Below are 144179 nucleotides of genomic sequence, written 5' to 3'. Positions count from 1 at the left end.
ACTCTAGTGCAGCTGGTTGTAATTGTTCTTTGATGCAATACAATGAGCTTATTTACCCAAAAAAAAAAACCTTCACTATTAATTTTTAGATAAATGAAAATCATAATTTAAATAATAAAATTAATTAAGAACATATTTTACAATTGTCAGTGACAAATTGACAATAGCATATATGTAATTTAAGATATTAAAACCCTTTGTAGCTAATAGTGATGGCTCATAAGCATTTTAAGCATCCTATTAACAAATGAATCTTCGGACACTTTCAGAGAAGAAAACCCAAATCATATTGAAAGTGACAGCTTTTCTTGCTTGGCCCAAAGATATGCCAAAAAAACCATTTCATCGGGTAAATCGGGAGCCCCATTTCAATTGGGACACATAGCATTGTTCAAGATATATGCATCCTATCTAACTAATTTCAAAAACATGTAATGCTAAAATTCTAACTGGTTCTATAAGGACATAATAGTGCACAATATTTTTTACCTTAGCCAAGGCATAATGGAGGTCCTCCAGTTACTCAATCAGTCAATCCAATTTCTTGAGCATTAGATTTAGGACGGACCAAGTGATGCGAGCTTTGCTATGAAACTAACCGATAACTTTCAGCATTCAATATCTAATTACAAGTTCTCATGGCCATCAAACAAGCTGGAGAATAGGGTGAAAGCTAAATCCAAGAGTCAAGTCATATATAGCCTCCAAACCAAAACATGAAAGGTTGTTTCTTGGAAGGTTCTCCAAGAGCTTATAAGTTCAAATTCAATTGATTCTTAATCAAGAATTTTGTTTGAGCACGAGCAAGCTGGAAAGAGATATCAACTTCCATAATAATACAGAAACAATAACTCCAAGATTTCAAAATTTGAGAAACAAATGAAGTTTTTGTCTTCTAAAAAGAGTATGGATTCTAAGGAAGAGTAAGCACTCACTTAACAGAAACTCTAAATTTATTGTCTATGAACTATAAGCTGAATATAGCAAGACCTCTATTAAGAGAAACTCAGAAAGTAAACATGATAAGAGAACCCTTCTTCCAAATTATAACAGCTGACCTACAAAAGGGTTAACTACTGTTGAAATCAGCTGACTCCTTGAAGGGAATTTTATGATATTTCCTCATTGAAATCATATCCTCCAAAGCTATTCTCACACTCTAATTCCAAAGCCATTGGTACAAACTCAACCACCACTACATGTTTTTGAGCCAAAGATAAGGCAAGCACAAAGATCACCAGTCCTGATTTGATCAATAACAGCTCACTTTCCACTCCTATTTTAATTGCCAAAAGCTTAAAAGGCCATCTAGGACAGTGAAATGAGGTTTTAGATTAAGCTTGGCAAAGGAAAAGCTTAGTGAAATCTAGGTTTTCCTATTAAATTTATGTACTACGTAGTTTATGTTAACTCAAAAATCCCAACAAAATGTTAAAGGTCATGATAATGATAATCACAGATATTCATAAACAGAAAAAAATTCCATAAAGAAGTATATCAATTATTTCATTTTTCCCTTAACTACTTCCCAAAAGCATCCAAACCCAGATATCAGATACTTCTTTCTACCCCCAAAAGAAAGAAAGAAAGAAACAACCTAAACAGCGAGGAGAGCCATGTGTTCTTCAATAGAGCAATCTACGTGACAGGATGAACGAGAAGAAAAAGGTATAAGAATTAAACCGAGACAACGCTGTTCCATGGGCGAGGGAGACGAACGTCGGGTGCTCCTGTACTCGACGGAGTCTTGGAGGATGATGTTGCCTTGTTTGTCCATACAGTGAAAATTTCCCAATAAAAATCTCCCATCTTTGATCCCCACCAACATTCGTCGATGAACCAACTTCTTTGCTCTATTTACGGATTCAGATTTTGGAGTTTCGTTCAACGCTTTCTCTGCTTGGCCTTCCATTGAACGCTTAATCTGCACAAATGTGTAATGAGGGCAAGGATGCCAAATCTTTGGTGGATTTGGGTGGTCTGTCACCGGAGCAGGGCCACCTGGCCTGAGCAGAAGCTCCACGGGAAGGAAAAAGAAAGATGGGGAAGAGAAGTGTGGTGCGGCGCTGAGAGGATGAGAGATTGGGGCTTCGAGGACTGAGGAGGGAGAGAGAATGAGGGTGTTACTGGTCGCCGGAGAAGAGGAGCAGTAGCTCCGATTGAGAGAAAGAAAGAGAGAAGCGTGCTGCTCTTCTCAAGCTTCGATTGATCGAAAGACGGAGAAAGAGAGAGAACTGCCAATGACATTAGGCTTTTTTTTTTTAACATTAATTAGCAATTTTTTCATTCCAATTTCACATGTAATAAATCATGCCCCTGATTCCTCTGAAGTAAAAAAATTTCTAACATGGATAAAAGTTTAAGGAGCATGATTTAATATATATCAAAGTTTGAGGGGCATAATTTGATAGATATCAAAGTCTGGAGAGCATGTTTTAGTATATAAATAATCACTGAAACAGTAAAATTGAATGAAATTAGACAAAAGTCCTTAAATTTAACAATTTCAATAGTTCAGGGAGAATTTTTTACGGCTAAAAAAATTCAAGGAGTATGATTTGGTATATGTCAAAGTTCGGAAGAAAAAATTGCTAATTAGCCTTTTTTTTTTTTTTAATTTATTCAAGTGAAAGAGAGAAGCTGCCTCTTTTCTTCCACTATTTCCTTTTTATTATTTAATATTTATTTTTTTAAGGTAACTTATTGCTAAATTCCTTATATTTTATGTTTATTATGATTTAACTCTCTTACTCGAAAAATTACGGCTATATTCTTTGGACTCGACAATCTTTTGCTCTATAGTCCTTCCATCTATTTTGGTCAGTTAAGTGCCAAAGTAGATTGTCATAGTGAACACAAGTGTACATGTAGCAAAATTTCATTAGTCCACCTAATTTTAATAATTTATATGTTAAAAAATAGTTTAAAATATTTAAAAAATAATTAATATTTTTTTTCTTCTTCATCTTTCTATTTCTTCTTCGTTTGTTCTTCTCATAAATTAACCCCCGACCCCCACGAACCCCAACCAGAAATCGAATCCCAACCCAAATAATCCAAATATAAATTACCCCAACCCAAAAAACTCTTACCCTAACCCAAAAAACTCAAAACCCCACCCACGAACCCAAACCCAGTAAACCCCAACCTCATCGTCCTCTCTCTCTCTTGGTTTCTTGTCATCTCGTCACCGTCCGACCGTCCTCACCTTAACCTCGCCATCCTCATAGCCCACCCCCAGCTTGGGGAAGGAAGATGGTTAGGAGAAGGGCACGAAGGGTTCGAGTTTGAAAGGGCGCGACGACGTTTGGTTTTTAGGGGTCGACATGTTTGGGTTCGCAGGGGGTCAACCCCTAGAAATGACTAAAATACCCCTCAAAATAGATATTTTCTTTCTATATTCGTGAGTTGTTAAGGCCCAATTTGTGGTCTAGATTGATGTCCACGTCTGAAAGCTGCGCACCGAAATCTTGTCAGGCCAAAGGCTGGCCGGCCATGCACCTTCAGGATGGATGCTGGCTGGCCATGGGATGACTAGAATTTGGCTGGCCTATGCTGGCCATAGGGCCGACCAGCCCCCTTGAGGTGGTTGGTTCGTCACTTTGTCGTCTCGCTTGAGTACTCGGACTCCTCGTTGGTTGAAGTGCTGATTAGATGACTTGGTCTTCTTGTTAGTGAGCTGTATTGCCACGTGGCACTGATGTTGGCCATATAGATATGCCACGTCAGGTGGACAAAAATCGGGATAACAAACTTAATCTTTTTTTAAATAATTTATTTTTTTTTTTAGTTTTTTTTAATAATTTTCTTAAAACTAATAAAATATTATAATTTTTTTTGATTAAAGGGAGTAAAATTTTGTATTCATCAAAGTTTAGGAGGTAAAAATACTAATGCTTAATGGTAAAATAATCAGAACCTAACAGAAGGGGTATAATTATGTAACAATTACATTTTAGAGAGAATTTTTAGCAAGTCGTATATTTTAAGGGGTAAGATCAAGTAGCGTCAAAAGTTTACAAGACAAAAATGTTAATTATTCCAAAAAAATATGTATATCATATATAATATATTTTTTCATGCTTTTGTAAATATCTAATTTTTTCGGGAGGGTTTTATAAAAAATAATATTAGATAAAAGTTTATAATTTTAGTGTCGCGCGAATTTTTTTACAAAAATAATATTTTTTTTATAAAATAACTGTAAAATAATAAAATAGAATAATTAAAACAACAACACTAAAATAATAATAAAAGTTTAACACAATATACACTATAAAAACTATATAATATTTATTAGGGGTGTTCATAAAAACCGAAAAACCGAAACTGACCATCAAACCGACCAGACCGTAACCGAATTTTCGGTTCCACGTCATCACCGAATTTGACGGTCGGTTTCGGTTTCGGTTTTTTTGACATGGGATCGGTTTCGGTTTTTGAAATAAAAAAATAGTTTAACCAAAAAACCGTCAAAATCGCCGAAAACCGCTTAAAACTACCAAAAACCGCCTAAAACCACCAAACCGAAAACCGCCAAAAACCGTACGGTCGGTTTTATACGGTTATAATTTCTAAACGGTCGGTTACGGTTTTTGTAAAATAAAAATCGTAACTGACCGGTCGGTTATAAAATTTTAAAAACCGACCATAACCGATCGATTTTCACTCTTAATATTTATGAAAAAAAAAATATAGTGCCCCAAAATAAATAGAATAAAAAATTTTAATGTGTAGTGTAAAGACCTCAAAATTCTTTTACTCAGCCATGCCCAATAACCAACTGGGGAAGAATGTGATAAACACGTAGAGATTACAGAATCCAACCAATTAAAAAACGCCACGTCATTGTTTGCACCGACGTGTACTTCGTCCCGGAGTTTTTACAGCAAGAGAATTAAAATGATCACGACCGGGTAGATGAGATTAAGTTCATATTGACCAAAATGCCACTGAACGATCTACATCGACTGAGCCATTTTCTACAAAGAAACTCAAACTACCGAAAAGGCTATTTTGGTAATCTACTTATCCAATATACAAACAGAAACGGTGTCAAATATTAAGAGGAAAGAAAAAAAGATGCTGAGGAAAGAATGCTCTGACTATATAGAAATGAAATTTCGATCTGATCAGTGATCAACAAAAATGGCATGACGAAAATTGTTTCTACTTCAATTTTCAAGGGTTTCGTTCTCTCCGATCTTCTGTAATCTCTACCTACTTTTCTCTGCGTTTTCGCCATGGCCGCTCCCTTTTTCTCAACGCCTTTCCAGCCTTACGTCTACCAGGTACACCTTTTGTTTTTCTTTGATTTTTATGCTATTCGTCTGGCTTTCGGGCTTCGACACCAAAATCATGTTGATTTGTACATGTATGCTTTTTTCTTTACTCATTTTTATTTTGCCTCGAAAGAATATTGGAGCAGTAGATTTTCCTATAGGGTGTAATTCTCATGTCAATTTAGGGTTTTGGCGCATGTTGGTTCGTGTTTGGGCTTTAGATTTTGCGATAAGGGACAACTTTTTTAATTAATTAAGCTTTAGTTGTTGTTCTGTGTCGAGTGTCACTGTGATGCATAGTTGTAGCTTTCACCATTCCGTTATTTTCCCATAGAGTTTGAATCGATCTGGCCGTCTTGATTTATTGTATTTGGTTTTGGTAATTTCTACTTGTTACTGGCACATTGTGGAGTCCGGTTTTGTTTGTGAAGCGCCTTTTGTTCTAAGTTGAATTTGTAATTGGTTGTACAGTCTATTATGAGTTTGTTATATGCATTAATAATGGGCTAATTTTTTATAGAGTCCACAAGATGCTGTGATACCTTTCCAAATTTTAGGTGGTGAAGCTCAGGTGGTTCAGGTATATGCTTAATCATCCTGAATTTTGTTGAATCATACCTTCATTTCTTTGGAAATTTACCTTTTCCCCCTTCTATATTATTTTCTCACGGTTGTTGGCTTGCCTTTCCTCAGATAATGCTGAAGCCTGAAGAAAAGGTTGTTGCAAAGCCTGGTAAGCAAGTTTTGCTACACTTTATATGTGCTCATCTTTTTATGTATTGGCTTATATTTCTTTTTTTGGACAATGCTAGCTTCTCTTTTAATGTTATTCATTCGAAACCTTGAAAATATTACTTAGATGCCATGCCTGTGGTTTCCATGGTTGTATGCCTACAATACCTCTCACAAAATTGTCAATAAATGTAGTGAGACACTAACTTAATTTATGACAATGTTTATGTACAGAGATTAGACAAAGAAAATTTTTACTTTTAATTTAAGACCCTAAAGTACTTGCCACCAGCTGTCTTTGGAGTGTTTTGTCACTCTTCTAGAGTCCCATCACCGTAAATGTATATTTTACTTCCCAGGTTTTTATTGTAATCTTATAATATGTTTGTCTTTCAACTATTACATGTTTATTATCTGATTACACACACAACTAATCGATGAATTGTTTGTAGGTTCAATGTGTTACATGTCTGGATCAATTGAAATGGAAAATGTCTTACTCCCCGAAAATGAAGTGGGCATGTGGCATTGGCTTTTTGGCAAGAGCGTCACTAGTGTAGTTTTCCGTAATAATGGTCAAAGTGATGGTTTTGTTGGAATTGCTGCTCCCTCTCTTGCCCGAATTCTACCGGTTTGTGTTCTTAGAAAAATTATAAATTCTAAACATTAAACAAGTCAATTGACTCAACTCTCTCTGGTATTTTTATCTTTCTTAATTGTCCTCTCTTTTTTTCTTGTCAGATTGATTTGGCAGTATTTGGTGGAGAGATTTTGTGCCAGGTAGTGCCAAATTGTTCATTTAGATTGTTAATTTTGTTCTACTTTTAGTTTTCCATGGTACTTTAGTGCTTAAATACACCGTTTTAACATACATTTTTTATCACTCATTCTCTGATTCATCATAACCTAAAATTTTATAATAGTTTTGTTTGAAAATTTGTAGGCAGATGTATTTCTATGCTCTGTCAATGATGTGAAAGTAAGCAATACACTTGATCAAAGAGCACGTAACATTGCTAGTGCAGAGGTGAGTCCTGTATAGGAGTGTTGATTTTTTATTTTATTTTTTGGTTAAAAAGTATTAACAATAATTTTTTTTCCCTTCACTTAATTATTATTATTATATTTTGTTCCCTGGGTTGCCGTAGTGTTAGTTTATCTAACTCGCATGTATGTTGATATTATTTAGGTATTTTTAAGACAAAAGATATCTGGTCAAGGGCTTGCGTTTATACTTGCGGGTGGATCTGGTATGCACTTTTTATCCTACATGTTGAGTGAATTGTAGTTAAGGTCTTTTATGAATTTGTGCACTATATATTGTTTGTAGTTTTTTTCCTCTGTTCTTTTGGGTCTCAAATAACAGGCCTAAACTATCAATTTACTTTGTAAAGTTTTACTGGCTCCAATATATTGATTAACCAGCTTTAATTAATTTATGGAGAAGACTTCTTAACTCCTCTTTTTATTCCCCTTCTATTCCTTTCCAGAGGCTGTACATTGTTGAAGATATAGCTATAGGTTACAATTATGTTTGTGATTATAATTATTTCTCAAACTACTTAAAAACTTAGATCATAAGGAAAGTGGTTTTGTTTTTGTTAGTTGTACAGAAAAATCTTGAGGTTGGTGAGGTACTTGCTGTTGACGTGTCTTGCATTGTCGCCTTGAATACTACGGTCAATGTCCAAATTAAATACAATGGTCCAATGAGAAAAGCAATGTTTGGGGTAAGTATTTTCCCCCTTAACTCATAATAGCTTCCATCTTATTTTGATTTCTGCCTTAACTAGTGGTGGTTCTTGTTTCACGAGTGATTCCCAAAATAAGTAGTACGCTATTCGTTGTATGTTTATTGATTATATATTTATCCTTTTCTTTTTTGTATTAGTAATAATTTTTTCGAGCTAGAAGTCCAACTGTTAAGTCTGACACAGACATAACAATTTAGACTCACCAAGGTGTAAGAGCCCTTTTGTATTTGTGTATTGGGAGTATGATTGACCTATTGCATGATTAGATTTTAGTTAAGAAATGCATTTTCATTCCATGCTGGGTGCATTTGTCCTTTTTACATCTTCATAGGCCAATGTCGTAAACAAAGGCAACTGAAATTCGCTCCTGGTTTTTTTTATGTGTCTGTCCTTGGGTAAGATCACATTAGGGCCATCTAAGCATTTACACAAAGAACAAAGAACGAACAATAAACTGACAAGAAATAGAAAACAAACTTTAGTGTGTTTAGCACATATGTACTATACCTCAAGCCTTAATCTAAATAACTTCTCTTTTTGCTCTTGTAAATTTTAATGAGCAAGGTTGCCCCATGGGATGCTAAGGTTAATAATACAAGAGCAAGTGTCAACCTCATTAGAGAGAAGTGATTAGAAGATCTTTACACAACTTACATGTTATATCTGGATCCTCTGTATAGTTTTTTTCCCCACCTTTATGGTGTGCTGATTTCCAGAAGCTCTAGGTTCAAATTAATTCTAAGCTGCTGCAGTTTAAATTCTGTGTTCCCTAACCCATTGTGGTAAAAAATGCAGGGCGAAAATCTAGTTACAGCTGTTCTAACGGGTCCTGGTATTGTCTTCATCCAGAGTTTGCCATTCCACCGATTTTCTCAACGCATCGCCAGGTAATTGATCATTCTAGATTAACCCTTTAACCAAACTAGGTTAGATTCGATGCTCATATTCTGTTTGTTTAATGGTTTGGATCCTCTGAAAAAGAAAATATTAGTTTGGACCTTTGACAAGTGAATTATTATGTGGTGTGCAGGGCAGTTACATCCCCAAACATGAGAGAAAATCCAAAGTTTTTCGTTCAGATAGCTATTTTCTTTTTTCTGGCATATGTTGTGATTGTATCTTCGTTAATTTTAACCGATGTATAAATCTCATTCACTTTTTGGTCACATCATCCTTTTATTTTGTGTTGCTTGTTAAAACATTGTAGTCCCATTAAATTTTAACATAGTTATATATAACAACAGATACGAAGGTTTTAGTTCATTTTCTATTTACTGTTTCTTCATAGTTTTTTTTTACTGATTTACTAGTGTCGACAAGTAATTATTCAAAGAGCCCACAATAATCACGACACTTCTACGCTTCTATCGAAAAAAAGAGTAAATATTATTTTGGACCCTGTATTTTGCAAAAGTTTCCAATTGGATCATCTATATTGTTAAATGACAAGATAGATCTTGTATTTTTTAAAATGGTACAAATAGAATTTTGAATTGATTTTTTGTCAAAATGAAATTTAATAATAATCTGATCTAAAGGTGTTATGACAAAACTATTTACATTTTCTGTATGTTAGGAATTGTCTTCAAGTTGATTATATTAAAAAAAAAATTATCAAAAATTAAGTTCAGGTTCTATTTTTACCATTTTGGAAAATACAGGGTTCATTTTATCATTTAACAAAACAAATGGTCCAATTAGTAACTTTTACAAAATACAAGGTCCAAAATAGTATTTACCTAAACAAAAATCACTAGCATCGACAACTCAAAAGAATTTTCTTACAATTGCTAATATTAGTTGTTAAAATACTTTAGATATAAAAAAAAATGAGAAATAGGGCATGATGATCCCCTTCACAAAAATATAGTTGTGAAGGATAATATAATTGTAGGAAACGTGTAAGCTGTGTTTAGTTGTGTAGGGTAATATGTAATTATATTTGCGTTAATTAAAGTATTATATTTGTTTAATGTTAATTATACATAAAAATAAAATAATTATTTATTAAAAAATATATTTATTAATTAGTAAATACTAAATTTTATTGTATTTTTTATTAATTAAAATAAATATTCTAATATGTTTATGTTATTTATTTTGTTCACTATGTCATTTATATACACTATTTGCGTAAAATTTATGTATATTGCATATATATATTATTGCTAATAACGTATATATAACTCAATTAAAAATAAAAAATGGATCATACAGACTACATATATATCGTAATATTTTTTATAATAAATTAAATATTAATGGTATTTAAATTTATTTATTAATTTAAAAATATTATTCAAATTAATAAAAATTATAGGCAGGAGGTAAAATAATACTAACTTTATTATATGGGGGTAAAATAATACCATATCAAAAGTGAGAGGATAAACTAATATTAGTGACAAAAATAAAGAGATAAATCCTCTAATTATTCTAAAATTATTGTTTTTACTTTTTAGCTTAAAACTTAATTTTCAAAAACACTCAACCAATCAAATATTCTTATACATTTTAAGTTTTCAAAAAGATAAAATTGTTTTCGAATTTCAAAGTAATCAACCCAATGAGGTAAAACTTTTGAGAGTTTTTACGTTTGCCGCAATTAACAAAAATAAAATAGTAATTTGGAGCATAAATACTTAAGTTTAATTTTCAGCTACAAATAAATACGTAAGTTTTTTTTTTTGGCGGTAATAACTTAAGTTATAATTTTGGAACTTCTATAGGTACCTATCTGTTAAACGTGACAATTCTTTTTTTTTAGATCAAGAAGGAAAACTTCATTAATCGAACAAGCCAATTACACCCTCAATCCTTTCCAAAGGAAAAGACCCAACCTCACAACAATAATTAATTACAAATCAATCTCTCAAGGAAATCAAGCTCCAATTTGGACCCTTTTCTATTCTTGAGCACACTCAATCTATATTTGATATCTTTTTTAATACTCTAAACTATACAAGTCACTGTTTTTGAGTAATTCGAAAATATACAATTATTTCTATTCCTCCATATGTGATATATTGTTCCTGCCAACATTACCACCAGCAACCTTCCAACGAAGCTAGACTGAGCAGTGCACAACCAACTATACCAACTGCTAAAATTGCTAGATCAGCCCTTGAACCCTAGCCACTCAAACAATTTAGCTAACACCAAATTCGACAATCTGTAACCAAAAAATAAATGCTGATGGCATTCCATTTCTGTACCACGCACAGAGCAACAAGCTGATTCCACATCGATATGAAAACTTCTCAGCATGTCTCTTGTGAGAAGATTTGTATGGACCGCCTGCCACATTATAAAACCATGTTTAGGCACATTGAGGCCACACCAGATGGGTTTGGCAGCATGGTCTATGGTCTGGTTCAAGGACGAGTTATAGAGTTTAAACACTCTAATTTTTCCCCAACACCAACAGCCTTATATCATCTTGAGAGAAATCATTCCTTAAACGACACAACTTCTTCCAAATACTAGCTTGTGTCCACTTTCAAATTGTAAGTCCAAAAATTATTCCCTTTAAGATAGACTGCATTTACCCATTTCACCTACAACAGATCTTTTTTATTCATTAGATCCCAAATAAACCTGGTAAGCGAAGCCTTGTTCCATCTGGTGCCATCTTTAAACCCAAGTCCGCCAAGAGCTTTGGGAAGACAGACCTTCTCCCAACTAGTTGATGGATTTTGGGCCGATTCTCTTTCATCCCCCACAGACAGCTTCTCAATTTCTTTAATCACGCTTTGAGGCAGAAGAGACACATTTATCCAATAGTTCCTTAGAACAATCAAAGTAAATTGGATCAGGTGAACTCTCCCGACAAATGAGAGATGTTTATTAGCCCAAGATAAGAGTCTTTGTTTCATCTTTCTCAGGATAATACCACAATCTTCAAGCCTCTATTTGATTGGTCTAAGAGGAATCCCTAAGTATTTTAGAGGAAAACTCCCATTAGATAAATTGATTCTTTGTGTCAAAGACTCAGGGTGAGTCAACCCACCTAAATAGATTTGAAATTTCTCAAAATTAATAGTCAAGCCAGAAGTTTTGCTAAAATCCTCCAAGGCCTCTTTGATAACTTGACCTGACTCCTCATCCCCTTTACAGAGACAACTAAATCATTTGCGAAACAAATTGGTGAGCATGAGTTTTTTACATAGAGGGTGATATCTGAACTTTTTCTCTTTGGGCGCGAGATGGAATCTCCAAGACAAGTATTCCATAATAAGAACAAATAAAAGAAGAGATATTGGATCTGTTGTTACTAGAATTTCACAACACCAAGAAGTGTAATTTAGCTGGTAAAAGATAGAATTATTTGAAAGAATATAAATGCGAGTAGTCAACCTAAAACGGCGAGCACTCAAATGGGAATGCGAGAACAGACAACAAAGCCAGAAAAAATACAGAAGACGATGAAATATAGTGGTTCAGTCAGATTTTGTTCTGCTTAGTCCACTGTAGCAAGGGATTCGTAGGTCCATTTTCACGGCGGATCACCCCTTTATATACAAAGCAGGTGCCCAATCGGTTACATGAGGATCACATTTATTGTTAATCCATTATTTACACATTAAATTGTCATAATTAAACTCAGACAACGTTAACATTAATAAATATATGACAGTTACTGAACTCATCAACGTATGCGTCCTTCGCATCTGCGAGTTGACCGTTCGTGTTCCGTCTGTTGAGTTCGTAGGGTCGCACGTACGTTTGGAACGTCTGCGTCCTTAGGTGATCGCTCGTTACAGACGTCGCATGCTGAAGTTGGTAGCATCTGGACATGCGAACTTACATTGGTCCGTTAGGGCTATTGGGTCATTGGGACCAAAACTGCATCATAGGGCATTGGCCTCTATACTAACCGCGGAGGTATAGAGGGAGGCACTCGCACATGTTCTGACATATGCGAGTTGGGTCTACCCTGTATGATGAGGATTACGGTTATGCGGTGTGAATTAAGTCGCATCCGCGATACCTCGCTGGTTTTATCCTGGGCGAGGTCTAAACTTCGAGAAGCCTCTCCTGGACATTTCAGCCTTCACTGGAAGTCTGGATACACGTGTCCTTCAAGGAGGGGTCTGGTCTCGAGTTTCTAGGTGAGAGAAATCTCACTATAACACATGCCCCTAGTTTCGCGATGTGACTTGAGCGGTCACTGAGGGAAACTACTGCTCGAGAGACAGGTGAAAGGTTGTCACGAGGAGGTGACCTTTTGGTTGTCCCATCGAGGGTTTCGAAAAATGACGGCTGTAATGATTAATTTTCATTACCTCTAGGATGCCACGTCACGAAACTCTTCGGTTTTCGTGTAGGCGTGGCCATAGCTGGCCGTTAGATTGGGCGACTTTAGGCATTCTGGTTGCCACGTGTCACAATCCCAATAAATAAGGGATATGGGTATTTAAACGCTTTGATACGAATCAAATATCCCATTTTTCCCTCCTTTCTCTTAACTTCTCCCCAGTATATACACCCCAGAAAAAAGAAATCCATTCCAACTTTTCTGTCATTTTCCACAGCATTTTCATTCTCAGAAGTGATCGAGAACAACCGCAGGAATCGAAACTAAAGGTTAGCTTCTAAATCCCTGCATTTTCGTTTTCTGTTTTTTGGGGAAAATGTGCTTTCTTTCTGGTTTTGGGTGCTTATGGAAAACTCTTTTTAGGAGGGTATGCTAGTGGGTATTTATGTGTTTTGGTCAATGATACTGGGTAATACTCATAGTGTAGGGCCTGTAAATTGACATAACCGCAAAAACTGATCACTATCTTGATTCACGTCTTCGAATGCTCGCGGACATTCGGATGAACAATTTGAATACTCGCGAGGGTTCGGTTGAACAACTTGAATAATCGCATGTTTCCAAACTTATTTCTGTTTAACTGTTGATTAGACCTTTTAGGATCTTTTCGTGTCGCGGGCTGAGTGGTAAGAGTATTAATTGCCATTTCAAATGGTGGGTGTGTCACAGTATTCTAATGGCCATATACGCGATTATATGTCCCTTGAGATACTGTGATACGCCCAGCCATTTGTTGACGTGCGTTAATGCTCGAATGATCGTACTTTTTGGTTGGTAGGTTGTCTCGAAACGGTGGGTGTCTCCCAGTAACTTCAGGGTTATGCTCGAAAATGCATACTTCTTGAGTCACTGGGAAACGCCCAGCCGTTTCTGGAGGTATACCGCACAACCGAGGATGCGTGAGTTACTCGCCCAAAGATAGTTACATTTCTTCTCGCATATCGATAGAAGGGTCAGTTTTCGCACAGAGTCTGACTTTCTTGCTGAATGCGACTTTTGTAGTTTACTACGGGTGAGATCACTTATCTTTATTTTTTCACACATTCATCACGCTGAAAAGATCTTGTATCTTTCAGATGAGCGATCTATCGGATAGCCAGCAGCTCGGATCAGGAGGTCGCGCCTTTGACGGGGAATCGGACCAGGAGAGGGACAGTTTTCTCCCTACGGACATCTCCGAAATGGAGGCTGCGGAGATAGAGTTAGGTGCGATGTCTTCTGTGGAGATCGAGAAGATGGTACAGGAGAGCGATCGAACACCGTGGGGCAATCGATATCCGAGATAGCGAATCCACAGTGTCAGCACGCGACTACCTCATCCATACGAGGCAGGCTCCTGACATCGAGGTCGAGGAGGTGGAGGAGGGATGGACTACTCCAGCCCGCGAGTCAGGTGGGGAAGAAGAGGAAGCGGAAGGGAGCGGGACGGACTCGGTTGACGACTCCCAACTGAACGAACCTTTCTCATGCGAAGACCTAGTCTCGAGAGTCGTCAAATCTGACTTCACCACTTTCGTGAGGTTAAATTTGTTGCGGCTTGCGTTTCAAAGTCCCAAACCCTCCCAGAGAGCGCATCTTCCGTTCACCAACCCTGCGATCATCCCCACAGAGGACGTGGTCATCTCAATACCCATTCTTCGATGTGGTGTATCAGTCCCATTTCATCCTTTCGTCGCAGCCATTCTTAGACGCTATGACGTATCGCCTTTTCAGCTAACACCCAACAGTTATCGCACTGTTCTAGCCTTCTATGCGATGTACATGGAGTACGCCCATAGAGCTCCGTCAGTAGAGGAATTTAGTTATTTTTATGACATAAAGAGCGTGGGCCTTCATAACGGCTTCTTTTGCTTTAGTAAATGGGCGACTTCTGAAATCAACGGGGTTGAGGGGATGGTTTCGAACATGGGTGACTGGAAGTCAAAATGGTTTTATGTTTTTAAGGTTCCTGGGATCAGAACCGACTTTAATCGCAGACCCAGTATGTCGCATATTTGTTGACTTAGATAAAGTTTGTTACTCTGTTTTTCGAGATCTTTTGCTAACTCGTTCTTTTGTTGTCATCGCAGATAGACCAGCTCGACCAACGCTTAGCGCGAATAAGAAGGGGGTAGCTGAAATTCTTGGGAGTCTTCCGGTACAAGATCGCGACTGGCGATTGCTGTGTACGACTGCCAAATTGCGAGAACACAAACTGATCCCCGAGAACGCGAGTCTTCAACGGGAGCCAGTATATAAAGAACCATCTGAGAGACAGCAGGAGCGGATAGATAAACGGCTTTCCAAGCAAACTCCTCGAGAAACTTCAGGTAACTCGTCCTTTTGCTATAACGTGATGGGTAGAGTCGTGATTTTTACTTATCTGTCTTTTATGCTTGTAGACATGACTTTCCTGAAGTCTGCCCCTGTCCTGAAGATCAAGCAAAAGGGTGGGACACCGGCATCTTCACCAGTCGTCGCCCAGAAGAGGAAGAGCGATGTGATGACTTCGCTCGCTGCAGATTCCTCCAAGAAGTTGGCCAAGACCACTCAGGATAAGGGGAAGAAGGTTGTCATTGATTCTCCGGTTCGCCCTCGCGACTTCCTGGCCATGCAGGAAAAATTACTGGCCGAGATTCCTTATGAGGAACTTGTTTCTCGATCTACTGAACTGGCCGTACAATCTGTGGCCTTGTTTATGAAAGCCGCGGCCACGCCTTCGAAGGAAATTGACTCGCTGAAGAGGCAGAACGCCCATTTTCAAGAAAACATAAAGAGGCTGAAGCAGGAGGTGGCCAAGATGGAGGAACTTCACAAGGAGCTCGAGGAAGTCAACAGGGCCAAAGAACAGTTGGAGCTCGAGCTCAAGAAGTCGCAGGACACGATCGCTGAGATGGCTCGCGACTTGGAGGCTGAGAAAGAGAGTGGGAAAAAACAGTATGATCAGGCTGTGTCTGATTACATTTATACTACTCTCTCCAAGGTCCCTGACTTCGACTTCTCGCTGCTTGGAGATGAAGCTGCTGAAATGGCTGAAGCCTTTCGCTCGATGTCTCCTACCCGGACTCAAGGCAACCTTCCAGATGAAATCGAGGGAGTGCAGGCTGAGGAGGTCGAGAATGAAGTTGTGAGCAAGATCGTGGATGAGGCTGCTCCTGATGAGACTACTCCCGCTGCTTGATTATTTTCTATCTTAGTTTCACTCTTTTTTTTTTTTATATATGCGGTACACGGGTACTCGCACTTTTGTACTTAAAGAATTTTATCTTACTTTTTGGACAAATTTCTATCCTCGCGGGGATAGTATGCATTTTAATATTTACGCAGTACATGGGTACTTGCGATTTTATTTTCAACTTTGATCACAACTTGGTGTGACCGCGATTATATATATATATGCGACTTTAATTACAGATTGGTGTAACAAAGTAGAAAAAACTTAACAGGCACTTTTATTCAAACAATCAGTAATACATGCGGGTATACATGCCCCTATACTTAGGAATTATGTTGAACAATAAATGTCTAAGTATAAGTACTCGAATCAAAGGACGCGAATATTACTGATAATAGAATTTCAAGCTCTCGCTATTCCATGCTCGTGGGATCGCGGTCCCATCGAGTGTTGCGAGTCGATAAGTGGCATCACCAATTTGATCTGCGATCATGTACGGTCCTTCCCAATTGTCTCCGAAGACTCCGTGAGATTGGACTTTGGTGTTTGGCATTACTTTTCTTAGGACCAGGTCCCCTACTCGCAGAGGTTTTATCTTAACTTTCGAGTTAAAGTACCTTGCAGTTCGTTGTTGATAAGCCGCGTTTTGTAGTTGTGCTTTATCACGCTTTTCTTCTAAAAAATCAAGGTAAAGCAACTGATTCTCGTTGTTCTGCGAGACATCCAAAGCGTCTCTGCGCAAGGATCCAGCCCCAACCTCTACTGGCAACATGGCCTCGCACCCATAAGAAAGTGAGAAGGGTGTTTCGCCAGTTGTAGATCGAGGGGTTGTGTTGTAAGACCATAAGACTTGCGGTAATTCATCCGGCCATGCCCCTTTGCGATCTTCTAATTTTCCCTTTAGGGTGTGCTTAATTATTTTGTTGACTGCTTCAGTCTGTCCATTACTCTGCGGGTAAGCGACTGCGGAAAAGGCTTTTTTAATCCCCAAATCATCGCATAGCTGCCGCATTTCTTTACAGTCGAACTGTTTTCCATTATCTGAAATGAGCGTGTGCGGGATGCCGAAACGGCAGATGATGGAAGTGTAGACGAACTCGCGCAACTTCATTGCGGTGATAGTCGCGAGTGCTTTTGCTTCAGCCCACTTTGTGAAATAGTCAACTGCGACTACAGCGTATTTGACCCCGCCTTTTCCCTTGGGTAACTCGCCAATTAAGTCAATTCCCCATATCGCAAAGGGCCAAGGACTCGTGATAGAATGGAGGTTACTCGGAGGCTGGTGTGTGTAGGTGGCTATTCGCTGACATCTATCACACCTTTTTGCAAATGTGAGGGCATCTTGTCGCAATGTTGGCCAGTAATACCCTTGCCGCATGATCTTTAAGGCAAGGGAATTGCCTCCAGTGTGATTGCCACAAATTCCCCCATGTACTTCTCGCAGTATATAACCGCAGTCTTCTCCACTGATACACTTGAGAAGTGGTTGACTAAAACTTCTGCGATACAAGCTCTGGTCATATATCACATAGCGGGCTGCTCGTTGTCGCAATTTCCTTGCTTCTATTTTATCATTAGGTAAGACCCCCTTGTCGAGGTATGCGATAATAGGACTCATCCAAGTAATTTCCTGAGCGTCATCGATCTCCATGATTATTTCTCGATCTATGGTTGGATGTGACAATACGTCTACCGGAATTACGTCGAGTAACTCGGCTTCTCTAGTGGAGGCCAGTCGGGCCAGGGCGTCTGCATGGGCATTTTGAGTACGCGGTACTCGAGATATAACTACATGTTTGAATTTCTGCATGATTTCACGGACGATGGCTAAGTATTTAACCAATCTTCCGCCTCTCGCTAAGTATTCTCCACTTACTTGACATACCACGATTTGAGAGTCGCTAAATGCTTGTAGGTATTCGACTTTCATCTCGAGGGCCAATTTCAGACCTGCGATTAAAGCCTCATACTCGGCCTCATTGTTAGATGCAGAGAATTCGAAACGTAGAGCAGCGTGTACCTTGAAATTGTTGGGACTGATTAACAATATCCCACTACCAGAACCTTCATTATTTGAGGCTCCATCGACATACAATGTCCATATGTCTTTGCCTGTCATGACGACGTCATTTCCACCGTCTACAACCGCTATCTCTGTTCTCGGTAGCTCAAGTACAAAATTTGCGAGGGCTTGCCCCTTGATCGCAGTTCTTAGTTTATACCTGATATCGAACTGACTCAATTCCATGGCCCACTTTAATATTCTCCCCGATGCCTCTGGCTTCGCTAAAACTTGCCTTAAGGGGAAGTTTGTCAGAACTTCAATGCTGTGAGCCTGGAAATAAGGTCGCAATTTTCTTGACGATATTATTAAGGCAAAGGCTAGTTTCTCCATCTGAGGGTAACGCGTCTCGGCGTCTAGTAATCGCTTACTGACGTAGTACACAGGGTGTTGACGTCCTTGGTCCTCGCGGACAAGTACCGAACTGACCGCATACTCGGAGACGGCTAAATAAATTGACAAGACCTCGCCGGGCAACGGTTTTGATAGAATTGGAGGTTGCCCCAGATGCGTCTTTAACGCCTGAAAAGCCTGCTCGCACTTCTCATCCCATTGGAACCTCTTGTTACCCTTCAAGATCTGAAAAAACTCTTTACACTTGTCAGAGGATCTGGATATGTAGCGGTTTAGAGCCGCGACTTTGCCTGTGAGGCTCTGAACCTCCTTTGGCTTAGTCGGTGATGGCATTTCTACCAACGCTTTAATCTTCGCAGGATTGGCTTCTATTCCTCGTTGATTTACCATAAAACCGAGGAACTTTCCGGAACCCACTCCAAAGACGCATTTTAAAGGGTTTAGACGCATCTTATATCTTCGCAATATGCCGAACATGGCTTGTAGGTGCGTGACATGATCCTTCGCATGTTGCGATTTTACGAGCATATCGTCAACATATACCTCCATTGTCTTTCCAATGAGGTCTGCGAACATCATATTTACTAGCCTTTGATAAGTCGCACCTGCGTTTATTAAACCAAAGGGCATTACCTTATAACAGTATAGTCCTCGATCAGTAATGAACGAGGTATGTTCTTGGTCTGGTTCGTACATCGGGATTTGATTATATCCCGAGTATGCATCCATGAAGCTTAAAAGTGCGTGGCCTGCAGTGGCATCGACAAGCTGGTCAATGCTAGGAAGAGGAAAACTGTCTTTGGGACAGGCTTTGTTCAAATACGTAAAGTCAACGCAGAGTTCGCCATGAGCCATTGGGCTTTGGCACAAGTACGGATTGGCTAACCAGTCGGGGTAAAATGACTCCCGTATAAAGCCGCAGGCAAGGAGGCGGTCAACTTCTTCTTTCAGCGCTAGGTACCTCGCGGGGTCCATTTTGCGGCGCTTTTGTCGGACACCTCGCACTTCGGGGTCAATGTTCAAGCGATGACACATGACCTGTGGAGATATCCCGACCATATCTGAATGTTTCCAGGCAAAAATATCAAGATTTTGTTTTAGAAAAGTCGTTAATTGTTCTCGCAATTGTTTGTTCAATCTAGAACCAATTTTCAAAACCTTGTTATTGTCTATAGGATCTATAGGTACCTCGATTGTATCTTCCGCGGCTTGGTCTGCGGCCGTGTGATCAAGGATTCTCGGATCCAAGTCTGGTTTGTCTATATGCGGTACCTCTTCGATCCGAAGGATTTCCTGGCGAGGTGGTGGTGCGTCCAAAAGGTGGATAACGTTCACCGTCCTTTTTTCTGCGAGCTTTACAGCTGTGTTGTAACATTCTCGCGAGTCAGATTGGACTCCCCTCACTGATCCTACTCCAGAGGGAGTGGGGAACTTCAGTGTTAGATGATAGATCGAAGTTACGATCTTCATCTCCTTTAGAATCGGCGAGTCCGATCACGGCGTTGTATGCCGAATATTGATCAATTACTGCGAAGTCGGCCATCGACTTGGCGAGTTATCGAAGCGGTTCCCAAAGTGATTGGGAGTTTGATCATCCCTTTTATAGCTATGACATCTCCCGTGAAGCCATAGATGCTCGATGTCATGGGCCGCAAATCTTTTTCTTGTAGCCCCATTTGCTTGATAGCTTGGAAGTTCAGTAGAATTTACCGGAGAGCTTCCATTGTCGACCAATATGCGATGAACGTTATCTCCACCTATATTGGCAATTATCACAAGTGCGTCAGAATGCGGGTGGTGGACCCATCTCGCATCGCTCTCCATGAAGACAATGTCCTCGCAGTCTCTCTTGAAGAGCTTCTCTGGCCGCTCACCAAGATTGTTCACATTGGTAAGCGGCTTTTCCTTGGCTTCTCTGGCATACCGTTCTTGTGATTTGCGAGAGTCGCCCGCGATGTGTGGTCCTCCGATTATAGTCAAGATATTGCGAGGTGCTCTAGAGCACTCGCATTCTGATTTTCTCCTTTGTCATCCGCTCGGGGATGGCTTTCCTCGTTTCTTCTATACTTATCGAATTTGCCCCTTCTGATCAATTCTTCAATCTCGTCCTGCAAGACCCAACATTCAAGGGTAGTGTGACCGATATCCTTGTGGTACTTACAGAACTTCTTGGGGTCTCTTCGGTCGCGATTTCCCCTGATGGGGGGCGGCTTCTTGAAGACGCCGTTCCTTTCCTCAACCGCATAGATGTGGTCTCGAGGGACGGCGAGTTCAGTATAGTTGACAAAGCGGGGTCCTCCTTTTCTTTTGGGCGAGGACTCCTTTTTAGGAGGCGACTTGGCCAACTTCGGGCTTCGCGGTTTGCGTGGACTGCGTCTTCTGGGGCTTCGGCCCCTGGAATTCTTTCCTCGTGGACTGCGGGATCGCGACCGCGGTATGGGTGATCGCCTCTTGTTCTTGCCCTTTTCCAATTCCGCCAGGGAGTTCTCGATTCTCTTATGAGGTTCGGCCATGGCGAAGAATTCTACCAAGGATTCTGGCCTTCGGGCCTGTAGCTCTTTCCAGAAATCGGTTCTCGGCAGGACACCTGTTATTAACATGCAAACAAGCGAAGACTCGGGAGCCTTCTCAACTTTTGTTACCTCAGCGTTAAAACGCTTGAAATAATTCTGCAAAGACTCACCAGATTCTTGCTTGATGTTCGCCAAAGTCGTATAGGGTGGCCTATACGTCATCGTGGCCTGGAAGTGTGTGAGAAATAGATCGACGAAGTTCTCCCATGTCGATATCGATGCCTCTGGTAATTGGGTGAACCAATCATGGGCATTCTCTTCAAGCGTAGCCGCGAGAATGCGACACTTCGCGAGTTGCGGCACCTGGTCCACTTCCATTATGGTGTTAAATTTCTCTAGGTAGTCTAACGGGTTAGATGTACCTTTATATTTGAGGGATTCAGATAAACGGAATCCCTTTGGAAGTTGGGCCTGTCGCACTTCTGCGGTAAACGGCGAGGTGCCGTGCAGCTTGTATACGGGCTTACGGCCGCTTGTTCGAGCATTTTCAAAGCTTGCAGAAGCATACTTTGATCGATTCCTCCTGTCGCAGGAGGTGGAGTCGCTACAACAGTGGGGCTCGCAGCCACTGCGGCAAGGTTTGAAGGGATATTAATCCCTGTGGTCGCGATTGGCGCGATAGGCGGGTTGGCAACTGCGTTGACACCCTGATCGCCCATATGGGGATCATGGAGTGTCTCCGTGTTGCGCGGGCCGCGGGAGCGCGCCCTAAAGACTGCATTGAGATGATCACGCAGATCACCTCGGTGTACACGGTAGCGTCCTCCCTGCTGTGTTTGCACAGAGCCAGACCTCGTATATCTGCTTGGGGTGCGGTTATGCGAGGATGAAGAGGCTGATTCTGCGTCGTTATCTCGGGGATGACGACTGCGAGGGTTGCGGCGCTCGGGATCCTCGTCGGTTCGCGTGCTCTGGTTAGGCAACCTTGCATATTGGTCTCTGGACGTCGGGTGATTCAAATCCAAGATTTCAGGATCAGTTCTTCGCTCCCTGCGTACACGGTTAGTTTGACGTCGAGAAACTGTTACCTGAGGGTTTTCATTATGAACGGCAGGGACCCGAGGAGGGTGTCGAGCGCGACTCTGTCCATCTACCTCGGCTTGTAGTGCTCGCAGCTGATCCTGGATTGCAGCGTATTGATCAGTCGTGAGCTGGACCATTCCTTCGGACACGACCGCCGGGGTGACAGGGGGAAAGTGCATGGTTGCTGGCGGTGTGGATGTGCCTCGGCTTGAGGACCGGCTTGTTTCTGGAAACAGGTTGAGTGGTCTGATGTTGCTCCTCCCTACCCCGCCGTTGATGACGTCTACAGGCGGCACTCCGGTTCCAGGCAATGGTACGTTCATCGTTCCAATGTTGATGGACTCATTGTTAGCTCTGTTAGCGTGATTTCCAGCCATGTTGAGTGATGTTCTTTGAGGTAAATAAAATCTTACAATCAGATTCCCACAGACGGCGCCAAATGTTGTTACTAGAATTTCACAACACCAAGAAGTGTAATTTAGCTGGTAAAAGATAGAATTATTTGAAAGAATATAAATGCGAGTAGTCAACCTAAAACGGCGAGCACTCAAATGGGAATGCGAGAACAGACAACAAAGCCGGAAAAAATACAGAAGACGATGAAATATAGTGGTTCAGTCAGATTTTGTTCTGCTTAGTCCACTGTAGCAAGGGATTCGTAGGTCCATTTTCACGGCGGATCACCCCTTTATATACAAAGCAGGTGCCCAATCGGTTACATGAGGATCACATTTATTGTTAATCCATTATTTACACATTAAATTGTCATAATTAAACTCAGACAACGTTAACATTAATAAATATATGACAGTTACTGAACTCATCAACGTATGCGTCCTTCGCATCTGCGAGTTGACCGTTCGTGTTCCGTCTGTTGAGTTCGTAGGGTCGCACGTACGTTTGGAACGTCTGCGTCCTTAGGTGATCGCTCGTTACAGACGTCGCATGCTGAAGTTGGTAGCATCTGGACATGCGAACTTACATTGGTCCGTTAGGGCTATTGGGTCATTGGGACCAAAACTGCATCATAGGGCATTGGCCTCTATACTAACCGCGGAGGTATAGAGGGAGGCACTCGCACATGTTCTGACATATGCGAGTTGGGTCTACCCTGTATGATGAGGATTACGGTTATGCGGTGTGAATTAAGTCGCATCCGCGATACCTCGCTGGTTTTATCCTGGGCGAGGTCTAAACTTCGAGAAGCCTCTCCTGGACATTTCAGCCTTCACTGGAAGTCTGGATACACGTGTCCTTCAAGGAGGGGTCTGGTCTCGAGTTTCTAGGTGAGAGAAATCTCACTATAACAGGATCCTCTTGTCTCAACTCCTGCTCTCTTTTAAAAGAATACTGATATCTCACATTCATAAGCAAGGTCTATGAAGTATTTCTCACACAAATTATTACCCAACTTATGAACTTTACATGGAAGCAATAAGACTTCAAATTATTAATTGGTTTAAGTTATTAAATTTTTTATCATCAAAAATTAAATATAAATATTTATTTAAAATTTAAGGTGGCGTTTGGTAACACTTTTTTAATCAGTTTTTTTGTTTTTAAAAGTAGAAAAGTGAAAATATTTTTCAAAAACATGTTCTATAAAACTGTTTTTACTTTTCAATTTTATAATTAGAAATCAAAATTTTAAAAACAAAAAGAATCACTTTCAATATTTTTTTAAACAGTTTTTTTTCTTAATCAATCTTTTAGATTAGGACCAGACCCGGACCCAAATTCCCTCCCTACGGCCTTGGCGCTAAATCTGACTTTTGACTTGAACCCGAATCAGGCCAGGACTGGGCAGACTTAAATAAAATCAAAAAATAAAAATAAAAATAAACTTTACAGAACACACTTTTGTTTTCTATTTTTAAAATTGAAAAACAAAAGTGGTTACAGAACGCATTTTTGTTTTTCAAAAACAAATTTTTTAAAAACAAAAATTTTACTTTTATTTTGTGATTAAAAAATTAAAAAAACAAAAGTGTTACCAAACGGCACCTAAACTTATGTAAAATAATCCTTTGTAATAAAAATACAGCGGGTGAAAAGGAAAAGCGAGTAATGTTTTAGAGCACCTCCAAGGAGGCAGCAAAACTTGAAAAATGGAGTAGTTAATGCTCCAAGGAGGCAGCAATTATCACTGCAAAATGAGGGTTTATCTACAGTGCACGGCTTATATGCCGTGCACTGTAGCGACGGCATTTTTTTTTTTTTTTAGTTTTTTTAATACTTTAATTAATATTTATATATATTTATATTATTATATTTGTAAAATTAAGAATTATTTTTGGGGAAATTTTTTAATACACATTTTTAAAAGTGATGTACCTATTTATTTCGGCACCCGACAAACTTTTTTAGTCTATTTTTTTTATATAGTAGTGTATATTATAATTATTTAAGACATCCTGTAAAATTTAAAAAAATTTAGAAAAATTTAATAAGCCGAAAATAAAGCACTTCTTTAAAAGTGGTGCACTGATTTACTCCTACCTGTTTCGGCATTCGGGAGACTTGTTTAGTCTTTTTTTTTTTATGGTCGTGTACATTATAGTTATTTAAAACATCTTGCAAAATTTTAAAAAATTTAAAAAAATTTAACATGCCGAAAATAAAATTCAAACTTTCTTTTGCGTGACTCTTTTATTTAAAAGAATACATTGTAAAAGCACCTTATAATATTTATTTTTGTGTAAATTTAAATGTGAATATCATAAATTATTTTTTTCTTTTAATTATAATTTAAGTAAAAATTTATTATATAACAATTGTCTTTAATCACATTAGTAAGTTTATTTAAATATAACAATTGTAGTAATTTTGGTTAATTAATATGATATTATTTTTTTAGTTTATTAAAAAATTAATATAATAATAAGAAATATTTTTTTTAGTGTAATTTTTGGTGTTATGGTTGGAGTAGAAATAATTTTTGACACCAAATTTGGTGATAGTGTAACACCAAATTTAGTGTCTATTTGGAGATGCTCTTAACGGACGATTCATTCAGGTCACGCGATATATAAATAATAATAATAATAATAATTATAGGCGCTAGCCTTTCATTCATAATCCGTCAGAAAAAGAAATCTATTTGCTTCGCAATTCTCTCTCCTCCAATGTCTTCAAACCCTAACCCTAGCTACATTTCTTGATCTCATTCTACTTCTACAATCCTCTAACAGGGCTTGAGATTCGTCGAAGGATTCTATTCTCTTCGAGCTTTCTCTGCCAAATTTCTCGACTTCTTCGATTGAACTTGAGGTGCGTCGAGTTCGAAGGTGTTATTTGCGATTTTCGAAGAGGAATCGAAGTACTCCGCGCGAAGTTCAGATATCTGCTACCTGCGTTGTTTTCTACTTGGATCGATTTTCGGAACTGTGGATTTCTGATCGTGGTCGATTGTGTTTCCTGAAGTTTTGGGAGTTTGAGCTTCTCCGTTACTCTTAAAGAGGGCTTTTTTGTTCTCCATAAAATCGGTGGTTTTCTGCTCGGATTGGTGATGATCGGCGGTGGATGATCACATTGACGAACTGATTCTCTTGTATTGAATGTTCGTTACTTTATCCAGATTCATGTGTAATTGCATCGGAGAAAAGCCTTTGTAGGATTCGTCTTCGAAGACCTTGTGAAGAGCTCTGCGCGTTGGCGGTTCGATATGTTTGATCCTTTATTGAGTAATTGAAAAAAAAATTAGAAGAGGAAAAAAGAGTTTGAATTTTTGTACCTTTAATTTTTTTTTTTTCAATACAAGGCCTTTATATTTTTTTTTTCAGAGGCCTTTTGATTGATATATGCTTCAGGGCTTTTGATTGTTCCTGTTTTGGTATAATATTTTTCTCTTAGAAAATTAAAAGAATTTATTTTTATCATGGCGGTCTATTATAAATTTAAGAGTGCAAAAGATTATGATTCAATTGCTATGGACGGTCCCTTCATCTCAGTTGGTACTTTGAAAGAAAAAATATTTGAAAACAAGCATTTGGGAAGGGGTACTGATTTCGATCTTGTGGTCACCAACGCCCAGACCAATGAAGGTTGGTTTAGATTTTGATATCACTTTATTATCATATAAAATATGTTAACTTTAGACAAAAATACTAGTCGTAGGTGGTTAGGTTATGTCCTAAGCATAATGTCAATGAAATGGGGTTTTTTTAGTTGCTTTATTATTATTATTATATGAGCTGCTGTAGTTGTATAGGAGTTATAGAAGAGATGACTGCCGATACCTCCTCAATTTTATTCCAATTGCCATATTCTTCCATGACTAACTTCCACAATGAATGATGTATACATATATATATATATAATATACTATAATATAATGGGGCAAAATAATATTAATTTATGATAAGAAATCTTGCTCAACCAAAATTTGTTGAATTGCCGCAATTTAAGAGGGGGTTACATGGTGATCACGATTTTGAAATGCTGTTGGATGATGGTTTGTCTGTGTTCTACTTCCAAGGAAGACAAGGGCATAGTTCTGTATTGGTTTTGGAGGGAATGGGGAGGGGTTACTAACTTTTTGTTCTCTTCTTTTCTTTTAAACTATGTATTTGTGTTATTATCGACTGTGTTCTCTGTTTGGAATTTCAGAGTATATTGATGAAGGGATGTTGATACCAAAAAATACTTCAGTTTTAATTCGTCGAGTTCCAGGCCGGCCTCGTATGCCCATTGTTACTGATCCAAAGTATAATCTCAAAACCTCTAAGCTGTTGGTTACTTATTGATTTCTTAGAGCGTGTTTGTCACTGTACAGTCAATCAATTAGCATAGTATCAGCAGCATTGATGCCATGTATCTCAATATATCAATTATGTTAGTTTTTTAGAATGTAGTTGTAGGTTGTGGTTTGTTGGCATAAAAGCCAGCCATTACTGTTTTGTGATTTTTGTTGCGGTACGCATATTATCCTTGTGATGTGGAAATGTTTTTTGCTGCAGTCCAATGGTGGAAGATAAGATGGAAGAACTTGAACCTGAAAAGACTAGCTTCTCAGTAGCTGATTCATCTGCCATGAAATATGTAATCTTTAGTCTCATTCGTATTAAATATGTGAATTGATATTAGATCCTTGCACTATGATTTTCAATTGGTAATTTTCCATCTATTAATGTTCTAAATTGATTTTATAGCATGATGATTCGGAATGGGATGATCTGGGGGGCGATTTATATGAGATACCAGAAGTTGTGCCAGTTCAATCCAGTCATGTACTTCCAGAAGCTACCCCTACCAACAAAGCTGACGAGGAGAGCAAGCTACAGGCTTTGATTGATACCCCAGCCTTGGATTGGCAAAGGTGAATTTCTGTTTATTAGTTTTCTTGATTGCACTACTAATTTTACAAAATCTTGATCTTATGTATTATCACCCTTTTTTATTCAGAATTATTTCCTCGGTTTTTGTTAATTTGTAACTCTATTCTGAGATGCAGACAAGGTCCTGAAGGATTTGGTGGTGCTGGTAGAGGTTTTGGCAGGGGTATGGGGGGAAGAATGATGGGTGGACGTGGTTTTGGTGATTCTCTGCTCCTAATGTTTATCATATTTTTATTAACAGTCTAGTGCTCAGTTATTGTTCTTCTGTCCCTTGCATTATGAGGCTGATATTTTTTTGCCATTGGTTTGTGGTTGTGCAGGAATGGAGAGGAAAACACCTCCACAGGGCTATATATGTCACAGGTGCAAGGTGCCAGGGCATTTTATTCAACACTGCCCTACTAACGGTGATCCAAACTTTGACATCAAAAGGGTGAAGCCGCCCACTGGCATTCCTAAGTCCATGCTGATGGCAACCCCAGATGGCTCATATGCATTACCAAGTGGTGCAGTAGCTGTGTTGAGACCAAACGAGTATGTTACTTAGTAAATCATTAGAATCTTTATTGATTTTCAGTCTTTAGTCCTTGAGATTAACTGCTAAGAGTTGTTAAAGCTGTATATATTTATTTATTAATTTTCTTAGAGCTGCTTTTGAGAAAGAGATTGAAGGGTTTCCATCTACACGATCTGTTGGAGATCTACCCCCCGAACTACATTGTCCATTGTGCAAGGAAGTAATGAAAGATGCAGTTTTGACAAGCAAGTGCTGCTTTAAGAGCTTCTGTGATAAATGTAAGTTACTATCTTAATTCCATTAATTTTAATATTATACTATTCACTTCTTTTTTTCAATCCATATTTCTTTTTTGAGCTGTGCTTTATTGCATACGTCCTTGGATTATCACTAAACATCCCGAATCATCTAATATATTATCTCACATTAAACTCACATTAAAATTTTCTTCAGGTGTCAGGGACTATATTATCTCAAAGTCAATGTGTGTCTGTGGGGCAACAAATATACTTGCAGATGATCTATTGCCCAATAAGACGCTCAGGGATACAATCAACCGTATATTGGAATCTGGTAATAGTAGTGCTGATAATGCTGGGAGTACATTTCAAGTACAAGGTTTGTGTCTAAGTGATCTGGTATTTATTTTGACTAGAATGCAATGTGGTTTCTACAACTAATTTGGATTGGTTTCTTAACTTTTTAAGACATGGAGTCTGCACGCTGCCCACTGCCAAAAAATCCATCTCCTTCCATGTCAGCTGCATCTAAGGGAGAACATAGACCATCACCTGTCAAGGAAGAAACCTTAAAGGTAGAGTACATAGCAGATGAGGCCAAGCCTATAATAGCTACACAGCAAACAGTAGAGAAGGTGAAGACTGCGAGAATAGCTGATGTATCTGAACCCACTCATGAATCAGTGAGTGTTAAGGAACCAGCATCGCAGTGCAGTGCTCCACTTGTGGAGGAGGAAGTGCAACAGAAGCTAATTTCTGTTGAGGCAGGTAATGTGCAAATCATAAAGTTCTTATTGACTGGAAATTATAATTCAATGAATTTTTATTATTGTTAATTGAAATCTATCCAAGACAGCCAATTATAAAGGGAATTATGGGAAGTGATTATGCAACAGAAGATATTAAATATGTGTCATTTTAACCAGCTGACATTTTTAATATCTTTTTATTACAGGAAAGAAAAAGAAAAAGAAGAAAGTCCGTATGCCTGCTAATGGTGCGTGTTTCGTGTTTCTCTGATTTTGTAGTCCCACACTTATGTTTGTTAGTAATTTGTACATCCTATATTGCTATAATCATATTCATTTCATACTTTAGTTATTTTGACACAGTAATTATACTTGCAGATTTGCAGTGGAAAGCTTCTCAAGATTTCCCAGTTGATAATTATATGATGCCTATGGGGCCTTCTGCTTATAATCCTTCTTATAATCTCTCTTATAATCCTTCTGCTTATAATCCATACTGGGGTGGGATGCAACCTAGTATGGATGGATATATGACCCCATTTGGTGGACAAATGCCTGGACAAATGCCTGGACAGATGCATGGACAGATGCATGGACAGATACCTGGACAGATGCCTGGGCAGATGCCTTATATGGGTTATAACATAGGACCCTTAGACATGCCATTTGGTCCAGGTTTTGTTCAACAAGATCCATTTGGTGGTCAGGGTTGTATGTACCCTGTTGCTCCTCCTCAGAGGTATTTAGGAGTTGAAGACACTGGAATTTTGTTATGTTATTTTTTAAAATCTATATATATATATATATGGGTATTATTGTGTTAGATGACAATATTTTTTGTTCAATAAGTTTTTCGTTATCAACGTTGTGATTTGAGCTGTTTTCTCCGATGCAAGTCATTGTGGTAATCAAACGGCTACTGATATTGTTATCTTTTGACGTTTACAGGGATCTGTCAGATTTTGGAATGGGTAGGAATCTAGCACCACCCCACCCTCTCATGAGTAGAGAAGAATTTGAAGCACGGAAAGCTGACTTGAGGAGGAAACGTGAGAATGAGAGACGGGGCGATAGGTAAATTGAAATTTTTTGTTTTTCTTTTTGATTTGTCATTTCATTATTAGACTAATTTATGAAATGTTATCTTATCTGTGGAGTTTGCCTTTAGCTAGTATCAGGAAAAGGACTTAGACTAGACTACTCTATGATCTGATTTTATTTTCTCATATGAATTAGAAATTGCCTTACCCTCTAGTATTAGATGGCTGTAGGTTGCAATTTGCACCATTGCACAAGTTTTAAGCTCTCACACTACACTGAATCTGACATGGGTTATTTATGTCTGTTTATTGCTGAAATCCTTAATTTAAACATTTGTCGTATGCATTTAATAGTGGATTCATTGTCTTGCAGCAGCAGGGATTTTTCCAAAGATCTGGATTTTGGTCGAGAAGTGAACAGCCGTGGCGGTGCCGGTCCAATGAAACCCAAATCTGTATGTCTCTTATTTTGTCCTAATTTTTCTTTTATTTGTGTACTGCAGCAGCAGCAGCAGGTACATTTATGGTTCTTAGCAAGTTTTTCACAAGAAGGCACTAAGTTGCTAAAGAACACCAATTTGGCAAGAAATACCTCTCTTTTCCCTACCAAAAAAAGAAGATATTTCGTTTTTTCAGCAGCTAGAACTTTAGAATTAAATATAGTAGGGACGTTTGTCTTTTGGTTATTATTTAAACTTTCAATTTATTTTAATTTTATATTTTTTCTAATGATTCAAATCATGCCTAAGCTATAAAGTATAAACTAGAAGATGTGATAGAAAAAAGTGCATAAAATTATTAGTGAATTATTGGGCCTCTCAAGATTAACTGCATCAAAAGCTTAATGACCACAAACTAACTGTTTGACGCTAGAATTTCCATTTTTCCTTTGCCTAGTGGCCCAAAAATAATATTTTAAAATGAAATTTCTTTCCAAAAAAAAAAAAAAGGTTTTTGACATTTTGTTTTGCCACATGACAAACTTTTGAAATTAAAAAAATACAAATTTGATTCTTAACTTATAACCCAAACAACAAACCAATAAAACTGATCATCAAAAAAAGCAAACCAGTAAATCAAAATAAAAGACTGCTTGCTTGTGCAAAACTTAAAACTTCTATTGGTTTTGGGTCCCACCTATTTAATAACCATTTTTTTTATTATATTAATAATGTTTTTTTTTTAAAAAAAAAATGTTAAATAAATAAAGTTATTTAATTTGTTTATTGTGATTTATTTGGGTTAGGTGCAGAGACCAGTGGATAGATCACCACCACCACCACCACCACCAGACTATACCCACCGCCACCGTTCCGAGAGATCTTCCATTGACAGACCTCCCAGAGATATCGAACCTCCACGCCCACCCAAGAGAAAGTCCGACCAACACCACGACCGTGAACGAGACCGGGACCGCGACCATGACCGTGACCGAGACTATGACTATCACGATCGAGAAAGTGACCACCACCACCACTATCAACAACGCCGGCGATCGGGTTCCTCTGGCAGGCCGACCTCTGAAGCCTCAACCAAACCCTCAGCTTCGGCTTCGGCGTCGGCGGCGGCTTCTGCCTCTTCAGCTGCTGCTTTAGAGGCGGCGGCGGCGGCTTTAGATCGCAAGAATAAGGCGAGCGTTTTCTCTCGCATTAGCTTTCCGGAGGGAGAAGTTTCGAAAAAGCGTAAGCTTTCTTCTTCTCCGGCGAAAGATACGGGAGGTAGTGGTGGTGGTGCGTCTGTTTCTTCGACACATCACAAAACGGCGTCGTCGAACGGGTACTACGAGGATCACCACCACAAGTCTTCGTCTTCGTCGGTGAAGGCAGCGGCGGCGGCGGTTAGTGGTGGAGGAAGGAAATCAGCTGGTTCTATGGATTACGAGTCTAGTGATGAGGATAGGCATTTCAAAAGGAAGCCTTCTCGGTACGAGCCTTCGCCGCCTCCGGCGTCGGTGGATTTGGAGGAGCCTAAACACTCGTCAAGAGGTTCCAGGGATAGGGAGCGAAGCAAGCACAGATAGGGTAGAAGAACGAGTAGTAGATGTAAAAAGACTACTGAGCCAACCAAAGCAATTGGCAACTGCAGCCATTGATGATCTCACACTGAGAGAGAGACCCATAAACAAAGCCACGATTGGAAATGAAATTGTTGGGATTGTTGTGTTGGTTTGGGTTTGGTAGAGAGAACATGTGGAATATTATTTTCTTGTGTATCATTTTTATATTTTAATTAATGTTTTTCTTTTTTGCAAAAGAAACAATTATAATGATATATTTTTTTTTTTTTGGTTGAAACCAATTTTATAATGATATTTCAACCATAAAGCTTGTGACTTTTTCTATTGGATGATTTAAGTTTGAAGTTTATCTTAATCTTTCTATATTATGTTAGTTATTGGTGATTTGTTTGGATTATCATTATTTATTACAATTTTACATCATGGCTTAATTCATATATATCTTTGGGGATTAGGATGGGGATTAGGATGAAAAACGTTTAGAATCAGTGTTTGCTACGGATTGTAACAAATTTTTACACCAACCAACAAGTGTAACTGCTTTAGCGGTGTAGTTTTTTTATTTTATTTTTTATAAATAATTTATCAAATAGTTTGATTTTCTTTTAATAATTTTTTTTTTTGTTGCATTGTATTATGTTATTTTGCATCATACTCTTTTTTTTTTTAAAAAAAAAAAATATTGTTTCAGTGTAATTAGAACACTTTTATGGATTAAATTATCCTTTACAAAAATGTTATCTAAGGAATACACATGTTTTTAATTTTTAAATATTAAATTCAAATAATAAATAAAAAAATATTATACATCTTAAGAATTTAGATAAACACTTCAATATTAACAAAAATCAACCTAAATTTATTTTTATATAAACATAACTTAAGCAATGTTCTTACAAAAATCATCAAATATAAAGATAACTTAAGTAATATTCTTATAAGAATCAGCATGACTTACGACTATACAACGTAACTTACGATTATGAAAGATAGATTGTTTAGTTACCTTTACAAGTGAAACCTAACTCATAACAGTAATATCTCTTCGGTATGACCCATAATGCACACTATCACTACTTCAAAAATCTCTTAAAGAAAATTTAGAAGAACATTTTGAGAGAAGAACACTAAAAATTTTATTTAGTAGAATGCTTTTCCTGATGCCCTTTATTACAATGAAAATGATGGCTCTATACATAACAATTTACATGTGGTAGGATACAAAATAAGAAACTTTCTAGAAATTTCCTACAAACAACTAAACATAGAAAAGGACAACCTGACAATAAATGGACAAACCAACAAAATGACAAACCGAGAAAAGGACAATCTAACAACAAATGGACAAACTGAAAAACTGACAAATAAACGTTTAGAAAAAATTCGTACAAACATCATGACTATTAAGAATTTTTTCACTTATTTGCTATCTTACACGAGATATGGAATCTCTTTGTTCTACTTATTAGCGGTCGATAATTGGCTCGTGATTAGCATTGTAGTCTGAGTCATAATTGGAGTCCTTCTAAAGTGGGTGCCAACCTGATGGTTCATCATCTTCATTACTTCCAGCTAGTGGACATGCATCATATTCAGAATAAACAATCTCTTATTCTAGTCCATTGTACTGAAAGAGATAAGGATCTTAGTTGATTTCTTGGTTCATGTATGAATCTTGTGAATCCTCAAAAATACTTGTCTTACGGAGTAGGACCCTTACAGTATCTGTTTCTTTGAATAGTGATGAGTTTTTCTTCTTTGCTTTAGGAGCTTAGACCTGATTGTGACTATTTTCATAAATTTAGAATTTTTCTAGAACATTTCTTATACGTCGTGAATAGTCTGAGAGAAACTTTTCCCATGAAGCTGAGTTATCTCCTACTATTTTATATTTTCTCCATAATAACTTAGACATACCATATTTTGGAGCTTTCGTTGTTTTTCAAATTTTGTCTTGATCTAGTCTAGTTTGAATTTTCGTGTAAATTTTTTGGATCAAATTTTATTCTGTGTTGTTGATTGGATTTTCAAAATATATATCATATTTAAAATTAAAGCTAAGGTTACTAATTAGCCAAATTGTACAAATATAAAATATCATAAAATTTGACTAGAGCATACTAAATTTAACAGTTAACATTAATAAGTATTTTTACATTGCTGAGTAAGTATCAAATGGAAGTGGGTAGTACCAACTATTATTAAAAATATTATGTTGTATTCAACAACTTCTATGAATTTGACCCTCATTTCTTCGTGATTATTTCTTAGTTTCTTGTAGCTGTGTTACCATTAATTATAAATCAATCCATCATTTTTTTTTTTTTTTTTTTGTTAGGGTAACCGATAAAGGTTAAAATAACAAGAGTAACAAAAGTTTTTTCTTTAATTATAAGCGGGAGTTAGTATGTATTGTATATTTGTACTTATTTTATTGTTGAGCCTTGATTTTTTTTTTTAATTAGAATTGGTTTGAGTTATTTTTTAATTGAAACCAATTATGAGTTATTGTATTTTGTGTGTTTTTATTCATTTTGTTATGAAATCGGTTCTATTTAATTTATGTATTAATATTTTTGGAATTGATTTCCCCCTCTCTATTTTTTTTTTAATTATAAACAGTTTGCGTTATTTTGTAGTATTTGTTTGTATTCATTATAATATAAAATTGATTCTATTTTAATTATAACTGAATTTAGTTATTTTGTATTATTTATTTTTATTCGTTATAACAATGTTATAGAATCGATTCTATTTTAATTATAACTGGTTTAAGTTATTTTGTATTATTTGTTTTTATTTATTATATGATAGAACTAGTTCTACTTTAATTATAATTGATTTGAGTTATTCTGTGTTATTTATTTTTATTCATTATGTTATAAGCAATTCTATTTTTAATTATAACCAGTTTAAATTATTGCGTGTTCTTGTTTTTATTCATTATGTTATAGAATTGTTTCTATTTTAATTTATAACCAATTTGAGTTAATCTATGTTATTTATTTTTATTCATTATGTTATAAAACCAGTTCTATTATCTGAGACATCTACTTCTAGTGACTTTTCCAATAACTTTTCTCACGACAATAACTTTTTCGATAACTTTTCCAATGACGATAACTTTTCCGATAATAATAATTTTCTGGCATCAGTGACTTTTTCAACAACTTTACTTTTCTAACATCGATGATTTTTTTGATAGAAATTTTATCAAATTTATTTATCCTTTTTTTTTTTAATTTTTCAATTTCATATATTTTTGTATTATTTATTTATGTAAGCCAATGCTTAGTGTTTCGATGGACGTGTTAAAAAACTAGTCATCAAAGAAAACTAATAAGTTAAATTAATAGTCTCCTCAAAATTGATAACATCTCATTATTTGACTTGGTTACTAACTTATGTTGATGTGGATTAGACTAAGTTCGGTTAATCTAAAGCGGAAACATTAGAGAAAATCGTCCAAATTTCAAAAGCAACCACATATATATATAAATATGTTCTGTAAGCAAACTTCAATTTTTCTTGCTCCAACTTAAGTCATAACAAGCTACATCAAACAACTGAAAATTCTAATACAAAGTAATACAATAAGAAAATAGACCGTTCTAATGGACATATCCTAATCAAATAGGTAAAATCAATTCAATGGTTTATTTCCAAACTCAGAAAACAAGGACCATGATCAGCTTTGCTGTAAATACTAAAGATTTATGGTAATCAATATTATTCATTGGCCCTTACAACTCATACCATGATGAAAACCCTGCAAACAACAATGAAATTTGATCAACCCACATGCAGATTATGAGACAAGCATAGATTAGAGATAAGCCTAGAAAACAAAAATGATACAAGCATAGGCATAGATATCGATCTTGCACAAATCCAACAGCTTGAGCTATATAAAACCGAAAATGCAGACCCCCTTGAGAGAAAAAGTTTGAATTTCCAATCATGAATTATTGTGTAACAACAATAATCATGACTTGCACAGTTAATAAATGCAAACAACAAAAAACAGCTGAATTCAAACTACCATGGAAAGTAAAGTGTTTGAATTTCACAAATTTTTGTTTTGTTTTCGGGCCAATCCTTAAATCATAAAACGGAAATTGCAGTGTGAAACCAAATGACTTTAGCAACTTCAAACCCAAAAATCAATGAATATATAAACAGGCATATATACACATAACACACAATATGTATATGATCATTCGACCATTAAAAGCAAGGCAATCCCAGAACAAGAGACTTACAGCCTATAAAAGCCCAAAAAACCACTGGACAAAACAGAGATAATCAATAGATACATTAAATATGAAAATAAGTTTTTGGCAATTGGCAAAAATATTTTCTTTACAATCACTTGGAACAAATTAATCATTTTTACAGAGTCACCCCATTTCCAACACTCCACACCCTCATTTTCTTCCTTCAATATCATTTTCTTCCTTAAAATGACCAATAAAACCAACAAAAACTATATGGAAAAGAAAAAAAATACCTGAAAGAAGAATAAAATTTAAGCAGCAGGCTGTTGAGGAATCATTCCAGCTTTTCTAGCGTAAGCGAAAATGCCACCAGCCTCGATAACAGGCCCAGCATCCCCAATAGGCTTCAATGTGTAATCTTTTCCAGTAGTGTGATTGATCAAACGGCTCTCACCAAGCTCGATCGTGATAACGTCACCAGTCCTACACTCCTCGCAGATCCTCACCTCCGATTCCAGCGGGTAGACTTCTCCGGTGGCCACAGAGTTCCTGAAGAAGATTCTCGCATACGACTCAGCCACCACAGCTGTCGTCCCAGCTGCGCCTAGAGCCACAGGCGCATGCTCCCTAGATGAGCCGCAGCCAAAGTTGGCGCCGCCAATGACGATGGAGTACTTCGACTTGGTCTCCCCCGGCTCCACGAACCGAGCTTCGTAAGACGCTGGGAGGCCGATTAAAGCGTAGGATCCGAGCTTCTCGTACTCGGCGGGTTTGGACGGGACCAGGGTGAGGTACTCGGCAGGGATGATCTGGTCTGTGTCGATGTTGTCGCCCACAACGTAGCAGAGGCCGTGGAACGAGGTGGCATTATTGGAGGATGAAGATGATTGTGAGGCGGCGCGTGGGACGACGAGAGAGGCGCGGGAAGGCGCGTCCGTGGAGTGGAGGGTTAAGGATTTAATGGGGTTTTGGGCGAAGGCAGGAATTTTGAGAGTGTGAGGGGGTGAGAAGAGAGGAGAGGGTTTGTGGGAGGAGGTGAAGCTAGGGTTTGGGGAGATGGAAATTGAAGCTGACAGTGTTGCCATTTGGGATTTTTTGGGTGTATTCTTGTCTGTGGTGGTGTCTGTGTCAACTTTGTGGAAGGTGCTGAAGTTGAAATTTAACTACAACAGTTGATTATATATAACAGCAAAAACACTCCAATGCACATACAAAAAAAAAAAAAATTATAGATATAACATCAAATTTACAAAATCAAATGTTTCAAAAAAAAAAAAAAAAAAATAAAGAAAATTTACAAAATCAAACAAGCCAAGTCTAATAGTGTATCCTCATTATATACTGATGTAAAATTATTTGAAAAATTTATTGATACATTCCTATCTATTTCAGTTTTTGATAAAAAAAAAAAATTAGTCTAATATTTTTTATAGTTGTGTACGTTGTAATCATCAATATCAGTACCAAAAGAGATCAAACCTCCAGTCAAGGAGGTTGTTCAGGGTATCCATGTTGCTTCTTCTAAGCCCGATGTGCCAAAGCTCATGGAAACACTGGGCCTTCTTGGAAACTTTATGTAGATGGATCCTCCAATGAGCACGGTTATGGCACTGAGTGAGTGGAAAAACATGTCAAGAATGTAATTTTTGATGCCTAAGTGATATTTCAACATCACTTAGTCTATTACATTCTCGCAAAGCTGGTCATCAGTTCTTAGAGATGTTGTTGTTCTACAGAAACAGAAAACTCGAAACTACCCAGTTTCTGAGTAAATCACCTTGTCGAAAAAGTAAAAATATGAAGTTGTGAATTTGAGTTTTCTAACTTCATAGCTCTCAGTTATTGTGAAAAACTAGATGAATAGTCGAGACAAAATCACAATCAGATAAGCAAAACTCAGCACACCAGGCCATTTGTCAATCTGGGCACTAGGTGCTAATTTCAGAGCTTCCAAGATGTCATTTTGATACTTATAAGGTTCTAAAACTTGAGAACAAGGTCTCCTACCCTATTTGTGATCATTTCAAAGAAAATACCTGGAACAACATTGAGATCTGAGTGATCAAAACCAGCGCACCAAGTTGATTGTCAACTTGAGCGATGGGCCCAACACTAGGTCAACTACGTGCTGGGCTCAGTTTCCAGTCCCTCGGGTTTGTGGTTTACTCCCCGAGTTTTCTTGTATCTACTTTATTTTTTATGACATGAAAAATGCTTCGAATACTTTTTCGGGAAACTGATTGGAAAGGGCCCAAGTTGATTATACGTCTACCTAGGCGCTGGGACCGATTTCAGACCATTTGGAAGTTTTGTTTGGTCCCCAAAAATAGTTGAATCTTAATCTTTGCTAAAAACAAAGAATATGCCCAGAGGAGTTCTCGAAAAAAAAATCCTCAGAAATGACCTAGGTTGACAAATTGTCAACTAAGGCCCTGGTCAGCCCTAGGTGTCAACCTGGACGCTGGGCCTTGATCCCGACACCCAAGAAGTATTGTTTCTTCGCTAAAAGTACTTATTTTCCCATTTTTATGAAGACGAACAAGATGCACGAGTCAAATTTTTGGTCTGATACTTGGAAGTGATTTAGAATAACAAATTGTCAACTTGGGCACTATGTGCCCGGGCACCGAATACTCTAGGTGCTCAAAAATGAACTTTCTCTGAATTTGATTCTGATGCCTCAAATATGCCTGTGGTATGTCTAGTTCATGTTCCAATGAAAAGTTTGACCTATTTACACTAAGACGATCCCAAAATTTGAAACCATAGTTCAGGATGTCAACTTGAGCGCTGGGTAAAACCCTAGGTGCCCAGGTTTACTTTTGAGATATTGATTCGTGTATTTTAGCTCATGAGGCTTGGATTTGGTTGCTCCATATCTTCATGGTATAGAATACTAAAAGATAGTGGGTGTGACAGTCAGTAGTCCCGTGATTTGCAAGGGAAAATACCGGGTAAGCTGTGCAATCCCACATCGCCTGGGGAAGGTCATGTGTGATGATTCTAAGACTGTGTAGTTATGGGACTACACAGTTGAAGAGGGCTTAAATGGATTGATTGGTACTACATATATCAATAAGGTGCATCTTGTTTTTCTGCAACCCATCACGAAAGAACTCCACAGTTAAGTGTGCTTGACTTGGAGTAATTTTAGGATAGGTGACCTCCTGGTAAGTTTTCTCAGGAAGCGTGTGAGTGATGACAAAGCATGCTAAAAACACTCGTGTTGGTCTGTAGGGCCAGTCATCAGTCCATGAAGCAGCCAGAGTGACGTACTCGTGTATAAGAGTCATTATTCCGCGAGTGTAATGACCAATGGAGGCTTGAAGCGGGGACATTACAAACGGTTTCAGAGCCTTGACCCAGCCGGAAGTGTGGTAGACGAGGACGTCGGACCCCATTAGGGGAGGTGATTGTGACAGTCAGTAGTCCCGTGATCTGTAAGGGGAAATACCAGGTAAGCTGTGCAATCCCACATCGCCTTGGGAAGGTCATGTGTGATGATTCTAAGACTGTGTAGGTATGGGACTACACAGTTGAAGAGGGCTTAAATGGATTGATTGGTACTACCTATATCAACAAGGTGCATCTTGTTTTTCGGTAGCCCATCACGAAAGAACTCCACAGTAAAGTGTGCTTGACCTGGAGTAATTTTAGGATGGGTGACCTCCTGTGAAGTTTTCCCAAGAAGTGTGAGAGTGAGGAAAAAACATGCTAAAACACACTCGTGTTGGTCTGTAAGGCCAGTCATCAGTCAATGAAGCAGTCAGAGTGACGTACTCGTATATAAGAGCTATTATTCCGTGGGTGTAATGACCCAATGGAGGCTAGAAGTGGGGACATTACAGTGGGTTGGAAACGAGTTATCAAAGTCTGAACTTCCATTCTGGGGTTTCCAAAGTCAATCTGGGCGCAGAGCTAGGTGTTAGGACTTAATTAGTACTATTTTTAAATAGGTTTTAAAGGTATTTTTTAATAAGTTCTAGCCGTGCTTTGTGCAGTTTTATGCTTTCGGTTGTTAATATTTTCAAGTTCAATATTGGAGAAGAATAGAGCAAATTTGAGGAAAAAAATGTGTAAGAAAGATGAATTAAATAAAGTTTTGTCGCGAAAGCACAAAGAAAATAATCCAAGAAAGAAATCCAAAAGATTCGGTGTGATTAGAGCTTCTAATGTTAAAGAATTAGAAAGTGCAGAGTAGCGCCTCAATATTAGAATTCAACGTCAGGGCGCTAAAAGGCAAAAATTTGGCAGCAAGATCGTGTTTAGCAAGTTTAGAGGTGAGCTTAACATTGGTATCTAATGTTGAGGCATTGAAACCCTTAAATCCTCGTTGTCTATAAAAATCTTGACGATATATCTTTTGTGGCTGAATGACACGGGTCGCAACACTACAAGAGATTGTCGCGGTTTGCCTCTTTTAAAGTGCAACAATTAGGGTTTTAATCTTTTTAAAAAGCTATATAAAGGATCATTTTCAGTACTTCTCAATAGACAATTTGGAAGTACAAAAATTAGAAGCGAGATGCGACTCTGAAGACTTTCAACATTTATTTTTCGAAGAGTTCTTCTTTTTTCTCTATTTTTCTTATGTTCTTAATTGTTATTAGATGTTTTCAATGACTACGAGTAGCTAGAATTTTTATTAGGTTGTTAATGGAGATTTTTTGACACTTTATTTTGGTTTTAGTATGATTTAGTTCCTTTGTAATTTTTTATGTGCATCTATTTCATTCGTACTTAATTATTTTGAATTGCTTGATCACTAATTAAATGTTTTATGATTTCAATACAAAATCTGAGAAGTGAGTGTTGATTATGCTACAGTAAAATAGACATAGATTCTGATATAGAATGAGAGTACCTATATGATTTTTGTAGCATTTAGGATTCTTATGATTAATACTTTCTATGTGTTTAAATTTATTACAAGAGTAGAAAATTTGCATATATGTTGAGATTTATATGTCCAAGCTTGAATATAAGTTTCTTTAGTAAATGTGTTATCACATGAAAATTGGAAATTGAGAATTAAATGTTAAACCATATAAAGTAAATGTAATCGAAATTAATCACCCTAAGCTTTAATAATTGTTAATTTTACCTTAATTATTTATTTTCTTATTACTAGAAATAAAACATCTTTTCTTATTTTTATTTTTACCAAATAGAATTAGGAATTTATTTGTTTGGTAATCAACTACAGTCCTTGTGAGATCGACCTCACTCTTGTGAGTCTATTACTTATGAACGATACATATACTTGCGTGTTGGAAAAATCTATAACAAGTTTTTGCTGCTAAGGACCCTTCTCAGATCGATTGCTATGATTCGAGACTACTCAACTCTGAGATGTCATCTTTCTTGCCATGTATGAAACATTAATGTCCACGTCACCAGAGAAAGTTCTTGGGTTAACATACTGTGGTTTATTTGTGGGGATTTTCACTCAATTTTGAGTTTTGATGACAAATTGAGTGGAAGGCCTGTGAGTTTGAATGAGATAGTTGATGTAAGCACCTGGTTTGCCTTGGGGTTGGCTAATGAATTAAAGAATTCTGGTTCTCAATTTACTTGGAGTAACAATCAAGATAGAAGGGAGTGGATCTTTTCCAAAATAGATTAGTTTTTAGAAATTGAGGCTTGGCAAGATACCCACCTGAATACAGAGGCTTTTTGCACATGATCAGGATTCAAATCACTATTTTTTCCTAATTAGAAGTCTTTCTCTTAGCTGGGTGTTTCAACCCTTCAGTTTTTTCAACATGTGGACTGAGCACACAGATTTTAAGAAGTTGGTGGTAGATAGTTGGACCCAAATGGCTCAAGGTAATGATCTTTTTACCATTATGCTCGAGCTGAAAAGATTACAAAAGGTTCTAAACTTATGTAATAAGAATAAGAATGGTGATGTTCATAGAAAATATGAGATGGTTGGAGTTCCTTACAATGAAACCCATATTGATTTGCAACAAGATCCTCACTCAATATCTCTTCAAAACCAAGAAGTGGCTGCAAGATCTAATGTGGCTTATTGTAGTAAAATACTTGGCTTCTTTCTTAAATAAATGAGTAACATAGACTAGCTGAAGTTTGGGGATGAAAATTTTGCATTTTTTCATGCTAGCCTAAAGAAGCAGAGAGAGGAAAATCGTATTGCTTCCTTTATTGATGCACAGGGTCAGGTGGTAGATGATTATCATAGGGTGGTTGATCACTTTCTCACTCATTTTAAAAAATTTATCCTAGCTCTACTTCGAAAATTCTCAACTTGGATTTTATATCAGAGGGGTTGCTGCTTTCTCTAGATCAACAAGTTCAAGTCATCAGACCATTTCACCCGAAGGATGTGAAACATGCTATGTTCTTCATTCATGACCTAAAGGGTCTTGGTCCTGATGGTTTCGGGTCTAAGTTCTTTAAGGTTATGTGGAAGGACTTTTCCATCTTTAAATTCTTAAATTAGGGTATTCTTCTTGATCATTTGAACCATACTCTCTTAACCCGTATTCCTAAAGTGGAAAGCCAACTACTGTTATAAATCAATTGCTTGTTACAATACCATCTATAAGTGCATTTCTAAGATGGTTTGCACAAGATGGACTAAAGTCTTACCTATCCTGGTGGGGGATAATCTAGGGACTTTCATTTAAAATAGGTCTCTGACGCATAATGTCATGATATTGCAAGATTTATTAAAGGGTTATTACAGGAATTCCTTGTGTGTGGTGGATCATTTTGGAAAACACTAATGTGAGTCCAAATTACAATTTTCTCTTCATATGGATTAAAGAGATACAACTTACGAGAAGTTTTGAGGATATTCTGATAGATTTCAAGAGGTATATTCTAAACTTGTATTTTTATTGTTTTTATTTAATGTACACACATCTGGAGATCCATTGAGATATGGTACAATGATAATCAGATAATACAAAACTCTTCCGTAACGTACTTGATTTAGTACCATAAAAACCAACAAACTCGTCTACTAAAATTGCACACTGAAAAGAAAGAATTCAATTTTCACCTGATGTATAAAATCCTCAAATTGGTCAATCTTTGCTTTGCGAATGACTTATTCTTTTTTGCAAGAGAAATGTTGCTTCAGTTTAGTGCATTCAGAGTGCTTTTCAAGAGTTTACTGACTATTTTGGGCTTTAAAAAAATAAGAATAAGACTACTTTCTACTTTGTTGGAATCCAACAAAGAGAGAAGCATGCTATTTTAGAGGTGATGCCTTTTCAAGAAAGTTCTTTCCCGTTGAAATATTTGGGTGTGAAGCTTCGACCAACGAAATAGAATTTTTTTGATTGTGAAGTCATTTTGAAGAAGTTGAGGATGAAACTCCACAATTGTGAGTTGGTATTGGAGAAAGCTCATAAAACTTAGGAAGGTCTTCTCCCAATGAGATATCCAGGCGCGATTGAAGTAAATAAATTCAAAGTGAGTAAAATGTATGAACAATTTTTCAAAAAAATAAAAACCTCTTATTGTTTGAGATGGTTGTTTGGTGTTATCTTTAAGCCCGTTCATTGTGTGGCAATCCTTGTATTCTCATCTTCTCACTGGGACAATCTTATTAAGGCATGTACTTATTGAGTCTCCTCTTTGCCCAGTTTGCGAAATGGACTTGGAGAGTCATTCACATTTATTTTTCTCTTGTCCCTATCCATGACGACTTATGTAACTTATTGGGAGAGATGTGTTGGCAACAACCTTTGGCCGAGTACATATGATGATTGGGTTCAATGGTTGAATAGCAGTTGATAAAAAAGTTTAGTTGCTGATGTTTTCTATGCAGCTATGGCTGGAGCAACCTATTGCATTTGGTTGAACTGAAATTTATGTGTTTTTGAACATAACTGTATAGCTTCACATTGTATAGATACCATAGTTAAGGAAGAGTATAACTTTGTTAATGAGAGGAAGTTGTCTAAGAGGGATAAAATAACTTCAAAATTTGTACAGAACATGTAATTTTGGCATGTGTGTGTTGGAAGTAGCATGCACAATTGATGTTGCAAATTTGTGAGTATATTAATGAAGTTTCTTTTTTTTTTTTAATAAAAAAACTAAATATAATTGTATATTATTTAACAAAAAAATATGAATATTTTTTTTTTGTGTTTGGTAATGTCTAAAATTTTTTATTAAAATATAGAAAATATAAAAAAGAAAATTATATAATTTCTTTTAAAAAGCAAATTAATAAAAATTAATTTAAGTTGGATATATACTTTTTTTTTTTTGAGTTGTAAATATAATGACATTTTAAAAAATTTCAATTTTAACGTAACATGAGCCTATCCGCTGTCTGGTAAACCTTCTAATGGGCCAGGTTTTTTACATGGGCTAAAATTTCTGGCCCATATTTAGAGTCCATGGCCACGTTCCACCTTTATAAAGCTCAGGTTTAACTCAAACCCTAGCTCTCAGTGAAGAGAAAACCTCAGCCCGCGTGCGCAGCTCATTTCTGATTCAATGGGTACCTTTCCTATCTTCTTCTACGTCTCCTTAAACCCTAATCTGAGTTTGATTGTGATATGTGATTATAGCTTGTAATTCTACGTTCTAGTGTATATAGTTTTGTTGGGAGTATATGTTTTAAGTGCTGCTATTCATGTTTTTTTTTCTGCTTTTCTAGAGATATATGTTTGCTCTGTTTAAATAGTTGGGTTTTATAAAATTTGTTTTGTTACGGATTGAACCAGAAGGTAGCAGAAAATAATGGGTGATGAGCTCTGTTGTTTTCATTTATTTATTTCAAAATGGAAAAAAAAAGTTGGAACAGTCAATTTTTTGTGCATCGGAGTGTTTTTGCTGTTTGGGTCCGTAGATCTGAACCAAAATTGGTTCTTGTCGAGTTCAGTTGTTTATTTCTGGTATTCATTTCTCTATGATTGTTTAGTCGTATAGACTTTCAATGTCTTTTATTTAATTTGAATGTGAAGTTGAAAACAGCAAGTGCATTTTACTTTATTTAAATTTTCAATGTAATTGTTATAGTTACTAATTGACTTTGGTGATTTAGGGGCTTACAAGTACGTTTCTGAGCTATGGAGGAAGAAACAATCCGATGTGATGAGGTTCTTGCAGAGGGTTAGGTGTTGGGAGTACCGCCAGCACCCTTCCATTGTCCGTGTCACTAGGCCAACACGCCCAGACAAAGCTCGTCGCTTGGGTTACAAGGCCAAGCAGGTATTTTTGAGAGTGAAAATGCAATTATTGTAGTTAATAATTGTTGCTTTTTAATTTTTTCTCTTAGCTTTTTATGAATTAGTGGTGTTCCAGTGGTGATGTAGGTATGTTTCAGTTTTTCTGTCTAGCTTTAGTTGATGCTAGCAGCTGGTTTGATATCAGTTCCTTGATGACCAATGATGTTAGGAGCTTTGGTAATTGATTGGGTGCTTGTTATCATAACCAGCAATATAAAATAAAATGTCACTCAACTGACTAAGCAATGGTTGTATATTTCCAACTCTTGCTTCTGACTTGATGTGATACAAGCGATGGGCCATGTTGGGGATGCAGTTTAATGTTTCCTTAACGTGTTATATTGTGCTTGGCTATGGGTGCAATTCGATCGCTTGGGATTTAGTCTTGTATTTGCAGTCAAATTATTGTGTTCTGAAACTATTTGATTGCTGATGTTAGGGATATGTTGTTTACCGTGTACGTGTGAGGCGTGGTGGAAGGAAGAGGCCAGTGCCCAAGGGTATCGTCTATGGTAAGCCCACAAACCAGGGAGTTACCCAATTGAAGTTCCAGAGGAGTAAGAGGTCTGTTGCCGAGGAACGTGCTGGACGCAAGTTGGGAGGTCTCAGGGTTCTCAATTCCTACTGGATCAATGAGGTCAATATTTCTGATCTTAATAGTTTTGAAATAACTAAAAGAGTTGCAAGATGCATTTTTGAGACATCGTCATATCCATACTCTGTCACGGGCCTTAGACTTGGCGATCTAGGCTGTTAATCTTAATAGCTTTTAAATATATTATCTGTATTTTTGTCACTGAGTATTTTGCTAATGCAGGATTCCACCTACAAGTACTTTGAGGTGATTTTGGTGGATGTTGCCCACAACGCAGTCCGTAATGACCCAAGAATCAACTGGCTCTGCAACCCTGTTCACAAGCACAGAGAGCTTCGTGGTCTTACCTCCGCAGGCAAGAAATTCAGGGGTCTTCGTGGAAAGGGACACAGGAACCACAAGAACCGACCATCCCGCAGGGCAACCTGGAAGAAAAACAACACTGTCTCTCTTCCCCGTTACCGTTGATTTTGGTCATACTGTTTTGTGTTTTTGGGTCATTTTCAGGATAATTATTTCGAGAACGTTGTAGTTGTTTTTGTGTTTGAAATTTTGGAGATTGATATAATACTTGAGTCATGTTTCATTTGAATGATTTGCTATCTAATTTAATATATCTAGTTTTTATGGCATTTGAATGGATTTAGTGTTTTCTATAGGAGAGACATCAATTAATATTCTCTTATCCTATCCTCTTTATGGACATAAAGTTTTCTAAATTATGGTATTTTTCTTTTCTATATCGTAAACAATATTCTGACTTGAGGCTTTTATTTCGTTTTTCGGGCCATTCTTTCACTTTGCAAGACATGAAGTGTACTCTCACATATACAAGCCTATTTCACATAAAACGGTGTGAATACAGTGGTTTGATAGGTTATTGAATTACAACAGATCTTTTACTTAATTCTAAAGCTTTCCATTGATATAGCTCTCTTTAAGATTACACAATGCTTGTCTGATTGAATCCTCGTCTTGGCTCGAAAATTTTAGGCATATTAGACGTTGAGCTACATGGTAAGCCATTTGGATTGGATGATAATGTTGGCAGTTTACTTCCATTCGCTTCACTTCCTAGACATTGGAAAAGAGACCACACCAATCAATTCTTAGGTTACATTCCATTATCATATAAGAAAGCTTCATTAATAAAATCTGTCTCGTAATGAAGGAAGTTTAACCATGGATTTCTATTAAGAAATAATCAAATTGTAATTGAGCTTCTTAATCGCAAGAGAACAAGTGTTAGGTGCAAGTCACGGTTTATGGCATTTTTTAATAGATATTGATATTGATGCATATCGATTCAAGTTAATTTTATCTCCCATGTTCCAGGGTCTCTTAATTTCGGTACAATATAACATAATCTAAACAGTATAACTTAGAAGATAAAAAATTTAACCTTTTCTGTTATTCTGGAGGTGATGTTCCTGGCTGTTTCAACCACCGAGCTTGGTAAGCCTGCCACTTCTGCTAATAGAAGACCATAGTGCGGGATATGTCTTGGCCCATCTTTGAGATCAAACTAGGTAAGTGGAAAGGATTTCAGTACGGGAGAGATGGCCAAGAAGATAAAAGAATAAAAAGAATCAAAAGAATCAAAATGAAAATCAAACACTTACCTTGAAGTCTAAGCGATTATTTCTAATGTCAACATTAAAGTGAAGAATTTTCACATTGGGGTAGATTGTTGCTAGTTCTGACAAATTCTCCATGTGAGTAGCAAATATTGTATACCTAAATTAGTAAGGTAAGATCATCATACATTATACATTTATAATGCAAGAGAATTCTGGTTTTAGCAGAATTAAAAGATGAAACAATTTGTCTTAGTTCCTTGGCCCTATCAGAAAGAAGAAACATCCAATCTCTATAGAATTATTTAATGTAATGCTCTTACTAAACCACATTTTATTATAAATATGATTTTTATTTCAAATTCTATTTTGAAAAATACAGTAAATCAATACTTTGGAGATTTTCAAGCGACCACCTTAAGAACTAATATCATTTATAGTCTAATAACTTAAAACTCACGGAGTATAATAGAGTTTTATGGCATTACGCTTTCAGTGACAAGAGATACTCGCAGCAGCTCCATGCAATTGCAAATCCATCAATTGAAGACGTAGCCCTTCCCAGTTCATCCATGACAATTAGACTCCTGTACCCACAATAACATTAATACAAAATGTAAATGTTGCATAGTTGGATTGTCAAAATAGATGTTCTTTTGACCGATACCTTTGGGAAACATTTTGCATGACAAAAGCTGTCTCTTTCATCTCTGTCATGAACTGTAAATCGTATAACATGATGACAAAATCCTAGTTATTTTTGTTATTTACTACAAAGGCAAGATGAACTGAATGAAATGGAGAAACTAATTTGAAATATGAAGTGAGGAAATTTTACCGTACTAGAGTTCGATTCCAGATTATCTACATTACCCATCCTAGTAAATATACGATCAACAACTCGGAGAGTTGAGAAGCGGGCTGGAATGTAACAACCTATCTGAGCAAGAATAACTATAAGACAGAGCTGCTGGAGATATGTGCTCTTTCCACTCCTGAAGCAAACAACAATAACTTTAACCTCAAGTAGAATGATAAATGAATTCTACCTTCCTTATATGCACTTCTTTATTTACACTTTCCTAATTTCTATCGATATCATGGGACAGAAAGAAAAGTGGAAATATTTCATTTACTTGTTTTTTTTTTTTTTTGTGTGTAAATATGTATTAATTGTATTTTCAACATATGTAGATTGAGAACAACTAATTAGTAGTCTGTAGCAGAAAGAGCAGAATTTGAAATAACTTGGAAAGAGCATGTCTTACATGTTTGGGCCCATGACTATAACCATATTTGATGCCTCCGATAAGAAGATGTTATTGGGCTGCAAAATGCGAGCTTAATAATCTTATAAATTTTTTCCATGAAGAGAATATAATTATTTAATGAAGCTTCTTTCTTGATCAAAAAAATAAATTAAAAAAGGATATGATTATTTCTCTATTTTGAAAAGTAAAAGAAAAGATAGAGAGCATATAATAGCAATGCCATCTACTTCAGTAAAACTAGAAAATAAGTAAAATCACTGGAGAAAAAAATTAGGTACAACAAAGTCATTGTGTATGCTTTCTAGTATTGGGTGTCTTCCAGCATCAATTGCCATTGGGCCATCATCTATCAGCAAGTATGATTGAGTTAAGAATTATTCCAGTCCCCCATTCAAAAAAATAAAAATAAAAATAAAGAGCTATATCAGCCCCACTCTAAAAATGAATGAGAATCATTGCTATAGAACAGCAAGTAACTAGCCTGTGAATTCTGGTCTAGTATAACGATCAACAGGCTTGGTAGAAATTGCATGAGCAAAGGAATTGACAATCATATCTAATAAGCATAGGACCTCTGCAAGCAGTGTGAGCACAGAAATATCCTCTCTTATGGCATCTACTAGTGCTGCATATGTCATATTACCATCAAACTTATTAATTTATAGAAGCATCAGAACTGTTAAAAGCATACGAAAAACTAGAATCAATTGGCCAGGCGTGAGAAAAATTAAACTCATGCACTACTTTGTCCAAAAGTATTATTTCATCAATTGCCGTGCTCATTAAATGCCTTACCTTCAACGCAAATTTCTGTTCTTGTAAAGCATTCTGAAGCCGCTGACTTGTTTCTAACATTAAGCTGCAAGTTTCATGAGAAAAAGATGACTGAAATATAAAATATGTTTAGTGTTTTGTTGGTTAATATACATCATGCTCTTAAAAACACATAAAAGAACAATGGACCTTGTAACACATCAGGAATACCATATAATGTCTGAAAGTCACAACTAAACACCAAACAGTTATTCTTATTTTTGTTTATAGAGAATAAGAGAGAGATCTACTGTTGAAGTGAACTTATCGAGAAACACTGAAAACCAAACCATTGTAAAAATGTTACCATAACTAAATGTTTGTTTCATAAGATCGATTCTTCATTTTGCAGAGATGGAATAACATAGAGAATGGTGATCCAAGGCTTCACAAAAATGAAAAGAGGACTTCACAGAATCAGGCTACAGATCAAATTCACCAGTGCTGTTCATTCGAATTAGTTAGTTAACAACCCTGTAAATGATTTGACTAAATTTTTCTTGTAGGCTGTGACAGCTATTAAGGTCCTCCACTCCATTTTTGTTAAATGGTTTTATTTAGTTAAGGCTCATTGATTAGAAAAAAGCATTAGATTTGATTGATACGCTGACAATAAATTCATAAATGACTACTGCCAGGAAAGCTCCAATTAGATACTTACAGAAGCAAGCTCTAGAGTTGAGCAACGTATATTATTCCCATGTTTCACAACCTGAGAGATAATGTTTAAAAAGCCGACCAAAACATTAGCAATAAATTACTCATGAGATATTAATTAATATAGTAGGTGAGAAAATTTGTTGTAACCTGAATGAATTGGCTGGGAAGTTTTCCTTGAATATCTTTCTGTGGAATGCTAAAGTAGAACCCATGCCTACTGTTAAATGGGAGTTTTAAATTGGGCAATTTGAAATCTTGACGGTACTTGTTAGCAAGGTTATGAATAGCTGTCAATTTATTATCAACTAGCTTTAATTTGGATTAACATCATCCAGGGTATAAGAAAACTGAAAGCAGATAAAAGAAAAAGAAAATATTGGTCAAGATCAAACATGTCAAAGAACCTTCACTAGTATCACAAAATGATCTCCTGGCGATATCCAAAAATCCATCAATTCCAGCCTTGACTGCAAAACATTGCTGCGTGCGAGCTACAAAAGGAACCCGTGCATGCAACACATCTTCATCGATCACCTCTCCGATCCTGAAACAGAAAAGCTTCTCTGGTTAATCAGTGATGTTCATAATCTGAAACAGATAAGACTGGTCTAAGGGGACATCAAATGCAAAACTTATTTAGATACAGAACTGAAAGTTAGCAAATTTCTTCTAAAGAACACAACTGTAATTAACGACAATTGAGTTAAAATATAGTGTTGGGCCTCATGGGTTCTGTGTGCTCATCAAATCATAATGCAAATTTGATCCATGCACCCAGGTGGTTGGCTAATATTTGAGGCTAGCCGAAGCATCAAATATTAAATCAAGTAATGGTATTGAAAATTGAAGAAAAATGTTTAAACAGCTTGCTGATTAACTCTCTCATCAGGAAAATGTTTCACATCACAAATGAGCTTCTATTTACCCGAACATAATGCTTGTTAAATATATGTCCTCGTAAGAGGATAACAGTTAAAGGAAGAAAAGAAAACGACGACAATTGAGTTTAACATATTTTCGGAAAGTTTATATTGGCAAAAAGAAGTGTTTAATGTGCATATATATTATAAAACATTTATGTAGTAAAAGAGGGGAGCGCGGCTGATCGTTAGAGCTAAAATTAGCTAAACTACACTGAATCCTTCTACATTTGAATGAGCAAGTTCTGTTACTGTCCTCACACTACACCAAGAATATTCAGGCCTATAATTTTCACCGTAGAAGTGAAATAATAAAGAAACACATATGAAGTCCCAATTAGTAGAACATTGTATGAGCACAAAATTAAAGGACTCAACAACAGCAGCTCAGTGAATGTACCTCTTTCTGATCAGAGCGTATTTCTCATTTTCACAGACAGACTTGTAGATATTTGCGAGAAGAAAACTCTTGGCATCCTTAAGTACCTAAAAAGTTAAGAAGAAACTAATAGTTATTAACATCTTTTAGTCTTGGGATTTTTGGATCTGTGTGTGAACGAGTGTAGAAATATTAATTTAATACTTACCTTCGAGAGCAAAGGCAAGGCATCCAGAGCAGTTTTCAGAAGAATTACACTTGATATTAAAATTTGGCTCTTTCTTGAAAAATCAACACCTGAGACTTCGTTTGTAACTTTCTTTGGCTTGAAGCAGAAGTGACAAAGTACCTTATCTGAAAGATGAACTTAAAAAAGTTACCTATAGATATGTGAAAAGAAGGCAAACTTTCAAAACAGTTACATACATCCTGTTTCTTACCAGTCTCTTTTGGGAATTTACGTAGAACCTGAGAGAGTCCAAAGAAAAGCTGTTCGTTGCTTGTCAGTTCATCCTACATCATACATTGAAAACAGCTGTTATGATTTAAAAACAAGCTTTCGTAGGTTTCATCCTGTTTATTGTGTCATGAAAAAGCCATCATCTGCAGTTTAAAAGAAAATAGCATGGGAAAAAGTGAGGATGTGCATGTTGTATCCTACAGTTCCATTCTTGGACCCTTTTTTAAGTAAATGTGCCTCATCTTCTCCACAAACTTCAACTTTTAAGAAAACCAGCAAAATTGTTAAAACACCGTGCTAGATTAAACTTCTTTTTTTGAAGGAAGGGCTAGATTAAACTTAAGGTGCAATATTATGCCTTGTGGACAATTGCCAGCTTTTAAAACCTTATTTAGAGCCTACACCTGGATTTATAATAAGACTTATGCAGTTACAGCGATTGAACTTGGAAACATATTGTTTTCCTCTTAAAAAACTATTTTCCTAAAAAGTTAATGTCAATGTCAGGAAGAAATGGACAAATACTACATTTTATATTCTAGTAGATAGTTCAGACTTCTTGAAGACTGGTTGCAATTTGCAAGTCTTTTGTAGCTACAGAAATTGAACTAATTACAATCTACTCTATTATCTTGATCATCTTAAAACACTACTTTTCTAGAAAGTAATAAGTTCATAAGAGATGGACTAACAAGCGTTTTTATTTAGATCATCCGTGACCTTTTGTAGCACAATAGGAGAATTTTCAAATGCCATATTCAACACTAACCAGGCAATCTAGACGTGCGTTGATAGTTTCAATATCTTTTAAAGGCTGCAAAAGGTTGGCACGAAGTAGTCTAGTCCTGAAGAAAAATTTAGTACCAATGTTAAGCATGCTCTACATAATGAACTATAACTTCAATACAAAATACAAAATGCCAATTTCTGTCAAGGCAGAAGCCAAAACCCCAATTTGATCACATATCCCTTGCTCAAAATCTGATGTAATACCAGGAGCTAAGAAACAATATTAGGAAAACAATGTTAAGACATGTATCAAACATCATATATAAGTACCCTCCAATTGTTTTTGTAGTCTTAAGCATGTGGAACAAACTTCTTTTCTTATTGCTTGTGCCCAACAATGAAGAATGGAATGGCTCAATGATCTCCAAATTTTGGACGCTGCCATCAAATTAAAATGTTTAATGTAACTAAAAAAGACAATTTTAAAATTTAACGTCAGATAAAAAGTAATTTTAACATTTTCAAACTTCATGGAATGAATATAAATTTTTACAATAAATTTCTACGAGTGAAGGAAGACCACCTAGTAGCATCAATATTCATATGATCAAAAGATCCATTGAAAGTGACCTAGAAAGTCCCAGTTGCAGATGAGAACAAATGTTAGAATTCTCAACAAAAATAAATAAAGTAGAAGAAAGAAAGATTCAGCATTACTTTCCTGGAATGCTAAATCAATACTTAATACTTATTTATTCATGGAATGTTCTCTAGGGTTAAAACTGTGAGCTAAGCTACTCAAGGAACTTAGCACATCCTAGTTTATGCCACAACTTTGTATCCAGTTGTTGGCATGGAAGCTGAAAGGGGATAGCCGTGCCTCAGCATTGTGAACAACAACAATAATGGCCCTCTTTTGGGCTGTGTGGTTGGAAACAAATAGCAGAATTATGACAGAAGAAAAAAAAATGGGGAAAGTCAAATTTCTGGGTGGCAGCTTGGGTTTACAAATTCAAAGGATTTGAGGGATTATTAACTTAGAAGTAGAGAATGGTCTAATCTCTTGCAACTCTGCTGTTTTCTTACCTGCATTTTGTTTGTCGTTTTGCTGCTTTCAGGTTCAAGTTATCATCTATGAGATTAACATATTCCTTTTACTTTGTACTTTTTTCTCATTGATTAATACAAAGTTTCGTTTCTATTCCCACGAAAACAAAATAAGAAATCAAATACAAAAAGCAAATTTGAAATGGAAGATACACCATTAGACATACCAATAATGAGTGATTTGTGACGATGAGTCCTTTCTCAACTTCAATCCTGTGGATTATGCAGTCAATTAATCACTATTTTTTATTTATTTTTAAAAAGTAACAATCAGCACTTTTTTAAAGAATATGCTCTATTTGTATTTATTGCCATATTATTGTAAATTTTAACTTCTCAGTTTAGCATTAATATGCCAAATATACTGAATTTCCATTATATAACCGGGGAAGGAAACTTTAATGACATTATATTCTGAAAAGCTAAACATCAGGAAAATACCACTTGATAGTAGCAGCACCAGCAGCCAAGCACAGATAATATTGCTTGTAATAAGTATCTAAACCAAGTGCTGAAGGTTCCTTAGCAGCTAGATTTTTAATCAGCACAGCACCCTGAAAAGTACACAAACAAATTAGATCTCAGGACACAATGATACAATTTTTAGCATCTAAATTTATAATTAGTAAGAGAAAGCAGTATCCAGCACCTTAGTGTCATCAAAGCAACTGCGGCCCATTACAACCTGCAAAAATGACTCCTATACTTTATTTCCTCACATATGTAACATTGCAAGAAACCACAGACAAAGCAGAGCTAATTGTAGAGAGAGCATGGAATTCTAGTAATGGACAAAACATCACCTTCCTGACAGAAGCATAAAATCTATCTACCAATTCAGAAACTCCAACCATGCCCTCAGGTGCCAGCTTGTTTGGGGGAACAATGATCACCATTGGATCATAAAAATGCACCAGCGTCTTCGTATTCTGATATGAACTGCTAGTCTCAATATATTGAGAAAGATGCAACGACGCTGACCTTAAGTCAAAAGCAGCTACTCCAACCTGTCAGGATGAACATTGTTAGTTTGTGCACAATAATTTCACAGCTCAACAGCAACCAGCCTTTAGCTGGAAGTAGCTGTTGAGAGTTATTATTAGCTTACATTTGCAACATTTACGTACTAATTTACCTCTCTACAATTGATATACCAGTCTCTTTAACATAGAAAAGATAGACCGGGAAGGAGAGAAGAAAGCAGAAAAGGAGCAGCATAGAAACTTCTGAAGTACATAAAAAAATGTCTGAAAATCTTCTTTCTAGCTCAACTCACTATATAGCATGATTTCAAAACCGCTCAAATCATATTTACTTGCTTTTACTCACTAAATTCAGCTTCACTTAGCAATAGCAACTCTCAAGTCTCAACAATAATCAGACTCTTCTATCTCGGTGAAGTACTTCAGAAGTCTTTGGATACACGAGCTATTCCCGTTGAATTTTTTCTCAGTCTCTCTTTACTGTATGCTATGATGTCACTTCAGCAGTACTCAATCCAAACATTTACGAATCTTTCATGCTCTGCCTGATTTTAATCTTACCTAAAGTTGAGAGGTAAACTATGTAAAACATGATTAAATACTAACCACAGCTTCGACTAATACAATAAACTAAGTAGCAATGACTTAGGTTACTTACAATTATTTACACTCACCCATATATCAATAAAAACCCCCATAGTAGTTTTAGTATCAGAAAGGTGACAGCACAAACCTAAATCCACCGAAATTTTAAAAACTGCTGCCTCACAGTTAGTGTGAATGTGATTCTTTTAGGATATCATAAAGTGGATAAATTACTCACAGACATAAATGAACATATTTTTTAGGCGCAAAGAATCATCTTCCTAATTTCCATTTGACAACCAATATACATTCTTCGATGATAGAACAATTATCATAAAGTGAAGCAACTCTCTCAAGGTAATCTTCAAATTACTAAATGCTAAAAACTTCTCAGAATCATATAAATTAAAGTTCAATATCCAAACCTTCCATTTTTTTCCCTTAAACAACTTGAGAACAAAATATTCCTAAACTTCAATTTCCAGTGATATCGTCATTTACAAGGCGAATCAGAATCAGATAATTGTTCATCATAAAATCACCGAATATGATAGTAATCAAAACACTGGTCCAAACCAAAGCGATACAAAGTGCGAGAAACTAAATGCAAAGATGTGATGATCGAGATAGAAGAAGATACAGCACCTCTTTGGCTCTGTTCTCGATAAGACCGATCACGAAGCTTGATTTCTCTCCTCCGTCGTCTTCCATTGTTTACAACAAGCTCCGAGAAAAAACTTTTAGACTGCCCCGGTACTACGAACGCAGCTTATATAGAGTTCCCTTAGATGTGCTAAGTTGAGCGAAGTGCGCACTGTCCTTAACATGCACACGGCACTGGATTTCTTTGAATGCTAGTATCGTGGAAAAAAATGGCGGGAACACTGAAATTTCCGTAATTAGTTAATTTAATAATTACTGCGAAAGCTTTTTTTTTCTGAAAGGCTGATAATAAGAAAAGAAAAACCATTGATGAGGTGGAAAGTTTATGTGCCAAAATATAGAGATGTTATACCATTAGAGATAAAAGAATGCTATTCTTGAAATTTGTATTGATGTCACACAATGGCATTGATGCTATGTCTTTTTTATACAATAAAAAATTAAAAGTGCAATATATATATAATAGTTTAATAATGAAAAAAAACTTATATATATAATAATATGTGATATCATAATTATAGCATTTTTAAAAGTAAAGGTGCCAAAAATGATGTGGAAGAAAAATAAAATAAAATATTAAATTTTGGATGATGTGGAGATATAGAACATCTTCAAAAAATGCTACCATTGGAATGTTGATATGAAATTTTAACAATAATAATAGCTGAGGAATTTATTTAGCACTTAAAAACAAAATAATTTATTTGATGGACTTTGTTCTATAAAACTGTTTTTACTTTTCAATTTTATAATTAGAAATTAAAATTTTAAAAACAAAAAAAAATTACTTTCAATATTTTTTTAAACAGTTTTTTTTTTCTTAATCAATCTTTTGGATTACAACCAAACCCATACCAAAATCCCCTCCTCACAGCCTTGGCGCTGAACTCGGCTTCTGACCCGAACCCGAATCCAACTTCGGATCTTGATCCGACTTAAATAAATCAAAAAATAAAAATAAAAATACAGAACACACTTTTGTTTTCTGTTTTTAAAATTGAAAAACAAAAGTGGTTACCAAACGCATTTTTGTTTTTTAAAAATAAACTTTTTAAAAACAAAAATTTTACTTTCATTTTGTGATTAAAAAATTAAAAAACAAAAGTGTTACCAAACGGTATATAAGATTTTTAACTTTTAAATTTGACATATATTAAATCATGTTCCCTAAAATTTTCATACAGCTAAAAATTCTCATGAACTATTAAAATTATTAAATTTAAAAAAAATTATTCAATTTTAGTGACAAAAACTTAATGTAGATGTAGATGAAAGTTTAAGAAACATGATTTGGTACATGTTTAAATTTGAGAGCACAATTTAACAGATATCAAAGTTCGGGAAACACAGTTTAGTAAATAAACAATCGTTTAGATAGAAATCCTTAAATCCAACAATCTCAATAATTTGTAAAAAAATTTTAATGACCTAAAAAGTTAGAAGGCATAAAAAAAATACTTTGGCGGAATCAATAATTAAAAAAAATCATAATCACTGAAAAAAAACTTAAAAAGATAAACAAAAAGATGATGATAACATTGGTGTTCAGATATTAATGGCCCAAAAAAAATATAAAAATACAACAAAATACTAACATTCGTTATTTATGCCACATGAAGAAGCCAGAGTTGTGATGATAACAATGGTAAGTTATAAAACTTCCAGCTGACAGTACTATATTTACGTGTGAAAAACCTCTAGTTAAAAATGAGAGCTACATACATAGAATCTTTGAATGTGTCATGTGTGATCCTATTCATAGTTCATTACTTCCTTAATGGTAACAAATCGACCTTTCTCTATTGAAAGTTGTGCTGCAGCTCCTATGGCAACTGAGATTAACCCATCTTCCAAATCCACAGCTGGAGCTTTTTCACCTTTTGCTCTTATTGCGTACAAGAAATTCAAATGTTCTAAATAGCTAGAACCATGGTGAAGTCCATCATATCTGAGAAGTAAAGGATATAAATATTATCATCTTATGAAACCCAATATATACACTGACACACATGTTTATGAAATTCTTTCACAACTCACTTGATTCGATCGTCCTCAGCTTTTGAAGATTCAACACCAGCTCTTCCTGCTGCTCGAGTCCCGAAATTGACAATGCTTTCAGGAACAAAGGCCTCTCCCTGTAATCTAAGCAAAAGTTTTGATTTCATGCATAGTATTGGTAATTACATTGAATGAAAAAGATTTCTTTTGCATACCTTCCCAATGTCACCAACAACAGATATTTCTTGCTCATTTTTACTCCCTTCAGCAAACATGCAAAGGTCCAGCATTCCACGACAACCGTTATCAAATTCAACAATAACGTAGGCGTTGTCGATTATATCTGGCACCTGAACCAGCAACTTACATCAGCAGAACATATAACATACAAACAAATAATGAGTAACCAAATGGCAACTATAGGGCGGTGTGCATTGTCTGATACTACTTGGGTAGAACTCACCATTCCCATATACTTGGCCAGTGTGGAATCCTAACAATACACCCTCTTTTGGAGCCAGCGTCCACAGCAGCCCACTCTATGGTTGCCTACTCTTTCGCGAAATCAGTCCCACTTGAGGGTGCAGGACTCTGATACCACTTGACACAACTACTTGGGTGCATAACTCTTTCGTGATGTGGGTCCCAAAAGTTAGCCTAAGGGGGAGGGTACCAAAATAGTTATATACTATTAACTAATCTAATACTTGGTGAATGTGAGAATACAAATATCTCGATGGGTTTGCCCTGCCATAACCCATTGGCCTTAACAGGCCTAAGTATGATGTTGGTTAAACTGTATTATGATGAGAAGTTGAAAACTGAATGTACTAATCTGTAAGAACCACATCATTTTACCTTTCCATCATATCTTTCATCCTTGTGATTAACATCAATAGAGCCAGAAGCCATGACACGAATAGGATTTGCTCCTGCAAAGAGCCTCATCAGATCAAAGAAGTGACAACACTTCTCAACAAGGGTCCCTCCTGTATTAATATTGAATCGGTTCCAATTGTTGACCTGATACAAGCATGATTGAATGAGATCAATTGTATAACGAGAAGTTTAAGTTGCATAAGATAAAAAAAAATTCAACAGAGAAAAAAAATGCACAATAATACCTTTACTAAGAAAGGAAACCGATGTTCTCTAATAGCCACCATTTTAACTTGTCCAAGAGCTTTGCTCTTGACTATGTCTATCAACTTAGCGACTGGTGGCATGTATCTGTATTCCAATCCAACTTGCACCAGCATATCCTTCCTCTTTTTAGCAGCATCTACAATCTATTTCCAAACACATTATTTGTATATGATCCATATAATTAAAGAAACTAATAGTCCAATCCATGCAAAGTCAACAATAGGCATAGTATTTTAATGTAGAAAAGCTAAGAGGATGAGTAATCCCTTTCTGTGTGCACTTGCTTTTGAACTCTTCAAACTTTTTAGTCACAGCAATAACAGTCCAAAAGATGAAACATATTCAAACAACAAATTAAGCACAAGTTGAATATAAGGCTAATTCATGTTGCTAAATGATAAACTTACCTCTTTGCAGTGAGCAACAGTAGTGCAAAGGGGTTTCTCCACCAGTACATGATGAGGTTTGGGATGGTTAATTATGTCCATTAAAATTTCATAATGGGTCATGTTTGGACTTGACACAACCAGCACATCACACACTCCACTGTCTAGTAGCTCCTTGTGTCCTGTAAAAACCTTGTGAATAACAAGTCTTATAAATTAGAGTATCATTGGCTCTCTCAAAGTAACCAAAGGCTAGCATAAACTAGAATCCATTCATGGTGTTACACTCCACATCTTTTAAACTTACTAATCAGAACAATTGAAGTATGACAGAGGTTGGAACGTACCTTTAAAGGCCAATTGTAAGACTTAGCTAAGTCTAGAGCATGGTGTTGAGAAGGAATATATGGATCAGCTATAGCTACAACGGCAACATCTTCAGTTCGAAGATGGTGTAAATTGATGAGGTGCTCACGCCCCATCATGCCTACCCCTATGATTCCATACTTGATAACAGAATTAGCAGCCATTTTTTTTTATATATATTTATATGAAAGCTCATGTTCCACTTTTTCTACCTGCATTGTTATTAGAATCAGTCCCACATATATATGTGGAAATAAAATATTATATATAAGATGAGCTACCCCTCCTATTGCCAATTAGTTTTGAGATAGGATCCTAAGTTCACTTCCATCCCAAATTCTAACAATTGTATGTAAAGAAAATTAAGTTCAGTGTTTTTTTTTTTCTTTTCGCCTTCACTTATATTTAAACCTACCAAAACACACGTACTAATGTGTTTTTGTCCATAAGAGCTTTATTTATTTCAGTAAATATACTTCAAAATCTTTGTTTTACAATTGTCAATTTATGTCCAAACAAACGGATAACAATAGCTGTGAGAACTTGATGGATCAAACCAGAATTCTAATTTATCAGAAACTAAACTTTGATGTATCAAACGATAGCTCAGAAAAAAAAACTGCTGAAAGTAAAATTACACAGAAGAAATCTTACATGCTGTCAGTATTTTTTACTCCTAGTCCACAAGACCAAGCGAGATTCAGAAGATAACTCTTGACTGATGTTTTATAAGGAGAAATCCCTAAGGATAGCTTTAGAAGGTTAAAGGTTTGAATACAGAAGAAAACATTAATAAATGAAGATTATCGTTGTTATAGTTGAAAGATCTGATGAATGGATGAATGAATTTGGACTTAAACACATCCGAATTCATTTGACTTCAAAAAAAAAAAAAAACTCCATAGCTATTAAACATAACAATTGAGATATTGAGATGTGTAATGAATCCCAATCACACAATGAACAAGTCACGTGGTCCCTACATGATATAAATAGTTAATATTGATATACGTTATTATTGTGTAATAAGAGTGTCTAATTTAAATATATTTATTAAAAATAAATACATTATAATAAAAATTATTTTTACAACTGATATTGCCAAAAAATAATCTTTCAATACTCAAGACTTATCGAGAAACATATTGGACAAGGTAAAATTTACTTTATAAAATAACTTGATTTAGAAATTAATCACTCTTAACTAGAGACTCATGTTAACATCTCTACTTTATTTTGCAAAATATTTCATTAAAACTCAATTTTATCTATTTAGCTCACACTTTTATATTACACTATACATAATTTTTCATATTTTCTTTTACAACAATATAATATTATATATTTAATACTTTTTATTAATTAAAAATAACAAAAAAAAATAGAGAAAATAAGAAACCAATTATTAACGTTGTGATAAAAAATGGAAAAATAAATAAAAAAAAATGAATTAAAATATTTGAAGAAACCCAAAAACTTAAAAAAATTTATCTCTACGTGTAAAATTTAAAGATGAACGTACCCTAAAAATGCTTTCAACAGAGAGTGTAGTGTAAAGATTAGTAGGGGTGCCGCAAGCTTTCACAATTGTTATTATACAATTAATTAATTTTATCTAACAAGAAGAAAAACAAAATGAGAAACCATATTTGTTGTTTCCAATCCGAGATATTCATTGACTTTTTACATCCAATGCTGAAGCTACTTGCTACCAATAATCATTACAAGAACATCTACCATCTCTGAAATGATGGAAGCGGCTCCTGTCTCTCACAACAATCTCTCTGTTAGCAATTCTAGATATTATCTTTATTGCATCATGACAATCATTACAGACTCGCAAGTTTTTCACAATTCGAATTGTAGTTCCTTCAGGAGTGCTAATTAGTCCGAATGCAATCGCCAGCTTTTCACTATGAACAGACAAAGCATCTTCCTTCTCTTCTTCATCTATATTATGAACCACAAGATCTGTCCTTGGTTTGTACCCAGCTAGCTTCATCTTCCACCTTAGTTCTCTAATCATGTAGAATATCTTATCTGATTGAGGATGTGATAAGTCACCCATGAAGAACTCGTATACTACATTATCTACCTCTATCCAACTACAACCAGGCATTTTCATCACTCCATTGTTCCTCATTCTCAACCTACATTTGGCTGCATCGTCCAGTCTACCTAATGACGCATACATATTAGCAAGATAAACATAGCTTCCGGAGTGATCTGATTCTAGCTCAAGAATCCGGTGGACAACACGTTCTCCTCTTTCGATATCTTTGTATATCCGGCAACCACCAAGTAATGCACCCCAAACAATGACATTAGGCTCTACTGGCATTGAGTTTATCAACTTCTCTGCTTCATCAAGGCGGCCAGCACGACTGAGCAGATCAACCACACATCCATAATGCTCAATCTTGGGAATGATTCCATAAGTGTGATCCATCGTATCAAAATACTTGAGGCCCTTTTCAACTAAGCCAACATGAGTACATGCCGTCAATAACCCCATGAAAGTTATATCATTTGGCCTCACCCCATGTTCAACCATTTTATCAAAACACTCGAAAGCTTCGTTAGCATGGCCATTCATGGCCAATCCGGTAATAATAATACTCCACGATATCACATCTCTCTCATGCATCTTATCAAAAACCCCTTTAGCTTCTTCGATGCATCCACATTTGGCATACATATCCGCCAATGCATTCCCTAAGAACAGACCCAATTCTATCCCTCTCCGTCTTATGAACCTATCAATCCATTTCCCCAAATCAAGAGCACCAAGATGAGCACAAGCAGACAACACACTGACAAGTGTCACGTCATTTGGAGCCAAGCCTTTAACTTGCTGCATCCGTCGAAATAGCTCAACTGCATCAGAATACTTCTCATTCTGGGCGTACCCAGCAATCATGGCATTCCAAGAAACAACATTCCTCTCCGGCATCTCTTCGAAAAGCCGCCGGGCTTCCTTCAAATCACCCACCTTAGCGTACCCGCTTATCATCGTTGACCAAGAAACCAAACTCCTCTCCACCATACCATCAAACACAGCCTGTGCCTTATCAACTTGACCACTCAAACAAAGCCCAAATATCAAAGTATTCCAGGACACAACATCTCTCACAGTCATTTCATCGAACAGGTTATGGGCAATCTCAAAACAACCCACCTTAAAATACAAATCAACAAGCGAATTTCTAACAAAAATGTTCGAGTGGCACCCGTATTTAGTCACTAAGCAATGAACTTTCCGACCCTCGTCTTCTTGGGCGAGACCGGCGCAAGCCTTAAGCACCGAAGTGAAAGTATATTCATCCGGGTCAGGTGCGCTAGGCAGAACCAGCTGGGCATTAAAGTAACGCAAAGTGCTGAGCCAGTCATTGTGTTGAGCGAATGCCTTGAGAATAGCGTTGTAGGCGAAGATGTTGGGGCTGGAGAGGTAGTGGGTGAAGATAAGCGTGCCATGGCGGACACTAGCGCGTGAAGCGCAGACGCCGATGAGTTTGACGGCAATGAGGTTCGGGTCCATAGAGGGGATCGGGTTGGTAGTGACTTGAGCTTGGATTTGGTACAGGTGGCGCATGGTAAGCTGGGTGGTACATCGTAGCAGGAGATGAGTGAGCTTTGAGTGGTGGTGGTGGTGGCCGTGGCCAGGGAGAAGAGCCAGGGCGAGTTGGACTGAGTTTATGTGAGTTAATTTGACTCGGCTACTGCCTTGGCAACCATATTAAATTTAACTGTGATGTTTAGATTTTTTTTTTTTAAGCAAAAGGATAAAATATTATTGGAAGCTTTTGGGAAAAGTTCTTATTTTTATTAGGTCAATTTAGAGTTTTACATCCCCAATTGGCATGTACTAAATTTTGGCTTCAAATTTATTAGGCCGTTAAAAACTTTTTGGGGCATAATACGAGACATGGTAAAATTTGAGAACATGATTTCATATATAAAAGTTTAAGTGATAAGATTTGGTATATAAATAATTACCATATGAAATTAGACAAAAAATTTTAAATTTACCTATTTTAATAATTTGTGACTTTTTTAAAAAAAAAAAGTTCTAATAACACAATTTGAGACTTTTTTTCTCAAAAATAATAAAAAAGAATCTTAAATCTCCAATAGAAAAAAATAATAATAATAATAAGAGAGAAACGTTAAAGGATACTCATGGTAATTAATATCTTTATACTTTTGTGGCGTATAATATCACTATTGATGTAACTCAATATTGAATCGTACTTATTTTATTTCAATAAATGTTATAGAAAATTGCTAACCAATTATAAAGCGATATTTTATCGTGCTAGACATCATAAGTTTCTCATAACAATACTCTAATAATAAAATCAAAACTCCATAATAGTTATGTTTAGGGGTGTTTATGCACCTATCTAGTGCTAGTATTCTAGAGGGGCTTAGAGCATCTCCAATCATGCTCTCTAAACTTAAGTTTTAGTTAAAATAAGGAGTGAGTCTTAAAAAAATGAGATCCAACCATAAAAAAAAAATAATAAATAAATAAATATCTCTATAAGAGAGAATTGATAATTAGCTCTCTAAATATAGAGAGGTCCCTATTTTTTCGCTAATTTTTTTAATATTATTTTAATAAAAAACACAATTATCTTTTTTATTATTTTAACAAATTAATTTATATTTAATAAATTTAAATTATAAAATATTATTAATATAATCAAATGTTAACTAAAGTAAGGAGTATGATTGAAGTAAACATAATAAAAATGACTATCTATTTTAACTCTTTAATTATTTTAGCTAAAATTTGAAGAAAAAAAAGATAGATGATAAATCTTATTGTAGAGACATATTTTAGAAGATCCAGACAAATACTTATGGACAGTCACAAAGTTAAAACTCTTGATAGTTCCTTCCATCTTCTTTTTCTAGTTGAAAAATATCTTCAATGAAATAAGCTAACAAGATAAGAAATAATAATAATTAGGAAAATTTGCGGAAAAAAATTCCCAAAAAATTTGTGTTGATGTAGATTAGTCTCTATTTTTTGAAAATAGTGGCAATAATCCTTAAAATGGTATTGTGGTATTGTTGTAAGTCTGTTAGTCTTAAAGTTAACTAATTTGTTAACTTATTTGTAATTGCCACGTGTTGTAACATAATTGGTCCACCTAATAATTTTAAATTAAAAAAATAAAAAAAAATACATTTTAAAATCAATTTTTTTTCTCCTTTATTTTCTTCCTCCAGCACATCTGACCTCTCCCATTACTATATTTTTTTGAGATTTTTACACTAGATGCTAAATTTAGCCTTTTTTTTACATTTTTATTCCCGTTAGTTTTTTTAAACTTTTTTATATTTTATGTTTTTCATTTTTATATTTAAAAAAGTTCTTTAATTACAAAATTACCTTTTTGATGATGTCATTCTTCCTCCTCCTCCATTTTCTTTCTCTGTTACATGTTATTTCTCTCTTTCTCTCACTCTTTTTTTTTTCTTTCATTTTTTGTTCATTATTATTTCTATTTTTTCTTCTTCCTTCTATTCACACAGCAGCAACCTTCTCCACCCTTCCATCTCCCATCCAGTCGATCTCGTCTCCAGCCATCTCGTCCCCAGCCCGTGAAACCACTACTCAACCTTCTGTCATGGTCTAGGGAGAAAGAGGCACACTCGAAGCTTATTTAATTTCCTTCTTGGTAAGTCATCTCTCTCTTTTTCAAACTTCTTTTTGCTGTTATTAAGTTGTTCTTTTCTTGTTCTTCTTCTTTCTTTTTTTTTTCTTTTCAAATTACATTAATAAAAATTTAAATTTGAAAGTTTAATAAGAATATTGTTTTAGTGTGATTGTTTATTATTGATTCTACTCATTTGTCCTCAAATTTTGTAAATTTTTTCTTCTTCTTTAAGTTGAATTTTTTGTTAATATGTATATAAGGGCACACCTTCTATGTGTTTGAGAAAATGCCTAATATAGTTATTCTTAATCACTAGCCTAAAGAAAGAGAGCATATTTAATTGTGCTATTGTAATTTTTATTCTTCTTTAAACTGGGATTTTCATGTTGTTCCTCTGATGTTATTTATGTTCATTTTGATGTTATGAATTAGTTAATTTATCAATAAATTTGATAGTGTTGTTTGTGTGTTGTTTATAAGTTGTTTATACGTGTTGTTTTGCTACTGCAGCAGAAAGAAAAAACTTTCATTCCAAATGTTGAAGTACTTCCAAGTTGATTAGGATAGACTTTGTGACAATTTCTATTTCTTTGGTAGAATGAAGTAAGTTGACCACATTGAGAGTTTACAAATGCTCTATAGTTGTGTGTGTGTGTGTGTGTCAAAACACCCATGACATGTGTTTGGTGAAATGCCCGAAAGAATTGAATTTTCACTAACATAAAGAAATAAAACATATTCTTTATATTTTTTCTTCTTCTTTAAGTTGAACTTTTCATATTGTTACTTGTTATTTTTGTTCATTTTAGTTTTATAAATTAGTCAATTTTTATTTATAGATGTTTGATAATTTTGTTGATATAGTGTTGTGTTAATGTTGTTTATAAGTTGTTTATATGTTATTTGTGTAAATGCTTTCAATGATTATGTTGATATAGTGTTGCGTTAGCGTTGTTTATAAGATGTTTATATGTTATTTTATAAATGCTTTCATTTTTTATTTTGTTTGTTTTGCTATTGCAGTTGAATGCAAGAAACTTGATTTTCAGTGATGATGTACTTCAATGTTGATCAGAATAGGTTTGTCGTCCATTTTTATTCCTTTAGTAGAATGAAGTGAGCTGCATACATTGAAAGTGTACAAGAAAAGATTCCAATCTTCCAAGAAAGTTCAAGCTATTGTGTATGAATTAGTGATTGAGAAGTGTGCTTAGTTTTGGTTGTGTGCTGAAGAGCACTATTTTTTTAAGAAACTTTGTTTTTGAATATTTTTTTAAAACTTTTTTAATTAATTTTATATGTATTTTTCACTTGATATTGAACATTATAATTTTATTTAATTTGTTTATATAGTTTAGTACAAAAAAATTATTATTATATTTTTAATTTATACATTAAGTATTTGTATAATTATATTCTTTTTTTTTTTTTTGAGAAAAAAGACGATAATTGTTAATAGGTTTTTTTTAACTGTTGACAATATTTTGCTACGAGTTAAAAGTATAAAAATAATTGTATATGTAATTTAAGTAACCTACAATTTTTAACTACTATAATTTAACGTACAAACAACGTGAAATCAACATATATAAAAAGTAACGAAATTAAACAACGTGTTTAAAACTTGAAAACAACTGTAAAACAACAAACAATGTTATTACTAAATATAAATAATTTTTATTCATATTTACAATCTCTTTCTATCAATGCCCCCACTTGATTAAAAATACACATGATGTATATTCTATTATTTATTTTCTATGTCTGAATATGTAAGAGATAAAATAAATTTTTATTTTAACATGTAAAACTCTATTTGCTTTAATTGTTGAACAACCACTGTAATGTATAAAAAATCCATAACAAACTTTACAACAATATGAAAATAACTTGATTTTATTTTCAATGAGAAATAAGATGTCGCAAAAATAACACAAAAAAACTTCACAGAAGGTTTTCTTTTAGTTGTTTACTTGTTGATGTATGGTTTGATTTAGCTGTCAAAGTATCAATATTAACTAAAATAATATCTTTTGAAATTGATCATCTCCTTAAAGAAGATAAAAGTTGTTTAGTTGTTGTTTCTGTGTTGTTGTTAGGTTGTTGTACATCTGAGTGTACTGAGTGATTGCTATTTTCTTTCATTATCATATTATTGCACACTTTTATTTGGGTAGCTGCCAAAAAAAAATTGTGATTCTGTGTTGCTGAATACGTACACACATAATGGATATTGCGTGAAATTAGTTTCCTTGGTTAATAGCTTTATGTAAAACATCAAACTTTTATCATCCTTGAATTGGAGTGGTTAGCAACCTTCCTTCAATTGGTATTTTAGTTGTTTTTGAGTTGTTTCACTACTGTTGCATTGTAGTTTCTCCATTATTGTTGGTACTAGTTCAACAAAAGTACAATCTCTTGATACTAGTTCTCCACTTGATTCGTAATCAACATAATGCTTGTTGTTATCTTAATGACTATTGCTCTGTCCAAAATTTGCAGAGGTTTCATAACTGAAACTAATGTATCAATTTTTCAATTTTGTTAAGCAACCATTTTAATACATGAAAACAATGTATAAACAACTAATTTGTGACAGTTTTCAGTAAATAATCTTAAATATATCACTCCTCTCTCTCTCTCTTATTTTGTCAAAAGCCTATAAAATTAGACTCCTAAGGATCAACCTTAATGTTTCAGCAACACAAAAAAAAGGCCACCAGATTTCTTGCCGCTCTTGCTGAAAAGCAAAAACAAAGAAAAAAGAATAGAAGATAAATTGTTTTTATTTTTTTTTTTAAAAAAAAAAACTAGTTGTTTCAGATCTGTAATTTTTCTTCTCTTGCTCAATATAAATAAAGGGGCTTGAACTAAAGAAGAAGATAATCGACTTATTGCACACATAAGGGCTCACTACCTAAGGTGTGCCAAGAATTTTAAGCTTTGTTAGATTAATTACCTACCTGATCTCAAACGTGAAAACATCATCAATCTTGTACGATTTTTGCTTTACGATTGTACCCTTCTCATTAATGATTTTTTTTTTCAGATCTGAAATTGTACCTTGGTTGAGAACAAAAATGGAGGAGATGGGGAAGTTCTGGTGCGGCTGGAAACGAAGGAGAACGAGGGTGAAGGGGACTGTTTTGCTTAGTCCGTATTTTTGAAAAAAAAAGTTTTGTCTTTCCTTTTTTGTTTATTTTTTCATACTAAGATAAAAATGTAAATTTTGGATCTAAAAAGCCTATTAAGGAAAATATCCCTATTTTTTTCTCAAATATAATCCTCTCGGGGCTATGGAATAAGTGTAGAAATACATTAAATCTCTAAGTCCTAACTCTGAACCCATAAGTCTTAAATCTCTCTCTCGACTGGGATGTTTTCTTGCCAGCAACGATGTCTCGCTGTCAAAAATAAAGGACACCACGGGACTCTCCATCGTTCTCTGGAGTTAAGGCCACCGTGGCCCTTGTCGGGTTTCAAACCACGAGCTCTGAGTTTCTTGAAGCTCCCTTTGTCGTTCAGTCACCGTTAAGAGCTGTCGGCGTAGAAACTTTTGGGTCCGATCTAATCGTGTTGGAGATCCATTGAGTATAATGACTTTTAAAAACGTGGTCTACTTGCAAAGATCTTTCAAATCTCGTCGATGGTTTCTGCAAGCTTCATCGTTGATGGTAGACAGCCACCGTGCGCGGTGAAACTCTGGTGATCTCGGGGGCATAGGTATGGAAAGGGATGGGGGTGTGGGTGCAGGTGCGGGTCGGGGTGTGGCTGGAGGAAAAAGATGAAGTACGAGTGGTATGGCTGGAGGAAGAAGAAGGTGTGGCAAGAAGATGAAGTGGGGGTGGAGTGGTGTGGCTGGAGGTAGATGATGAAGTGGGTGTCGGTGTGGTGTGGCTGAAGGTAGAAGTTGATAAAGAAAAAAAAGAAAAAAATTATTTAAAAATATATATTTTTTAATTTAAAATTATTTTTAATTAAATTATTATTTGGACCAATAATATTTTAAGATGTAGCAATTTTGAATAAATTAACAAATTAGTGAAGTTTAGAATTAATGGACTTACAAAAAAAGTGGACATTAATGATTATTGCTGCTATTTTTAAAAGTTAGGGACTAATCTGCATCAACACGAACTTTTCAAGGACTTGTAAATTTCCTTAATAATTATATAATGTGGACAAGAGTCAAAATACTTTGTGCACTTATTGAAAAAAAAGGAACAAAAATTTACATTGAACTCTAAATTAGAGTACTAACAATAATTTTTCTACTTTATTCTTTAAAATACTTTATTAAAATTTAATTTTTTCTATTTTACCTCACATATTTACATTACACCATACATTATCTTTTTTATATTTTTCTTTATATCATTTAAATATTATATCTTTTATATATTTTATTAACTAAAACAAAGAAAAATGTGAAAATAAGCAAAAAGAATAATAAAAATAATTAATGGAATGAGAGAGAGAGAGAGAATATAAATTATGTTTTACCTCTTCACTATTTATGAGCTAAATGTTAAGAAAAATTTATTTAAGTTTGAGATAAAGTATAATAGTTAAGGGTTTAAAGTATTTGTTGGAACTCAATTTTAATTTTAAGATCTTAGCTATTTTTTTTTTTTTATCTTTTAGCTATTAATATTATAACTCACTTGTTGTGAGTGTTCTTAGATACTAATAATCTATAAACTAATAAGGAAGAAGGAAATGGAAAGACAGAAGACTATCGGGCCAGAAATAGAAAGGATAAGAGAATGGGATAATTACATAATGCACTATTTTTTGTAAAAAAATTACAAATTTATATTTAAAGATTTTTTTTTTTTTTTTTTACATTTTTAGGGTTTTTCATAGAAACAATACGAAAACAATAAGAAAATTATATAAAAGTAACATGAAAATAACAACAAAAAATAACATACAGATAACAAAAAATTAACAACAAATTAACAAGAGTACAACATAAAAAGACCGTATTTTCTGTAAATAAAATAAAAAAATCGTAAAAATATTTAAAATTCCGTGAAACTCTATTTTTGTAATTTTTTTTTATTGTTTTTGTGTATTTGTGAAATAATCCCTGAAAGAATACATGGTTTTGGATTATGCTTTCAAAACAAATCAACTTTAACCAATAGTCTTTTCTCCTTTAATATTTTGCCCAATAAATAAACAAAATAAATTATAATCAAAACATAAAGGATAAATAGTGGCACAAGTATTTAAAATTTTAAGTTTGTAAGAGTTATAATGTTAGAATTTTTTATCATTCATAAAATATGCAATAACAAGATTCAATTTCACATATAAATATATTGCATATTATTAAAAGTGTATAAATATAAATCTAAAGAATACCTTTGTTGATTTAAGAAGAATAACGCAAATAGTGGAAGCATATTTTAATCCATAAATACTGATGGTCTTAATCCATCTTGTAGAGATGATCTTTGTTGTGGTTTTAGGTAATAATCTTCCAATAATACAAGACTTAAGTTCTCTAGTTTTCTCTCTTGATGGGAGAAGATAATAATAAAGTGACTCTTGTTTCTTGAGGACCGCTACTAATATATAACTCATGGCTAGGTTATAATTTTAAGGATTTTTAATTTAGTCTCTCAATAAATTAAAAATATCTCTTAAGATATCTACACATTTAACACATAACACTTCAATACAATACCCAATGACCCACAATTATTTTATTTTGGTCAAACTTTAAATAACAATACACTAATATACATATGAGCCCATATTGAAGATTTGAGTCCAACAATCTCCTATTTGGGCTACATATATTTCCTAATAGTGTGTAACCTTGTAAGCTTAATGTTTACTATCATAATTATAGGTATTTTAAAATAATCTCATCCATTGATTATATTAACATATGATCAAAGCAGCTTTCGCAATATTTAGCGTGGCTAAACCTATCAATGATCACATATATCAATACAACTAAATGACATAGATCAATCATGGATACGTAGCATAAAAATTACATACAAATGTAATATTAGCATACCTATCTCTAACTGGTCCTCCTTAATTGAGATCAGTTCTTTATTCTTTCTAACTTTATACTTAAACTTCAATAGAAATAATATATTCAAAGTACTCAAAATTTAAGTCCATACTTTATTTACAAAATCAAACTATAAATATGTGTCAACTTAATAAAACATTTTTAATGCAAACTCTCACTAAACCAACACAATCTTAAATGAGCAACAAACTCCTAAAAAGCTTTAAGTAATATATTCTTAATCATCTAGATCCGAAAATATAGAGTTTGTCCATATATGTTCTATAGACATATTATTAGTATTACTCTGAGTTTCAGTTTAATAACAATTAGTTTAAAGTCAGTTTGTTTTTGATCTTGTAAAGCTCATGTTGTTACTAAACCTTTAATAATTTTCAATAACATTTTTGTAGCGGCATGTGACAAAAAAATCTTACAATTAAATTTTTTACAGAAATCTAAAAAGAAAAAATTATGTTTTCTATTTTGTAATGAGTGAACATAGTATTTTTTTTCACGATTTATAACCCATTTGACTGGCCTCTATAGTTTCTTCTGCTGATGAATAGCAGAAAAGAGAAGAGAGAAGAGAGAAGAGAGAAGAGAAGAAAACGTATAGCTACAGCTTCATTGCTGCGAGCTCGGAACAATGAAATTTAGGGTTTCGCACAGAGTTCCAGTCTTCCCTAACTCTACTCACCTCAGTTCCCTCCATGATAACCAGCGTCGTCATTTCTCTTCGTTTATTAGAAAGCTCCGAGGTCAAGCAGTTGCTCAAGCCCAAGCTTCTTTTAATGGCGGAAGTGGCAGTTCTAAAGGTCAGTTGGTCACGTAATTAACTGGTTTCGGAGTTTAAACTTAATTGTTTTAAAGTATGAAAGAAAAAAGAAAAACTCGATGACTTTGATTACATTTACTAATGTTAGATGAAGAATTACTAAAACAATAGTGATTGTGCGATTTTCAGCAAAAAAAAAAAAAAAGTAGTGATTGTGCGAGAAAACGAAATTCGAAAGTTTATTAGTTTACATTTTGCTTGTGTTTTCCATTCCTTTTGTACCTTATTATTAGAGTTGTCATAGATGAATAGGCTACTCCTCCCATTACCAATTGATTTTGAGATGGAACCTCATTCATCTTATCCCAAATTCTAACACTTATTGACACACTTTGTTGTAGAAGTAATCGTCTTCTTTTGTGAAGTGAAAAGAATTAAAACTCATACATATGGGCATAATGTGGAAAGTTTTGGAAATTGAATACTCAATAAACACGAAGTATAAGACTTGTCTCTTGAATTATATTAGACTAAATAGTCAAGTGTAGGTAGAGTTGGAAAACAAATTATGGGCCAATTTTTGTAATACTATGCTGCTTGAATATTATGTTTATACTGGCTAAAAGGGGATCAAAAGCTAAAAGCTAGATATCAAAATTAAAAAAAAAAAGTGATTGAATTTCAGGCCAATTACTTGAGAACTGCTTTACTTACAGTTTGTTTCAGAAAGCTGCTTTTTAGGTAGGAAATTTTGAACTAATCGAATTTAAAGCGTGTTTGGAATTACTGTATTATCTCAGTGAGGAGCTGTAAAAGCCAAGCTGGAATTCCTTTGCCTCATGTTGGCGTTTAGCTTTTTTTCTGTTCCTTCTTTGTTTGAGTTCGTGTTTATGCTTTTTCTTTTTTGTCTTTTAGAAGTCCTTGTCCTCTATTTTTTTATTTTTATTTTTTTTATTAATACAATTTTGTTTGGTATAAGTAATTAAAGAATTTATAACAACGAGCAGTAAGAGGAATCCCAACCTAGCCCCTATGTGGTTGGAAGTAAGAAGTCTTGCCATTGAATTGTGTCATTTTTCTGTTATTGTATAAAACCATTGTGGATTTCATGGTGTTTGTGCAGGTGACTCTTTTTTGGTGCCTGGTGCAACTGTGGCTACCTTACTTATGCTTGGTGCTCTTCATGCCCGTCGAATGTATGACGACAAGAAGGTAGGCAAGTATGCAAGAATCAATCAGATTCTTCTTATTAAAGAACTTTTCATGAGGTCTTCAAAGGAGAGTAGAACATAGCCAAGCTAAATGTTTTATACTCTTATGATATGATACAGTGCTGTGGGACCTATTTGCAAGGGCTTACACATTATAGGAACAAAGTTATTTTAGGAGAACCCTAGAACCCTATTATGGAGATGTCTTGCTAATTTTTAATAATATTCACCCCTTTGAAATAATGTCTAATCAACCGGTATCATCATTCCTGTGTGCTTTTACTTTGATAAAATTGAACAAATTATATCTTGAGCCGTTACTGTTGGGAGAGCCAGTATTCTAGTTATTGAACCCAATTCTATCCATGCAGTGGAAGTGTAGAATTGTTTTTTTTTTTCTTGGACATGGTAGTTCTATCGGGAGACTTCCAGTGGCCCCAAGCTTTTTGAGTCTAGGGGGATGAAGAGTAGATTGACTAATGCATGGCCATATGCAGTTGTATGTTTCTTTAAGCAATGAAACATGTTTATAGTTTTAACTTTGAACCACTTATAATTGAAATAGTATGCTAACTTATTTCTTTATGCTGTCTTGTCTTTGTTCTCCTATACATAATTTTTTCTGCTAGATTAAAGGCGTTGGCAGAATTCGATCCATCTATAGCTAGTAGTACACTAGAGGGCTTTAGCTGCATGTTTCCTAGTTTTAATATGTCTACTTACAGATGACTCCTTAGTTCTTGGAGATGCAATTTATTCCTATTTCCTACTTTTCTTATTCACCAAAAAAGTTATTCTTCTTGCTATTTACCAATCTCTTCTCGTCCCTGCAATTTTTTTTTCTTTCTGTTTACTTAGGTGGACTTTTCTCTGTAAGTTAGATAAAATGGAATGCTTATAGTACTTTGTCCAAATGCTAAATATTTTGTTTACCTAACTATAGGTTGAGGAGGAACGGGGAAAAGGGATTGAATCTGAGTTCCAACCTGATTTAAAGGTGATATTACATAACTGATCTCACTTTTTTTTTTCTTCAGAACTGTTGTGTTTTTCTATTTTTAATGTCTAAACTTTGACATGCACTTTTTAAACTGTTACCAACTTTAGGCTACTTTTCTAAGATTTCTACCTCTGCGCTCCATGTCTAGATGTTGGGGATATTTGACTAGTGTGGTAAGTATCTTCTCATTTTAAGCTGAGTGAGTTCAATTTTCCTTATACACTTTAACCTGATAAGAGTATGTTTACTCGAGTCTTTTGACTTTGGTTAAAATGGTTAGATGAGTGAAATGAAACATTTTCACTAGCTAACCAGATTTGGGTATTTTTAATCTTAAACTTGGAAATATGTTACACATAAAATACATGAATTAAGTGCATGACTTAGCTCGTGTTTATACTTAAATACTTTTACATACAGGTGTTATTTTAGCTCCTGCTTCTTTGCCAGACCATTAACTTTTTTGTATTTTTTTATTTTTTTATCTTGGTCTTCTTACATTGCCTTTTGTTTTCAGAATTGGATTTTGTACTTACCTTTACATATCATTTACTTATTTAAAGAAATTTATTTTAGGAAATACCTGTTTGGCTACGCCCATACATTTATAGAGCTTGGGCACGGGCTTTTCACTCAAGTATGATGGTTACCTCTTTTAACTAATTAAGTGATATACTTTTCAGTTTTCTCATGTAAACTAAGTACTTGCTGTTTCATTGAAGGACTAGAATACATGCTTGACAGATTAAACTTTAAGAATTATTTTAAAACTATATTGTTTGTGTTCAGACTTAGAAGAAGCAGCTTCGCCTCTGGATGAATATGCTTCCTTACGAGATTTCTTTATTCGCACACTCAAAGAAGGTTGCAGGCCTATTGACTCTGATCCACATTGTCTGGTAACTGGTATTCAGCCATTTAGTCAGCATACTTACGTATTATTCCAACTTATAAAATTTACTTCTGCTGACAACTATTTTATACGACTGCTTATGGAGTATAGGTTAGTCCTGTTGATGGTACTATCTTAAGGTTTGGAGAGTTAAAAGGACCCGGGGCTATGATTGAGCAAGTCAAAGGGTTTTCTTATTCCGTTTCCTCTCTTCTTGGTGCAAGCTCATTCCTTCCTATGGTTGCCGAAGGGCAAATGGAGGAAGATGAAGAGGAACCAGAAAAAACTTCTGTTAGTAAGAGTAAGAAGTCATGGTGGAGAATTTCATTGGCTTCTCCCAAAGTCTGGGACCCTGTGCTATCACGGTAAAATGTGGTTTATCCTTTCATTCAGTCTTTCCTTTGGATGGTGAAACCACTGATTTCTTTTTCCTGAATGAAATTTAGTGGAATACAATATTTCAAAGTTTATGTTATATATATTGCAGTCCGATGAGAGGTCTTTTTTACTGTGTAATATACTTGAAGCCTGGAGACTATCATAGGATACACTCCCCAGTTGATTGGAAAATTCTTATTCGCCGACATTTTTCAGGTAAAGTTGTTGAGAGAACTCTGAATCTTGAAAATACATGGGATTGATTCACTGAAGATAAATTATTCTCATGGTTTCAAATAAATGTGCCTAGTCATTCCTAGGATGTTCTTTATAAACTGTTGGATCCTTTGGCATCAATGTATTTGTACTATTGATCCCTTTAAACTCACAGAAGATTTTGGCTATTTAAGACTACCTTGGGAGTTATTTTGATACCAACCAGTGAGTCTTTCTTACTGTTCCCCATATCTTTTTTCGAGAGCTAGCTGTATCACCTTTGCCAAAGCTTTCACTGATGCTATTTCGAATTCTGGAAGTAGAATTGAAAAGGACACATAATCCCAAGGTCAAGAGGTTATCTATTTGCTGTTTTCGTAGGTTTTTCACTTTTACAACTCTTGGTCTTCATAAAAGAAGATTTAGTTTGCACATTAAATCAAAAGACAGAAATTTTCACAATTTCTCAAAGATTACGAGCTTCTTCTGTTAAAATTGATTTTTTTTTTCACATAAAAATTGTTTCATTTTCTCTTTCAAGTAAATTTAGTGTTGACCAAATTATATTTCTGGATATTTTTGACAATTTGTGCACATCTATGAGCTATGACAAATTGATCGCTTGTATCTGACTTTATAATTTTGCTAGCTTTTCACCCAAACACTTGAACTTAATTTGAGGGGACTGAAAAGGGTAGGAATAGACGGATAATGAAAACAGAATAGGTGATTGTAGCTTTAGATGCTTCACTAGTCAACTGTTATAATAAACTTATTTAGTGGTCTTTTTATTGCTTACAGATGCGTTATTTCACTTTGCAGGCAATTTATTTCCTGTTAATGAACGTGCCACAAGAACAATCAGAAACCTTTATGTTGAGAATGAAAGGGTAATTTCTAACTTATAACTTACATCAGCTTGACATGGTTTTAGAGATTGTGTTGTTGCTCCTTGACATATTATTAGTTCTTTATTTTCCTCTCCCTCATAAATGAGGACCATGTGATAAGCCTAAGGGGCTCCGTGTGTTTCAGAGAAGAATTAAAGGGAATAATTAATTCTTCTCTCTTTTGTTATTGGACTTTTAATTAGTTCTTGTATTTGATTAATTTTTTGGGCCCAGTTGTAATCCTAGGTGGCTAATGTCTAAAAAGACCAGAGCATATAAATAGGAGTGTAGCAAGTTCATTTGGGAGTTGCTGAGAAATTAAGTTAGAAAGATTTGAGTGGAGAGATTTCACCCTCTTGAAAGGTGGAAGTAGGAGAGGGGAGCCTCTCGAAAAGCTCCAAACCTTTGTAATTCTGCTACCAAATTCAATAAAGTCAAACTTACTGGATACATCATAGATAAAAAATTCTAACTAAGGAAAATCTATCGCCATGCACAATTTTCATCTATATGCTGGAAATATCTTTTTCTTTGGTCCAGTTGGTGTATGCCAAATTATTGTTTGTAAGGATATCAGCTAGCAGGAATCTGTGAATAATTTCTTCATTGCATCTATATTCATATGCTTGATTATGTCAACAAAGTTCGGACTTCCTTCTTCCTTTAGCTATTGCTTTTGTTGTTTTTCTTATTTGTTTCAAGTGCTGTCAAATTTTCCGACCGTCATAAACTGACACGTTAAACTCACATGGCCGTATTTTTCCTTGTGGTAAGATTTTTATTGACCTATTTTATTTATGATTATTGCTTAATACAGGTTGTGCTTGAAGGTCTATGGCAGGAAGGGTTTATGGCAATTGCTGCTGTAGGTGCGACAAATATTGGATCAATTGAGGTATAAAAAATAAATAGACGAAGAGAGTGAGGGTTAAAGAAAGAAATAGGGTTGAATATTTAACCACTGGATATTATGGAACCTTACTAGAGCATGGTTACGCTCTATCCCTACCCTTTTCAGTCCCTCTCAAATTCTCCAAGCAATATGATCATTATGGATTGAATGCATTTTTGCATTATGGATTTGTTACGCTCTGGTTTTTCGAGTGGTAGCGCCCCTATGATAACTGTTTGTTGAAGTTTTGCTGGACTGGAAACCTGAACAAAGTTTGAGGGCATCAATTGTCAAGATCTCCTAGATGAGAATGTTCAATTGTCTTGTAGATTATGAAAGTGAGAAAAAAATAGCAAAAAGAAAGTTTGATTAAGAAATTTTCAATTGTCTTGTAGATGTTAGTCAACATGTTATTGAACTAGCTGTTGGTATTTCCATTGAGCCATCTTTGCAGACACTGAAATAGGATGGCCACACATACAACTGCACACAACCTTGTCCACAATAGAAATGTTTTGTGCATTGATCATTAGTGAAGAGGAATTAATTTAGCTTCCTGATTTACCTTTTCTTCTGCTCTTTAACTTCAATCTGAACTTTACTCACGCAGCTTGTAATAGAACCAAAATTCCGGACAAACCTGCAAAGAAAAAGATTAGCACATTCAGAGCCTCCAGAAGAACGGCTATATGACCCTGAAGGTGTTGGTATAATGCTCAGAAAAGGGGATGAGGTTGTTTTCCATTTTGTGTTGTTGAAAGTTTCATGCTTATTCTGTCACATCTTAATTCTCCAAGCATTCTGATCATATTTATGCTTCACATCTTTTTTCCTTTTGGCCTTGTTCTTCAAGTATACTGTCCCAATAGTTTTTTACTTCATACTTACGTCAAGACCAATTTGAGTAGGCTTTGTTTGGAATTGGTGGATTTCACTCATATCTTGTTTCTCAATCAATTTAATCATTATTGTTCCCCTTTGCTTGGATGAGTTCTCAATCTAATTATATTGCTCCTCTGCCAATCTGTTCAGGTAGGTGCTTTTAACATGGGATCAACAGTGGTGATGGTGTTCCAGGCTCCAGTTAAGAAGACTGTTGATTCTTTATCTGAATTTAAGTTCTCTGTCAAACGCGGAGATAAAATTCGTGTTGGAGAAGCCTTGGGTGGGTGGCAGGAACAATAGCTACAAGCCAGAAAAACATAAGGAAAATGCATGCAGTTTTTTTTTTTTTTTTTTGCATCATATATGACACTTTTTGAGAAAAGCAAATTCATTAAACCATGTTTTTCATTATAGCACAAATCAATCTCACTTCTCATATATTATTCATCAGAGTAGATGGTACGTTCATTAATTGATTTGCTTGCTGCAAATTGTATCAATTTTGTTCCAAGTTCCAAGTTTTATTGATGATTGTCCATCATAAAGAATGACCTGTGCATTTCCACTAGTTTGTACTTGTAGTACAAAGTAGAAAGTTACTCAATCTTATTTATTAATACTCGTGCTAAGTTTCGTTAGTATGCTTATTGAGATTAATAAGGAAAGGAATCATTGATGCTCTTAAATTCTCAGTATTTCCATAAACTCCAACTTAAAGTGTATAAAACCAAAGTTCTAATTATAATATTCAATGCTGAAACATCAAAAAGATTCAACATCCCAAATTATATCGAGTTTAATACAATCAGCCAACATTCGAGGACAGCAAAGTCCTTGTGTACATTAACAGAGAAAACCCAATAATCTTCCCTCAAAAACAAAAACTCATTTGTACGACAAGCGGCAACTAAGATTTTGTGACTAGAACTCTCCTTCTTGCCCTCAATATGGGTCATGTAGCCCTTTCTAATCGGTTGGCAGCTTATTAAAGCTTTCGGGCAGTCGGTTTTTGCATACTGCTGACCCATTGGAAAAAACCACGGCAGCTCAGGAGGTCGTCCGACATTTTTCTTATAACAAACTTCTTTAGCATGAAAGCAACACAGATATGGCAGGCATTGGGATCGGCATTATGCCAGCCAGTGTCCATCTTGTCTATTAGTATATACTAGTAACAAATTTAGATATTGATCACTAAGCTCATGGAGTCACTAAATATAAGTCCTACATAACAGCATTACACACTACAAAGTATACTACGTTCATGGGATTGCTAAGCTTATGCCAATAGCTAATTTTTGCATATTTATACCATTACAGAGTATATAGGGAAGCAAATTCTAAAACATATCAAACAGCAAAATTTTCAGACACCTCTAAATTAACCACATTCTTTCACTTTTGATGATAGAAAAATTCTTTTAAAAGAACAGAGTTCAATATAGTTAACTGTAGGGTGTACGCATACATTGCAGTAGAAATTAACCAAAATGGAGAAGAATCTAGAGAAAGGTATACCCCTCCCCTAACAAATGTATGTACTGCAAAATCATTTCTAAATTTAATCATAATGAATGATCAAGATAGTAAAGAAAACAAATCAAGATTGTCGTGATCCAAAAAGTTACAAGGGAAAAATATATTGACAAAAATGAATCCACATATAGGCCCCTAAAACACAAGCATGTTATTTCTGTAAAAGTGAATTAAATTCCTGAACAAACCCATATAGCACAAATCGATGTTCCAATGCAAATTTACATTTTGATTACTTCAGTAGAGATCCCTCAAAGCTTTTGTGGTTTCCATCTTCTCAATTGCCTAAAAAAAACCCAGAAACTGAATCCAAATCTCTCTCTCAATTCTCTATAACTCTATATCAAAACTTTGCTCCTGTAAAAACCCACAAAAGATATCCCAAAATTAGCTTCATCCCACTTCTAAAATCTCCCATTAAAATAAAAAATTCTCCAATCAATTACCTAACTACAATTTACCAAAGTGTTTTTCATAATAATAGTAATAAAAGCAAAGCACACCTACGTCTGTTTGGAGTAAGAGGAGGAAGAAGGGACACGCTTGTTACGAAACATCATATAACCGACGGGTAATACAACTCCGGCGATCATGATCGCTGCTCCGATGATGTACCTGAGCGGACTCGGTGGCTCAACCTCTATTATCCCCATGAGCTGCAAAGTCAATGATCATTACATTAATCATTCCATTAGATCTGGATCCAAACAGCTCAACACATACACCATTATACACAGGAAAAAGGAAAATAAAAAAGAAAAGAGAGAGACTAGTGAAGGAAGGTGACCGTACGATGGCGAAGGAGAATCTGAGTGGGTTAAGAATGTCTGGGGACGGTGAGGTTTGGGAGGGACGAATGAGCTCTGCGACTGCGAGAGTCTAAGGAGTGCAGAGAAGTAGAGGATCTCTTGTATTTGGTACTGTAAGATCGGTAATGGAACTTCGGATGGATAATCACAAGCTTACACGTGGCGAACATCAAATGGTGCTTCCATTCATAAGTAAGAAGAGTAAATTGCACTTCTTCACCCCATTCATTTAGCATTGGTGGTACGGGTTAACATCAGTCAGTTTGGTCGATTTTGTTTCTATATAAACATTCAGAATTCGATTTTCAGTCTGGATTGGTGCAATTCGAAAACCGACTGACCAATCCATAACCTATATTAAAACTAACCGTTTTAAACCTTAATTTAGTCGGATTAAACCACCTTAACCGAACTTTTATTTTTTAAAAAAAATAATCTAATTTATTCTATAAACACATTAGTCTACATTTTATAATTACAAACATATAAATTAATTGTTCAAAAACTAATTTTCTTATTCTTTTATGTATATATATGTATATATGTATAACGGTCGGTTTATTACTAAAAAAACTGACCGTTCAATGGCGGTTTTAACCGTTAGGAATTTTTTCAGTTTTCGGTTCCGTCAGTTTCGGTTCCAACGGTGTTCAGTAGGTCGTTTGAACGGTTTTTTCAGTTTCTGGATTTTATGGTCAACCCTAATTGGTAGTGCAGTATTAGCACTACAAACAGTTAACAATATAGAATTATTACATGAAAAATACAGATTGAAACTTTATTTACAAAAATACTTCCATAAGGTGTGGACAATAATTATACCTTTTATGTGATTTTAATTAGGCCTGCACATGGGTTGGGTTAGGCAGTTTTTGGGCGGTTTGGCGGTTTTTTAAAATCACAACACATACCTGCCCAATAAAAGTTTGGGTTGGGCGGTTTTTTAGGGGGCGATTTCATGCGGTTTTTTGGGCGGTTTGTGTTGCTTAAAAATCAAAACTTCCAAAGTATATTGTCACAAGAAAAAAAAAATAAATTAAATTATCTCATTACACTGAAAGTTCACTCTTCCTTTACCTTGTTCAGCTGAAAGCTTTAAGATGGGAACCAAAAACCAAACTTGATTAAATCACACAGGCTCTCTACAACTTAAACACCAAAGTGCCTGCTGCTTTCCATAATCCCTATTTGCAACAGTACAGAGTGTTGACACAACCGGGCTTTAGAATATTGGCCCAACATCTTCCCTCGGCCCAACCAATAAAGATGAGCTCAACAATGAAAAGGGTAGTTGTGTCAGTAAAGTACTTGTTAGGCTATTTTTAGCCTATGTTTTGGATCTATTTTATGTGCGTTTTTCGCTGTGTTGGGACGGAATTACGCTTGTTTTCTATGTTTTCAGGTTCTTTGGAATAAAAGAGGTCTCGGGTGCAGAAATTCAATAAAAGACAAGCTGAGCCGAGGAAAACACAATTTTTGAAGAATTGTGTATATCTGGCCGCGGCTAGACACAGCTTGGCCGCGGCTAGATCACGAAAGAAACAAGGAACTCTGGGAGCTACAGTCGCCGCGGCGAGGGGGAGTGTCGCCGCGACCATTTAAGAGATACAGAGAGAGGTCAAATTTGCAATTATCTCGCCGCGACGAGATCCCGTACGGACCAGGGGCAATTTCGTCCATCGAACCCTAAAAATTAATTATAAATAAAAAACTGAGATTGGAAGTCAGGGGAAGCAATTTGGAACCCTAAAATACAGCAGAGAGCGGCAGGAAGAGCGCAGAGATTCAAGTGACGATCCAAAATTCATCCACCAACAGTTCTTTTCTTTATTCCTCTTTAATTTATTTATGTTGAATATTGCTTTAGGAATTGTTATGGATTTGTTTCTGAACTAAATTTCCCATTTAGGGAGGATGATGATTGTTGTTTAATGTTTTGCCTAGTTAATGTTGGGTTTTATGCCCTAAATAAAACTCTTTACAATCTGATTAGTTATCAATATAAGAAATTTGAAGTGATTGATGTTTGCATGAATTTTACATGCTAATGGTTTAATATGTTTATTACATTCATACACACAAAATCAGTTAAATCCAGATCATATGTTTATTCACAATTACAGTATCGTCAACACAGTGGAATGTGATTGTGATCATATGAATCAAAAGACTTGGTCCCTGTTTCATCAGTGTTATTGGATTTACACTAATGTGATAATCAGCGATGATGTGTACTTACACTTGGAGTAAGTGTTATGTTCTTTCCAGGACATTAGTAAAGTATACTAGTTTCGAATGTATGGAGTATACATTGGACTGGACCGATATTGCAACTAAGTTAAGATATTACAAACTTACCGTTATACATATCTTTCCAAGTCAATATCAGTAGTTGATCTTAAGATTAAAAGAATCTAAATCCTGATATGCTTAGGCTCAACTCAGGAGTGCTATTCATGTTCTTAGATTTATTAGTTAAGCCTACTTTCGGGTCAGGGTGATACATATATTTCGAGAACATGATAGTATGATTGAGTGGGAGTGCTGAACATAAATATGGAATCTATAGCTTCTACTGGTGTATAGAAGTCAAGTGATTATTCCCTTCGAGCTTAGAAAATAGAAGTAAATGGATGAGCTCTTGTTTAACTGACTAATTATTAGATCACTAAACACCATTTACAGGTAGTTAAGTGTTTTAAGGGGCAAAATACATTGAGGGGTGAGAACGGTAAAGAAATCCCATCTCGATGTAGATCATCTATATAGAGGATCTTTAAATCACAATAAGATTATAACAATGGTTAAATGAGATAGTATATTGATATCGTGGAACATACAATATGCTCTATATAAGTCTGAGAGTGCAATTCTAAGTTCTAAGAGTGGATTCAACGAAGAATTAATAAGTAGGAATTTACTTGGTAAATTTGGTTCACTTATTGGAAGCTCAACATATAGATCCATGGTCCCCATTCTAGTTGAGAACATTCTGCTTGTAAGACTCATTAATTGATTCGTGATTGATCAATTATAATTCTAAAGTTAGACTATGTCTAATTTTATGAATTTTCACTAAGCAGGGGTGAAATTGTAAAGAAAAGAGTTTCTAGGTTTATTTATTTATAATGGACTTTATATGTCTAATTAATAATTAAATTAAATGACAATATTATTTAATAATCTATTTTAGTTATTAAATAATTAGTTTTGGCATTTAAAAGGTTAGAATTGGAAAATTGGCGTTTTTGAGAAAATAGAGATAAAATTTGATAAAACTGCAAAATCAAGTGATGCCCATTAAACACCATATGGCCGGCCACTTAGATGAAGTTTTTCAAATTAATATTTTCATTATTTTAATGCCAAATAATTCTAAACCTAGACCTAGTAGTTGCCTATAAATAGAAAGTGATGGCTCAGTCAAAATACAAGTTTTTGATCATCTTTCTGACAGAAATTTCTCTCTTCAGAAAAACTGAGCCTTCCCCACTTTCTATACCTGGCCGAAACCCTCTCTCCTCTTTTCTCCTTCATCTTTTTCGACCCTAGTGAAAGAGTAAGTGCCCACACACAGCAAGCAGTAACTCAATCATAGATTGGAAGACTGTGAAGGATCAAAACTTGAAGAAGAAGGACATTCGGGCTCAGATCTTGATTATACTCTGCTACAGAAAGGATACAAGGGTTAGAGATCTGAGTGGAAGGAGACATTAATTCCGCTGCATCAATGTAAGGTTTTCTTAACTTTATATGTGTTTAATTTATCGTTTTAGAAAGTTCATATTTAGGGTGTTTAAACAACATACTTGTGAGTAGATCTAAGATCCTGGTAAAATAATTTCCAACAGTTAATGTTTAATTACCATTCCTCCATTCTTGTTTGTGAAATTATCTTAATTTGCTTTTAATTTCATGTTTAAGATTGATCACCTTATGCATGCTTTATGATCTCAATTCGAAATCTAAAAAGTGAGAATTGAGAATGCTAAAATTGGGATAATCGATGTTCTATGTGAAACGAGAGTATTTACATGACTTATGTGACGAGTAGATTATTACTTAATGCTGATTTCATGTTAGTTTAATTAAGAAATTAATTAGATAACATGTGATTTAGAATCTAGAAGATCTGAAAAGAGCTAGGTTATTCTATAATCTGTCATTCACTTCAAGAATAGGATATTAATTAAGCATTAACGATTTGGGTAAACAACAACAGGATTCTCCTCCCTATCATCTCATCTTGCTTAAACTTTAACTGTGATTTACGTTTTCTGAATTACTTTACTTTTCTTAAATCATAATTGTTTTCGATTTGCCAAATAGAATTATAAGTATAGTTTAGTGGTATTTAATCCAATTCCCTGTGGGATCGACCTCACCTGTGTGAGTTTTACTACTTGATTGCGTATACTTGCGTAGTGTTTATAATTTTTGCAACAAGTTTTTGGCGCCGTTGCCGGGGAATTATTTAAAGATTAATATTACATAAAATTATACTAACTTCTACTTTGGTATATTTTCTCTTGCTAAGTTTCTAACCTTTTTCTTGCAATATTTTCGTGATTCATTTCAGGATTCCTAAGTGTATGCGCCGTCAAGGACAAGCAGTCATATTACCAGTTGATCCTGAAATCGAGAAAACTTGCAAGAGGAATCGAAAGAACAAGAGGCAAGAAAGAGTTTCAGCAACTGCTGAAACATCAGAAATCATGGCTGCCAATGTGAACAATAATGTTGTAAACAATGGGGGTAATAATGGTAATAATGGAGGCGCCGTGGAAGATCAAGCTAATGGCCGTAGCTTGAGAGATTACATTCTCCCTACTCTGACGGGAGTGCAGTCATGTATCAGGCCACCGGCAGTGGATGCGAACAACTTTGAGATTAAACCTGCCATCCTTCAAATGGTGCAGTCTTCAGTGCAGTTTGGTGGCCTCCCTTCTGAAGATCCTAATCTGCATCTCTCTAACTTCATGGAACTTTGTGAAAATTTTAAAGTTAATGGAGTTAGCGATGATGCCATTCGACTGAGACTGTTTCCATTCTCGCTCAGAGAACGAGCCAAGAGTTGGTTGAACTCCTTGCCACCCAATTCTATTGCCACCTGGAATGATCTGGCAACAAAATTCTTGTCAAAGTTCTTTCCTCCAGCCAAGTCTGCAAAGCTGAGAGGAGAAATCAATAACTTCTGCCAACAAGATAATGAATCTCTCCATGAGGCTTGGGAGAGGTTTAAAGATCTGATCAGGAAGTGTCCTCATCACGGTATAGAGAAGTGGATGCTGGTTCACAACTTCTACAACGGGTTGGTTGGTAATACTAGAACTCTAATAGATGCAGCAGCGGGCGGAGCTTTTATGAGAAAGAGTGCTAATGAGGCGTATGATCTATTGGAGGAGATGACTCTAAACAATCAGCAGTGGCCAACTGAAAGGAGTCAATCTAAGAAGGTAGCTGGTGTGTTAGAAGTTGATGCCATCACGAAGTTAACAGCTCAGGTTGAGGCATTGACAAAAATAATTGCAGGGCAAGCTAAACAAGCCCAAATTGTTTGTGAGTTATGTGGAGGAAGTCATCACTTTTCGGAGTGTCAAGCAGATGTGGATGATTTGCCAATGGATGAAGCTAAGGCCATTGGAAATTTTTCACAGAACAACAACAATAACAATTATGGGTTCAACCAGGGTAATAACCGAAAAAACAGTGGGTTCTATCAGCAACGAAATCAGAACCAGAATCTGAACCAACAGTTTAATCAGCAACAAGCCTCTGGTGGAAATTCTAGTTTGCAAACAGATTTACTGCTTCAATTTATGACTGAAACTAGATCTTCAATTAAAGACCTGCATACTCAGATGGGACAGCTAGCAACTCAGGTAGCAACCCGCCCTCAAGGAAATTTGCCTAGCACAACTGAAGTTAATCCCAAAGAAAACTGCAAAGCAATTACCCTGAGGAGCGGTAAGAAGTATGATGGGCCTGAGTTACCACAACCAGTTGAGGTAGATGAAGAAATAAAAGCTCAACCAGTGCAAACACCAACACCAACAGCAGAGAAGGCTACTGACAGCCCAGCACTACCACAACAGTCTCCACCTATTAGCATTGATCATCATGTAAAAATACCCTATCCTCAAAGGCTCAGAAAGTCAAGCTTAGACAAGCAGTTCACCAAGTTTCTAGAAGTCTTCAAAAGACTTCATATTAACATTTCCTTTGCTGAAGCTTTAGAGCAGATGCCAAGTTATGTGAAGTTTATGAAGGAAATTTTGTCAAAGAAGAGGAAGATGGAGGATTATGAGACAGTGGCTCTAACTGAAGAGTGCAGTGCTATTCTACAGAAGAAACTCCCTCCAAAACTTAGAGATCCAGGGAGCTTCACTATTCCTTGTACTATTGGAAAAATTGAAGGAATAAATGCACTATGTGATTTGGGAGCCAGTATGAACTTAATGCCTTTGTCAGTATTTAAAAGACTGCAGCTGGGTGAAGCAAAGCCAACCACGGTAACTCTCCAATTGGCGGATCGATCACTAGCTCATCCTAGAGGAGTCATTGAGGATGTGTTAGTTAAAGTTGACAAGTTCATCTTTCCAGCTGATTTCATTGTTCTGGATATGGAAGAAGACAACAATGTTCCTATCATCCTGGGGAGACCCTTCTTGGCAACATGGAAAGCACTAATTGATGTTCAGAAAGGAGAGTTAAAGCCGAGGGTACAAGGAGATGAAGTTGTATTTAATGTACTCAAAGCAATGACTTACCCTACGGCTAGTGACAATTGTTTTGCAATTGATGTGGTGGACCAGTTGGTGGAGACAAAGACGCATATTGAAGACCCTCTTAATCTGACTTTGGTACATGGGGAGGTGGTGGAACAAGATGGTAAGGAAGCTTATGAGTATGCTATGTGGCTCGACTCTTATGGACCATTGAATAGAAGATACTATGAAGAGTTAGGAGTCATACCAACAAAGCCTACCCCATCTACTGAAAAGCCTCCTCAACTAGAGTTAAAAGTCCTATCGGATCATCTCAGGTATGAATATTTGGGAGAAAATAAGACACTTCCTGTCATTGTGGCATCTTCCCTATCTTCTGTAGAGACAGACAAGCTATTACGGGTTCTTAGGAAGCATAAGAAAGCCATTGGATGGACCCTAGCAGACATTCAAGGGATCAGCCCCTCAACTGTAATGCATAGAATCTTAATGGAGGAAGGAGTGAAGCCTACCATCGATGCACAACGAAGATTAAATCCACCAATGAAGGAGGTTGTCAGAAAAGAAGTCTTAAAGTGGTTAGATGCCGGGGTAGCGTATCCTATTTCAGATAGTAAATGGGTAAGTCCAGTCCAGGTTGTTCCAAAGAAAGGAGGGATGACGGTGGTGAAGAATGAAAAGAATGAACTCATCCCAACCAGAACTGTCACAGGATGGAGAATTCGCATAGACTACCGGAAACTCAACAAAGCCACGAGAAAAGATCACTTTCCACTCCCATTCATTGACCAGATGTTAGACAAATTGGCAGGCCAAGAGTACTACTGTTTCCTTGATGGGTACTCAGGGTATCACCAAATAGCTATAGCACTGGAAGATCAAGAGAAAACAACATTCACATGTCCATATGGTACTTTTGCTTTTCGACAAATGCCATTTGGGCTGTGTAATGCTGCAGCAACATTTCAGAGGTGTATGATGGCCATATTTTCAGATCTAATAGAAAAATGCATCGAGGTGTTTATGGATGATTTTTCAGTATTTGGTTCATCGTTTGACCAATGTTTAAGCAACTTGGAATTGGTCTTAACAAGGTGTGAAGATTCTAATTTGGTGTTGAACTGGGAAAAATGTCATTTCATGGTTACGGAAGGAATAGTGCTGGGGCATAAAATCTCGAAAGAAAGTATTGAGGTTGACAGAGCCAAAGTATCTACAATTGAGAACTTGCCTCCTCCAGTTTCAGTTAAGGGAGTTCGAAGCTTTTTGGGTCATGCCGGGTTCTACAGAAGATTTATCAAAGACTTCTCCAAAGTTGCCAAACCTCTATCTAATCTTCTCGCTAGTGGAGTACCTTTTGAATTTGGGAAAGATTGTCTTGAAGCATTCCAGATTCTCAAGGATAAGTTAATCTCAGCACCGATCGTGACTACACCAAACTGGGAATTACCTTTTGAAATCATGTGTGATGCAAGTGATTATGCGATTGGAGCAGTGTTGGGACAAGAGGTTGACAAGGTATTCAGAACTATTTACTATGCAAGCAAGACCTTGAATGATGCCCAACTGAATTACGCTACTACAGAAAAAGAGATGCTGGCTATAGTGTTTGCATGTGACAAATTTCGACCCTACTTGATTGGCAATAAAGTGATAGTGTATACAGATCATTCAACAATCAAGTACTTGATGACTAAGAAGGATGCCAAACCAAGACTAATTCGATGGGTTCTTCTTTTGCAAGAATTTGATCTAGAAATAAAAGATAAGAAGGGTACTGAGAATCTGGTAGCAGATCACTTGTCAAGACTAGAGCTGGAAGAAAGTCAGAATACGAAAGAGGTACAAATAAATGAACAATTTCCCGATGAACAACTTTTTAGTGTGAGGGAAAGCCTAATGGTACCATGGTATGCTGATTATGTTAACTTCTTGGCTGCCAATATCACTCCTCCTGAGCTCTCTCGACAACAACTAAAGAAATTCTTTTCTGAGGTGAAACATTACTACTGGGAAGAGCCAATCCTCTACAAGCACTGTGCAGATCAGATAATAAGAAGATGTGTGCCTGAAGAGGAGATGTACTCTATTCTCAATCACTGTCATGCTCTACCATGTGGGGGACACTTCAGTGGAACTAGAACAGCTGCCAAGGTGTTGCAAAGCGGATTCTTTTGGCCAAGATGCTAGTACTTTTGTGAAGGCATGTGATCGTTGTCAACGTACAGGAAACATCTCAAGGAGAAACGAGATGCCTTTAACAGGAATCTTGGAAGTAGAATTGTTTGATGTATGGGGGATAGACTTTATGGGTCCTTTTCCTTCATCGTTTAGCAATTTATACATTTTACTAGCTGTGGATTACGTATCAAAATGGGTGGAAGCTGCAGCAACACCAGCTAATGATGGAAAAACAGTTCTTCGGTTCCTTCAAAAGAATATATTCACGCAGTTTGGAACTCCCTGAGCAATCATAAGCGATGAAGGGAGCCACTTCTGCAGCAAACAGTTCGAAGCACTCCTTTCGAAATATGGTGTTCGCCATAGAACTGCTCTACCTTATCATCCGCAAAGTAATGGCCAAGCTGAGATTTCTAATCGGGAAATAAAGACGATTCTGGAGAAAACGGTGCAGAGATCAAGGAAATATTGGTCAATAAAGTTGGATGACGCATTGTGGGCCTACAGAACAGCGTTCAAAACGCCAATCGGGATGTCACCATATCGGTTGGTGTTTGGAAAGGCTTGTCATTTACCGGTGGAGTTAGAACACAAAGCTTATTGGGCAATGAAAACTCTAAACATGGATTTAAAGGCTGCTGGGCAGAAAAGATTACTACAGCTGGATGAGTTGGAGGAATTTCGAAACGAAGCTTATGAGAACGCTAAGATTTACAAGGAAAGAACTAAGAGGTGGCATGACCGAAATTTAGTCAGAAAAGAGTTTCAACCTGGGCAACAAGTTCTACTCTTCAACTCAAGACTAAAGTTGTTTCCTGGTAAATTAAAGTCAAGGTGGTCAGGGCCATTTACAGTGATCAAGGTGTTTCCTTATGGAGCGGTGGAACTAAAAGGTGAAGGCCCTAATACTTTCAAAGTGAATGGGTAGCGGTTAAAGCTCTACTTGGGAGGTCAATTTGATCAAACCAAGTCCGCCATGATTCTGGCGCCACTATGAAGATCTCGATCAACGTCTAGCTATGCGACGATAAAGTTAGCGCTAATTGGGAGGCAATCCAAGTGTTCTTTATGATTTAGTTGAACTTTTTTTTAGGTTTTACTGTTATTTTCTTTTTCGGTTTTGTCCAGTTTTGATAAAAAAAAATGGGGAATTGCCCAGTGGCCGCGGCCAGATGTAATATACCCGCGACCATTTAAGGCTTACAGAACCCCAAATATTTTCACGAATTCTGGCCGCGGCGAGGGGACATACCGCCGCAGCCATTTAAGCCTTACAGAGAGGTATTTTTTTTTCACGAGTTTTGGCCGCGGCGAGGCTGTATCTCGCCGCGGCGAAAATGGTCAGATTTCTTTAAAAAGGGGCAATTTTCATATCAATTCAAAACACTTCTCTTATTTCCTAAACCTAACCACCACGCCGAACTACCCTCTTCCACACCAATTTTCTTCTTCAAATCCAATTCATAACCCTTTCTCTTCAAATTTCACCATAATCTTCCTTCCCAATCATCTTAAACCATTATTTCTCTCATCAAACACTCATTCCCACTCAAAATCAACCCCAAATCCCTAAAACCTCACCCAAAAATTTCAAAAACCCTTATTCATCTTCTTCTTTCTCAAGAACTTCAAGCTTTCTACAATGGAGGATGATTAAAGGAGGATTCTCATTGAGATATTGATTCTAAGACTCCCAATCCAATTTTTATTGAAGAATTTTTGAATTGTTGGATAGTTTTGGATAATTTGTTGGATATTTGGGATTTTTGCTATATACATTGTTCAAAATTGTTTGTGTGAGTAGAATTAGGTTTGATTGTGAGGGAATTAATTCCCGGGAAGTGAATTTTTAAGGGGAAGTGCTGCCGAAATTTTAAAAAATCTTGAAAGTTAGGAAATTTGGGTGATATGGGTCCAAAAAGGTCAAGAGTGAGTGAAGAAGGGGGAGCTTCATCATCCAACCCACCTAGGGGTCGCTCTAATCTTAATAGAGTAAGGTTTACCAACATGGATGCTCAAGAGCGGTTTTTGAAATTGAAAGATAGGGCATTCATTGAAGACAGAGGGATAGACATTGTAAACCTGAGTCAAACTGCAAACATTCCTCCTGCATTTGCGTCTATTAGAGATCAAATCTTAAATAGGCAGTGGACTAAGTTTGTGGATGTCACTGAGCGTAGTAACCAAACTCTAGCTTTGGAATTTTTAGCCAACTGCCTGAAAGAGAGGATGACAAAGTAAGAGTTAGGGGGGTTAGAGTGCCTGCTTCCACAACTGCCATTCATGCTCTTTACGAGCTCCCAACTTTCACTGTAGAGCAGCAACCCTTGAAACAGCAATTTCGGGAAAGAAGTTTGAATTATGTGGATATTGTTGAAACTCTAGGGTATCCTGGCCTGAGGTTCCATGAGCTTGCTGGAGAACCATACCAATTGTACCGGTGTGAACTTAACCCAGTGGCCAAGGCATGGCTTTACTTTGTTAGTGCAAGGTTGCTCCCGAACAAACATTTTTCTGATGCTCAAATAGACAGGATTAAATGGGTTTATGGCATTATGAAAGGTTATAATTTGAATGTGGGGGATATTATTCGAGTAACATTTGACATAATGGTTGAGGGGTCTTCTGGTGGAGGACTTGGGCTTGCTGGAATTATCACTGACCTTTGTGAGAAACATGGAGTACCGCAGTACTCATATGATACCAAGGTGCCGCCACAACGCAGTATTAACTTGTCCACTGTTCTTCGCTTCAAACCTCCTCATCCTCATGGTCAACCGCCAGTTCAGAGAGGTCATTCGGCAAGAGAAGAAGAGGAACATGAGGACATTGAACCACCACGTAGGGGTGTTCATTGGATCACATCCAATGTTTTTAGGCCTATCCAGATCCGATCCAATCATATATTGGATGTTAGATTTTACCATCCGATCCGATCCAATTAATTTCATCATCCAATCGATCCAACATCCATTGGATGTTGGATTGGATCGGTTCTATCCATTGGATGTATTTCATATATATTTATTTATTTAATTTGGGTTTATCCAATATTTTAAACCTAATATTTTTTGGATCGGATTGGATCCATCCAATATTTTAGATCCAGTATGTATTGGATCAGACTGGATCCATCCAATCCAAGAAAAAAAGAGTAAAACTTTAATGTTAATTTTCATATATACATATAAATTTGACGTATAACAATATAAAATATAATTACTCATCCAAACTAAATGAAAATACTAATTAGTTCGATTGGATGCTGGATGTATTGGATTTTTAGACACCCCATCCACCATCCGATCCGATCCAATTGGATATTTAAAAATAACATCCAATCCGATCCGATCACAATTGGATATCCAATGTTTGGCGGTCGGTTGTAATTGGATCGGTCGGTTCTCATTGGATTGGATCGATTTATGCACACCCCTACCACCACGTCTTGCTGGGCCTCTTGACCCCGCCATGCAGTACACTCACAATCAGCTGAATTATCTGATTCAGCAGAACATGCACATGCAGAATTACATGGCCCAACGGAGTATTTTTGATGAGCAGCAGGTGGCTCAACTGAACGCACTGGTCACGAGGATGAATGTCGGTGTAGACGATCCTAATTACTTTGCAATGCCACCCCGCTTCAACCCTTATGACCAGCCACTGCCGCCAAACCCCTTCTAAGGGGCTCAGGTAAGTTTCTCTCACCCTGATTTATTTTCACACATTGGGGACAATGTGCATCTTTAGTTTGGGGGGAGTGACTTAAATTTTTTCAGTTTATTTGTTTTCGTTAATTAGTTTGTTTTAGTTTTTTTTTTAAGTCATGTGTTGATAGCTAAATTGAAAGATTGATTGAACCACTGTTATTCACTTGTGCAATGGATTAAAACATAACTGTGTGCTTGACTTGCAACTGTTTGAATTAAGATGGATGTGTGTTAGGAAGTGGTTCATGTAGACATAAAACATTTGTTCTTGACGCATATCACTTCTGTTCTGTTTGGTTTGTGGAATGATTGACTGTACATGAAATAGAATTTCGTTGACATACTCTCTTGAAGCGAAATCCTTGATAGTTTTTGTTTGGAAAGTGATTTAGGCAAGTTTTCCTTGGAACGATTGAGCCTTTCAAGCCTACCTAAAAATTTTACCATAGTATACCCAAAGTTGAGCCTTCGCCTGTTTTAAAAATTTTCACCACTTAACTAAGCTGAATTCGTTATCTTTAACTCTTTTCACTCTGAACATACCTTATTATGCCATGAGCCTTTAAGCAAGTTTGGGGGGGATAAAGTGTTGTAAGTGGAGAAACAAAGTGTATGAGTGAGTGATTGAAAAAAAAATATTGGGTGTTGTGCCTCCAGAAAAAATAGAAGAAAGAAAAAAAAGAAGAGGAAATATGTGATAATGTCTTCTTGGAAAAAAAAAAAAAGCTAAGAAAAATATGAGGTACGCACATAAGGAAAAAACGTAATCTCTTACTATTGCCTTTGGGATATAGGGAAGAAAAGAAAAATAAATGTGGGTGCTTGCTTGGTTAATAGTGCTTATGGTATAGTGTAGCTTAAATGACTTGTCACCTACCCATGTACCTAAGCCACATGATGATAACCGAAAAAGACCTATTGATTCCAAAGAGAAATTTGTCAACATTAGTGGAGAGAGGTATGTCATTGAAACTTATTGATCATGTGTTAGTGGAATGTCGGGAAGTTTAGAACGGTTGTGATATGGACGGCAATTGTGATGTTTTGTGCTTGTATGAACTACTTACTTGTAAATTGTACATCCAAATTAGTTCTTAGAGTTGGCAAGTTGAAATTCTGGTTATTGATGGCTTGAAGTTGTGCAGGTGGTGGTAGCAGTTCAATCGTCGGAAAGTTTAGTTATCTCTGTTTGTTTGTTTTTAGTTCGAGTCTTAGTTTACTTAGGGGCGAGTAAAGAGTCAGTTTGGGGGAGTTTGTTAGGCTATTTTTAGCCTATGTTTTGGATCTATTTTATGTGCGTTTTTCGCTGTGTTGGGACGGAATTACGCTTGTTTTCTATGTTTTCAGGTTCTTTGGAATAAAAGAGGTCTCGGGTGCAGAAATTCAATAAAAGACGAGCTGAGCCGTGGAAAACACAATTTTTGAAGAATTGTGTATATCTGGCCGCGGCTAGACACAGCTTGGCCGCGGCTAGATCACGAAAGAAACAAGGAACTCTGGGAGCTACAGTCGCCGCGGCGAGGGGGAGTGTCGCTGCGGCCATTTAAGAGATACAGAGAGAGGTCAAATTTGCAATTATCTCGCTGCGGCGAGAGGAAGCTTGGCCGCGACGAGATCCCGTACGGACCAGGGGCAATTTCGTCCATCGAACCCTAAAAATTAATTATAAATAGAAAACTGCGATTTGAAGTCAGGGGAAGCAATTTGGAACCCTAAAATACAGCAAAGAGCGGCAGGAAGAGCGCAGAGATTCAAGTGACGATCCAAAATTCATCCACCAACAGTTCTTTTCTTTATTCCTCTTTAATTTATTTATGTTGAATATTGCTTTAGGAATGGTTATGGATTTGTTTCTGAACTAAATTTCCCATTTAGGGAGGATGATGATTGTTGTTTAATGTTTTGCCTAGTTAATGTTTAATTACCATTCCTCCATTCTTGTTTGTGAAATTATCTTAATTTGCTTTTAATTTCATGTTTAAGATTGATCACCTTGTGCATGCTTTATGATCTCAATTCGAAATCTGAAAAGTGAGAATTGAGAATGCTAAAATTGGGATAATCGATGTTCTATGTGAAACGAGAGTATTTACATGACTTATGTGACGAGTAGATTATTACTTAATGCTGATTTCATGTTAGTTTAATTAAGGAATTAATTAGATAACATGTGATTTAGAATCTAGAAGATCTGAAAAGAGCTAGGTTATTCTATAATCTGTCATTCACTTCAAGAATAGGATAGTAATTAAGCATTAACGATTTGGGTAAACAACAACAGGATTCTCCTCCCTATCATCTCATCTTGCTTAAACTTTAACTGTGATTTACGTTTTCTGAATTACTTTACTTTTCTTAAATCATAATTGTTTTCGATTTGCCAAATAGAATTATAAGTATAGTTTAGTGGTATTTAATCCAATTCCCTGTGGGATCGACCTCACCTGTGTGAGTTTTACTACTTGATTGCGTATACTTGCGTAGTGTTTATAATTTTTGCAACAGTACTCTTGTTCTCCTGCTGTGTACCATGATGGTGTGTTAAGAATACCAATCTTTGTTAAGATTCTGGAATGAAAATACCAGCAGCTCCCAACATTTCCCATCGGCAGTGAACCAACTCTGCTTGTTGGTTCCACCTTAGAGAAATTAAATTTTAAAAAAATATAAAAAAAATAATATATTGCGGGTACGGGTTGGACCCGCCCGTTTTTAGGCGAACCCGTACCCGCCCGCCAAACAGCGGGTTAAAACTCAACCCAATCCAATTTTTGCGGGCTTTTAATGGGCGATTTCCATACGGGCGGATTCTAATGGGTTAGGCGGTTCCCACGGTTTAGCGGTTTTTATGTTCCGGCCTAATTTTAATTACAAAATACCTCTTACACTAATACTTACACAATCAGACGATAGTTGCAGGGTGGTTGTTGCGTGATTGCGCGATAGTTGCATCAGACGAAGGTTTTAATCAGACGAATGTTGTTGGGTGGTTGGTTGAAGGTTGCATCAGACGAAGGTTTCAATCAGACGAAGGTTGCTGGGTGGTTAGCTGAAGGTTGCATTAGACGAAAGTTTCAATCAACCGAAATAACTGTTAGCAAAATATTATGCAAATATAATGCAACTGTTATGAAACATTAAAAATTAAAACAATATTTCCACGTACGTAACTCTATCTACACTCTTCATGATTTAATATGAACAAATTCACCATTAGAAATTTGAAAAACAACGAAAATACACCAAGATAAATATTTTACTATAGTATTAATGTAATTTTTTTTGGATTATACTTGAGTTGGATTGTTTGGAAACTCCAACTGAACATTTTGAGAACTGCATTTCATGGATCTGAAAATTGAAGTCAGGACATTAGTTTTATGCAAATTAAATTAGATTTCTTGTTGAATTTTAATTTTGTAGTAATTTTTCTACACTTTTTTTCATGAATTCGAAACAGCTCATGTTTTGATTGATTCTGGTCGTCTTCTCAGGTGAAGTCGCAGGAATTAATAGTGGTTCTCTTTTTGGTTGAATTTTTGTTTCGGTTGCGTTGGGTTGATGCGTGGTTGCGCGATGGTTGCCCAAGAAGCATGGATCCCGAGTTGAAGGTGTGTGTAAGTGGTATTTGTGTAATTTCTTTTATTTTGGTTGTATATTTATTTATTTGGCCAGCTAAAGTATTTATAGGGTATTTTTTAATAAATATGGGAAAAATAATGGACTTTATAAGGTAGGAATAAATAATACAAAAACAATATGGAAATAAAAAATAAATAATAATTAAAATATGGAAAATTAAACAAAAGAACATAAATAAAGATGGTAAAATTTATAATTAACTATCGCTAAAAAAGTCGTTAGAAAAGTCATCGAAAAAATCATCGGTGTCTGAAAAGTAACTGGAAAAGTTACCGGTACCAAAAAATTTGCTAGAAAAATCAACAAAGTTGTCATCGTCGCAAAAAAGTCACCGAACTTAAATGTCTCATATATAAATTAAAATAAAACTGGTTCTATGAAATAATGAATAAAAATAAATAACACAGAATAATTTAAATTTGTTATAATTAAAATAGAACCAGTTCTATAACATAATGAATAAAAAATAACACAAAATAACTCAAACTAGTTATAATTAAAATAGAATCGGGTCTATAACAGTGTTATAATGAATAAAAATAAATAATACAAAACAACTTAAATTGATTTTTACTAAAATAGAACCGGTTCTATAACATAATGAATAAAATTAAATAAAAAATAATTATTAGAGTTATTAACATAATGATTTTTATTTGTTTAATATATAGCATAAGTTATTAAGTTATTAGAGTTATGAAATTATTGCTCGTAGATTTACTACAGACATTGATCGTATTTGATAAGATAAATCATTTTGTTATAAAATAATATAAAATAATATAGTAGATGAGAGGAAAGAAGAAGAAGATGAAGAGAGAAAAAGAAAGTGAATGAGAATTTCTGAGTTGTTTATTCCAATGGGGTGAACCCCTATTTATACAAATACAAGAGTGAGATATTAAGAAACTAAGAAAAAGGAAAACTAAGAAGAAGAGGAATGTTGATTACAATTAATGGTAATAAATAAAAGATTTGGACATCCACATAATTATTAATATTTATAACACTCCCCCTTGGATGTCCATAATAACTGCCTTATTAAAAATCTTGCTGAAAACTTGATCAAAGGAAAAAGAGTATAGTGTAAGCTAACTCCCCTCATTTAGGCATTTGTGGAGATCTTCTAATCGACGAATTTCGATCTTGTCTGCCGTCTTCTCAAATGTTGATGTTGGTAATAACTTTGTGAATAAGTTTGCAAGATTGACACTTGATTGAATATGTTGAACACCAATATGTATTTTCTTGAAGCGTATAAAGAAGAATTTCGTGAAATGTGTTCTAACTCTATCTCCTTCAATGTACCCTCCTTTTAGTTGAGCGATGCAAGCAGTATTATCTTCATAGAGAACTGTTTGTGTTGATACTTCTTTATAGAGTGCAATCCATATGTTTCCCGAATATGCTATGTCAATGATCTCACTCCCACACATTCTCTACTTGCTTCATAAAGTGCAAGTATGTTAACATGATTTAAAGTTGCCTCTTTAAAAACCTTGTCAGAAAAACCCAGTGGGACAAAATCTGAGCTAAAGAAAAAAAGAGTACAATACATATTTCATATTCATAATTATTTGCAAGTTGCCTCGTTAAAAACCTTGCCAGGAAAACCCATTGGGACAAAACCTGAACTAAGGGAAAAAGAGTGCAACATGAATATGTCTCCCCCTCATGCACATATGATCCATAATTCTTTTGGTGATAATATATCTCATAAGATTATTGTTATCACTTTTAAAATATCACCATATATAATCTTTGATCATATATTTTCTATAACTCTTCCAGAGTATGTATGGACTTCTAAATTATAGATGAGGGGTTCGTGGAACATTAATATTTATCCAACTAATTGTATCATTCATGTGTATATACAATCTTGTTCATACTAAAATTTAACATTTCAAGTAGATATGAACATAACACATTAATGATAATATAAATTTCATTTGTGACAATGATGGTACTCCAATACCATATATTTGTTCCATCTTGTTGTATGATCTTAATTTTCATATCAAATGATCATATATCTATAATTCTTGATACATATGAAGTACTTCAGGACTTCAATACTAATGAACAAACTTTATACATTAATATTTCTCGAAATACAAAAGAAATAAAAGTTTGTTCTTCAATTATCAAAAACTCTTCAAGAGTCTATCACAACGTATAATTTACGTATTTATACTGCATAGACAACCATACGTATTTTTCAAACAATAATTTACTTACATGTCTTTATTTCATACAAAGATCTTTGTCATATAGTGCGCGCCTTAGAATTTATATCACTTAAGACATGTATTAAATTCTTCTAGAATTTTTAGATAAAGCTTATTTCAAATTCTCACTATATTAGGAGCTCCAAATAAATAATCTTTTGTTGCAACATTTATGTGACGCTTATAAATCCTTATAAAATATATTCCAGGCTATAATCAAATCATGATTATATTTTCTCAATATTTAAGCCTTTCTTCAATCAATTTCATGTCTATGCAAACTTTGTACAACAATTCATTATGTACAAATACATATATGCAAATTTCTCATTAGAAATATTTATTTGCACACCCTACAGATCTTACTTCACTTTATGTAAGTAAATTTACCTGGATTGCGTCATAATATTTTGGCCAAAAATCAAAATGTATGTCGATGATTCTCGACAAATCTAATACCATGATCCTTGCTATCTCATGTTAGTTTATTGCATATGCAAACATTCAATATTTATTGTCGACAAAAATTTCAATAAATGATAATTTCCTCCCATATTGACATAACTTATAGAGATCTCTTTAAATTACATATTTTTCAAATATGTTTATCATTAGGTACCTATATAGAATCACTTCAGGGATTCAATTATGATCAAATGTGTTATGTCTAACTTCTCTTGGGAGTCTTTTCGAGTACCATTTTCATCACGGTTATCATTTTAATACTTTATAACATTAAGGTATCTCCATGAGTACCTCTAGATTTAACAACTTCAGGGCAAATCAAATGAACATTTATTAATAATTTCTACATTGTTCATTTACGCTTCAGGCGTTTTCAACTCATTCTATCTCAACTTTGAATAATATTGATTTGCAGTTGGTATATATCATTTTGAACTATATTGTTCTTATATACTTTGTGCAAGGATCATTTTTCAAAAATTATCATCGATCCCAACTGCTTCTCTCCCCCTGATCGAGAGAATTTTTAAAATTTGTGATATCTAATAATATTAATATACCTGTAGGGATTTCAATATATCACAATGAATCAATATTTATTTAAACTCATATATATACTATATGACATTGAACTTCAGGTTCAATAAACTTCAGTTTCAAGTTCAATCCTTATGAACTTAATTCATTTCTAAGAATGAGTCATATGTGTATAATTAGAAATACATAAATTTACACATTTTGTAAATGCATGATCATATAATCTTATCACATCGATAAGAAACTATGCAATAAAAATCTAACAATGGCTCAAGATTGTTAAGAAAATATAATTTAAATATTTTCTATGTGCAAATATATGCACATTCTTCTTTTGAGCCTTATAATTAACAATGAGAAGAATCTTCTGGTTCTTCAACAAAATTTAGTCAAATTCTTTGACAATTTATTGCATATGATTGATCATGTCAAAATAATTCAATTCATGAACTTCAGGTTCACTATAATTTGTATTTCAATGAAACTTTCAAAATGTAATGTAAATTCATTACAACATAATCATTACAAGTTTCATTTTTATATACACGAATAATATAATTATATTATTCTCCAAAACATATACACTCTTCAGGAATCACTATCATCAATTCAATGATGTGTATAATTTAAAAGATACATGACAACTTCATCATGTTATTGTAATGGTCAAATAGATATAACCATAACATATCATTCATTTTTCCTGATATCTTTTTAACAAGTCGTCTAATTTATTAATAGACTATTCATCAGTCTAATTATCATGACTTGATATATTATATATTTAAATGTACAACAAGTACATATAATAAGTTATTTATTATCACTTTCATAACTAGATAAAAGTTACACATCTAGGTATATACAAAGACATTTTACTACTCAAAGTAGCAATTGTATGTAAGACTTCTTCAGGAAGCTTTTCAACTAATCATTTTGTGATTCTTTATCACTTTGATTATATTGGATCACTAACAAATATTAGTAAATTATATATCCACTTTTAGGAATATGCAAACTGAATTATATGGTAACTATATATTTACATATCATGTACCAACAATAGTTTGAAACTATTGATTTCAAGAAATAATAAAATATGTATATATTAATTTGCTTCTGGCATTACCAATATATGTGAAATCTATATTCTTTGAAATAGAATTTCATGTCTATTCATTCTCTTTAGGTAATGATATTTAAATATTCTAAATGTACAATAAGTTTGTACAATTCACATTCTATTAAATAATCAAGTATACTTTTATCTTGACTATAAGTGTGTCCGTACTACAGGTACGCGACCACTATTATTCAATTCCACACATGATATATAGATTTCATGCACTTTGATTGTGTGTGGTATCTCATCTTTTGGTTATTTCCAATTTCTTCTGGAAATATTTGAGTAGCAAACAATGCCATTGATTATTTAAAATCATTACATTCACTTCGGGGAATGACGTTGAACAAGTAGAACATTATTATAAATTTCTTAAAAATTTATTACTTGTTCATATATAAAAAGAAATTACTCAGCAATTTCTTTAACAATATTTCAAAAAATATATGAATACAATTTTTGCATAATCTCCAAGATGTATGCAAAATTTGATCTTTAATATATGTCACATGCAATAATTTTCAACATTGCAAGCAATAACAGTGTATAATAACATGACTAATACAAACAATCTTTAAAAGTAGTTGACTTCAATTCGTATCATTCTCTGCAGGGAATGATGAACAATAAATACATGTCTCATGTATTTAAATAACATTAGTCATGCTCACTGTTATTCTTATACTTTGATGTTTCAATGCAATTTTCTTAACATTCTTTTTAGGTATTCAAAACCCACTATAAAATTGCATCAATAATAATCATTTTTAATGATTCTTTAGTTGTATTCACATAAATACAATCATTTTTTTTCTTCGATAAATATAAAACATTTACTTCAGGAAATGTTTGTCAAAATCTATATCGATATTAGATTACTTTTCATTGTCCTCAAAGAATACAAGAACATATATATAAATATGTATTCATCTCTTTCATTATATATCCATCAACTATATAATGAATATTACGTTTGCATAATCTTCAGGATATATGCAAGATTTTATTGAGGACGCATAATCATCAGGATATATGCAATATTATCGAGGATGCATAATCTTCAGGATATATGCAATATTTTATCGATGATGCATAATCTTTAGGATATATACAATATTTTATCGATGATGCATAATCTTTAGGATATATGCAATATTTTATCGATGATGCATAATCTTTAGGATATATGCAATATTTTATCGATGATGCATAATCTTTAGGATATATGCAATATTTTATCGATGATACATAATCTTCTGGATATATGTATAATTTATATAGATTTTCTCTATCATATCATAGGCACACATATATTGTAAATATTATGAATGATAAGAACATAATATATATATATGAAATCAATAATAAATATATAAAAATATATACATACATATATAATATATAGATATATAGATAAAAAGAAAAAAGAAACCAAATGATTCTTGATATTGTTTCAGTCAGAGGAGTATATATATATATATATTTAGTGTATTTTGACTTTGAAACAATTCAAGAACTTTAACAAGATACTTACATTGGGTCTTAGGCAGAGACTCATGCTTGAAGCTTAGGCAGAGACTCGTGCTGATAACGTGTTATAAAATAATATAAAATAATATAGTAGATGAGAGGAAAGAAGAAGAAGATGAAGAGAGAAAAAGAAAGTGAATGAGAATTTCTGAGTTGTTTATTCCAATGGGGTGAACCCCTATTTATACAAATACAAGAGTGAGATATTAAGAAACTAAGAAAAAGGGAAACTAAGAAGAAGAGGAATGTTGATTACAATTAATGGTAATAAATAAAAGATTTGGACATCCACATAATTATTAATATTTATAACACATTTCACTATTGTTAGTATTTTTTATAATTTCTATATATTGATACTTATTTTGTTTAACTGTAATGAAAATAAAGTATAAATTTATAATAATATTTATTTATTATTTTTATTTTTATTTTTCATCTCACTAATGTATAGTTTATTTATGTGCAATTAAAACACTATTTTTCCTTCAAGCTCTTAGAAAAAGGATAGCAACTTTTAAAGCAAATTGTGTGACGCTGATGACATTGGATTGTAATCTGTTACCAAGATCTTACAATCATAATTTATTTTTCTACCAGTTTTCCCTACTCTAATAATTTTAAGATCATTGTTAGTAGTTCTTACAAGTTTGTCATTCAGATTTTCAGGAGTGTCCTTAATCTGTGTTGCTCACAAATTAGTTGCGCATGCTCTTCGGATGGATGAAGAACTTGTTTAGCTAGATATGAAGATTCATGTTTTTGTTGGATGTTTAGTAGTATTTTGATAATCATGACATGTATAGTATGTATTTGATGAACATATCATAACTAGCCTGTATGATATTATTATATTTTTAATGAATTTATTTATTTCCTTTCAAAAAAATATACTAATTTTTATAAGTGAGTTGCCCAATATACCCTCACTCTCTACTTAAGTCTAAGTCTAACATATAATTTACATTAATCTAAGGGGTCTAATGGGAATATCATTTATAAAAGTGGGTATATCTTAAAGAATATAAAGATGAAAGTAAAAATTAAAACAAGTAAAGTAAAATAGGTATACAATCTAATTTTATCGAAAAAAATGATGTAAATTTCTCCCAATGGTTGGGCTAAGCTGAGCCCACTAACAACAAACGACGTGGACAGATAATTGAAAATTTTAGAAACGACGTGTCGTAGATAATACGTCATCTTCGACATCTGGAGCTGGAGGTTAGGAGGCCAAGTTTGTTGGACGGTGGAGAGAGAGAGAGAGAGAGAGAGAGAGAGAAGAGAGAGAGAATGTTCCTTGCCCGAACAGCATCGCAAGACCTCCCTAAAAAACTTACTGGAATTGCAAACAGGTCCTTCAAATCCTTGAAAATACAGGGAGACTCCGTCGATTCATCAATTCCTTCCTCTCTCACCCATGGAATCCACGTCTTCCATTGTCCAGTAAGTCCTCTCTCTCTCTCTCTACCGTCACACATTTTCTGATTGGTTCGCCAGAAAATAATGCGCAACGATTCAACTGCATTTTTGAAACATAGACACTTCTGAGATTGTGTGTTTGGAAATCAATATAGGATGCTGTCGGAATCGTGGCTAAGCTATCTGAATGCATCGCTTCCAGAGGTGGAAACATACTTGGAGCCGATGTTTTTGTACCTGAAAAGAAGCATGTCTTCTATTCTAGAAGGTATATTTTGAGCTTGCCACGTTTGAACTTCTACTTATTGAAATTACTTTATATGTATTTTGATTTTTATTCGGAGTGGTCATTTATTGATGACAGAAAGCTTAAGAGACAAATAAATAATTACAGTCCTTTACATATATAGCATATTGAATTGCAGTTTGTTTTGCTCAGTGTACTTAGCCAACTGAAATAGGACTTAATCTTTTGGAGTCAGGAAGTTGTTATATTAGCTAGTTCCCACTTCATAGGAATTGAATTGAACCCCAGATAAAGGCAGACCCCAAGAGCTTCTTGGCCACTGGTCTAACCCTCCTGCCCTTGGTAATAGACTAGTTGGTGTTATTTAATGACTCCATGTATGTACTATACTATGTATGTCAAAATATGGTTAGTTCTAAAGATTGTTGATCCCAAAAATAGTCAAGAGTAAGAAATATGTGAACCCCTTTTACTTTCTTTTTTTGACATTATTTGGGGGTGGGGATTCGAACTTCAGACTTACTCTGTCTGTAACTAGGCTATGTCTATGACTACAAACCCCTTTTCCGTAGAAAATAGATTTGTAGGGTTTGGGTGAGCCTATTATTACTTTATTAGAGGAGATGCGCAACATAAGGGAGGCCTAACTATTGTTTATTGTTGACAATTTTTTCGGCATCAATATTCTAACTCTCAGGAGCCAACTAGCTGGAATGACACTCATGCTGTTCTTCAAATTGATGTTGTTCATTTATAAAATATTTGTTTGGCAGTGTTACTTGAATATTATAGATTGCCAATTTAATGTGAAACCATGCCTTAGTTAAAAAATGAAAATAAGAATGAGCCTTCACTTTTATTTTTTTGGACATATATTTGAAAACAAAACTAATTGAATCCCTTTGGCTTTACTGATCCAAGAATACATTAATTGGAGAACTAAACTGGACACACAATCATAATATGTGCTGGCAGTGAATTTATTTTTGATCCTGCTAAATGGTCAAGATTGCAAATGGAAGAAGACTTTCTTAAACTGTCAACAACATTCAATGCTATGAAATCTGTTGTTCGGGTTCCCGATCAGGACCCTAAATATAAGATTGCTGTTTTGGTTTCAAAGCAGGTATAGAATTTTGCTTTTCTTGTATGCATTTGCACACATGTACGTATACATTTAATATGCATTATGCCAATTGCCAAAGATTTCTGTACATTCTTGAAGGAACATTGCCTTGTCGACTTGTTACATCAATGGCAAGATGGAAGACTTCCAGTAGATATAACCTCCGTGATAAGGTAAGGTTTCAAGAGTATCAGCCTCTAAACAGATTTTTATTATCTTCTTCTTCTTATTTTTAATTGTTGTTCTTGATGGGTTGTTTTCCTCTGTAAATCAGTAATCACGATAGAGCTCCAAACACCCATGTTTTCCGCTTTCTTCAAAGGCATGGTATTCCTTATCACTATGTAAGTTCAGATGGTGATTATAAAAGTGAAGTAGAGATGTTGAACCTGGTTCAGGGTACTGATTTTTTAGTACTTGCCAGGTACATGCAGGTAATAAGATTATTAAACTGTACCTTCTGGAATATCTCTTTCTAAACCAAATCTTCCTGTTAATAGCTTTACTATTGACATTCAGCGAGGTAGATTAAGAGAAACTGCTTTTTCCTACTCTGTTTGCATTGCAGTGTGAAAAATAAAATGAAGTTGATTATCTATGTACCTGAATTACCCAGGAAAGTAATTCAGAACATCATTGTCCATCTACTTTTGCAGGTATTATCTGGTGATTTTCTGAAGAAATATGGAAAGGATATAATCAATATACACCATGGCCTTTTGCCATCATTTAAGGGTGGTAGTCCATCTAGACAGGTTTGAGCTTCTATCTATGAGTTACAAACGTGTACTCGCCTTTCGAAATTAATCCATTCTTTCATCCTAACTGTCTATGCATGGTTAATATGCTAGATTATGTTGGCAGGCTTTTGATGCGGGTGTGAAACTAATTGGTGCAACTAGTCACTTTGTGACTGAAGAACTTGATGCTGGGCCTATAATAGAACAGATGGTGAATATGAACTGATTACTCCTGCTTTTAAGTTTATGTTTATTTCTATTTTCTGATGCTTTTTGCTCTGATTCTGTCATTAACTCATTATAGTATAATTCTTGACTCCTCTATGCTGCTAGTTGGTTTTCAATCAACGAGTTCTTTCATTCTCATGTCTAGTGAACAAGGCTCTTTTTGGTTCAAAATGATCAAAACCCTCTCAGGAAAACATGGGGTTGCCTTGTCCAGCATGTATATATATATATTTCTCAATTAGAAGCTAACTGCTCTAGAATTATCATGCTTAGAACTGCCCTCAATGTATTCATTTTTTGTCGTTGCTTAAAGGATTAAATATGTATATACATAGGCATACTATGCCATACAAGTTTTAAGCTTTATCACATTTTGGATTGGCAACGTCAGATTCCAATTTGTTAGACTGAACAAAATTTCTAGCTAGCTTCAAATAGGAAATCCAAATAGTGGTACTTGGCTATTTATTATAATAAAAACTCCCACTTGAGCAACGTGTTCTTTGACAATATGCAGGTTGAGAGAGTTTCACACAGAGATAACTTGCAGAGCTTTGTGCAGAAATCAGAGAACCTCGAGAAACAATGCCTTTCAAAGGCGATAAAATCGTACTGTGAGCTGCGAGTGTTACCTTACCAGGAAAACAAAACCGTTGTGTTTTAAAGCAATGAAGAAGTTGATAAGTGTTTAGTATCTACAAAGTCTTGTATCTCTTGCCATATTTTTTCCTCAACGGTTCGATTTATGTACTTTTTTACTCGATTCAATAATGCCAATTTCTGATTTGTTTACATGAAATGAAAGAAAAAAGGAGTCACTCTATTTTCATTTGTTTTTCTTTTTGTTTCTTTTTTGAATTTGTAAATTTTTGATGTGAGCGAAGAAAATGGTTCTTAGCATTCTATCAAATATTGTATATAACGAAAAATAGTTCTGAAAATGCTTTTCCCCAACCAAATGCTTTAGTGGAAATTGGAAGCGCACTCGTTTTGGAAAATTGTTCAAAAAATAATAATTTGCTTTCATTGAGAGTTGAACTCAAGACCTCCCGCTTACTAAACGGGTGCTCTAACCAACTGAGCTATGAAAGCTGTTGGATATATGTTTGAGTTTTATATATTTACCTTAACTATTAAATATTTACGGGCACAAAAATAAAAATTATAAAATAACAAAAATTGGACTTAAAAGTTAAGATGTTATTATCTGTAATATTTTGAGATAATTAAGACACTGTTTTTTTGTAAAAAAATTACATTTTTACGTTTAAAGATTTTTTATTTATTTTTTATTTTTACAGTTATTTATAGAATTAACATGAAAACAATAAGAAAACTACATAAAAGTAATATGAAAATAACATTTAAATAATATTAAAATAATAACAAAAAATAACATACATATAACACAAAATCAACAATAAAATAACAAGAGAACAACATAAAAGAACCGTATTTTCTGTAAATAAAAATAAAAAAAAAACCGTAAAATATTTAAAATTCTGTGAAACTGTATTTTTGTAATTTTTTTTGTTATTTTTGTGTATTTGGGAAATTATCCCTAATATTTTTATGAGGTGATATTTTCTATAAATTTTTATTTTTTTAAGTAAATTAATCAAATTTCGGATCATTTTGAAAAGTGCATTCTATATATTTAGATATTGATCTTTGGGAGAATAATGAGGAGTGAATGGTAGATCTTGCAAGTAGAATTATTCTCATTTTGTTCTTATGGAATCCATGTTTAGTAATATTAATATATTCTTTTATTAAAATTGTCACTACAAACAAATCACTAATTGCAATGTGAATCATAATTAAATGATACTTGGGATACAAATCATTGTTTTAAACTATAACATAAAATGAAAATGAAAAACATGTTCTTTTAAATCTGAATAAAAGAAGATGGACCTTTCTCTCAAGATGAGAGTGTTGGAATGTCCAACGGTGGCTGTGTTCCATTGTGATTAATCTTTCCCTTTGTGTCAACGTGGTGGTCCTTTGGTTGGGAGGTTTGTCTTATACTCCTGAGTGTTTGGTTTTCTTTTGTGCTTTTGGTTATTTCAGGTGGTAAAAAGTGAGTTTTCTTTGTTGTTTTCCCATCTTTTAATACAAAAAAGTGAGTCGTTGTTTGGAGTGTTAATCGTCTTCTTGTCTTTTGTCGGCTGGTAAAAAAGAATATTGTGTCAAAGGTTGTTGCTTTGTCTTCTTTATGGGGGATATCAGTGCAAACTCACGTGGTATTGATGAGGTCCCAGTGGTTGGTGACATCCCCTCTGAAGAAATAAATGTTCAGAGTGGGAATAAGGGTGTGGAAATTAATGAGTCTACAGTGGAATCTCGTGATCCTCAACAGGAATCTAAGGAGGAGGATGAGGCTATGGAGCAGATGCGGAAAAACTTTCTTGAGTCCATGACGCTTGAGTTAGAACCTGATTTTGAGATTAATGCCGATGTCGCACGAACAGGTGTCCTGGCCTGTTTTTTCGAAGGGAAGGGGGTTTCTAGATCCAGATTGAAAGAAATCCTTTCCCAGATATGGCGTAAAACGGTGAAAGGAAACTGGAGGTTTAAAACTCTGAAAGTGGGTCTTTGGGGGATTTTCTTTGATCAGGAAGAAGACTGCGTGGAAGTCTTAGAGAATCGTCCCTGGCTCATCAATGGGAAACTTCTTATTGTTCAAGAATGGCCAGAAGATGGGATTTGGAGTAATGTGGATATGGGGAAGGCTGTGTTTTGGGTTCAGGCTGCTGGGTTACCAGGACCTTATCTAAAAATAGTTAATACCCCTACTATTGCTGCGAAAGTGGGGAAATATAAAGGCTTTGACATGGCGGATCAACGAACCATAGCAAGAAGGGGATTTCTTAAATTCCAGGTTGAGATTGCTACTTATTATCAATTAACTCCTGGGTTTTTTCTGGATATAAAGCGTGGAAGGAAGGAATGGATTCAATTCCGGTATTATAAACTACCGAAAATTTGCTATAATTGTGGGTATTTGGGGCATGATAAAAAGGATTGTTTCAGAGCCACTGCATTCGCATATCCCCCGGAGGGGAAAGCTGTACCTGCTTATGGGCCTTGGATCAGAGCAGAAATGGCGGTTTTCAGTTGTTTTAATCCCAGAAACCAGATGGACTGGTTCCGAAAGGCCGAGGAATTTCCTCCCAAAGAAACATCGCCGATCGGGCTCAGAGCTCACAGGGCGGAGAAGGGCAAAAAAGTAGCCGTTTCTGATCAACAGCGGGATCCCCCAGGCGAGTCTCAAAAAAGGAATATTACTAGAAAGGTGATTAGAGTGCAGAAAGAAGCAGGTATTACAAAGGGTAAGGTTCTGAAGGTGGTAGAAAAACAAACCATTTACTCAAAGGATAATGAGGGATGCAGCTTTGAAAATGGGAATATCTCTGATTCACGTCTTCATAGGGTTCCTAGAGCCAGGTCAGTTTCTCCTGGGACTTTACGTAGATGCAATTTGGGTAACCCTATTGATAAAACCAATGAAATCATTCAAAAATTCACCTCCCGCCCAATCCCTGACCCTAGAGATAATGGGATCATTACCACTATGATGGCCCATTTAGGGCCCACGTATGGCCAGATGACTGAAAGCCCACATATTCAGCATTGTAAATCTAGACAACCCCATTCCTACCCTGAGCCCACCCATTTCCCATGGCCTGAAGATGCTAGTAAATCTGGGCTTACTGAAGAATTAATGGGGCCAGCCCCGATTGATAAGTTTGAGCCTACTATTACTTTGATCCATGACCCGATTGATTTATCTAATGATGTGCATCACTGTCCTCAGCCAAGGAAGAGAAAGGCTAGTCTGAATTTAATGCCTTATGTTCCTAGAAATGCGAATACTGTTCGAGAATTCGATCAGACGATGCCTTCCCTTGCGGCTTTTTCTCCAGGGCCTATTACTACTCCATTCAAGTTGGGCAGTGGTGCCTCCTCAAGTGGTTCTTCTCGCTGTAGGGAGGACAAAAAAAGAAGGAAAAGTTCCAGACTTAAGACTTTATCAAATGACAAAAGGAAAACTGGCGTAATTATAAAGAATGAGGGAGATTCTGTAAGAAATTTGGAAGATGAACTGAATAATCTGGTGGAAGTTCAAGTGGAATTGGCTCAAGAGCTTCGGTTGGGTGAGGAGGCGGCCCTTAGCAAGCCCCCCACATCCAAATGAGATTCTTTTCGTGGAACTGTCGTGGTCTGACTAAAGACCCGACAGTCCAGGCCTTATCGGTCTGGGTCAGGAAATACAAGCCGGAGTGTATTTTCCTTATGGAAACCAAAGTTGGTGTCGAAAGAATGAAGGAAGTTGCTAGGGTGTTGGGGTTCTCAAATTGTGACTGTATTGCTTCAAGAGGTTTGGCAGGTGGTTTTTGTTTACTTTGGAATAATGACTTATGTATGCAAGTTGTTTATAAAGATGATTCTATGTTTGGAGCTGTTGTGTGGGATCCTTTTGTGAAGATGTCGTGGAGATTCTATGCGGTGTATGGCACTCCGTATGTGTATTGCAAAGATGAATTTTGGCAAAACATGGCAGATCTTATTCGGGCTGATGATTCCCCCTGGATTATGCTGGGTGATCTCAATGTTATTGGTAATGAGGAAGATAAACTGGGGGGTAGAAAAGTTTCTTGGTCAGAGACTAGATGGATCAATGACTTCCTTCTCAACACAGGGGGAATTGACTTGAGATTTAAAGGGGGAAGGTTCACTTGGCACAATAAACGGTTCAATGGGGGTCTTGTTCGGGAAAGACTGGATAGGGGAATTGCCTCCCATGACTGGCTCACGGAGTATCACAAGGCAGGGATTCTTAATTTTCCTATCTCTATTGGTGACCATGGCCCCATTCTCTTGGACACGCATATGTTCAGAAGGAAAGGCTACATTCCTTTTAGATTTTTTGAAGCTTGGACCAATGTGGACTCCTGCCATTCAACGATTCAACAAGCTTGGAATGGTGTGGAGGGTGATCCTATGGAAAGTTTCTCTTCAAAGCTTCATAAAACCAGAAGTGCGCTTCAGGTTTGGAGAAAGACTGCTTTTGGAGATTGTGACTTAATGATAAAACATTTAGAGGAGCGGTTAGCATGGATTCAGAATCAAAACTTATTGCCTCATCTTGCTTCCGAGGAGAAAGACATTCTCCAAAATCTGAATATGTGGTGGTTGCGAAAGGAGAGTATCAACAGACAGAAATCAAGGGAGGTGTGGCTTAGGCTTGGTGACCGGAATTCTCGGTTCTTTCATACTGCTACTGCTGTTCGTAGTCGAAGAAATCAAATTTGGTCCCTCAAGGATAAATTTGGTAGATCGTGGGATGAAAGAGAGAAAATCTCAGGTATTATCAATGATTATTTTTATAACCTTTTCTCCTCTGGTCATCCTTCAATCCCTGGCGATTTTGATTCTCTATTTTCTGTGAAAGTGGATGAGAATGCAAACACTCTGTTATCTAGTATTCCTTCTTTTGATCTAATCAAAGATACTGTGTTTGATTGTCATCCTCTTAAGGCCCCGGGGCCTGATGGGATGTCGGGGATTTTCTTTCAAACTTATTGGGATATTGTGGGTTCTTCTTTCTGTAAGGCTGTTCAGGATGTTTTTTGTAAAGGGGTGATAAACTCTAAGCTTAATTATACCTTCATTTGTCTCATTCCTAAGATCCATAATCCTGAGAAGATTGAACAGTTTCGTCCAATCAGTTTGTGTAACTTTCTCTACAAGGTTGTTGCAAAGATCATTGCAAATAGGTTACGCCCTATTATGAATGATTTAGTTTCGCCTCTTCAGTCGGCTTTTATTCCGGGAAGATGGATTGCAGAATCTTCTATCCTGACACAAGAAATTGTTTATAAGATTAGGCAAAAGAAAGGGAAGGGTGGTTTAATGGCGGTCAAGCTTGATATGCTCAAAGCATACGATAGAATGGAATGGTCCTTCATTGAAAGAGTTCTGATGGCTAATGGTTTCGACTCTAAAGTTTGTCATCTGATTATGGCTTGTGTGAGAAGTGTGTCTTATTCTGTTTTGCTCAATGGTAGTCCGATAAAGAAAATTGTTCCTCAGAGGGGTTTGCGTCAAGGAGATCCTTTGTCCCCTTTTTTATTCTTACTTTGTCAAGAGGTTCTCTCAAAACTTCTGTTGAAAGCTGAGTCTGATGGGTTGGTTCATGGAATTAAAATAGCATCATCGGCTCCTCCCATTAATCATCTCATGTTTGCCGATGATACTATTTTGTTCTGTAGGGCCAATGAAGGGGAAGCTGCGACTATTATTCAATGTTTGTCAACTTATGAACAATGGTCTGGGCAAAAGTGTAGCATGTCAAAATCCAGTGTTCTTTTCTCTTCAAACTTAATCCATACCCGTAAGCAATCTCTGCTGAATTGCTTAAAGGTTTCCCAAGTTACTGGAGACGAATTGCATCTGGGGAACCCCTTCGTGTTCAAAAGAAGGAAGAAGGAAGATTACACCAAGTTGAGGTTGAGTTTGACAAAGCGTTTGGAAGGTTGGAAATTGAAACTGTTATCCTATGCGGGTAGGCTCACTCTCATTAAGTCAGTGGCTGCTTCCATTCCCGTTTACAGGATGTCAACCAACGAGATTCCCCTTTCGATCTGCAGAAGTTTGGACGCGTTGGTGAGAAAGTTCTGGTGGACTGGGAATGTGAACAAAGACAGATTTATGGCTTTCAAATCCTGGGATATCATTTGTCAACCAAAATCTCATGGTGGCCTGGGAATTCGAAAATTTGAAGACATGAACAAGGCTCTCTTATCGAAACTTGCTTGGCATGTTGCTTCCCATGCCCCTAAACCTTGGGTTCAATGTCTTTTGAGCAAATACTGCCATCATGGTTCTTTTTGGAATGTTGAACACAAGGCAAACGAATCCTATGTTTGGAAAGGAATCTTAAATTCAAGAGAGCTTATTCTTAAAGGTTCAGTTTCTATGGCTGCTAGTGGGGTCTCTATTGATTTTTGGAAACAACCTTGGATTCCTTGGTTAAGTTGGAGTGATTTTAATGATTTGATGAAAAAGTTAAGAGGGAAAGGTTTTACTATAAGATCTTTGGCTGATTTATCCCTGGAGGGTAGATGGGATCAGGAAGTGGTTTCCCAAATTTTTGATGAGGAGTTTGCAAAGAAGATCCTGGATATCCCTAGACTTCCCATTCATCATGGTGATCGGCTGGTGTGGAAAAACAGGAAGAATGGTGTTTTCTCCGTTAAGGATGCTTATTATGTAGACCAGGTTTCTAGTTTTAGACCTTCTCTGGAGATTTGGAAGCACATTTGGCATTCATCTATTCACCCTAGAGTGTCAATTATGCTTTGGAGAATTCTCAATGAGGCTCTTCCTACGAAATCTAGGCTTCCATTTCTATCGGAGAAGACTTGTTTCTTGTGTGGGTGTGCTGAAGAGAACTGTCTGCATTTGTTCAAAGAGTGTTCTGTGGTTAAAGCAATTTGGTTTACTGGTTTATTCCCCTGCCACCTTGATTCCATCCCTGGTGATTCATTGATTCAGGCTTTAGAAGCCATTTGCACTACGTTCTCGAGTGTCAAAAGGCCACAGATCCTTCTTTATTTTGGCTGTGTTGCGTTGGCTATTTGGCAGCAAAGAAACTTAATGAGATTAAAAGGAGGGGCTGTGAATTTTGATAAAATTATGTTTACGATCTCTTCCTTTTTAAACGATTTTGCTTGCCTTTCTCTTCCTGTTGGTAATCCAGGGGCTGTTACTAGCCCTCTGCCTGCTGAAATTTGTAGAAAGGGTGTGGATATAGTGCTGGTAGTTGATGCTTCTTGGCGTGATGGTGTTGCGGGTTTGGCGGCTGTTATGACAAACTTCGTTAATGGGAGCTGGGCTTATAAGACCGCCTGTGTGAAAGCGACTTCTCCTCTGGAAGCTGAAGCGAGAGCGGTTCTTCTGGCTCTGGCGTGGGCAGCTAGTTCCGATTGGAAGTCTATTCACCTGTTCTCGGACTCTTCGATAGTTATTAACAATTTTTCTAAGGATAGAATCCTTCCTGATTGGCTAATTATGGATGTCTCATTTTCTGTTTTAGACTTGGTAAAGTTGTTTGACGTGTGTAAGTTTTCTTTTATTCCTCGTCGGTTAAACTCTGTGGCGGATGGCCTTGCCGGGAGTACTAGAATTTCTAGTCCAAAGGCAGGATTGTTCCTTGGGGAGGGAATTTCCCCTGTGATTCCCATCTTTTGCTCTTGTTGTTAATGAACTTTGCTTTCTTTCAAAAAAAAAAAAAAACTATAACATCAAAGAATAAGAGAGAATTAATATCTCTATCTTTTCTTTTTGGTTTTGGACTTTAGTTGCTTTAAGGTAAACTATGGACAAAACACATTGTCGTTGTTAAATTATTGTATTATAGAGTTAGAAAGAAACACTAACACATTATCACAATGTCTATGCACGACAAAGTTGGCTTTAATAATTTCCCTTGGAGAAGACAAAAAGGAGTAGATAGATAGATAGATATTAGATATACAAATAGATACATAATGAATGGCATAGCTTTTCCCTCATAATGAATATTTGATAACATAAATAAAAGACATAATGGAAAGAAGTAAAAGAACAATAACATAGTTTCAAAGGAGATGAGTTGTAGTACTACTATTATTATAATTGATGGGAAATTCTGTGGTGTTCATTTTGAAAAGGAGGGTACTGTGTTCCCTCTTTCTGTTTCTTCTCAGGGCCGAAGGTTGGGTCAGTAGGGCCCACACACAAGCCCAATTTTTTTTAACAAAAATATCTTAAATTTACTTTTTAAAAATATCATTTTTATATTTTTACTATTATTTGTTAAAAAATATAACTATTTTTTTTTTTTAAAAAAATAATTATTTTTTTTTTTGAATAAAAATCATAAGATCTATTAATTAATAAATTCGTTCAAAGCAATAGTTGCACTTCAGAGGAACAGTCCTCCAACAGAAACACACGACTTGTAGAGAAACAAGAGTCTCTTGCCAAGCAATGAGCCAACTTATTTGCAGATCGTTTTACAAAATACAAATTGTGAAGGCATAAAATACCGCTCTGAATCGCTTGGACGCACACTAAGCTATCTGTTTCTAACATGACTCTATCCCGCGAATGAGTTGCAATCCAATACAATGCTTCTTTAATGCCTATTATCTCAGTAATTTCGGGTTGAACACATCCAATCTTCCCCTTCTTGAATGCTTCTACCATAGCACCATGATAATTCTGAGCTACACAACCCATGCCAAAAGACAAGACTCGAATCAGAAAAAACTAAAAAACCATGTCAAAAGACAAGACTAAAGAACCATGTCAAAAGACAAGACTAATAGAAAACTAAATTAGTTTCAGCACATAAACACGATCACAGTATTAAAATTAATTAAGGAATGAACTCCTTATAATTCTAACCCCATAAAAACATTAATTGGAATTAAACTAATAATAGTAAATTAATAAATGCAAACAAAAATCTGAAACTGAGGACGTTGTTGAGCCGAACTGAGCCACTCTCAGACAACTGCTCTTGAACCTCTCAGAGAAGAAGACGTTGATGTGGGAATGAGAAAAACTTTGGCATCAATCAAGAAGATCAATACAATAGTCTTCTCCTTCGGTAATATCTTGTCCTCAAGTTTATTGTCTATACCATTGCCTCAGGCTTGCCGAAAAACTCTCCAATTTAGACTGTGTGCATGAATTCTTGAATGGGAGAGATGGTGGACAGCCGATAAAACAAGAGAGAGGGAGGAGGCGATTCAAATCGTAATGTAATCGACAATGAATCAAGAATGCCTAACAAATTTAATTTTTAAGATACGAACATTTGATATTTTATTAAGGAAAAATATCCAATTATATTTTTAAAATACTATATTTAAAATTTTTACCACTATATCACCAAAAAAAAAAAACCATAAATTTTTTCATACTAAAAAAGTCCAATTAAATTTTTTAGCCCAAGACCCCCCAATTGGCTTGAGACCTATGGCTTCTATTCGGGCCTCTCTCCTCTCTCCTATTCGAAATAAAAAAGGAGAGAGAAAAACAAGGTAAGAAATTTCCATAATTAAGGTCTCGAACATAACACTATACTAATGTGGCACATTATAAGTGATTAATAATTTTCATATGTTATTTATTAAACCAAAATAGGTAATAACTGATATTAAATTACACTAATGGTGATATGTGATCTCTTGTGGTGCATGACTCTTAGCATTTCTCGTAATTATTACATGCAAAAATGTAAAGATTAGACACGTGAGGGGCACCACCGCAAAATATTATATTGTTAGTTTCATATATTTAAAAGATATTAAACATTATTGGTGCCTAATAACAATGTTTATATCAATGCTTATCTATTTAAGTATCTCTAATGTGAATTGTAAAATTGCAAAATAGACTCTATAAATAATCTATTTTTACTAATTATTCTACATTAGAAAAAGGATAACGATGTTGCATACACGAGTCAATTGAATATTTTTATCTGATTCTGGTACAACTTGGCCTTATTATTCATCTATTCCAAAAAGCTTAGCCAGATTCAATCGTTGGCAAAGCTAAGGCATTTATCAAGCCAAAGAAAAAAAAACACAGAATCATCATTTTCAAGTGACTCAACATTATAAGAACATGCAAAAATTTGTGTGATTTCCAATTGTATTTGTTGCTGTAGAATGATCAGACTCTTCTCTCCTTGTAAAGGAAGTATGACATGAATGTGGTTTTTTGTTTTCTTTCTCTTGTGTGTTAACTTTTTGTTCTACACACATATATTTATATATATATACACAAGTGAAATCACATACTGTAACTAAATCCCAGAGAGAAATCACTCTCTTCATTGGAGCTGATTTTACGAAGAAGACTTTGTATCCCATCAACCCATCTCTGCTTATGAGTCTTGCTTTTGCATTTGAACTCCATAAGACCTTGACCAGTTTTGAGCCCAAAACTAACTTCTTCTGAACTATCCCTTACTCTTTTGTATGGCCATGCCGATTTCTCATCACAGACTCCATAAACAATGCCTATTCACAGGGTAAATTTAAATTGATTGTGAACATGTTACTCTTATGTATTTAAGAAGAAAATACACAGGTTACAAGGCAAGGAGTATTGAAAATGCTTACATTTGATGTTCTTGGAGAAAGCTCCTCCAACATGTTTACTTCTTAGTTTGATTATGACATGAGAATTCTCATTGATGTGGATAGTGACACGCTTCCATTGTAAACCTCCTACGAATTGAAAAGAGTAATTTGTTTTATGTAAAGGGGACCGAATTCTTTTGTATCAAAAGAGTTAAAAAATGTTTTGAGTGTACCTTTGGGTAGAACTTGTAACAAATCTCCTACAAACAGAGAACTTTCATCCTCCATTGGACTACAAGAAACAGCTTGTGGCTTATTTTCAGTCATTCCTTTTTCGAAAGGACTTATTGCAGCATTCTTTCTCGACTCTTTTGGCAATCTTGCTCTCAGAGCAGCTTCACCCCGTAAAGCTTTAAAACAAAACAAAAGAACAGTTTAGATTAAGTATTGAAAGGCTGCAGATGTATTGGCCTTACAGCTTGGAATGCAGTATTATGATGAAACAGCACATACCAGTTGCAGCAGCTGCTGTAAGAGTCACGAGATCACCTGGACTTTGAATGTCCACTGCTGATCTAACAACTGAAGCCACACGGTCATAATCAGCTCCAGCCGCCTCAGCCATTTCAATGCAATGCGAAGCCAAAAGTTCTGTTGCTGATGCCAATGCCACCCTCATTTTCGATCCATGGAAACCAGAGTTTTCCTCTGCAGCCACTGCAGCCAAGGCTGCAGCAAGTCCAGCAATAGATAGGGCAGAATGTACTCTTGCATTTTCTATCCGAGCTTTGTCTTTCTTCTTCAGTATGCTAGGGCTAGTCTCCTTAGTTTGGAACAATTTTCCAATTGACTCCATGCTCTTTGTGTAAGCAGACTTTCCACCCTTGCCTGGCTGCAAATACAAACAGATTCACTTGGAATAAGGATATGAAACTATTATGCACATCAAAAAAAGTTGACAATGAATAAGGATAGCTTACTATTGGTGGAAGACCTGATTCCCTGATTGTATCAGGATTCTTGTCAATAGAAAATTGCTTCTGTTTCTGAGCAAGAGCCTTGGTAATTTCCGAGGCCGAAATACTCCATGACCTTGATAAGAACTCCATAGGTTCATGGGGTGTTTTTGGCTGAGTTATTGTAGGCATAGATGAAGCTGTTTGCAGATCCTCATTTTCCTCCAAACTCATTAACCCTTGTAAGGAAGTAGTCCTCAAAACTGAAGAATAACTTCCACTCATTTCTTAGTATTGTGTTCTTTCACAGACAGACTCTTCCTTCAATTGTTCTATTTCAACCAAAATAAATAGATGGATTGATTCAAATGTTCTGTAACTCAAGTATGCTCTTTTATAAAGAACAAGGTCGACCAATAAGCTTTGACTTTTCCTGTGACAACAATTGACAGCAAAAGTTAGAATACTAAAATTGAGGACTCAACAGCTTTATTCAACCAAACAAATAAATATTCTAGTTAGGAAGGGAAGAGTGGAAGACCGATGATCTTAGAAAAAAGTGCCTCTAAAATATTGTTTAAGAGACTCAAAAAGTGAGACATGGTATGTGCTGATATATGAAAAGTAATATCTTTTATCTCTTCTTGAAGCAAAAGCAGCTTTTTGATAAAACTAAAGCTTTCTAAAACAACATCAAAAGTAGTTTCAAAGCACAAAACGAAAGACTACCAATACTCATTATTGAAATCGCCGACTAACCCAACAGACAAGAAGAAAGACTAAAAGTAAGATTCAAATTTTCACATGTATATACATATATATATTTATATAATAATTCAAAACTCATAATTGACAACGCCGAATAACCCAACAGAAAGAAGAAGAGTAAGGTTCAAAGTTTCCACAAATTGGAGTATAGTAAGATTTATAGATAAAGGATTCTTTTTCAAAGCCAATTTGCTTACCTTGATCAAAACCCAGAAAGCTTTCTATTTGAAGATACTCAATCAAACACCTTACCTGCAACAAAATTGTTTACAAATATATACCCAGAAACAGGGAGACAAACTGAATCACAGAACCGGAAAACGAAGCCTCGTGTTTTGAACTCTGATTAGTTTGGATAGATTAAGAAAAAGGGTCGAAATAAAAAACAGAAGTGGCGTAAATCTATGGAATGAAAGTGTGGATTAAGGAACAAAAAAGCCCGGATAAGAGGAAAATGGTTTAAGGGAAAGCATGCAAAGCACTTGAATACATAAACAAATGTCGGAATATAATTATAGACGAAAAGAGGACAGATTATTATTGATGCAATGATGATGTTGTTTTTGGTGGTGAGTTTATAGGCTGATATATAATATATATAATAGTATAGCTATAAGAACTGAGTAGTGGTGAACTTTGATTTGAGTAAGCAATTGACACTTAGCAAAGTTTGGGTTTTTAAAAATTGGGTTTAAGAGGCAACTCAGGCAATGCCAGCCTATTCATGGCTATGGTGGTGGGGTCACTCTTATTAGACTTCCATGCATATTTGTTCTCTCTTTTTATTTATTTATTTTTCATTATTATTATTATTACATTTATTGTGCAACTATTTTAAAGAGAGAAAAATACTATCCCACATAATTTTATTTATGATCATTTAATTAGAATTTTGTTTTTAAGGTTTGCAAATTATAGAGCGTGTACGGCGGGACCCATGAAAAATTCCATTCAAGGGCTTTAATTGCTCTGCAAAAATAAAATTATATAGAAGAAAAAAATATCAATATAAGATTTTTTTTAGGGTGGGGATGTAAAATGTTTTTAAAGTTAAAATTAAGTTAGTAAATGTTGATTTTTTAAAAAATTAAGGGTGCGTTTGGAAAGCCACAATGTAATTGGATTTGTGTGTAATTGGAGGTAATTACACAATTTGACATGTTTGTCTGACCATGTAATTACACTGTAACTGTGTAATTGGAAGTAATTGAGGTGTTCCAATTACACTGTGTAATTACTAAAAACTTTCCATATTAACATTAGCTACTAAAAAAATATTATTTTCTCATGTAATTACTACCTCACATCCAAACACACCTTGTATTTTAAAATATAGTGTAATTACTAAATTGTGTAATTACCGCCCTAGTAATTACCCTACCTAGTAATTACACAATTACTTTCAAACACACCCTAAGAAAATCGTTAAATATAATTAATTAGTTAATAAAAATTATAAAAATATATTTATTACATATTAATTTTTTTAGTAAATATATTATAGCAAAATAAATAAATATATTAGATCATTAAATATATACTATTTGATACTTGTATTATTGAAAATTAATATACCGTAGTAATAAAATTATATGCCACAAAAAAATTATAACAATACTAAATTAATACTCAAAAAATATATATCATAATAATAAAATTATGTATACTACTATTAAAGTATGTATACATGATAAAAAATTTATATATAATAAAATAAAAATTAAATCTTATCTTAAATAAATGATATACTATACACAATAAAAACCATATAGCATACAACAAAACATATTTATCTACAATAAGAAATAAAACAAAATAATATAATATTATTAAAAAAATTGTATATACCATATTAATAAAATTATATACAAGCATAAAATAATTTTACTACTTACAAAATTATATACCCCTTTATATATAATAAAATAAAAAGTAAACATGCATGATCTAAAATAAAATGATATACTATACAATACAATAAAACTTATATACCATATAACATAAAATATATACATTACAATAGAAATATATATAATAACAATAAATACAAATAAAAATATATAGGATGCTAATAAAATTATATGTCATGTCACAATAGATTATAGAACTTAAATATTATTAAAAAAAATATCATATAACAAAAAATACATATATATCATTCACCAAAACATATATACTAACAATAATAATAAATATATATATGTATACTATACTAACTAAATTATATACTACAATTGTATATAATAAATAGAAACCAATAAAATATTATTTAAAATAAATAATGTATCATACAATTAAAATAATAATTTTTTTTTACGCGGTGATCAAAATCACACATGATTAAGCAAAGCAGCAATCCACCATCGGCGGAGACACCTCTTTGAACCAGGATAGCTCATCGTCTAACCGAAGGGCATGCTTTGCCAAACCATGTGCTGTAGAATTCTTATATTGAGCCACATGGGACAAAGCTGCTCCCGAAAATTTAGACAATCAAGCTATGTCTTCTAAACAGCACCACATCACATTGAAAAAACACCTTCCCATTATTAATATTTGTCTCCAGAGCTAGCGAAACTGAAAAAACAACGCAACACCAAACCAAATACAGTTATATTAGAATGACAATCTTCAAAATAAAATAAATATACAAACTAAGAAATTAACACGCAACTCATATCACTAGTTCAACATTACTAAAAAAACAACAAAATTACTAAGAATAACTAGCCAAAGGTATTACCCTTTGGCTAGTAACAACATACTAACACCCAAATATAAATTGTTGAAAATCAAATTCAAAATAATTATATATAAAATTAAAGTTATGAGTGAATTCCCTGTTATTGTAGGTCCTCCACAAAATAACCTACAAAATAATAAAAAATAAACTCTATTACCACACACTATAATGAAAAAAGATAATGTGAAAGAACAATGATAAATCAATCTATTTTAAATATAAGGACATAAAATTGAAATACTTATCTGTTTAAAGTGAAAAAATCATTGAAGTAGAAGTCATGAGCACAATAAAAAATCATTCCTCTTGTAAATTGAGCATACCACAAACATTATATATATACATTATAATACTAATTAAATAACAATACATTATAATAAAATAATAATTAAATATATATATATATAATATGCCAATAAAATTATATATATACATTATAATACTAATTGTCTACTAATTCTATATTCTAAGTGTGTAGTCATTGCAATTATCCTCCGTTAAAGGGATTTTATCATCGAAATCAAATCTGAATTACTTTGAATAATGAGCCCTCTAATCAGATTCTATACCCAAGTGATTTCCTCCATTTAAATATAATTTGGAGTTTAGATCCTATTTCGAATAATCTTACTCTTCCCATCAAGGGTCTAAGTTATTTTTTTTCCTTATATAACATGTTTGTAGCTCTAAAATCTTACAACTCATTTCACACGTTAACGAATACTTACTCAGCACGAATACTTGAAAAGACCATGTATTTTTGGCAATACTAAAGATAAATTAGATGATATGTTACCTGTTTACTTTAACCTTAGGGCCTAACTTGTCCTTTATTTTGAAGTGTTCCACACCTTTGATAAGTGAGGCTCGCAGGTTTATAATTTCCCCTAGCTACACTTTAAATCTACATAACTTCTCTGCCAAAGCATTCCACAGCTTTGATAAGTGAGGCTCGTAGGATTATAATCTTCTACTTACGCTTTGCATCCATAAAACCTTTTTGTTGTAATAGAATTTTAATAATCTGAACCAATTCTGATTGAAGATATTAGGGCTTTATAACTTAAGTCATGAGCCAGATTCAACACGTATCTCAACATGATTACGTTACATGCCTACCCTTCTCAAGAGTTCTAATAGCCTCAAAACTGAGGGCTTACTTACCCTTCTTTCCAAAGTGCTTCGCCTCTGCATTAGTGAACCTTATAAGAAAACATGGTTACCTACCTATAATTCTATGCTCTTGCAGTTTTTAAGATACCTTTGGTCCTCTGACTTAATCTTGGACTTAAATATTTCTTTTATCAGATTTATTTTAGTGAATTAGAAATTAACTAAATTGATTATATACAACATATCCTAGGGAATCATCCCTAATATGCCTTGGTAACTATTGTAGTAAGTGGATTCTCTTAATAATAATTACTTAATCCATGAACCATCAACATCCATTATATCAACTCCTAACATATTCTCCAATATCTAAATTTTCCTTTCGAACTGGTCATATGTTTGAGGGTAGAAAATTCTATTGAATTTCAACTTCATACCCATGGCTCGCTGTAAACTCTCCCAAAACTTATATCCTTATCCGACATAATAAACGTGGGGAATTCATAAAGATAAACGATTATAACTCCTCATGTTAACTTACTATATACGATATTTTTATTTATAGAAAATATTCCAATTAGTAAATGACCCATAATTACTCTGATCAAGCCATACCAACTTATAGTCGTAGGTACATCCTTTAAGTACCACTCTGGAATAGTTAAAAGTTACAATAACCCAGTGGGTTTTTAAAGTTTTAACCTTAACCTACTAACACATCAGGCACTTAGGCACCAGATCCACTGTACCCTTTTAAAACTGCACCAACAATAATAGGGTCTCAAACTAACATACTTGATAATATCTGATTATAATGAGAAAGAGAGATAGTGTGAGATTTATCTAAAATTTTCCATTCTGAGTCCACCACTAACCAGAACACAATCTAAGTCCAGTTGATTACTAACCCCTTGTCTGATACTGATAAGTCCTTAGCTCATACAGTTAAAACTTCCTTCTAAGGTTTAACCAATTCACTGCTATCTAAATAAACACTTTTAATCCTTATTATAAATCAAACTAAAATGTTAAATTGTTGAACTTCCTGACCATAAATTCAATACTTTTCTTATCCTCACTTTACCTTATCAACTTCTATCTCAGGAGAGATCATTGTAATACTATAAATTTGTTCAAGATCTTTCTAGCTCAGGCCATCACCTACTACTTCAGCCTTCCCAGGATAGTAAAGAATTCGACAACCATAGTTTTTAGCTAACTACGATAGCCTTTATCTTATGATGAAATCTTTTTAAGCAAAGAAATGCTTGAGTTTCTAATAATCTGCGTAGATCCTACACTTCTTTTTGTAGAAATAAAACTACCAAACCCTTTGCTCAACCATAACAATAGTGAATCCTAACTCATTTTTTTGGATAAATTTGTTCATAGTCCTTCAATTAATGAAGGGCCTAAGTAATGTCTTCACCAACACACACTCCAGACCCTGTCAGAGGCATCATAACAACTAACAATCTTACATGTATGAAGACAAGATTAACATTAGACTATAATCAATCACTGCTTCACTTCCTATAATCTAATTCCACACTTGTCGATTTATCCAAATTCTTGGCTTTCCTTGGCTAGCTCCTACTAAAGGCGTGAGAATCTCAAAAAGACTTCCTTCAGTTCAACGATTTTACATAGCTAAATTTAGAAAGTTTCTAATTGTCTTCGGTTTCAGTTAATCCTTAACTGAAATAATATTTTCCGAATCTATCATAACTCCACTTCGATTACCAAAATGCCCTGGGAACGTCATTGGTAATAACCGAAATTTATACTTCTTAAACTTGGCCTTCCATACTCTCTGAAGAATCATCGATAGATGTTGTTCATGCTTTGAATCTAAATGAAGGTATATAAAGATACCGTTGATGAATTCTTATAACACAATTACCAAGGAAACCCTTGAATACTCAACCTATGAGATTCATAAAATTTATCGAAGCATTAGTTAGTTTGAAGAATACAACCAAAATCTTAGTAACCATATCTAATATAAAATATAATCTTCAGAATGTATACTTCTTGTATTTTCAACAAATAATAACTTGAGTGAAAATCAATCTTAGAAAAGATTGTCTTATCTTGAACCGATCAAACAAATTTTTGATTCTTGGCAAGAGATACTTATTCTTAATTATCCTCTTATTCAAACCCTCAAATTGAACTTTCAGCTCATTAAGTTTTGCTAGAACTATCCAATATGGAACTTTGAAATCTGGTTTCACTCCCAGAACCCAATTGATAACTAATTCAAGTGGTAATTCCAATAACTTTCTGGGAAGAACACATCTAAAAGTTCTTTTACTACTCTGACGTCCAATAAGCCTAACTGTTTTGGGTTTGCTAGAGTCAATCACAACTGCTAGAAAAGCCTATGCATTACTCTGAATAAGTTTCCAGTCTTCAATATTAAAATAATCAAGATTTAAGAGTTCCAAACTGATTCCTTAAAGCCCAAAGTTCTTTCATCTACCCACCAAAAAGTTAATACTTTTCTCTTCTAGGCAACATTGATCGCTTACTTAAGCGTGCAATCTATTAATTCCTGGAATAATATTAAAGTTCATTAAACTAACTTAACAAGATCAATACTCCTTTTACCAATCTCAACCCTCAATTAGAATAGACCTAACTTACCTTTTGGAGATAATGAATTCTTCACTAGGTGATAGGGTCTCAAACCCTAAATTATAATAATCACAAGGTCTATCCAATCCAACAACCACTCTAGCTACCATATATGAATGTATAGCCCTAAATTCAACTAATACATATTGAGAGGAGTTAGAAATAAGAAGCTGGCCTTTCACAAAAGTTGAATTAGCCACTATAACGACCTGAGTAATAAAGACCACCCAAACTGAAGTGGGCTTTACTTCTTTCTTCTTTAGCTGAGAATAAATCTCATTTAAATGACCAATAAGTCCATACTAAAAACATAAACCTTCTATCTTTAATTGTAGAAAATTTCTCTTATAATGTATGATTACGCTACATCGAAAGCATGCTTTTCTGTTACACTCACCCTAATGACGTCTCTTATAAATAGGATATTTCAAGAAAGTATAGGGGTCTCCAAAACCACCCCGATGATCTCCATGAAATTTTTTTGCTCAAGAATTTTTATATTATAACTTAATCCGTTTAACAGTATAACCATTCCTATTGGAAACACCTACACAGGAAAAACAGGCATCAGAGTAAGAGGTGCAACAAAAGAACTCTGCTGCCAAAACCTCTAAATTTTCTCACCTTGTCTCTAAGATTTAGCTGGCATTTCTACAAACCTCTACTCCTAATCTTACGGATTCTGTGGCGAATTAACATAACTTCCGCCAATAGCCCTCCTATAGCTTCTAATTTGATTACAAGAACAAAGGAAATCCCAATTTCTCCAATCGCCATTAGCCTTGACCACATTACTGTTGGAAATATTTTACCAGGATCTAGATTTACTACCAAGTATGTTTGATTAACATCCTAAAATGCATTCTAAAATAATGAAATAAACACATAAGAGTTTAAGAAAACCTTACATTGGGTGCAGCGAAATATTATGACTCCTTCCATTCAGATCTCTAGCCCTTGATTCCTTTCTGTAGCAGAGGATTATCAAGATCTGAATCTGGATCTCTTTCTCTCCTTCTTTGATGGTTGATTTTCCACAGTCTTACATACTATGATTGAGGTACCACTTGATGTGTGTGGGCACTACTCTATCACTCAAGGAATTTTTGAAATTTAGAAGAGAAGAAAAGAGAGAGGAACGTGGTGGCTCAGGAATTCACTCTGAAAAGAATGAGATGAAATTGTGTGTAGTTTCCTGAAGCCATTACTTTCTATTTATAGAATGCCCTCTAGGTTTAGGTTAGAATTGTATGGCATTAAAATAATAGAAAAATAAAATGGTAAAAGCCTATGCATAGTGGGCGGCCCATATAAGGAAATTGGGCCTCACTTTGCAACTTTCCCATTTTGTTATTTTCCATTTCCATTTTCTCAAAAATGCCAATTTTCCAATTTAACCATACAAATACCAATTCTAATTATTTAATAACTTAAAAATAATTATTAAATAATATTACCATTTAATGTATTTATTAATTTAGACATATAAAGTATCTTAATTAATAAATAAACCTAGAATCTTTTTTCTTTACAATTTCGCCCTTGCTTAGTGAAAATTCATAAAGTAGACATAGTCTAACTTTTCGAATTATAATTGATTAATTAAAATCAATTAACTGAGTCTTACAAGCAGTATGGTCTCAACTAGTATGGGGACCATGGGTCTATATAACCGAGCTTCCAATAAGTCGAACCGAATTTACCAAGTAAATTCCCTAACTTATTAATTCCTTATTGAATCCACTGTTAGAACTTGGAATTGCACTCTCAGTCATATAGAACGCTCTATATGTTCCACGATATAGATACGTCATTAGTTATCCATTGTTATAATCCTAATTTGATCAATGATCCTTTATATAGATGATTTACACTGTAAAGGGATTAAATTACCGTAACACCCTACAATGTATTTTATCCTTGAAACACTTAACCCTGTATAAATGATATTTCAGCTAAGTGAAATGAGTACTCCACCATTTATTTTCGTTTGGTTAAGCTCGAAAGAAATCATCCTTTACTTTCTATTTGCCAGATAGAAGCTATAGATTCCATATTTATGTTAGCGCTCCCACTCAATTGCACTACCGTGTTCCCAAAATGTACGTATCACCCTGACCCAAAAGTAGGCTTAACTAACAAATCAAAGAACACGAATAACACTCTTGAGATTGAACCTAATCATATCAGGATTAAGATGATTTGATCTAGAATCAACATGTGATATTGAATTGAATAGATATTACGGTAAATTCTAATATATCTAATCAAAGTTCAATATCGGTCCCTTCCGATGTATACTCCATACATCCGATACTGGTAAACTTTGCCAATGTCCTGGAAAGGACATAACACTTTTCCAAGGTGTAAGAATACATATCGCTGATTATACCATGTCAGTCTAAATCCAGTGTTTAGATAAATCAGGGAATAAACTTTCAAACATATAACTAAGATTATATTCCACTGTGCTGACAACACTATAATCATTAACAAATTCATATGTTCTGGACTTAAATAGAATTCATACATTATATATATAATCATGAAATAAATCATGTGAACCATGCAACATAAAATGTTATTTCTGATCTTTATTAATAAGTAAATCTGATTATATTGAAATGGGTTTTATTTAGGGCACAAAACCCAACAAACTCCCACTTGCACTAATATAAAACAAAATGTGCATTTCAAATAATCTCAACACCTTGATATACAAATCAAGTGTAATAGTAGTAAACTCCTCGTAATAGGATCTGACAGGTTGAATTAAACACAACCTCTTCTCCACCATTACTCTTCCTTAATCACAAAATCCTTAATAATGTGAAATTCCTCTCTATATGTCTACTCTCTTGGGATACTGGATTCTATAATTTTGGCAACTACTTCTTGGTTATTCAGGAAGTAACACTAGTAGTTAAGGCAAGTTGGAATGGTGCCACAAATGTATAGAACTTTCCTTAGACTGAATAAGTACCTTTCCTGCAACTTTAACATTCAGTCTCTTTCTGGTAGACTAAGAGACTTCAGATAGGTTTTTACACTTCTCCAAAATCACTATTCCACCCCCAGAGTAATCACCATTTTATCAGCAGACTTTCTAGCACAAAGGCAAGTCTTGAAATCTGATGTGGTGTAGTCTAAGAGTTTTAAACACACCCTTATTGACTAACATATAGTTCCTCTTCTTAATCTTAAGATTTACTTGATTGTCTTCCAATGTTTCTCTCTTGGATTAATCTGATACCTACTCATTACTCCCACTCAACAGCAGGTGTCTGGTCTAAGGCATACAAAAGCATATCTGAGACCTCTCACTGTTGATTTAAGAAATTCTTTCATGGCTTTATCTTTTCTGGAATAGTTGAGACTTTTCCTTAGATAAATAAAATCTATGCTTAGAAGTTGTGAAGCTTCTATAGATTGCCATTGGAAAGAAAATGCTTCAGCATCTTATTAAAGTAAGTTGCTTGCATTAGAGTAAGTAATTACTAGGTATACCACAAGCCATAGGTTTAGATAAACTCAAACCTATAATACTAGGAACAGGAAGTTTTGTTAAGTCCATTGAATGGACTTATTAACGAAAATTTCCTTTTATGTCCTTGTAACAGAAAACTTTAGGTTACTCCATGTGAATGGATTAAACCATAGTTCTCTTGGCTTTTTTCTTAGTTTCTTATCTTGACAATCCATTACTTGTTTAAACTCACAATGGATTTTAATCACTAGTGTCTTCCAAGTCATAAGAAGAGTGAGTTCTTAGAAACTCTCCCACTACGACAAGGTACCGTGAACTATGTCTAAGAAAACTAAATGGTATTGACCTCTTCGGTTGTGTTAAGACAACAGAGGCAGTGGGATCATCTTGTAAAGAATCAGATGATAGAACACTTATGGAATCAAGAAAAAAAATATCTCCTTTATTTGCTACTTTATTTTCAGACTTAGTCATTTTATTAGAAAAGTAGTATTTGTTTAAACAAACACTTTCTTATCTAATGACTATGGGATGGTCCACCCCTAATCACTTAGAATAGCTAACAAACATGCAAACCAGGGTTAGCATTTATAGCTTTTCTTAAGATTTTGATTAGGTCATCCATGAATCTAGTAATGATTTACATTAAGTATACAACCATTGCATCATTCTGAAATTATAATACCATAGAAAGATTTAGGCAACGACTAGTAACTAATTATCAATATGCAAATTGAATTTCTGGGGAGGTAAGTTTGGATATAATTCAAAAATCAAATTAATGATCTTTGAACTGCATATCTACTAACTTTTTCTCCACCCCTATCAGTTGGCAAGATTTTTAACCACTTACCTTAATGGTTTATCACCATTGCTAGAAATTCATGAAAATTTTCAAACATTTCAAATTTCTTTTTTGCATAAGGTAAAATCTAGAGTGATCGTTTTAAGAATACAACGAAAACTCATATCCACCTCTGAATGTACATCCATCTGTGAATGAGATGAACTTAATTTCAGTGGATATAGGCATATTAACTCTTTGCAGAGAATGATCTTGTCAAAACCACTATGAACAAGATACAAATGCCATAGATTTATAAAATATGTGGTTGTATCTTTTGATGACTTAAGTTTAGTTACATTAAAGAGTTCTTAGAATAGTGCAAGTGGATTCTGGTCACAGAATACTAAACTCATACAGTTTGATTCCATTAAAAGAAAATGGTTATTAAACACTTGTGAAAGTGTATCTGTATAATGAGTAATTCTTTCTTGGACCACCACTACTAATTTAACTCTAAGTTGATTTGCCCATACAAGTAGGAGATTTCTAAGATTGAGGATTTATATCATTTCGGGATAGAATTTTGGGAATATAATCATATTTGTCATTTAATTTCTTAAGAGAAAATATAGAATGACTTTATATGATTTATAGACCATTCATCCAATGATATGTCATTGAGCTAATTCGAAATGAATAAGCTAAGAGGAATTAGGATAATTTTATTTTAAATAAGAATCCAACGATGCTCCGATTAGCGAGAGTCAAAGTAATCTTATTTATACAATCTTCTTGTTTCATATTGTAAAATACTAGTCTAAAGTGTCATCAATTGATGAACAGCTAGATGTTGCATATACAATATTTATCTTTCGAGATCTAACACTATTATGTTAGTCTAATGGTGAAAATCCATTAGGGATTTATCTCATTAGAAAAACAAACCAAGTTAGACCAACAATGAAGATTCGAAATTAAACTACAATTTAATAACAGAAAATAACATGGTTCAATATAAATTCATACACAATTCAGAAATTATTAATCACATAGCAAGTAGGAATGACAAGTGAAAATACTAAAACATACAATCCTAAATAATTTCCAAGGTCTTCAACAAACTGATATCAGTGTCCTGTTTAGGCGAGAGTCAAAGCTACCATCCATTAAATAGAGTTGTCAGCTCATCTAAAATGATAAACATTCTAGCAACCTTTTATTCGATCAAGATTGGAATCCCCGTTGTCCCGTTTAGGGGAGAGTCAAGGCTATTCTATCTTATGAGCTTCACCCATTGTTTCATATTCTTGCAAGTCTTATACAGTCGCCACCATTAGAGTGATCAATACTATATAAAAAACTTACATGATTACTTATCTTTCGAGATTAAACGGTGCTAACTTGCTAATGAACGTTCCTCCATTAGGGAGGATTACTCACTAAAATAATAGCTATGTAAAACCAACAATGGAGATCGAATATCCTAATAATAAAGCTCATTATTTAATGAAAGTTGTATTTTCTTCTAAAACTTATTTTAATTTATTTATTTAATTAAAATTTCCAATTTAGAATGTAAAATTCTAAATATAAATTTTAATTTAATATTTATAAATTATACTTAGATGGATATGAAAATAACGTGAATTATTTCCATCTTAGTAATAATTTCCTATAAATATTTAGAAAATTATTCAATTTAAGTTGTTTCAAAATTAATTTAAATTAATTTACAACTCAAATTTAATTTTCTATAAATATATATTGCATTTCAAAAAATGAAGTGTATAAGAATACTACTTTCGAAAATGCTTTAAAATAAAATAAAAATAAATCCTGGAAAAATTATTTTAATTTTATGTTGGCCCAAAATTAATTAATAAAATTAATTTACAACAAAAATATAATTTTTCTATTTAATTAAATATTTAAGAAAAGTTTCAAATATTTAAGTATCATGATTAAGAATCAAGTTAAATATTAATTTTCTATTTAATTAAATACACTAGAAAAATACTTCAAGCAAAACAGATAATAACTATCTAGACTTTCATTGACTAATTAATTAAATTTCTAATTATAATATATTTTAGTTCATTTATTTTAATTAATCATTAAATAAAAAAAAATTATTAATTTAAGTTGGTCCAAAATTAAAATAAATAATTTTCAACATTAATCTATTTTTCAAATAAAATTCAAAATTTCTGCATTAAAGAAATGCAATTTCGAAGTTGTGAGAAAAAGATTAATAAAATAAAATAAAATATATTTTGAAAATTATTCAGATTTAAGTTATTCTGAAATAATATTCCAAACTTAAGATAATTTTCAACTTTAATTAAATAACATGAAAATAACAATATTTAAGTATCATGATGAAAATCAACTTAGATATTGAAATTTTCAATTTAATTAAATGTATTAAATTCAAGAAATAAATAATTAAGTATAGAGGAAACTTAATTATTAATTCTAGTTTAATACTAGGAAAATATTCTAAACTTAGATTGTACCAATATTAATTACGAAACAATTAATTTCACAATCAATGATATTTTCCTATTTAATATTAGAAATAATAACTAGTACTAGAAATAACTATCTAGAATATATATCATTAACTAAGTGTTTTTCTAAAATTAACTTTAAAATATTAAAATGAAAAATAAATTTCATATATTTTAAAAGTTAATTATGTTGCTAATTCAATTTTAATTAGGTTAGACTAATATAATTAACCTAATACAATTATTTAAATAAGGCAAATGGGCCTTCACAATTGGGGTAGTTCATGTGAGAGGGAGCTGGGTTCAGTATGTCGTACCCACTTCTATTGGCCCCCAACTCTCACACAAGGCCCAAAAGAGAGGAATTTAACCTTTAAATAAATAATTGTTATTCATTGAATAAGCCCAAATCTAATTGGGCCTAAATAAAATAACTTATGTCAAATTTTATTTTAGCAACCTAGTCCATTTACTTAGTAAAACTTAAATGGGCTTCCTATATGCATCTAAGCCCAATAGCAAACATATAGGCTCACACAGGTCAAATGATTTGGATGGGTCCTATTATGTTACTAGGTTTACACAGATGAAAGAAGTACAAAATTTACCTGTTACAAATTATTTATAAGATCTATTGACAATTGGACTATGATTAAAATCAGATCATTGGATCTGTCAACAAGTTAATCATAGCAATTTAGATCAAATAAATAATAGGTTTGTGAAAAAAAATTGAATAATCAATATAAATAAATAAACAAACATTGTCCATGTAACAGATGTGAAATAAGATATCAATATAATTATATTATTATTCTTAAACTAACCAAATAAATTTTAAAAATTTAGGGTTGGTAAAACAAACCTTAAAATCTAGGAAACTAATTTTAAAATATCTAAGTTTATTTGAATCAAATTAAATTAAATATCAAATAAGATCAACGATTTGAAAGAAAGAATTTTCAATATCACTTTCAAATCTTATAATTTAATAAAATAAACCAATTTTAAAATAGATTTGGTTAGATAATTATTATTTTAGGAATAAAATAATAAATAAATAATAATTATGTCAAAATATCTCAAATTAAGCAATATTCAAATTTCTACAAAATATCTAAGTTATTTGAATATTTAAGATATGATTTATAAATTTCCAATAAGAAAAAAATGATATAATTTATAAATAATTAAATATTTAACAAAATAACAAATTTTGAATTTGAAAATATTATGGTAAATCTATCTATAAAAATATCTATGTTAATTTTAAATTTATTAGTTATTTAATTTGTCATTTAAGATAATTTTAATATAATATTTTAAATAAAAAGACAAAGTTATCTCTTAATTTAAAATATGTTAAATATCAAAATTTCTAATCTTATAATTAAATAATATATAAATATTAAAGAAGTTAACAAATTTTTAAATCTTACCATAATTGGAAATATTCCAAATTGGAAATATTTAAAAAATGGAAATATTTCAAATTTGGAAATATTTCAAATTGGAAAAATCTAAAATTGGAAAATTGAATTTTGGGAAACAATCTCATGAAAAAAAAAATTAGATTTTTGGGGAAAAAAACCCAAAAAATCGTAATTTGTGGGGACACCATTGAACCCCGATTTTCCAAAAATTATAACTCTTTCAATTTTTATCGGAATCGAGTTTTGTAAAAACGAAAATTGCTTAATTTTTCACAAGGATTCCAAATAAAATATTTTAAAAAATAGAAAAAATATTTTTCATGAAAAAATTTCGTACTACACATACATTCATCACATAAGCACATAAACCAACATGAAACCATCCAAATCAACACAAAACATATAAAACATCGTTTTAATTCATAATACATGAAAGTAAATCATTACCATGGCTCTGGTGCTAGTTGTTGGAAATATTTTACCAGGATCTAGATTTACTACCAAGTATGTTTGATTAACATCCTAATATGAATTCTAAAACAATGAAATAAACACATAAGAGTTTAAGAAAACCTTACATTGGGTGCAGCAGAATATTATGACTCCTTCCATTTAGATCTCTAGCCCTTGATTCCTTTCTGTAGCAGAGCATTATCAAGATCTGAATCTGGATCTCTTTCTCTCATTCTTTGATGGTTGATTTTCCACAGTCTTACATACTATGATTGAGGTACCACTTGATGTGTGTGGGCACTACTCTATCACTCAAGGAATTTTCGAAATTTAGAAGAGAAGAAAAGAGAGAGGAAAGTGGTGGCTCAGGAATTCACTCTGAAAAGAATGAGATGCAATTGTGTGTAGTTTCCTGAAGCCATTAATTTCTATTTATAGAATGCCCTCTAGGTTTAGGTTAGAATTGTGTGGCATTAAAATAATGGGAAAATAAAATGGTAAAAGCCTATGCATAGTGGGCGGCCCATATAAGGAAATTGGGCCTCACTTTGCAACTTTTCCATTTTGTTATTTTCCATTCCCATTTTCTCAAAAATGCCAATTTTTCAATTTAACCATTCAAATGCCAATTCTAATTATTTAATAACTTAAAAATAATTATTAAATAATATTTCCATTTAATGTATTTATTAATTTAGACATATAAAGTATCTTAATTAATAAATAAACCTAGAATCTCTTTTCTTTACAATTTCGCCCCTTGCTTAGTGAAAATTCATAAAGTAGACATAGTCTAACTTTTTGAATTATAATTGATTAATTAAAATCAATTAACTGAGTCTTACAAGCAGTATGGTCTCAACTAGTATGGGGACCATGGGTCTATATAACCGAGCTTCCAATAAGTCGAACCGAATTTACCAAGTAAATTCCCTAACTTATTAATTCCTTATTGAATCCACTGTTAGGAATTGCACTCTCAGTCATATAGAACGCTCTATATGTTCCACGATATAGATACGTCATTAGTTATCCATTGTTATAATCCTAATTTGATCAATGATCCTCTATATAGATGATTTACACTGTAAAGGGATTAAATTACCGTAACACCCTACAATGTATTTTATCCTTAAAACACTTAACCCTGTATAAATGATATTTCAGCTAAGTGAAATGAGTACTCCACCATTTATTTTCGTTTGGTTAAGCTCGAAGGAAATCATCCTTTACTTTCTATTCGCCAGATAGAAGCTATAGATTCCATATTTATGTTAGCGCTCCCACTCAATTGCACTACCGTGTTCCCAAAAATATACGTATCACCCTGACCCAAAAGTAGGCTTAACTAACAAATCAAAGAACACGAATAACACTCTTGAGATTGAACCTAATCATATCAGGATTAAGATGATTTGATCTAGAATCAACATGTGATATTGAATTGAATAGATATTACGGTAAATTCTAATATATCTAGTCAAAGTTCAATATCGGTCCCTTCCGATGTATACTCCATACATCCGATATTGGTAAACTTTGCTAATGTCCTGGAAAGGACATAACACTTTTCCAAGGTGTAAGAATACATATCGCTGATTATACCATGTCAGTCTAAATCCAGTGTTCTGACAAATCAGGGAATAAACTTTCGAACATATAACTAAGATTATATTCTACTGTGCTGACAACACTATAATCATTAACAAATTCATATGTTCTGGACTTAAATAGAATTCATACATTATATATATAATCATGAAATAAATCATGTGAACCATGCAACATAAAATGTTATTTCTGATCTTTATTAATAAGTAAATTAATCTGATTATATTGAAATGGGTTTTATTTAGGGCACAAAACCCAACAATTACCCTGACTTCCTATATTATGTCAATCGTCCATTCTATAGGACAAGCCTTCTAATTCATAAGTCAGCCTGATCAGGCAACGATCCGAGTTGTAATCTAACTATCACATACATGGAAACTTAGATATATTCTTATTCTAATATCAAAACACTAATATGCTTCCTAACATGCTTTTTTTAATCATGCTCAACTGAGTACAATATTTAAAATAAGTCAAAACTTACTGAACTATGAGTCGAGCTTATCTTTGATGATGGTTGTACATATTTTAATGGTCTTCGTAGGATAAACAAGCAGTTTTGATACCGAATTGTAGCACCCTACTTGTTTAGGCATGCTATAATGAGTTCCAAATTACTGTGATAACCTTTGTTAATCAAAGGGTTTAGTGAACAATGCATTTAATAAAAACTTTATAAATGAATACTAACTTTACTAATTATATTTTACAAAAGTTTACAAACTTTGCGATCCCGATCTATTTATAAAATGACCCAAAATACATTAGTTCAAATTGTCGTCTAGCAACTAATACAATTGAGCCCATGCTGTCCCAAAGAACTGAACTCTCGAGGTCTAACCACCTTGATATGTACAATCTTCATAGAGCTCTAAACTCATTCTCAGTTCAGTCTCGACCAAAACCTACACATGCAAGTATATTTGTGAGGTGATAGACTCAGTAAAAAAACATAAAATATATAAACACAAAACTGACATGCCGCTAGGCGCCCATACACCTAACTGCAAGGCTTATCAGATGAACAAGAATAATCTTAACAGAAGTATGACCTCTATACCACATGCACTAAGTGTTCGTCCCATGCTAGTGTTGGTAGGGTTGAATCGCACCTCGAGTACAACTGAGTGTTGTATATGCACTCTGTACTTGTCCTGTACTTGGTAATACTGTGTCATACCCCTTAAAAGACAAGAGATATATATGTTGTCCAGCTAGACCCTCCCAGAGATGACTAATCTATCATTACTCCTTGAAAATAATAGACTCCAGGAGTAATTAAGGTGGCGTGTTTTGTAACGTGAGTCCCATTGCCACCTAGCTCGATCCTGAACTGCCACGTATTTTGGGAAAAAATTTAGGCAACACCTATAAATAGTGTATAGCTAAATGTAGACTATTGCTATTTGATACTTTAAGATGCCTAATAAGTTAATAACATACTGATGTTGTGATTCTATAATTAATTATCGGTTTCCCATATAATATTTATTAACTCAAAACATGTAGAACCCAATATCAAAATATCAATAATAAAATGCTTCTTGTGGTGCTTGACACGATAAGATTACCCATACCATTTCTTAATGAGCATACCGCTAAGAGGTCAAGCACTATAAAAGGTAACATATATATTATTATTGGTGTATTTTAATATCAAGTCTACATATTTTGATTTAATAAATAATATAAGAAATTACTAACCAATTATAGCACATCACGTCGTATAGTGTTGAACACTATTAAGTGCCAAATAAAAATGATCAATTGTATGCTAGCTAGAATTGAGAGTATTTGGTTCCTCTTCCAAACTAATCTATATTTTTCTAATAAAAATAATAGAAAACATACATTAAAATTTGGCCATATGGAGAATATTTGCTGAGTTTTCTTATTTCCATAATTTTTATGGCAACCTCACCAAGAAAACATATATGGCATGTATGAATATATAAGATAATATTGTTTTTGAAGTAATAATAAAAATATGCATTTTTTTTCAAATCACCCATACATCTATAATGTTTATATGCTAAGAGAAGATCTTTTATTCTTATAAGAGTACAGTGTACAGAGGATTTGATGCGGACCTATATATACAAAATAGACATATGTAGATATATTATATATATAGAACCATAACAAGTGTGTGTGGGACATGGGGGGTTGTGTTGTGATAGGGTATTATATAAATATATATATATATATATATATATATATTATTATGTAGAGAGGCTATCCAATTTCAGCTGAGATTTTGTTATCTGTACTGTATTATCTCTTCTGAGATATATTAATTTCTATGGTACTGCAGCTGACACACCGACACCGACACGGTTTAATTGCATGCCCTTTAGTTTGCTTTGAAAAATCCAACACTACTCCATGACCATGCATGCATAATATTCTTCAACCCTAGCTTCCTTCCTATTTCATTATTTATTACATCAAAAATGTTAAAAGATACAGTTCTATACCTATAATATTATTTAACCTATTATATTATTATTCGTGTAATGAAATATCAAATATTTATTATTTAATTTGATAATTATATCTATATTTACAGAATATAACAATATGCTCTCTCTCTATATATATGCCATATGTACTATGCTCTATCAAATCTATGAGTAATGAAATTACTGTACTATTTTCAACTGATAATAATTACATGATTTTTCTAAATTAAAACATACTAGCTAGCTATTTAAAGAAAAAAAGACAAAACAGTGTTACTTATCTTTAATTGGGTGCCACATACATGTAAATATATATATGTTGGTTGTTGTGATATACTTTCATGGAATGTATTTTGTGGTACATTAAATGGATCTCAGGATACATTAAATGGATCTCAGGGTAAGTTAATATTTTTTAACTCTAATTACTCCTTGATCAATCCCAACTCTCAGATCAAATAACTCATCATCTAACGACTGCCGTACATTATGAAATACATTCTATGAATACATTTTATAAAAGTACATCACGGGACAAAATCATATCCACGTACATATTATCAAATTATATATAATATACATTGTCAGAAATTGATATCCAAAACTAATAACAACATATGTGTATATATATTTGGCCACGTGATTACTATACATGATGATCACTTTATAACAAAACGTCTTTTTTTCTTTTCATTATTATTATTTTTTGTAGGGTTATAAATTAATGAAGATAAATATCCCCTGTCGACAATGACGAGGCTAGCTAGGTCAAAAATTTATTGGGGTTAATAAATATAAAAATAAAAAAAATATGTATTTTAATTTCTAATTCAAAAATTGGGAAACCTCCGGCCCCTTGACTCCATCATTGCCTGTAAATTAAAATGGAAATCCAATCTAAGTATCAAGAGGAGGATACTTAAGATACTTGTGTGGAGAATATTTTGACCCTTCTTATATCTAAATTCAAGTAAATTGTTAGACCCTAGATCCAATCCAATCTAATATTTTTCTCATTATCTAATTAATTAGTAATTAGATTTATAAAATCACTTAAAATCTAATCAAATTTAATTCAATTTAATTATTAATTGGACTAAATCAGTCTTATAATTAGATGTTCAATTACACACCAAATATTATATATAAATTTAAAAAAAATGAAAAAATTACATAAAATCTAATTGATATTGAAAATGATTTAAGGATTAATGAAGGAGCTATTAGGTTTTCTCCTATGAATTTAAGACTATACATGTGTTTAGAAAAACACAATAAGTCAAGTATGTGTTATAAATATTAATAATTATGTGGATGTACAAATTTTTTATTTATTACCATGAATTGTAATGAACATTCCTCTTTTCCTTAGTTTCCTTTTTTCTTAGTTTCTTAATATCTCACCCTTGTATTTGTATAAATAGGGGTTCACCCCATTGGAATAAACAACTCATAAATTCTCATTCACTTTCTCTTTCTCTCTTCATCTTCTTCTTCTTTCTTCTCATCTACTTTATATTATTTTATATTATTTTATAACACGTTATCAGCACGAGTCTCTGCCTAAGCTTCAAGCATGAGTCTCTGCCTAAGACCCAATGTAAGTATCTTGTTAAAGTTTCTTGAATTGTTTCAAAGTCAAAATACACTAAATATATATATACTCCTCTGACTGAAACAATTTTAAGAATCATTTGGTTTCTTTTTTCTTTTTATCTATATATCTATATATTATATATGTATGTATATGTTTTTATATATTTATTATTGATTTCATATATATATATATTATGTTCTTATCATTCATAATATTTACAATATATGTGTGCCTATGATATGATAGAGAAAATCTATATAAATTATACATATATCCAAAAGATTATGTATTATCGATAAAATATTGCATATATCCTAAAGATTATGCATCATCAATAAAATATTGCATATATCCTAAAGATTATGCATCATCGATAAAATATTGCATATATCCTGAAGATTATGCATCATCGATAAAAAAAATTGTATATATCCCGAAGATTATGCATCCTCGATAAAATATTGCATATATCCTGAAGATTATGCATCATCGATAAAATATTGCATATATCCTGAAGATTATGCATCATCGATAAAAAATTGTATATATCCCGAAGATTATGCATCCTCGATAAAATATTGCATATATCCTGATGATTATGCGTCCTCAATAAAATCTTGCATATATCCTGAAGATTATGCAAACGTAATATTCATTATATAGTTGATGGATATATAATGAAAGAGATGAATACATATTTATATATATGTTCTTGTATTCTTTGAGGACAATGAAAAGTAATCTAATATCGATATAGATTTTGACAAACATTTCCTGAAGTAAATGTTTTATATTTGTCAAAAAAAAATGATTGTATTTATGTGAATACAACTAAAGAATCATTAAAAATGATTATTATTGATGCAATTTTATAGTGGGTTTTGAATATCCAAAAAGAATATTAAGAAAATTGCATTGAAACATCAAAGTATAAGAATAACAATGAGCATGACTAATGTTATTTAAATACACGAGGCATGTATTTATTGTTCATCATTTCCTGCAGAGAATGATATGAATTGAAGTCAATTACTTTTAAAGATTCCTCGTATTAGTCATGTTATTATACATTGTTATTACTTGCAATGTTGCAAATTATTGAATCTGACATATATTAAAGATTAAATTTTGCATACATCTTGGAGACTATGCAAAAATTGCATTCATATATTCTTTGAAATATCGTAAAAGAAATTGTTGAATAATTTCTTATATTTTTTTATGGATGAACAAGTAATAAATTTTAAGAAATTTATAATAATGTTCTACTTGTTCAACGTCATTCCTCGAAGTGAATGTAATGATTTTAAATAATCAATGACATTATTTACTAATCAAATATTTCCAGAAAAAGTAGAAACAACTAAAAGATGAGATACCAAACATAATCAAAAGTGCATGAAGTTTATATATCATGTGTGGAATTTAATAATAGTGGTCGCGTACCTGTAGTACAGACACACTTATAATCAAGATAAAAGTATACTTGATTATTTAATAGAATGTGAATTGTGTACAAACTTATTGTACATTTAGAATATTTAAATATCATTCCCTAAAGAGAATGAATAGACATGAAATTCTATTTCGAAGAATATAGATTTCACATATATTGGCAATGCCAGAAGTAAATTAATATATACATATTTTATTATTTCTTGAAATCAATAGTTTCAAACTATTGTTGGTACAGAATATGTATATATATATATAGTTACTATTTAATTCAGTTTGCATATTCCCAAAAGTGGATATATAATTTACTAATATTCGTTAGTGATCAAATATAATCAAAGTGATAAAGAATCACAAAATGATTATTTGAAAAGCTTCCTGAAGAAGTCTTACATACAATTGCTACTTTGAGTAGTAAAATGTCTTTGTATGTACCTAGATGTGTAACTTTTATCTAGTTATGAAAGTGATAATAAATAACTTATTATATGTACTTGTTGTACATTTAAATATATAATATATCAAGTCATGATAATTATACTGATGAATAGTCTATTAATAAATTGGACGACTTGTTAAAAAGATATCAGGAAAAATGAATGATATGTTATGGTTATATCTATTTGACCATTACAATAACATGATGAAGTTGTCATGTATCTTTTAAATTATACACATCATTGAATTGATGATAGTGATTCCTGAAGAGTGTATATGTTTTGGAGAATAATATAATTATATTATTCGTGTATATAAAAATGAAACTTGTAATGATTATGTTGTAATGAATTTACATTACATTTTGAAAGTTTCATTGAAATACAAATTATAGTGAACCTGAAGTTCATGAATTGAATTATTTTGACATGATCAATCATATGCAATAAATTGTCAAAGAATTTGACTAAATTTTGTTGAAGAACCAGAAGATTCTTCTCATTGTCAATTTATAAGGCTCAAAAGAAGAATGTGCATATATTTGCACATAGAAAATATTTAAATTATATTTCCTTAACAATCTTGAGCTATTGTTAGATTTTTATTGCATAGTTTCTTATCAATGTGATAAGATTATATGATCATGCATTTACAAAATTTGTAAATTTATGTATTTCTAATTATACACGTATGACTCATTCTTAGAAATGAATTAAGTTCATAAGGATTGAACTTGAAACTAAAGTTTATTGAACCTAAAGTTCAATGTCATATAGTATATATGAGTTTAAACAAATATTGATTCATTGTGATATATTGAAATCCCTACAGGTGTATTAATATTATTAGATATCACAATTTTTAAAAAATCTCTCGATCAGGGGGAGAGAAGCAGTTGGGATCGATGATAATTTTTGAAAAATGATCCTTGCACAAAGTATATAAGAACAATATAGTTCAAAATGATATATACCAACTGCAAATCAATATTATTCAAAGTTGAGATAGAATGAGTTGAAAACGCCTGAAGCGTAAATGAACAATGTAGAAATTATTAATAAATGTTCATTTGATTTGCCCTGAAGTTGTTAAATCTAGAGGTACTCATGGAGATACCTTAATGTTATAAAGTATTAAAATGATAACCGTGATGAAAACGGTACTCGAAAAGACTCCCAAGAGAAGTTAGACATAACACATTTGATCATAATTGAATCCCTGAAGTGATTCTATATAGGTACCTAT

General features: G+C 34.3%; 13 protein-coding genes and 2 non-coding genes across 22 annotated transcripts; 6 read left to right on the top strand and 9 right to left on the bottom strand.

Annotated features, from left to right (window-relative positions):
- Positions 1–1429: 1429 nt before the first annotated feature.
- On the bottom strand, positions 1430–2191 carry LOC115717371 (uncharacterized). Its single transcript, XM_030646339.2, has one exon. It carries the CDS (start codon positions 1910–1912, stop codon positions 1598–1600), a length of 315 nt encoding a protein of 104 aa, XP_030502199.1. The 5' UTR covers positions 1913–2191; the 3' UTR covers positions 1430–1597.
- A 2862-nt stretch (positions 2192–5053) lies between these two features.
- LOC115717134 (uncharacterized) lies at positions 5054–9031 on the top strand. Its single transcript, XM_030646085.2, has 10 exons — positions 5054–5291; positions 5803–5862; positions 5976–6015; positions 6467–6645; positions 6756–6794; positions 6958–7041; positions 7204–7264; positions 7620–7744; positions 8564–8655; positions 8799–9031. Exons 1-10 carry the CDS (start codon positions 5244–5246, stop codon positions 8911–8913), a joined length of 843 nt encoding a protein of 280 aa, XP_030501945.1. The 5' UTR covers positions 5054–5243; the 3' UTR covers positions 8914–9031.
- A 4107-nt stretch (positions 9032–13138) lies between these two features.
- Positions 13139–16420, top strand: LOC133037995 (uncharacterized). Of its 2 annotated transcripts, XM_061115887.1 has the most exons (3): positions 13141–13354; positions 15155–15394; positions 15467–16420. In XM_061115887.1, exon 3 carries the CDS (start codon positions 15469–15471, stop codon positions 16243–16245), a length of 777 nt encoding a protein of 258 aa, XP_060971870.1. In that variant the 5' UTR covers positions 13141–13354; positions 15155–15394; positions 15467–15468; the 3' UTR covers positions 16246–16420. The 2 variants fall into 2 exon arrangements, with proteins under 2 accessions (XP_060971869.1, XP_060971870.1); XM_061115886.1 differs by having other exon boundaries at positions 13139–13354; positions 15155–16420.
- An 8850-nt stretch (positions 16421–25270) lies between these two features.
- LOC115718163 (E3 ubiquitin ligase PARAQUAT TOLERANCE 3) lies at positions 25271–32419 on the top strand. Of its 4 annotated transcripts, none has more exons than XM_030647124.2 (14): positions 25271–26294; positions 26860–26956; positions 27210–27291; positions 27402–27568; positions 27704–27786; positions 27908–28121; positions 28234–28382; positions 28558–28722; positions 28812–29111; positions 29299–29340; positions 29471–29831; positions 30041–30166; positions 30509–30587; positions 31379–32419. In XM_030647124.2, exons 1-14 carry the CDS (start codon positions 26129–26131, stop codon positions 32150–32152), a joined length of 2805 nt encoding a protein of 934 aa, XP_030502984.2. In that variant the 5' UTR covers positions 25271–26128; the 3' UTR covers positions 32153–32419. The 4 variants fall into 4 exon arrangements, with proteins under 4 accessions (XP_030502984.2, XP_060972054.1, XP_060972053.1 ...); XM_061116071.1 differs by having other exon boundaries at positions 25293–26294; positions 31385–32419; XM_061116070.1 differs by having other exon boundaries at positions 25294–26294; positions 30506–30587; positions 31385–32419.
- Positions 32420–35619: 3200 nt separating this feature from the next.
- Positions 35620–37665, bottom strand: LOC115716722 (3-isopropylmalate dehydratase small subunit 1). The gene is made up of 2 exons (XM_030645600.2): positions 36660–37665; positions 35620–35918 (listed from the first exon to the last, which is right to left on the bottom strand). The coding sequence occupies exon 1, from the start codon at positions 37449–37451 to the stop codon at positions 36678–36680; it is 774 nt and encodes a 257-aa protein (XP_030501460.1). The 5' UTR covers positions 37452–37665; the 3' UTR covers positions 35620–35918; positions 36660–36677.
- Positions 37666–44705: 7040 nt separating this feature from the next.
- Positions 44706–46811, top strand: LOC115716071 (large ribosomal subunit protein eL15y). Its single transcript, XM_030644775.2, has 4 exons — positions 44706–44854; positions 45401–45567; positions 46024–46221; positions 46402–46811. The coding sequence occupies exons 1-4, from the start codon at positions 44851–44853 to the stop codon at positions 46645–46647; spliced, it is 615 nt and encodes a 204-aa protein (XP_030500635.1). The 5' UTR covers positions 44706–44850; the 3' UTR covers positions 46648–46811.
- Positions 46812–46906: 95 nt separating this feature from the next.
- On the bottom strand, positions 46907–56575 carry LOC115716070 (DNA mismatch repair protein MSH4). Of its 2 annotated transcripts, none has more exons than XM_030644773.2 (24): positions 56309–56575; positions 54899–55102; positions 54745–54780; positions 54537–54649; positions 54263–54308; positions 53572–53618; positions 53319–53426; positions 53029–53104; positions 52240–52312; positions 52008–52153; positions 51821–51906; positions 50905–51044; positions 50648–50787; positions 50502–50552; positions 49823–49886; positions 49509–49652; positions 49306–49373; positions 49025–49083; positions 48595–48751; positions 48424–48476; positions 48245–48343; positions 47802–47916; positions 47582–47704; positions 46907–47253 (listed from the first exon to the last, which is right to left on the bottom strand). In XM_030644773.2, the coding sequence occupies exons 1-24, from the start codon at positions 56372–56374 to the stop codon at positions 47089–47091; spliced, it is 2379 nt and encodes a 792-aa protein (XP_030500633.2). In that variant the 5' UTR covers positions 56375–56575; the 3' UTR covers positions 46907–47088. The 2 variants fall into 2 exon arrangements, with proteins under 2 accessions (XP_030500633.2, XP_060972052.1); XM_061116069.1 differs by lacking the exon at positions 56309–56575 and adding an exon at positions 55231–56278.
- A 1248-nt stretch (positions 56576–57823) lies between these two features.
- On the bottom strand, positions 57824–63921 carry LOC115716893 (uncharacterized). The gene is made up of 8 exons (XM_030645807.2): positions 60877–63921; positions 60204–60434; positions 59878–60048; positions 59449–59613; positions 59183–59347; positions 58540–58674; positions 58364–58461; positions 57824–58274 (listed from the first exon to the last, which is right to left on the bottom strand). The coding sequence occupies exons 2-8, from the start codon at positions 60384–60386 to the stop codon at positions 58079–58081; spliced, it is 1113 nt and encodes a 370-aa protein (XP_030501667.2). The 5' UTR covers positions 60387–60434; positions 60877–63921; the 3' UTR covers positions 57824–58078.
- Positions 61871–63814, bottom strand: LOC115718153 (pentatricopeptide repeat-containing protein At5g48910). Its single transcript, XM_030647114.2, has one exon. It carries the CDS (start codon positions 63812–63814, stop codon positions 61931–61933), a length of 1884 nt encoding a protein of 627 aa, XP_030502974.2. The 3' UTR covers positions 61871–61930.
- An 8316-nt stretch (positions 63922–72237) lies between the features above and the next one.
- LOC115716496 (phosphatidylserine decarboxylase proenzyme 1, mitochondrial) lies at positions 72238–81476 on the top strand. The gene is made up of 12 exons (XM_030645305.2): positions 72238–72746; positions 73830–73918; positions 74861–74914; positions 75025–75090; positions 75494–75554; positions 75707–75816; positions 75921–76174; positions 76297–76403; positions 77226–77293; positions 78111–78188; positions 78796–78918; positions 79218–81476. Exons 1-12 carry the CDS (start codon positions 72578–72580, stop codon positions 79368–79370), a joined length of 1332 nt encoding a protein of 443 aa, XP_030501165.2. The 5' UTR covers positions 72238–72577; the 3' UTR covers positions 79371–81476.
- LOC115716497 (uncharacterized) lies at positions 80610–81530 on the bottom strand. Its single transcript, XM_030645306.2, has 3 exons — positions 81399–81530; positions 81114–81262; positions 80610–80963 (listed from the first exon to the last, which is right to left on the bottom strand). Exons 2-3 carry the CDS (start codon positions 81257–81259, stop codon positions 80945–80947), a joined length of 165 nt encoding a protein of 54 aa, XP_030501166.1. The 5' UTR covers positions 81260–81262; positions 81399–81530; the 3' UTR covers positions 80610–80944.
- Positions 81531–86583: 5053 nt separating this feature from the next.
- On the bottom strand, positions 86584–86690 carry LOC133038607 (small nucleolar RNA R71). The gene has a single exon (XR_009688105.1). It is a non-coding gene; the product is annotated as a small nucleolar RNA R71 (small nucleolar RNA).
- Positions 86691–104721: 18031 nt separating this feature from the next.
- Positions 104722–108020, top strand: LOC115717339 (formyltetrahydrofolate deformylase 2, mitochondrial). Of its 3 annotated transcripts, XM_061115884.1 has the most exons (9): positions 104791–105011; positions 105143–105255; positions 106210–106360; positions 106460–106533; positions 106635–106704; positions 106785–106883; positions 107017–107115; positions 107225–107311; positions 107846–108020. In XM_061115884.1, exons 1-9 carry the CDS (start codon positions 104859–104861, stop codon positions 107990–107992), a joined length of 993 nt encoding a protein of 330 aa, XP_060971867.1. In that variant the 5' UTR covers positions 104791–104858; the 3' UTR covers positions 107993–108020. The 3 variants fall into 3 exon arrangements, with proteins under 3 accessions (XP_030502170.2, XP_060971867.1, XP_060971868.1); XM_030646310.2 differs by having other exon boundaries at positions 104722–105011; positions 106635–106794; XM_061115885.1 differs by lacking the exon at positions 106785–106883.
- Positions 108021–108346: 326 nt separating this feature from the next.
- Positions 108347–108420, bottom strand: TRNAT-AGU (transfer RNA threonine (anticodon AGU)). Its single transcript has one exon. It is a non-coding gene; the product is annotated as a tRNA-Thr (tRNA).
- A 9367-nt stretch (positions 108421–117787) lies between these two features.
- Positions 117788–120936, bottom strand: LOC115718183 (VAN3-binding protein). Its single transcript, XM_030647147.2, has 6 exons — positions 120400–120936; positions 119459–119867; positions 118992–119370; positions 118712–118888; positions 118518–118625; positions 117788–118415 (listed from the first exon to the last, which is right to left on the bottom strand). Exons 2-6 carry the CDS (start codon positions 119717–119719, stop codon positions 118186–118188), a joined length of 1155 nt encoding a protein of 384 aa, XP_030503007.2. The 5' UTR covers positions 119720–119867; positions 120400–120936; the 3' UTR covers positions 117788–118185.
- Positions 120937–144179: the final 23243 nt, after the last annotated feature.

This window comes from Cannabis sativa, chromosome 5 (assembly GCF_029168945.1).
Source record: "Cannabis sativa cultivar Pink pepper isolate KNU-18-1 chromosome 5, ASM2916894v1, whole genome shotgun sequence".
Taxonomy (NCBI): domain Eukaryota; kingdom Viridiplantae; phylum Streptophyta; class Magnoliopsida; order Rosales; family Cannabaceae; genus Cannabis; species Cannabis sativa.
The sequence above is the reverse complement of the archived record's forward strand: the minus strand, read 5'-3'. Positions and strand labels throughout refer to the sequence as shown.

Bases quoted from the DNA above. Each gene is read 5' to 3' on its own strand.
- LOC115717371 (XM_030646339.2), bottom strand. From the start codon at position 1,912: ATGGAAGGCCAAGCAGAGAAAGCGTTGAACGAAACTCCAAAATCTGAA.
- LOC115717134 (XM_030646085.2), top strand. From the start codon at position 5,244: ATGGCCGCTCCCTTTTTCTCAACGCCTTTCCAGCCTTACGTCTACCAG. The intron at 6,016-6,466 runs GTAAGCAAGTTT...AATTGTTTGTAG, and splicing joins AAAGGTTGTTGCAAAGCCTG to GTTCAATGTGTTACATGTCT. The intron at 7,042-7,203 runs GTGAGTCCTGTA...GATATTATTTAG, and splicing joins GTAACATTGCTAGTGCAGAG to GTATTTTTAAGACAAAAGAT.
- LOC133037995 (XM_061115886.1), top strand. From the start codon at position 15,421: ATGGGTAGAGTCGTGATTTTTACTTATCTGTCTTTTATGCTTGTAGAC.
- LOC115718163 (XM_030647122.2), top strand. From the start codon at position 26,129: ATGGCGGTCTATTATAAATTTAAGAGTGCAAAAGATTATGATTCAATT. The intron at 26,295-26,859 runs GTTGGTTTAGAT...TTGGAATTTCAG, and splicing joins CAACGCCCAGACCAATGAAG to AGTATATTGATGAAGGGATG. The intron at 28,723-28,811 runs GTTTGTGTCTAA...TAACTTTTTAAG, and splicing joins GAGTACATTTCAAGTACAAG to ACATGGAGTCTGCACGCTGC.
- LOC115716722 (XM_030645600.2), bottom strand. From the start codon at position 37,451: ATGGCAACACTGTCAGCTTCAATTTCCATCTCCCCAAACCCTAGCTTC.
- LOC115716071 (XM_030644775.2), top strand. The intron at 45,568-46,023 runs GTATTTTTGAGA...TGCTGATGTTAG, and splicing joins TGGGTTACAAGGCCAAGCAG to GGATATGTTGTTTACCGTGT. The intron at 46,222-46,401 runs GTCAATATTTCT...TTGCTAATGCAG, and splicing joins ATTCCTACTGGATCAATGAG to GATTCCACCTACAAGTACTT.
- LOC115716070 (XM_030644773.2), bottom strand. From the start codon at position 56,374: ATGGAAGACGACGGAGGAGAGAAATCAAGCTTCGTGATCGGTCTTATC. The intron at 55,103-56,308 runs GTGCTGTATCTT...TCATCCTGACAG, and splicing joins TCGAGAACAGAGCCAAAGAG to GTTGGAGTAGCTGCTTTTGA. The intron at 48,477-48,594 runs GTAAAATTTCCT...TACGATTTACAG, and splicing joins TGGAATCGAACTCTAGTACG to TTCATGACAGAGATGAAAGA.
- LOC115716893 (XM_030645807.2), bottom strand. From the start codon at position 60,386: ATGGCTGCTAATTCTGTTATCAAGTATGGAATCATAGGGGTAGGCATG. The intron at 60,049-60,203 runs GTACGTTCCAAC...GTTATTCACAAG, and splicing joins CTTACAATTGGCCTTTAAAG to GTTTTTACAGGACACAAGGA. The intron at 59,348-59,448 runs GTATTATTGTGC...TGCTTGTATCAG, and splicing joins GGTTTCCTTTCTTAGTAAAG to GTCAACAATTGGAACCGATT.
- LOC115718153 (XM_030647114.2), bottom strand. From the start codon at position 63,814: ATGCGCCACCTGTACCAAATCCAAGCTCAAGTCACTACCAACCCGATC.
- LOC115716496 (XM_030645305.2), top strand. From the start codon at position 72,578: ATGAAATTTAGGGTTTCGCACAGAGTTCCAGTCTTCCCTAACTCTACT. The intron at 72,747-73,829 runs GTCAGTTGGTCA...GTGTTTGTGCAG, and splicing joins CGGAAGTGGCAGTTCTAAAG to GTGACTCTTTTTTGGTGCCT. The intron at 76,404-77,225 runs GTAAAGTTGTTG...TTCACTTTGCAG, and splicing joins TATTCGCCGACATTTTTCAG to GCAATTTATTTCCTGTTAAT.
- LOC115716497 (XM_030645306.2), bottom strand. From the start codon at position 81,259: ATGGGGATAATAGAGGTTGAGCCACCGAGTCCGCTCAGGTACATCATC.
- LOC115717339 (XM_061115884.1), top strand. From the start codon at position 104,859: ATGTTCCTTGCCCGAACAGCATCGCAAGACCTCCCTAAAAAACTTACT. The intron at 105,256-106,209 runs GTATATTTTGAG...ATGTGCTGGCAG, and splicing joins CATGTCTTCTATTCTAGAAG to TGAATTTATTTTTGATCCTG. The intron at 106,534-106,634 runs GTAAGGTTTCAA...TCTGTAAATCAG, and splicing joins GATATAACCTCCGTGATAAG to TAATCACGATAGAGCTCCAA.
- LOC115718183 (XM_030647147.2), bottom strand. From the start codon at position 119,719: ATGAGTGGAAGTTATTCTTCAGTTTTGAGGACTACTTCCTTACAAGGG. The intron at 119,371-119,458 runs GTAAGCTATCCT...TTGTATTTGCAG, and splicing joins AATCAGGTCTTCCACCAATA to CCAGGCAAGGGTGGAAAGTC. The intron at 118,626-118,711 runs GTACACTCAAAA...TTCAATTCGTAG, and splicing joins GTTACAAGTTCTACCCAAAG to GAGGTTTACAATGGAAGCGT.